Source organism: Drosophila teissieri, chromosome X (assembly GCF_016746235.2).
Source record: "Drosophila teissieri strain GT53w chromosome X, Prin_Dtei_1.1, whole genome shotgun sequence".
Classification (NCBI taxonomy): Eukaryota; Metazoa; Arthropoda; class Insecta; order Diptera; family Drosophilidae; genus Drosophila; species Drosophila teissieri.
This window is the reverse complement of record NC_053034.1, coordinates 13698089-13842267: the sequence shown is the minus strand read 5'-3', so window position 1 is coordinate 13842267 and position 144179 is coordinate 13698089. Positions and strand designations below refer to the sequence as shown.

The following is a 144179-nucleotide window of genomic DNA, read 5'->3' as shown; positions in this document are numbered from 1 at the left end:
TTTGTTTCGACTCATAAACAATAAGAATGACAGGAGACCGTCGCCAAAAGGACACCAGAGGACGACGCGAAAACGAAGGCCGAATCAAAAGTGGACCTAAGCTTCGTCTTGGCTCGCCGTCAACTGTTGTCAAATAGTTCTAGTGGAAGATATCCTGCGGAAATTCTCAAGCAACTGTCAGCCGCTGCATATTTGCATTAAATTCAAAGGCAGAAAGTGCGAGGTACTGCGTACTATGTGGCACCTTTATGCATGCCACAAAATGGCAATTTGAGAATCGAAAAATTGCGCAAAACTGGCGTCACTCGCGGTAATTTGAATTCCTCGATTTTTCGAGTTTTCCACTGCGATCGCTTTCGGATTTATGCCCGAAAAACATCACAGGACTCTCGACTGCAGTCATAGTTTATTAAGCCCACGACCAACTCACGTTCTCCATCCATCCTTCTATCCCTCTCTCTCTCTTTCACCATCTGTCCATCTCTTTCTGCATCCGGTGGACTGATGCATGGCAACATTTTCGCATTTTCGGCTGCCTTCAGCACGCGTTTCGCATCGGCAGTTATGATGCGGTTGCCTTGGCTTCCTTCGCTCTCGCATCATTTGCAACGGCCACCAGATCCTGCCGCGCCCCCTTTTGCCCCTTTTTGCAGCCTTCCGAAAATTGCATTTCCAGCTTCTCTTTAACCCGTTTCTTCAGCTATTTTCCTATCCCTCTCTCTCTCTCTCTCTGTCGCTCTGACTGTTGCTATCTCTATTTTTATTGTCTCTGCCTCGGCCGCCATTTTTGTGGGCAACGGCTGGCAGTTTGTGTTTGCTGGTCACGTTGTTGCACTTAATTGTCGAAAGTTGTCAGCACCGTTTGCCAAAGCACCAAGCCGCCTAGCCACGCCCCTCCGTCCACCGCCCATAGCCCACCGCCCACTGCACCAGATACTTTTGGCCATACCGCGCTAATTGCCCGCAGTGCGTGAATTGCGTGAGTTTCTTCCTTGGTGACTCGCGCCCAAAATCAAGTGGCAAAAATCGTCGACGCCGTGAACAATTTCAGCATTTAAATTGGAAATAGGAAACGCATTTGATTAATGTGGATTTTGGGTAATACTATTGATACTGCTTTATTATGATTACCACATCAGAGAACTGCAAGAGTGATTCCCATATTTAACTTTATAAATGTATAATTTTACTTTTTAAAATGATACAAAAGAAAGTTAAGCGTCCCTCTCCATTTCCCCCCAGGTACTCACCCCTTTCCTCAAGCTTTCCTTTCATTTCCACTTCAGAGCTGACATCTGGTTGTAGCTCCTGGAAAATAGCTAGCTCAGGCACTTCCTCCAGTAGGTTGAAATCACATTATTGATATTCTCCGCTGCCATATATCATATATCACATATCACTGCACCACTCACTCACAATTAGTATTTAAAAAAAAACATCGAAAAAGTGGTTTGCTTACGTAGGACTTTTGAGAAGCGCAGAGAAGGGCACATGTATTTTGGTATTATTTAGTATTAAGTATTTAGTATTATTTAGTATTTAGTACTTACTATTATTTAGTATTTAGTATTTCCTAAATTTATTTCCTTTTAATGTAACGTAATAGTTTCAGCTATCTTACTTATAATTTTATAATTTCACCTTGAATGCCAGCTAGAACAATAGAAATAGAATAGTGTTAATTAAGTATAAATGTTATTTAAATCATTTCGAAATCAATTTCGTTGTTTCAGCTTTACAAACTATGTCAAAATAGTAATACAAGATACAGATATTTGTAAGTTGTTATTATGTTGTCATTAGCACATTATAATTTAATTTAATTATTAAATCAATATTACTGCTTAAATATTCAAATATCATAAGCAAAACTTTGATTTAAATATTGCATTATATACTTGTAACTTGCGATCACATTCGAACATATTTTTTCCTGTGCTTCGGGTGATTGGAATGGGAGTGGCTCAAACTCGGCCATAAATTTCATTGCCTTGGCTCCTCTGTGCGTTTTTATTATTTTTTTATACATTCTCTGCGTTCATGTTATTTTCAAGTTTTGTGGAAATAAATTATGTTCTTGTTGTGTTTTATCAGGCGGAACACGAGACAATTGCCTGCTGCTGCTCCGCCTCCCTCAGGAAAATGACGAAAAAAGTTTCCGCTTCGCATTTTCCTCCCTTTTTCGTTTTCGTTTTATTTTTGGTTTTCGTTTTTGTTTCCTTCGTTTTTCAAATGGAATACAATTTTTTCGCTGCCGCTGCATTCGATGGAAGGCAGCGTCGTCGTTGACGGTTGCTACACATGTCAAACTTTCTTTCATATCATTGAATCAGGCAAAGTTACATAAAACTTTTCCTCGCCTACAAGTATGCAACAACATTCAAAACGGCAAACTTGAGCCCCCTGTGCGTGCGTGTGTGTGCGTTCCGTTCCCTATCAGTGTGAGTGTACACACACACACACTCACATGAGGAGCAGATACAAATCTCAAACATTGGCAACAAATTTGCAAAAAAAAAAGAAATGGAATTGAAGAATTTTCATGGCGAAACAAAAACCTGAAACTGATAAAGGTAATCGTATTGTTTTCATTGCTTTCCAGTAAACTCTTTGGCCAACTTAATTTTGGCCAAGCCAAATAGATATTTAAATTTATCGGTATGAAAAAATAATTTAGCTGTGTGAGGACTCTTAAAGAATATTAAATACACGTTGGAATTCCACATTTATTTGAATTTAATTTGCATTATTTTTTCTGTTTATTGTCATTAGGAATTAGTTTACAAATAACAAATAAAACATTACAAATTACACACTGCAACAAACAACATATTTTATATATTATTTTATTTTTTTTTTTATAATTATGCCCTTTCCTTTAATAATTACCCCATGTAATCTTTGCAAATAACTTAGATATCAAGAAAAATCGTTTTAAGTGATACAGATAAGATTAAGTTGTCCAGTTAAACAATTTCGTTGAATAGAATATAATAAAAAATGTATAAACTCGGCTATGTGCATACTTGCGACTTGATCAGTTGAAAAATCGAGAAAAGCCTGGATTATAGCCAGATAAATATGTGTTTAAGCTATTTTTAAGATTTCATTTATAAAATGTTTAATAAAATATCTGAAATTTTAAATATATAATCTGCATGCCAAGTTTGCGTGGCGCCTAAAAGAGTTGAATGTGTGCAATTGGCGCGTGTATTTCGTCCTTTATCCGAATCCCTGGAGGAGAAGGATGGCGGGGGAAATGGCGAATGGCGAATGGCTGTTAAATTCACATGGCCATGAATCTTCCGGGCGGATTCCTTTGTGCGGCTTGGTCCTTGCAAGGCAATCGGCCGTCGGCAGCCAGGCCACAATAAATCGTTGCATTTTCCTTACCAACTTTTGTGTGCGCCCCGTGGTAAGATGGCTGGCAAAGGCAAAGGCAAAAGGGGTTGGCATTTTGGGCGCTTTTTCGGGGAAACCCGCTCGCTTTGACACTATTGACAGTTTTATTGCAGGCGAACGTCATTGCCCGCTACCTGGCCAAAACATGGGCCAGAGATACACATGCATATACAGCTACAGATACATATACAGCTACAGATACAGATACATATACAGCTACATATACAGCTACAGCTACAGTTACAGATACAGCTAGAGGATTCAGCTGGATTCGGCAGGATTCAGAATTCAGCGGATGAGGGCAGAGCATAAATTGCAATTCCCCACAGCGATCGACATGGAAATATATTCGCTCCATCGTGTGCAGCCATTGCATGCGTTGCACTTTTGTGCGCCGCCGATTAATTGCAGCGCTTCTGGGTTAAGGGATACAGGATAAAGGACACCGACTGGGATTCTCGTCAGGATTAATGCCAAAGGGCTTCACTTGTGTGAAATGGCAAGTTTTGGCACAATTTTATTTATTATTTCTGCACAAACTTACATATATCAATAACGTGTGTTAGTTGTGCCGCTTTAAAGAATTGGGAAACTTGAAAAAAAGGGAAAAGAGTTCCCAAAATTCGATGTCGGATTCGCAGACCTCTGCGTTCATGAATTTTGGACCTTTGGAGCCGGGGTAAGCGGCTTAACAGCGGGGAAGGGGGGGGAGGGTGGAATAACGATACACTCGAGCGCCGACAAGTACAGTGCGCACTTATCATCACGGAAACTCGCCCTCCGCTGACCGTAAAATAGCCGCACACAAGGCATACCAAAGTGCCACCAATCCGGGAATCCGGGAATCCTGGAATCCTGGAGCGGACTACCGAGCTTCCAGCGACGCGAGCGGACGTTAAATGCTACAATTTAAGCGGATTTTACAATGCACAACATACAAAGGCATGTGTCGGGCAGGTGGGAAAATGTGTCGAGAGCTGGGAAATGGCGGGGAGTGGGCGGCAGTGGGAGGGAGTGAGAGTGGAAATGGGGGATTTTCCGGGGGCACAGCAAGTGTCCATTAAGTGCGCCATGCTACAAGATTGCCTGTATGTTGAACGTGTGCCTAAACATTTGGCCACAAGGATGCAAGGATCCCAAGGGTGCTCCCATTTTAAAGCGAATAACTACAAATTAATATTAATACGAGTTGATAAAAATTAGGAATGCTTGGGCTAATGAAATGGTATTATTATGGCAGGTAGTATTAGGCTACACTTTAATTGCGTTCTGACTTCACCTACAGCACTCAGTTCCTCCTCAGTCATTGTCCTCCCAGTGAGATACACCGGAGATTGGTGCATTGCATATGGGTTAGTGTTACTTTTGGGCCACGATAAGCGTTGTACCAGGCTCATTGATGGTTTCTAACCAGCCAGTTGTTTTCTTACCCCGCAAACGTGAAGGCAAAAGCCAATGGCAAAGGCAAAACACAGACGACGAGACCACAGCAGCAGCAACGAGGACATTGCCTGGTAGTTTTCATTTCATTTTGCCTTTTTAGCCTCGTGTATTCTGGCCAAATAAATTTGCCCAGCAGATAAATCACATTTGGCCCACTCCCAGCCAAAGACAGGCAAGGATCCTGGATGTGCAAGGAAAACAATTGGCCGGCGAGGTGAACTTGTGCGAAGTGCAGAGCCCATCTCGCATCGAGGCCTATTGGAGTGGGCATTGCTGTGGCAACCCTCGCATGGAACATGAGCATTGAGTTGCTCGCTTGCACTGACAGAAAATAGTCACAAATTTCTACACTTCAGTAAAAAACGATCAGAAGCACTGCTTAAAATGGTTAAAAAGAAGACACATGCTTAATTTGGATTAATGAAGTCTCATGCTTAATTTGGATTAATGAAGTGCAAGGCTTATATTTATATTCCATGCCAGCAATGTGTCGCCCGTTTCGCGCAGTGTGTTCGCCATGGGATGGTGGCTGGTGGCTGCTGCTCTCCAGTCTCTTGATACACCGAGGAGTTATTAGTTAAGTTTTTGGAGCGGCCATCAAAGCGGATGTACCGCCGCAACCCGCTTATATATTTCGTCGAGCGGCCCTCATCATGCCGAGATTGAAAATTGTGTACAAATTTTGGGTTTTTGTTTGACTGCTGGCTGTTGGCTGTTGGCTGCCTGGGCTTTCGGGGCTTAGACTTGGTTTTCGTTTTGCGTTTTTGGTTATAGGTTCTCGGTTTTCGGTTTTCGGGGCATGGGTTGACTATTTGCACAAAAAATATTGATTGTTGCATGTAAATTGACTTAAATATGGCTTGGGAACCCCATTTTGCCCACTTTGCCCACTTTGCCCACTTTGCCCACAGAAGTACACACGCACGGTCGTTGGGTTGGAAGATTCTATCTGCTGGTAGTTGGCATTGATGATGTTGCCATTTCTGGGGTTGTCTGCTTAAATTGGCCAAAGGGCAGCGGTGGATGGGCAATTTTTGGTTTGGCAGCAGGCAACCTTTTGACTGCTACTTATGCTCCTCCATAAGAATTTGGCCATCGACCCTCGGCAAGTGAAATAAGTTTGCCAGCTTGTTTGGTGTTTTGGAACTATGTACATCGATTCGGGCTTGTGATCGCATTAAAGTGTGCTATGTAAATTACACTGCAAAAACAGCAAACAGAAACGTGGCATTATACCTCTACTTACTGCTTTTATTGCCGCTTAAAAGTACGGCATTAATTGAAAGCCCACAGCCATTTGCTTCAGCCCTTTGAAAACATCAACATTACTGAAAAACACCCAGAGGCATTTGTCACATAAAAATGGTGGCATGAAAACATTTTTTAATTGATTTAAATTAAGTTCTTAACCGATTTACTATTGGCGAAAAGCGGCAATTTATTTTTAATGACCAGCTCATAACCAATCGCTGATTTGGATACTAGCCATTTTAATATTCTGCAATTAATTCATTTAAGCCGTATTAATCCTAATTCCAGTCTGTGCTTAATAGCCAGCACTGATTGAAGCGGGAAAAACACCTAAAAAATAGGTCCGTGGCATACCGAACCTAATAAGCTCGGGATTGGCAGCTCCCCTATGTTCCAACTCCAAGTGTTGCCAATTTATCAAGGGCATCCGTCTGTCGCACATGTACATATGTATATGGATGTACGGGTTTGTTTTTGCCCGGCTCTAGTTGATTGCCATTGCTTTTTGCATTGGTTTTGGTTTAACTTTTGCTGATTTCTGCGTGGCGTTGCTCCCTCGTCGACTGCTCCTCCTTCTTCTTTCCCCATCCAAACCCTGCCCAAAACCCAGCCATCCTGCCATCCACTTGGCATTTAGAAGAGCTCCTCCGGAATCCGAACTCTCGGCCCGGCAGTGGCGTTCTTGTTGCTATAATTCGATTAGATTTTGTTTCAGATTACAGATTCAATTTAAATTTCAATCATGAATTGTAGCATTTTGCAATGGCAAGACCAGAGGGGATTCTGCAGACCCAACGGTATGGGCTGCGTGTTTGCGGTTTGATTTAGATTTCATGCTTGTTAACACATCGTTTGCAAGACCAGAAATAGTTTCTCGTCCCTTCTACGTACCAACGAGCGCTTTAAGTTCTGCACAGATTCGCCCAGAATTCATAAGCAAAATGAAAGGGAAAGGGAAATCGTAGGGGCAGGGAGAATCCAGGGAGAATTCAGGGATTGGGAGACTCAAAGGGAGTCCTGTCTGGCTTCTGGCAAATCCAATCAACCAGCAATTGCAATATAAACGCGTTGACAAGGAATTCGGGGTCTGGGCAATGTCGGCCACCTGACAGCCGCCGCAGAGTCGTCCTTGGCAACAAGCGGCACCGACAATTGGGCGGAAGGGAGAGGGGGGAAAAGGGGGAAAAGGTTGGCAACCAGGATGGCTAGGACTACTGCGACTGCGACTAGGACAAAAGCCCCACTGCATGCACACACAACGAACATCCTGGCTAGTCCCCGCCATAAAAGTTAAATTTTGTGGAAAAACGCATTCATGTGCATCGAGCAGTGAATCCGATGGAGCCTGCAACACTGCAACACACTCGGCACATTGTGTGCTTACATGTGTCGAAGTCGCATCCGGCGAAGCTCATCCACACATCCGTCTCTGGCCAGGCTCGCAGGATCCCAGGATCCCAGTATCCGACGGCCCAGCTACCCAGCTACCGAAGGACGCTAAGGACTCTTTCCTCCTCCCCCCTCCAACTAGCCTTTCATGTCCGCGTCCTGTCTGCCGCGGTCCTCTGTCTTGTTGCCATTGGCAGCATTCCATGAAGGATGCGTTGCAATACGAGGCGCTTAGAAATATATTAGGAAGTCCAAATACACTCCGTCCGCCATGCACGCAGAGAAATCGGGGAATGCTATTCAGAACTACTTAATTAATATTATCAATTTCTTCCATTTACTTTCTTTCAAGTCCGCAGTCTTATATGCGTTGCCTATTTAATTATCATTGAAATAATAGATTTACTTAGAACTTATTGATTTGTCTATAATTGCAAATAAATGAAAGTAACCTGCTAATTTCTTTCAGTGTGCCTTGTCTCTTCCTGCTCTGCGTGTCTCATCTCAAGTGGTTATTTAGCTCTCGCTGCTGCCGTTGACGTTTTCGCGGAAGTATTGAAAACATATTGAACGCTATAAATCTACCTCGACTTCCATTTTGCCATCCACATCCACATCCACATCCACATCCCATCTCTTCCGGACATGGCAACAAATGACCTTCCATATGGCAAAAGTGGTCGAGTATTGGACAGGAGCATATCTCTTCCATCGCCACCGCCTCGTATCCTTCGAGTGATTAGCCTGTACCTATGCGCGAAAGCCTTCACAAATTTATTTGCAATTTAATGCCATAATAACCGAGTAGTTGCATTCCAAGGCATTCGAAACTGGATAGTAGGTAGTGGGTAGTGGTGGCATCCAATCGCCTCGATTCAGTTGCAAGCCATCTGTGTCAATAGAAGTGCCACCCCGTTTCGCACAATCGGGTCGCCAAGGACTCGCTTGTGGGCTGCCAATCAATGAATTAGATAAATATTTTCACAGCAAATGGAACGTAATGAAAAGCATGCTTAAGTTGCTCAAAAGCTAACTCAAACAAGGCGGCTAGCGAATCATCGGAGCAGCCAACTCAAGTGCATGGGCAACAACAGCAGCAGCAACAATGGGAGTCAAGCCAGGACATTCAGGACAACCAAGTGAGAACCAAGACAACGAAGACAACCAGGACAACTTGAGCAACCAGGACCACAACAATGGGCAGCTGGCCAAAGCTGGACTATGGCCGATAAGTTATCGAGCCGAGGTCAGGCCAAAAGCGCCCAATTAATCATCGACAGAACGGCCGAGTGGCCACGGAAAATTCAGCAGGAAAATGTCAAAATGCCAATTAATTAAATGCCGACCGGCCCAAGTAGAGTAGAAGTGCCCAAGTCCTGCCAAGTCCACTTGAGCGAGTGCTCACTGTGGCCAAAAGGATTTCCAAACATGACCCCCACACATTGGATTCAAGGATGGAGCAGGACTCCGGGTGTGGAAATAACGAAGACAAAGGCCGACAACATCGGCGACATACATGACACACACGACATACATGACATATGAGTATTATTCATTTCGCTTGAAATTGACACAAACACTTGGAGCAACAATAACATGCGCCATTTATTCATGCAGCGCAATGACGAAGACAAAGACTGTGGGAGACTGGCAGCTCAGGGGCGTAGTCTAGAAATGGGATCGAAGGCGAAGAAGCATCGCTAGATTCAACAATATTATTACTACATATGTATCTCAGGGATGCTCAGTGTAACAGTATGCATTTAGTCATATTTAGAGCCCCTTTTGGCACGCCTCTGTTTAGAGCAGAGCTGGCACTGAGCTGGACAAGGCGAGCGAGCGTAAGATTGCTGCTCCAGTCTGAAGTTGTTTGCCGCTCGCATTGGAGACAAAGGACGAGAGACATATGTCAAGGAAGAGTCGGGAAAGAAAGGGGATTTCTTTCCGCCTTCGCTATCAACTGCGCTTACCAAAGTGCAGCCATAGACTAGAAAAAAACCCGGAAAAAACAAGCAAAAATGCAATATTTACGATTGTTATTTTCGATTTAACTTACATGAACTACATTTACATCCTCTTAGTTTGGGAATTGGGCAGAAATGTTATAATTGTCACAACTATTACTTTGTAAACCCCTTACTTAATGAGCATGGCACTGGATTAGACTGATAGCCTGTTAAGGCAGTTATCGCACCCTTCCCAAACGACCAAGGCATCCGACTGAAAAATGTCCAAGGAGTGCGGCTTCGTGTGGCTTCCGCATCTCACACGTTTGTCATGCATACTCGGATACGCAGCTGTTGTTGTTCGTGGAGGCGTTGTCTACTTAACTAGCAGGCTCTTCACACACTCAGTTACAAAAGCAGGATCCTTGGCAAGCAGAGCGACTCCTGCGTCTCGTTATCATCAGTGATGGTTGGTCCTGTGCTGCTTGTCAGCTACTTTCCAGGAGGATATAGCTTTTGTTACAATGAATTTATAATAACAAGTAAATTGTATCTTTATTCAATAGGCAGTGAAGGATTGGCTCATATTTGCTACATTATTGCATGTGTATTGGTCGGTATCAATGCGATATACATATCCCTGGTATCCTGCGCATCACTGGCTATCAGCGGGCTGTTTTGAGGCTGTAACAGGGAACTTGGTCTATTGACAAATACGCAATTGACAGTTTGCAGCACGTAGCCGCGTACAATAACATAACAGGCACGAACGGCGGCAACAACAAACAGGACACACAGTCGAAGGAGGCACACACTCACACACTCACATACACTCCCGTGTACACAAACCCACGCAGGCACACGAAGGCACACACATATGTGGCGTATCCTGGTAATAGTTGGCATTACAACGCGTCATGCGGAGGAGGCTGTAAATTGATGGCAGGATGGCAGAATGGCAGTTGCTTTTGCTGTTGCCTTTGCTTTTTATTAACTGCCAGCCGAAACGGAGACAAGTGTAAGCGAGCAATTATCGGGCCTCCTGTCACGGCAGGTGCGATTGGGTTCATGACTCCAGGCATTTATGGAGTCTCTGATCGGGATGTATGCCTGGTTCCTGGCTGCCTTACCTGTTTTTTTTCGCAGAAACATCGGCAAGTCTCCTGCAAATTTATGCTCGCACACACACTAATACACACTAGCAGCACACATTGAAACTCAAACAGAAGCTGAGCGCAAATAAGTGTGCTACATAAATTGCGCTCATTTGTGGGGGCCACGCCGAAGGACGAAGTTTCGGCAATTTGCCTTGGCGTGACCTGACCCAAGCAATTGCAGTCACCCAGAATTCGGAGACGCTAACTGCATGCAATCTCGCCGAAAAAAAACTCGACAAAATCCCAAAGGCACACGGCAAAAAATCAGCATTGACTTCTGGAAAAAAAAACCATGATTGAATTTTTCAAGTATTTTGCTAAGACAATTTTATCTCTATCACTATACCTTAGCTACAGCTTTCTTCATAATTTTCTGCATTATGGATTATTAAAAAGTATACCCATATTTTTTGCTAAGTGCATTTACAAACTCGAAAGAAACCGGCAATAGAGGCATGGCTTAGAGAGCTCAGGTGTCAACTTTGCCCGGCGCCTGGGAAAATCGTTAATAGAGCTAGCTGCGAGCAAGTTTCGCCTCAGTTTTTGGCCGCAGTTGATTCATTCGCGAGTCGAACCTCGTTCCTTACGATCATTTATGATTTGCCACCAGTGCCAGCTGAACCACCACCACCATTGCCACCATTACCACCATTACCATGGACCACGGACCACGTGGAACCGGAGGCGTTGAGGCAAAAATATGATTCATGTCAGAATTGTCGTGCGTATAAATGAATATTTGAATTATTATTGTTGTCGTGCTACGTGTTTCGGTACCTGCGTATCTGTGTGGCTGTATTTCCGTATTCCTGCGTATCTGCGTGTGTGCTTGTGTGTGTGAGTGTGTGTGCTGTGCAAGTTCATAAATTATGCCAACTTCCTGGGACACTGGAAGCCACGGAGCTGGCCGCCCGAAACCAGGAATGCGGGTCCAAGGATCCCAGTCAGGATCCCCAACATACAGAGAGAAAAGGTTTCTAATGCTATATTATTTCCTCTTTTAAACAACTCTTTGGTGCTTATAACCCCTGGATAAATTGGAATATTACAAAATTTCACAATATAAGAGACACTTATGTGGACTGAAAATGGAAACTTTAATTTGCGAGCACTGCTTTTGCTAAATGCCTTGAGGTAGAGACTTAAATGCTGGGCATATGTTGCTGAGTTTTGTCCTTGGGTCACCTGCTTATCCTCAGATTCTTGGGCTTGGGCAGATAAGCATAAGTTTTAATGTCTCAATTGGCTTTATTACTATATCTCCCTGTCTCCCCTGCTCCGTTTTCCATATGTGTGTGTTTGTGTCTGGAATCACTTAAGTTTGGTTTTGTTTTTCAGTTGCCAAAACTCGGCTTGAATGCATAATAAGCGTGTTCTTTATGGCCTAAAGATGCCACGGGGGTGGCCACACATATATATATATGTATATATATATGTATATACTTTGTTATATTATGTTGAGTGCTGGCTATTAACTTACACCGTATGAACGTGCGGCGCACGCGGCGTATGAGTGATAAATAAATGATGCGCCAACAGGCCTAGTCAAGGCATTCGCATCGAATTCGCATCGCATGAGGGCAGAATGTGGATGGGAATGGGGACTGGGTTGGCTGGGCTTGTTGTCTTTCGATATTCGAAATAAATTAAAAACTTTTTCAATTGCATTTCTCCGGCTACGTGCCCCTTGTAAATCGTGTTCAAGGCGTTGCCCTGCGGGCATACACTTCGATATACATTTAATCGAATTGGATTATAACAAAAAAATATATAAGATATATAAGATATATATAATATATAAGATATAATATGTAAGAATGTAAGTTATGTTTAAAAGATAAATTATCTATTCTAGTTTTTATCTATAAATTGCAAGAGGTTACTGGATTACCAAAGGACATATAGACAACTTTCTAGTCTCACATTTAAGTTATATTTTTGATAATTGTATAAATCGCGCCACCTGCCTGGCCTTTGATGATTTTCCCCTGATTTTCTCTTTGTCGTGGATCTCCAGAAATTACCAAGCATTTGCTGTTGTGGTCGGAGGGTTTTTCCAAGTGGCTGCGGCTCGCCGGTGAACTGCCTGTCCCGAAACGCACTGTAGCAGCTTCACACACGCTCATTTTCAATTAATTTCGCCGCAGCCCCTTTCCATCCGGTTTCCTCCGCCTCTTCCTCCTCTACTCAATTCAATTAAGCTTATGAAAACTTGAAGCACCAAATTTAAAGCATCATTAACACTTTCATGTCTGTGTGTATGCGTAACTGTATGTGTGTGTGTGGGAGAGCATGTGCCATGTTCGTGTTGTATAATAAAATTAACAACTTTATTGCATTGTCGCCTTCAGCTGCTGGAGCAAAAACCCCAGGACTCCAAGGACTTAAATGCCCGAGGCAGCATTCCTGTCTAGCCAGTACGAGTATAGTACGAGTATGTGCAAGGTGAAAAGTGTGGAAAATGTGGGAGAAAGTTGATCGAATCGAAAAGTCCTCGATCGCAGGAAGTGCAAATCGGCCAAGTGCCACGCTTCCTCTTTGGGGTGAAAGGGCATCGCTTTGTGGACCTGGCCCATTGTTCAACTTTCGTGTAAATGGCCTTTTTTGCACCCGGGCCAGCTGCTTTTGGCCTTCTCACCGCTCGGTTATTTTTCACTTGACCGCCGACAGAAATTGCTACCAAAATTGTTTTCCCGCAGTAGAGAAGGCAGTTGCAAAAGAGAATATATATAAAATAAGCCAAGAAATTTTTAAAGATATTTATACATATTAAATAAGCAGGCGCATAGTAAACTGGTGTTGATATAAGTATCAGATCATATACCTTTTTATACATTATGCTAACTTATTTGGTAGCTATTCAAGTTCTAATGTTTTTTTCTGAGTGCATGGGCAGTTGCCAATGGGAGTCCTTGGGCCGTGGACACAAGGATCTTTGACACAAGTCTGCTGGCCGGAGCTCGAGCCTCTGCTCAGCCGAAGTGATTTAGTGCCAATCATAAGGGCATGGCTTTCATTGATTTACGCTAATGCATTTTTAAATGCAGACTGCAGGCTTCCACAACAAGGTAAGCACTGAAAGTTATGAGCCCTTCTACACACACACACACAGACTGCAAGATGGCAAGATGGCAAGATGTAGTCCCTAGACAGGATACTTTAAGTCACCTAAGTGCGAATAAATCAGCAAATTGCAGACGAGACGACGATGAGGCGGTGTGGCGGTGTGGCGAGGGGGGGAAAAGCAGCCGGAGCGAAGTGAAGACGTGGAAAAACACATTATAAGCTAAAATTATTATAATCGTTGCATACTTGCAGGCGCGCTCAGTTCATAAATAATGGTTATCCACCGACACGGCCAGAAACGAAGTGGCATAAAAAGCAGCTGCAAAGGGCTGAGAAAAAGCAGAAAGCTGAAAAAAAACAAAGAAGTGTGCATTTGACTACTATACGTATGCTGTATCCAAGATCTATTCACATTCGCTGGGTTTTCTATTTCTAAATGAAGCAACTTACACAAGCTGCATAGGCATACCAAATATTTATTAATACAGAATATAAAGAATTATCCAACTATACAAGTTGATTACCACTGCAATCTTTATTTTTATTGCCCAGTTTACTTGCATTGCAGACAACTCATTTCACATAAAATCAAATCACAGAGAAGCGCTTCTAGAACGGTATTCTCAACTAATTAAAAAGAACTTCGCTCGGGTCGTTTGAAAACTTGAGCATTTATTTATAACTCATGGCTTTTTGCTCGGCAGTTTCGACACCTTATCGAATCCATTTTACAGCAATCTAATTTTGTTGACCGCGGCCAATAAATAATCAAGTTTGGCGAAAGTTGCACTCAGTACTTTATCTCCCCAACCTCTCTGGTTGTCCCCCGGAGGCAAGGATACTCCTTTGGAGCTGAACTCCTTAGGAGCTCCTTAGAAATGTCCTTGCCTCCTCCTGCGAAGGATGCGCTCAAGTCGATGCAGACAGCTAAGCTCAGCCGCACTAGCAGTGCCACATTTTCCACAGATTCAGGAGCAGAGTCGGGCAGCCATAATTCAAAAGCAGCCCCAGGAGCAAGGCGCTTACACCTTCAGTTAATATCTTGTGGGTCAGATCCTTGCTGGACTTCTTATCGGTTTCCCTTCTCTGCAGCTGTCGTTGCTGGGAGAAAAAAATAAAAAAAGGGAAGAAAAATGGGGAATATCTGGGGTAGAAAAATGCTGCCACTTCAGGGGGCAAGCTTAAAATTTATTGGATTCGAAGCGTAGTAATGATAATCACAATAATCATAATGCAAATATTGCATAAAGCAAATTGCCGCAAATATTTCACAAATGCCATGGGGGCCAGGGCCAAAGTGCTGAAACCTTTTTTCATTTTCATTTTTATTTGCATTTTCATTTTATACCCGCCACTCTCCATTGTTATTGTTGAAATTAATGTTGATGTTGTGGCGTGCTCATTGACGCACAGTTCCCACAATGGCCATTAATTTGTTTACAATTACATGGATTTTTGCTTTACGCCCTTTATGTTTACTCATTTATTGTTTTCCTATTTTTTGCATTACGTATTACGTTACGTCCTTTGGCGTTGCGCTGCAGCTCCTGCTCCTGCTCCTGCTCCTGTTTGCCATGCGGTTGTTTGTTATTAGTAAATTGGTTTTGCCCCATTTTTTCGAGGTGTATTTTATGGAGTGCAACCGCCAAGGATTCATCCACGAATTCCAGCATGCGGAGTGAATGAATGATGCGAGTTAATCGGAATGAGTAGCACAAGTGGAAATCGATTGGGAAATGGCATGTGTATGCCACCATGTGTAGCATCGGAATCAGTATGCATGGAAATGGACCAAGCTGGACAAGAAAATGCGAGCAGAAGGATTGGAAGTGGGTGGAAATACAAAAAAGGAATTTCCCGAATGGCGTGGTCGGAATAGAAAAGGATTCGCTTGGTCATGTAAGTCTACGTGGAACTATGAACAAGAAAGAACTGGAATATAGAACTATATTAGCAAGTAAATACTTACAACTGCTTAATTGGTGCATATAAATTGGTACCAAAAAGACTGTTTAAATAATAGTTTGCATAATGGTATTTGCTTTTTACAAGGCAGCTTATTGATTTCATTGATTAACTATTTATTATTTTTGCTTGGCCGCTTTGTGTGCCCCTCAAAATATTATTGCAACTTAACCAATTGCATTATATAAGCCCTTTCTGGCCTTGTTAATTCACATTAAATGCAATTAAATTGTTAATGCTCTTTCAAAAAAGCATTATGCGCTGTTGCTCGACGAGATCACGGAGGTTGTCGCTCTGTAATGAGGCTATTGTCAGATGAGCAGCTGTGGTTGATTTCCAGCTCGGCATTCATTTAGCCTGTGTCATTTTGTAAATATTATTATTATTATTATTATTATTGCTACTCTCGTGCTGTTTTTTTGCACGACTCCATGCCATTTGCGATGTCGTTGTCATTGCTGCTGCTGTTAATAAAGCCATAACAATCGACATCATAATCATAGATGTCATTGTGAGTAAATAATTGTAATTAACCTCGAAATAATTTTTTAATTAATATTTCGACGCTGTGCGGCATCTAATTTAAGACTTGAAAGGAGAAAAAGTGCAGCAGATATAGCAATAATTAAATATATTTTTTCCTTACATCCCAATATAACTCCGAGTAGATAAATCAAAGTGCGAATAAAGAGCTGCAACTGTTCAAGCGATGCCACTTGTGTTTTCATGAGGCTCCATATAATTTCAATTACCACGACAAGTGCACTGCAAACTGTTATGTTTTTTTCAATAGCTCATGATACAGTGATACATTGCGTATACGTAATTTAGGTTTTTGATTTCAGCTCTTTAAAACGCAATTGTTGCATGTCAATCATGTAAATGTAAAGTTGCTCATGTCAATAAATACAAAAGTGAACAGTCTAATGCAATAACTGACAAACTGACAAATGAAAGAGGCGCTTTGTTAGCCAAGTTAGTGCACCGCTGATTTCCGGTGCTGATTCTGCAGCTCTGATATGAGTTATCTCCGCCGACTGCCAAAACCCCGACTTTTGACTCGTTGACCCTTGGCGCCGTCACTTCGCTGCCATTTGCAGGTTGCAAGTTGCAAGTTGCAAGTTTTGTGTGTTGCATTTTCTTTGCGTATTAAATTTGCATTTAATTAAAACGCCACAAACTCTTAATGAGTCCTCCGTCCCGACACTCCGGCAACTTTTTACATTAGTTAACGTTACACGGCAATGCTCAAGGCTTCAGGTTACGCTTACCTACGCCATGCTTTGCTGCTCCTGATTCCCATTGAGCCAAAAGAGCGCGAAATATGCGGGCCAACCACAAAAAAAAATATAGAAAAAAATAGAAAAATTACAAAAAAAAAAAATGGGAAAAGAAAAAAGAAAAAAACGAGAGTTGTGCAAATGACCAAGAGTTCAAATGCGAATGATTTATACGGCAGCAGTGGAAAAAAGGCAGCGAAGTAAAAAAGCATTGCATACTTATGAGGGCAGCCGAGCAGATCCCAGTTCCCACTTCCCAGTTGCCAGTTGCCAGATCCTAGATCCTGGCGATTTGCATGGCGAACACAACTGCGAACAGTAATTGTTGGCTAAGCTGATGCAGCGGCAAAGTTGCATAAATTTAGCAGCGTTTGCCTCACTTCCATTCCCTCCAAGGATAAGTATTTATGCACCGCGCAATCTCCATCTATTAGTTGGTATCAGTCGCCTAATTAAGCTTTTAGTTGTGCCACCTTAAGTATGCTGTTCAATTTAAATCAATTTATGTTTTAAGCTTCTGTAAAAGTGTACAATAGATTGCCTAATTACAGGGCAAACAAACTGAATACAAATATTGACAATTATTTATCAATGGCGAATGTGCCTTTTTTTGTAATTATTGCATAAACATTTGGGGCGGTTAAGCACTCAATTAAAATGTCGCAATAAATTTGGATAAATAAATTTGAAGGAATGAACAAAATAATGGTCTCCTCACATCTTAATCACGTTCTGCACGCTTGTTTTAAACTAATCATAATTTTTCGCAAACAAATGACAAAACTATCAAAATGCTGACAAAAAATACAATTTGCATAGAAAAAATGCGATTAAAGCTTTGGCCATTTCGCTATAATTAGCCTGTTAATTGAACAACAATTTCCTCACAAAGTTAAATCCCCATTATGCGGCTAATGTGGAAATTAAAAATGATTCAATTAAAGTTACCGGCAAATTGCCGATAGTTAAAGACCGAATGGCTGTATGGGTGACTGCGTTTTGGGCACAGACGCACAGCAGTTTGATTTATTTGCTGTGTCAAGTGAATTGCAAATGCGAAACTTTCGAGACACACGAGTGCTGCATGTTAAGTTTCATTTCCCATCCCCCCGCAGAAGTCACTTGCCCAAAAAGAGAAAATGTCAGACAGACAGACATTCAGACAGAAGTACAACAATTTGCGGCTTAAACGAGTCAAAAGCGTAGCGTGAACTTTTCTAATTGTAAAATTGGGCCGAGTACATTTTCCCGGCTACAACTACAGATACAGCTACAGCTACAGCTCCGGATTCACTTCACTTCACTATCTCTGCATTGCCCCCGCTGCTGCATGCCACCTTGTTCGTGTTGCACACCCCTGCACGTGTCAAGTGTGCCATGCAGTGAACTTTTTGTATTAAACTGTCAATGAGCTCTGTCTGTTTGCCCGCAGGCAGCCTTCGCGAAATGGCGCACTCGCGAGGATCCTGAGATCCTGGCACAGTGCACCGTCCGAAAAATGTAAAATCAACATATAAGCAGTATCAATTACAAATATATTATCAAATTAGTTGGAACTAATGCATATTATATTAAAGGGTTTTCATACTTCCATGAAAATATTGAAAAATATAGCATTGCAAGCTCCCATTTCTCCCAGTGCCTGTGGGCAATTGTTGGAAAATGGGCGGGAGCGGGTGGGGGTGTGGCTGGTTGTCCTCGGCAGTCAGCGAGCTAGAAAAATGGCAAAGCGTGCAAAACAAAAACATTGCCAATGGCATCAATTTTCAGCGTCAATTTGCCAGGGCAACAGAAACAACTGAGACACAAGCAGCGCACTTGCCCTTCCTTTATCATTTTTCCCACTTTCCACCCACTTCCCTTTTCCTTTTTCCCATCTCCACTTTATGGGCATGTGTATTTTCCGGCTTTGTTTGCTTTATTTAGGCTGTTGTCTGTCTATTTACTCAAGTTTGCATACAAATGCCAAAGAGGCGAGTGAGTTACTGCAAATTTTACGGGGTTACGGAGTGCTATTTTCTGTAGGTTGAAGTCGGAATACACTTTCACTTTTAATAAAAACATATTGATTAGTAAACTGATCTGATATTATATGCGTATAATAATGGAAAAATAAAATATTGATTTTTAATGCAGCCAAAAGCAGTGAAGGCTTTATTGCCACAGCTAAGACACCCACAGTTTATTTATCTGCGCAAAAGTTGCCAAAAAACCAAAAAAAAAGGCTGTGAGATGGGACGGCGAGTTAAGGACACGCCATTGGAGTGGCTGGGTCTTTAATGTTATTAAATCAAAGCCAGCGCTTGGCAGGCCACAAGTAATTTGGATTTATAGCGGACTTTTCACCAATCCATGGATCCATGGATCCATTGGATCCACTGCGCCACCAATCCACCCTCACTTAACCCACCCTCACTTAACCCACAGTCCACAGTGAAAGCGCAGCGGAACGCTCTTTGCCCGCCTTCCTTTCACTTGGTCAGCTATTTATTGGCAATGCAATGCAAAAGGCGTCCAGGGGCGTCAAAGGGAGGGACGGCTGAAGGGGGGCGTATAAATATTGTGCCTGGAGCGAAAAGCGAAAGGGGGTTGTGGGGCGAGGGGTGAAGGGTCAGCTTTGGCAGCAGTTTGTTTGCTTGGCCTAGCCAAACTGAGAAATGCACCGCGAGAATAAATGTGCTAGAAACTGTCAACTCAAGAATATGCCACTTCAGTTGTTACCTCGTATTTAACTATTATTGGAGTTGATTAAAAATAGAATACAAGTAACTGAGAATAATTAAAAAAGAGCCTTTTACAAGCCCTTCTGCAAGTGGACCAAAATCGTTGGTGTTTCTGTGGAGCTATTGACCTTTGGGTGGCTCACAGCCCGTTTGCCATTGTGTGTGCGAGTGAGTGTGCGAGTGAGTGTGAGTGTGTCGGTGTGTGTCCTTTGTCACCCACGTCTCAAGTCCTTGCAGCCTCAACTTTCCAATGAGGAGCAGCATGCCAAGGGTCATCCGCACACACAAAGACCAGAAAATGAAGAGGGAGCAACCAACACTAGCACCCACACTCACACCCACACCAGCGTAACGACACACACTCACAGATTAACACTTCCGTTTCGCCCGTTTCCGGCTTTTTACTTATTTCATTGTTCGCTTCCCGTTGACTCGCCGTCGTCCTCGGTCCATTGTCTTTACCTTCGTCGCAGCTGAACCGAAGCAAACAGCAGCGAACCGAACTCATCCACTCATCTTCACCCGCCCCGATTCTTTGAGGTAACTCTTAGTCGCCCGGCGTGTCCTGCGAGTCCTGTGGATCCTGTGAGTCCTGCCGCTTGCCCCTTGCTCTTGCCCCATGTCTCGCATTTTTATTTCGAGCAACTGATAAGCTTCGATATAAGAGGATTTCAAAGTGTCTTAAATAACGCTTGAGCGCATTCTGTGTGAGTGAGCCGCTGGGACTGGGGACTGGACGGAGTTAAGTGGGCTGCTCCCTGCCGTACACAGGGACGAAGCACATGTTTCTGTGGCTGCATTTTTAGCTTTGGGCCCCCCGTACAATAAGCCTATCTCTACCATCTGGCGACCGAGCGTGCTAGTTGGAAGTGCGACGGCGAAGGAGGAAGTCGGGACAGCTTTCATTGTGTCATCCTCGCCGGAATCCCTGACCTGCCACGCCACGCCAACCCACCAGCTACCACCCACCACCCACCGCCCACCTACACGGACTTCCTTTATTCATTATGGGTGTGAATAATATGGCCCAATACGCATTGTAGATGCCGGCAGGGCGAACGAGTTGCGAGGAGGCAGCAGCTCCTGTGCCAAATAGTTGCAAATTCTATGCCAGGACTTCTGGGGCCGATCGAGGAGTATGTGTGAATTTCGATTGCGGACTTGCTTTTATCTTTTGCCAGTTTGTTAACGCATAAGCATTTCACTTTGTGTAAAAAACCTCAAACCAAGTTATAGCATAGGAAATTATATTTGAACTAAACTACTAAAGTCAGATGAACGTCTTTAAGAAACTGAACTTCATCCCTCAAGCTCGAGTTTACCTAATAATAAACGATGTGATTCGATCATCTGCAATTGCAACGAACTCCTCAAGCGCACCTCGCAATGACGTTCCGTTTTCCGCATCCCGAACATCCTTTGCTGCTGCCTTGTTTGACGGAGGGAAAAAGGTTTTCACCTTTATTTGCTGCATGCTTCATTGAATATTTCCCTTTCGTTAGTGAGGCAATGAAATGTCTGTTATAAATGCACACACACACGGACACAGACACAGGAGCTGAAAAAGTTTGAGACAGGCTCACACTCACACTCACACCACACACACACTCGCACAGCCATTGAAACACATATACTCGTATAGTTTATAGTCTGGCGCTATCAACACTTTAGGATCTGCTATGTTAAACCGACTTAAACACATAAGATTTATGCCTTTTTCACAAACGTGCGCCTCTTCTCACACACTGACATGAACCCACTCTCACACACACACACACACACCCTTCCACACACATGCACACCTTTGGCGAGGGTCTTCATCATTTCCACTTAAGTGCCATGGAAAATCAGGAGCCAAAGGAGCGAACGGGAATCGAAATGGGAGATGGGAAATGGGAATGCTACTGAAGCGAGGTAGATTGGCCCTTGGCAATAACGATCCTTACACCTTACACATTCTCAGGATTGAACAGTCCGAAAATAAGATTTAAAGCAGAAAGATACAGCTTCTTCCATCTCCCATTTTTACGAGTGAGGAAAACCACTTTTAGACTTAAAATCTGTCTAAGTATATTCGCAAATGCTTATTAGCAGATAGAACAGATGAGTAAGGGAACAATTTGTGTGTCTTGTAAACTCTTTAAATAAAATGTGGATTTTTGCAGCGCTTCGTTGTGAAAACAACTATATTTCCAAACTATCAAAGTGACTTGAAAACAACCATCAAATAAACCGCAAGATTTAAAAGGGAAAAAAGTTGTACGTTGTACTACCAAATAGTTGCACTTTTTTCCGCATGGCCTGTCGATCGTTTGTCAAAGATTTAAGCCAATTTCGCAAACTTCATCGGCGCCAATTGACGGCAATTTAAAAAACATAAAAATTTCAGCAATGCCATAAATAAGTGAGCCACCAGCCAGCAGCCACCAAACTGCAGCTGCAGCCAATCCGCTTCAGTCATTCGCTCAAAAATACCCAAGGCAAACATATCTCGAAAAAAGAAACGAAACACACTAACTGTGAAGGGAAAAGCAGCAGAGTGTGGGAAAATATTTTCAAAAATCTCCACGATGGGCGGTGGCAAGAGGGAGGGGAGGGTAGGGGGGGGACCACAGGATGTAGCGGCAATCCTGGCATTGTTGAACCAGCAATAGTGGCCCTCTCTGCAACAGTCGCCCAACCTTTGTCCCAAAAACAGAGTCAAAATTAGGCTTAGGCACAGATTTGGTCCTCCTTCCAGTCTTATCCTGAATATATATTTTCTGCTTTCGGTCCTTTGGATGCGAAATGCTCTCACCGAAAAAAGGGTCCTCAGAGCACTGCTGCTTATATCAAACGTATTTATGAAACTATTTCTTATTTTGTTTTATCTTTAAATACTTTATAACTTTAAATAATATATATTCTGTTTGATGCATGAACAAAAGCCAAACTAAATAGAAAACCTGCTTCTGAATACGAGTATCCTCTGCTTTGCCAGTAAGGGTATCTCCAGTTCATCCCTTTAAACGCTCTTGCAGACTTTTCATTTTTTTGCCCCGTCGTATGTTTGCTTCTCTACTTCTTTTTGCTTTTTTGCAAACAAGAAGAATCGTAATTTGGCTCGGCTCACTGGCCATGCCTGTGCAAAGGACTCTGGATGCGGAATTCGGGATTTGGGACACAGGATGAGGGGCACAGGACACAGGACGAGGAGCACAGGACATGCATGGATCCGTAACTACGACAACAACATCAAGTGGTCGAAGGAGCAAAGCAACCACCACTAAGCAGAGCATGGCAAAACATTTTTGCGGTCAATGGGACAAAAACCTATTTAGATAGTAATCAAAAATGCTATTAACTTTATGCCAAACAATTTTACAATGTCGTGCGTCCAGCGAACCTCCCCCAAGCCGCCCAAAAAGGGGACCACGGAAAATAGATGCCCACAATCGGACATTGACTGTCATGGTCAAGGTAAGGCGCTTTCCCAAGGTGGAAAGCTGGGAGTTCTGGGAGTCCTGGCTGTGGAGTTGAGGGCGGACAAAGTAAAGTAAATAAACTTTTCAATTCAATAGTCAAGAAAATCCGCACCATAAAAGAAAACAAAGGCATTCGGCCCATTTTATGCTGGAAGGAAGCCGAGGCGGCATTAAAATAAGCAAAACATTTCGGGATTCGGGATAAGAATAGTTTTGGACACGGGTTCTTTGGGTCACAAAGGACACCCTAGGACAGCCTAGGATGAGACTTGTTTAGCAGCTTACGCATTTGAGTGTTTCTCCTTTCTGTTTTTTGAGGGGGCTGCTGTGCGTGTGGTTCTCTGAAATATTAATATGCCTCTGTTAAGTGTCCCCCTTTCAAAAGTGCCGCGTTTAATGCAAAACAATTTAATTAAAAGTGCGAGTTTAGTATTCCTTAGTTCCCCCATCAAACTGGGCGCAGTTTACCCCCTTAGAACGAATAAGTGCGGGTTAAAAGCAAAACACAATAAAAATCGAGCCAAATGTTGTAAATATCGCAGTGCGTACGTGTCGAGAGCAGAGAGCTCCTGGACCACAAGGATGTCGGGATGTATTTGGGGTCAGGATGCTGGCAAAACCGACCGAGGTTGGCTTACTCGGCTAAGCTGCCCAATTTTTGCTTGTGGCCCAGTTAAGCCCGCAATCAAGTTCGAATGTGGTGCATTTGTATCGGGTTTTCTACTCTCTTTGCTGCTGTAAACTGTGCACTTTAGTGCCAGGTGATCAAGTGGGACATGCTAACTAAACTAAACTTAATAATTCTTCAAACCAAACTTAATAATTGGAAATTATTATATATTATTTTTTGGCTTATCAAGTGCGCTGATCTGCGCGCCTTGTATTTTCCACTCATTTCTTCCTTTTTTCTCCCAATTTTCTCCTGCATTTATACCATTTATTCCACTGGACTGGCACTATGTATATAGGGGATTACGAGGGTGCAAACTTTATCTACAAATCGTTTGCATCGCAGATCAGGTTTGTCCACACTTAGCCAAACTTTGGCCGCCCCATCCGGAGTCCTGGCTCCGGCATTATCCTTTTCCGGCACCTTGGTGACTTTTCACATTTGCATCCCTCCTCCTTGTGTCGGCCAAATCCCCTCATTTTGCATTCTTAAATGCTTTGAATTTGATGCCTTAGTTGGTCTCTTTGTTTGGCCCGCTCATCCTGCAATTTTCGTCCTGTCTTCAAACCTGTTTACTTTGCTTTTGGCCCTTTTCTTGTTTTTTTTTCGCTGTTTTTTTTTGTTTTGGCAGCTGCACAACTCACTTAAGCGGCGCTTAATGGCCTGCCACGCCCCCTTTTGGGAGGGGGGGCGTGCCACGTTAAATGCGCAAATAATGAGTAAAATAAATAGTTGCATAAAATATTTGTAAATTGCCTGAAAACTTTTCGCTTCGGCTTCCTCGCTTTCCAAAACGCTCGCGTTTCACTGGCGCAAAACTTTCATAGTTTCATATTCATTGGCCAACATGAAACTATGGGAAGCTAGAGAAAATGTCGGTATTTTCCAGCGGGGCGGGCAGGGTGGTAATGAAAACTGTGGAAACTCGCTGGCATTTTCATCTTCGTGTAAGGCAGTCAACGGCATTACAGCTAATTGCCAGGCAGCAAGGACATCTATTCAGTGAGCTCAGAAAGCGAATCTTTTTCGCATTTTTTTCTTATTCATACTAAGCTCAACTAAGTTTTGTGATTTATACTATACACTCTGTGACTTTAGACTACCATTAGGTGATTCGATTCACAGCTTCTTTCGGTTTCCTTAACTCTAAAAAATATTATTGAATTTTAATACTCAAGCGGCTATAACTTGAACTCAATAAACTTGGTATTACGAATGCATAAATCACATGTTTAGCTGTTTGTTTTTCGTCCATTTGGCGATGTCAATGCCGCCGTTTTCGTCGACGTCTAGACGAGATTTCATTAAAAAGCAAATACACACGCATCCCTCGCCTTGTGTTATTTTTCCAGTGGCCGGAAAAACCACCCACCAAACACCACCCACCAAACAGCACCCTTCGCCTTGATGAGCCATGTTTATGCCGCCAGAGAATTTTTAATTGAAAATAAAGAGTTTAAGCAAACATCAAAAATCACACATACGCCATGTTGGCCGCGAAGGCTCCGGCTTCGTGCTGTTTAATGACTTCATTTGTGTGGCGATGACAGCTGGCTGACAGGCAAACACAACAACAACCGCAGAATGTCATTTTAATAGACTAAACAAAAGGCTCAAATAAAAATTAACAGCATTTGGCTGGCTCGCCGACGAGCGAAGTGTGCGAAAACGAGGCGTTTGTATTTTATGGCAATACTTTCGGGCTCATAACATTTTTACACTTCCCGCTTTTGGCCAGTTGGCGATGAATCATGATGATCATGATCTTGATGGTGGATGATTTTGTATTCGACTGCTCTTCGAATTGTCGCTGTTGCCACGCAACAAGTGGCAATTTCATTAATTAGTTATACGCCACCCACTTTTCGCGCCCCAAACTCAGCGTTGTAATATTGGCCACATCAAAGGACTTGGGAGTGGAGAACATTTTTAAGGGCCAAAATTGAATTAGCAGTTCCATTTGGCTGCCAACGAGGCGCTTAATAAATTATGCTTTAAGAGTAATAACCAATTAGAATGCTGTAAAATATGGTATTATTGCTCAGCGGTATTTAAATCGAAGTCTAATCTAAGTTTTTGCAATGATAGATTTCAGAATCATGAAACGATTTCTGCCATAAATCAGTTTAAGTTTGCAATTTTCACTTTGGCAACGCCATCAAGTGTACAGTGCTGTCCATACGTTTAGGTTGCTTTCCAGCTCCTGTGAGTGAGTGAGATGTAGAAGTCGCAATCGCTTATTATGTGAAATGGACTTGCGAATGATCCTGGGGGCATTTCGTTTTCAAAACCTGACGCCCTGCATCGCAGTAAATTTGAAATTGATTTCCACTCAAGTGCTGTTGCTGTTTGCTGGCCGGCAAGCAAATCGAGTTGTTCATCAAACAATGCCTATTTGCATTCGGGCACATTTATATACGAGTATTACATATCGGTGTGCCCAGGATGCCAGAGTGAACAGAACAGAACAGAAACAACATCAACAATGACCGACGGGGATGGCAACGAAGTCAAAGTAATTTCCCTAAGTAAATTCCGAATAGTTAGATGTGCAAACCCGTCGGCTTTCTCTGCCCCTCGAGCCACAAGATTTTTATAGTGTTGCCTGGAGAAAGTAAATTGTACAGATGGGGCCAAGGAAGTAGAGCCAACTATAAGAACTATAAGAAAATCACGTAGATATTAAAGTTGACCTCATTATTCATATACCACATATGTAGTTACTGCCACTTTTTAATGACAACTTCACTTGCCTAATACAAATCTACGATATATTACCTATTTTTAATAGTTGCATTACCATAAAAGTAAGAAGAAAGTAAAGAGGTTAGCATTTTGCTGTTAAATTGAGTCGTACTGTTCATACTACACGACCACGCCCCCTTTTGGCCCATTTCAATTTGCACGTTTGCCATTCTTATCAATAGTGAAAAGCTTGCCTCGAAGTGCCGAAGAATGAAACTTCAGCTGTTTGTGGACTAACTGACTGACTGATTGACTGACCTCCAGATGGCGAGTGGTGCTCTGTTTTCCTCGGTTTCCCTCGCTTTTCCCAGCAACTCTGCTTGCCAGTAGCTCTTTAGTATGCCAGTCGTGTGTGCGGGCGAGCTGAAATGGTTTCGGCCAGGCTTAGTCCTTGGTCCTTGGTCCCTGGTCCTTGGTCCTTGCAATCCACCAATACTCCTCCATTTATCCCGCCCGGCGAAAAGTTGCCTCGTTTTTCAAATTTGAATTTACTGCCTTCGTCCTCCCGATTTGAGCAGTCAGAGTCAGTGAGCCATTCGGTCAGTCATTCAGTCATTCAGTCATCCAGTCAGTCATTCGGGCAGTTGGATTGCAAATGGTAGGCGAGTATGCGAGTGGTTGGAAAACAGAGAGGTGGCTTTCCCCCAACTTTCCCCCAGCAGTCGTGCTCATTCGCTCATTCATTTAGCCGCTAATCAAACAAAATTGAGGCATGCATTAGTTATCTGCACGCACCACAGACGCTGCAGGCATTTGACTTGTACAGTGGGCTCCGAAAGCAACTTCCACCTACAACTAGCATTCCAAAGGACATCAAAGTGCTACACAAATATATTGAGACCAAGCACTCTGTAGCAAATCAAGCCATCAAACTGGTAAAGCCATTCAAATGAAGTTATTACAACACTTGCCACCTTAATTTGGTGGGTTTAATAATCGAACAAGCTGAAAATGAAACGGTTCAAAGTTAGGCACGAAAATGGCTGTTTCCAAATAAATATAAAAATATTTGTCATAATCAAAATGACCGTTTTTTTTGGGGGGTAGCGACAGCGATAATCCTTCGGCAGCCAGGAAGCGAAATTAATTGAAAAATTGACTTAATATTCCACCAAACAGCGGTTGATTCAGATCGGGTAATTTGCGATGGCTTGTGTACCGACCAATTTCCACAACAACATAATCGTTTTTTATCCCACTGCACAGTGGGGTGACTCCTGGGAATGCCACTTACTAGTCACTTACTAGAAATAATTAATGCTGCGCTGATAAATGACTAAATGAAGTCTAGTGCAGTTTAGGCTGAAGGGAATAAATTGTAGTGCCATTCAGTTAGATTTAGAAATATCAAGAAGTTAAGGAGATTCTGTATACTAACCCCAATAAATGATAGCATTTTTTACATTTTGTTCAAACCTTGTAACCCACTTTTTAACCCACTGTGCGTGGCAGGAAGAAAAATCGCCTGGCTTTATGTATTATGCTATGTATTAATTTTTCGGGATTAGTGAGATTGCCGCCCCGGCAAAAAAGATCAAATTATATGGCCATTCTAAAGTGGGGCGATGCAATTGATTTTTGTCATCAAAACGAGTGGAAGTAATCCACTGTCAGGACGAGGCTAATTCCGTGGCTGCGGATGACGATGGTGATGGTGATGAGGATGAGGATGCTTCTCAGGACTTGGATGCTGATGGGGATTTTTGATGGGAGTGGAAGTGGGAGTGGGAAGTGGGAGCGGCTGTGGTGCTGATGATGACGCTGGTGGAGGAGGACAATGGCGCACGCGCTGCCCGTTAATGGCCGCTGCCACGCCTCCCCCGCCTGCCACGCCTGCCCCGCCTGCCACGCCTACCCCGCCTCCCCTGCCAGCGACCCTCCGAAATTTTTTGGTCCGTTTAAGGGCCGCTCACGTACGCAAATAATGTCGCTTTCAGGCGGATGAGATGAGAGGCGGCTGTTGTCGGTTTGCTAACTTTTAGCCAACTGAAACGTGATTTGCCGCAAACAAATAATTTTCTATAGCCAGCCAGCCATCCAACCAGCCAACCAGCCAGCCAGCCAGCCAGTTTGTTTGGTTTTTCGAGGAGGTCCTGGATGCCAATATATGTGCAGCACACTTTCGGGGCATTTATTTGCAGAGATCGCATTTGCGGCCAAAGCGGCAAAAGCGGCAATTAGCACGGCTCGCTCTTAAAGCCAAGATGAATCGAAAGTGCACAGTGGTGCACAGTGGTGGTTGGTGGTGGCCCTAATTGGTCAAATAATAATTGGCAAGCTTTAATCGCTCACAAGTGCCACAAGAACGGTGATTGCTGTTTAAATTAGAATTTCTCCCATTTTTTTCGGAGGGTGGTGAAAGGTGGCGACAAGCTTACATAATTGGATAAGTTTGCCACACTTTAATTACACACTAATGGCAATCAGGCATAATTGTTGCCTGTTTTGTTGCACTTCTATCAGCAGAACTTATTGATTACTTTATGCATCCAATTAGGGCGGTTGCAATTTGCGAAATCTCCGAGACGCATGACTTAATTTATTGGCCAAGAGGCAGCAGTGGGTAATTATTATGCTTTGAGGGCTGTCAGCACCGAATCTTGCACTCGGAATAAAAGTGAATAGAAATGATTAGAAATTACTATACTGCGCACTTTTTCAGAAGCTCTAAATGCTAAAATAGATAGATTTCTGCTCTACAACGGCTGTTTCAATGCAATTAAAAGCCAAAATCGGCTTTAAAGCTGAAATTCTATAAAGTGATCAGGTTTTTAGAAGTGGATGGGTGACAGGTGGCCAGGTGTCCACAATCGCTCGCCGTATCTATTTCCCTGCCGAGTGCGTTGATAGCAGAGCTTAGCTTCAAGACAGATTACAGCTTAAATGATGCATTAAAGCACACCAACACACACACACACACACACACTCACACACACACACACGCACACACACACGCACACACTCTCAGCAAGTCAGAGTCACACCGGCGTATCCTAGTTTATTATTGACTGCTAAAGAGTCAGGACTAAGCCAGGAGGATTCGACCGAGGGCGGCCAACGGCAAATGCCTTGGCATTTAAGAGGATTTGGGGCAGACGTCGCTCACACACACCCACACACACACACACACACACACAAACACAGCCACACACACTGACACGCAGATATTTGGTGTCAAACTTGGTCAATCAGGGCGTCAGGATGTGGAGCATTCTCCACCTGTTCCACACTCAGCCGAAGGTGAAAATTCCAAAAAAATACTCCGGTAAAAGTGAAAACTGGAGGTACGTTTTTTCACTCGGATAAGCTGCCATTCAAGTCCTTTTGTTTTACTAGGAAGCAGTGTCCTTCCGTCCAGCCTTTAGAACTTGAATAAACTATAAATAAAGTGAACAATATAATGCAACAGCATCTTTGTTGTCTAATAATTTTAAGCGGATTTCACAAGCCATTGGTGTAAACTCTCAGATACAGATACTATGTAATCCCCTGAATGTGCTCTTAATTCAGATAATTTATCCAAATTTTCCAGAGAGTGCCCCCAGAAGTGCGGCTCCTCCGCCATTACACGCATTTAATTACATCAGCAAAATGACCAAAACAGTCTGCCAATCCAGCATGGGATACCATGGGATATGTGGGCCGAGGTGCTAAGTGTTTTGCACAGGGATCAGAGGATTCAGGACTCAGGACTCAGACTCAGGAGATGGGATCCTTTGTGTGTCGTGGTGAATTTTCTAATGCGCACCAATAAATTTCCAGCGTCGAAAAGTGCGTTTTATGCACTCTAATAATTCAAGCCGCTCCAACAAAAACACTTGATGCTGGGAAAAAACATTCGTTATAAAGTGCCAAGAGTTTCAAGGAGCCCCCTCCAGTTCCCAGCACCTTAAGCCAAATGAAAGATGGTAAATGGTGAGTGGAAATTGGGAGTGGGGAATGGGGAGTGGGTCATCCAGCTACAGCTCCAGCAGATCCTCCAGATCCAGCTATCCAGCTCCAGCTTTAGCGGCGGCGATAAAAAGTGCCCCTCTTGGAAAACGACTGTCCACAGTTTGGATGGCAAAAGGAAAATTAATTATAAGCGCGGACTTCTAGTTAAGATTAACAAACTGTGAAAATTGCTCAGCTTTAATTGAAATTAAGCAGCACTTGAGAGCCAGAGCCAGAGATACTTTGTAGTTTTTGTGCGAGCGGATTAATTTAAATTTATTAGAGCCAAGCTCCTCTCAAAGTTGCATTTACATTTTACATTTCTCACTTTTGCATTTCGTGGCGGTAATTTATGCCACGCCCGGCAAATCATTTCAAAATCAGCTTAGCCACCCAGTCAATAACTTCTGACACTGTGCAAAATCAACAAGAAAATATGTAGCCAAAAAAAAAGCAAGTAGAACAAAAAGAAAAATGGGAAAAAAGAAAAGAGGAGGTTAAAATTCCGTAGCTATGGCTGTGGCACACAAAGGGCTGTAATGAGGCGTTGGAAAGTGCGGGAAAATGTGGGGGAAAGTGCGGAAAGCGCGGAAAAGAGGGGGCGATGGGCCAGCTGGCGATAAGCCCCAAGTGTTGACAACTGGCAGATGAAAACTTTGGCCTGAAATGCGCAGGGAAAACAAGCAAGCCTACACCAGCAGCTGGGGAAAACTTTCTAATAAATAACTTATTAAAATATTAAAGTGAGGCAGTCGAGCAGAAGGAGTCGCATCCTTCACATCCTTCGCATCCTTCCTCACACATGGCCCCCTCCCCCACCCCCCCATTTAAGCCGCCCTAAGCCAAAGTAACTTTTTAAGTTCACTTCTCCAGCCAAGTTGTCTGGATGCCGATGGAGCCGATGGATCCGATGGAGCAGGGCTATAGAAAGATATCCGGAATGGCAGTGGAAATCGAAGCAAATCGAAGGGTTTTAGTGCAGAGCAGTAAAAAAAGAGAAAGGATATAAAGTACAGCCAAGATATTTGCGCACTTCGAAGCTAAGAGATTATGCTAAATTACTAAACAAGAACTAACTAAATCGTATTGGTAATAAAAACATTTTATTGGCTTCCCCACAGCTAAATATTAAAAGGTATATATTTTATTGCTCCCCATTAACATTCAACCTTTAAAGCCTACATGGCTATATGGCTTTACTACTTACAATTCACACTCGTGTTTGCATTACGAATAACATGTAAGCGCATTGCAATATCGCACTTTTTCAAATAAATCAGATTAGCCGCCGTAATTAACGCCCATTTCAACTGGGCTAAATTCATTTAAACAGCGAGATTGTGCGAATAGATTTCGCAACACAATGAACTGCACTGCACTTGCATTTGGGCATTTATAATCGAATATATAAATAAAATAATTCAAACTGTTTGAATGCAAATTCAATGAATGTTTGGGAAGCAAATTCAATGAATGTTTGGCAAGCATTAGAGAATTATGTTAATTACCCGCTAATCGAACCAAAGTACGTATCTCTTCAATGTCCCAACTGAAACCCGTTGAATTCGGCGATTTCACAAAATCTAGTTTACGAATTTCATAAACATTTTTCATCGCCTTCGGCGTCGTCTGAGTTTCATCGATTGGCAATCCCAAAACGCCTCAAGTTCACTCGAAAGCTTCACATGCCTTTAACCTCCATATCAATTTTATTTTTCAGCCCATTTTGCATTTCCCATTTACTTGCGGTTTGTGAATAGAAAGACGTTTGGCATTTAATAGAATAAACAACAAATTTCCGTATATGCAACTGACTAATCTTCATAAGCCCAATTTAAGGTTTAGCTTCCAAATTGCATAGTTACTGTTTTAAATAGATAATAAAAAATGGGAAAAAAATTGAAATTCCTAAGGCATAGCTGGATTTGACTTGAGTCAAAATCTGCTCCATGATTTGGCATCTTTTTTAATTTTGAAGGCAACCTGTCAGGTTTGTTGACGTTCAAGTGACATGGCCAAAAAGTGAGCCAGCCCAAAAGAGTGTTTCAGTTTTTTCCTTCTTTAATCTTGCTTTTTTTTCTCTGGCTCAGACTGTGTGGCTTTGTTGGGGATTCATCGTTCACATGTTGCTCTTTTGGCCAGGAATTATGCGAAAAAATTGACTTTGCAACTTTGGATTATGAAGCATGTAAAACGGCGCCATCAACAAAAACAGGAAAGATTTAGGGGCCGCAGACGCAGCGGAGTAAAAAGATACATACTCGCATATGGAATCGCAACCAGACAATTGGGGTTAGGTGGCTGGGGGTTCAAGAGTTCAACAGTTCAGCAGTTCAACATTTGGGGATTTTGGGGGGAGGTTCAATGGCTCAGTCAGACACGTAAAGGTGGCAATAATAAAAACGATAACAATGCAAATACGTGATGGGCCTGAAAAGAGATTCAGGTGCCAGATTTGCGTTGGCGCCCTTCTAATCCATCATTAGGCCAGGTAATTATGACTGAAATTAAGGGAGTGCCATGTGTGCGTCATAAAACAGGCTTAGTCAGAATTTAGCCTCTATTCTCTCCATTCTACATTCTCCATACTCCATTCACCATTCTAGTTCGCCAAACTACTCGTATTTCCGCTCCGTCTAGTGTTATCCATGGACTTCCATGGTTTCCCTAGTTTCCCTGGTTTCCCTGCTTTCCCTGGTTTCCCTGGTTTGGGTAATAAATTGTGCCGTGTGCCAGGACCAAACACAAAATGCCAGCTGCTTTTTGCACTCCCATTTATGCAAATTGAAAACTTAACAGCATTTTTAGTGCGCCCGTATGTGGCGTAGTGTCTGTGGGGCTTTCGGATTTTCGGATTTTTCAAGAGGCATTCCGTCTGCAACATCATGCGCTTAGAGGCCCAACAAACCCCACAAACCCCACAAACCCCCATGAAACCCCACGAACCCCACAAAGCGTACAAAACCCGGCAATTAATCGTCCACTCGACTAACTGACTGTTTCCCTCCCAGTAATTGTAACTGTTTACAGCAGCCGAACATGTCGCATGTTTTATGGCGCCGCCAGGGGTTAAGGATATGGAACACAGGTCATAGGTCACGCAAAATGCGGGGGAAAAGGGGGGTGGTGGGGGTGTGTATCGCTTGTGGCTCGAATTTGATGCGATGCGGTAAAAGTTGTTTATGACACGATGTGATTTAGGCAACTCAACTGCCACAAATAGGCAGCCATAACGAATGGGCTTTTGAAATTACCACGAATATATATCCTGGCAAATCCTGCGAGTGCTCAGCCAAAAAATATACATTTCGACAGCGACCATGACAAATCCCAAAACGCACTCAAAACGCAATCATTTCAATTTCTGGCGAGTGCCCGCGTAAAGCAGCCATAATTGGCCTTTTTTCGCGATTTTAGATTCGATTTATTGCAATGGAGTGGATGGCGTTTTTAAGTAAACTGTATAGGTGAAAAATATATTTTATTTTAACTCATAGTTAAAGAAATATCCAACAATGTTGCATGAAACTCAATGAATGACTATATTTGCAGATTTTTGTATCTTTAAGCTCTCATTACTATCTATACCCGTATATCTATATATTTCTATATTTTCCATCTTCTTTGCATGTAAAACATATCCTTGAATAACATACATTTATGTGTGCACTTTTGAGCCTTCGAAACTCGAATGCGAAGTCATAAAGGCTTTCAAAACGCAAATATTAGAATAATAAGACTCCGAAATCTACGTGCTAAATCGTAGAAAACGGAAATTCAGGTGTCACATAGGCACGGTGGTATGTATGCCAGATATTCAATTCCTTAACCAAATTATTCTTGTTTTATAAACATTTCTTAAACAAATTGAACCAAGGACACCTTAGCTTATATTTTTCTCCGAACTTTTCCTTTGAATAAAATACATTTCTATCTACAAGTTCAGCACAAGACTATGCAGTGTATGTTTGGAAAGAATAATTTAGCACTTTGAAATTTACAGTAGATTTCCAGCTACGTTGCTCCACTGTGCAGCAGATGATTGACAAATGCCACAACGCAATTTCTTTGGAGCCGAGTTAATTTGGCCGTTATGATGTCCAAGCCAAGTACACAGCACTATTAATTACCATTAGCCAAGTCTGGATGTGAATGCAAATGCGAATTCTTTAATTAGGCGGCCGGCCAAGGATTCACTTATTGAAATTGTATTTCCATGTTAGATCGCAATCGGTGGCAAATAAATTTCAAATTATTGCATAAATCAGTTGCATGTGGCCATTCGGTCGGTCGTTTGAAATTAAAGTCGTAATTTGTTTGGCATGGCCAAAATTACAGATTACTGGCACAACATGCTAAATGATATTGCGACAATGTTGTGCAATTCATTTATGAAATGTACGAGTATTTATGCAAATTAATTTCGACTGGGATTGGGGGTGTCCTTGGGGCATCCTTCGAGACCCTTCGAGCGGAATAAATGATTTCATTGTGAGTTTGAAATAGAGACGCCGCCGACCGCATATAGAATGCCAAACGAATGCTGCACATTAACTTGCAATACCAAGGATTCGAGCAGGGAGCACTCCTCCTTCGGACTGAAAACGGACTGACCAACACCACAAATGAACAATTGCCGCAAAGAATACGAAAAATTAATGAAATTCTCGAAATGTGGCAGTGCGGCAATGTGGCAATGAAGACGTTCGCCGCAAGTCCAACTCGAAATGGTCCTTCAACGTGTCCTTGCCACAGCCCCCCGCCCATTGTGGGCCTCTAAATTTGCCAAAAAGTTCATTAGAGTAAGACAAAGATGGTTTCCACTCCTCCACTTCGCTCCTTTTCCCATTTCCCAGTTCGCAGTTCCCATTTCCCATCTCACTGGTACACCCTTCCATCTTGGCCTTCTGCGATGCCAATCCTTTGTACCTCCTCCGTGTTGTGTTGGTTATTTTAATTAAAAGCACATAAACGAGTCGGCCACGGTCCGAACTTAGGGCTCTGCACTGAGAAAAACCCATGAAGCCTTCTTATTCGACTAGAAGTGCTGCTTAAGAAAGAAGCTTCAACGTAGCATTTTCTGCAGTGAAGGCAGTTTGCCGAGGCTTAGAACAATATGGAAAATGCACATTTCTTCTGTTGTTTCCCAGATCCTCGATGGCAGCTTCGAATATTTTTTGCCGTGTCCCAGAACAGACCACAGTCCATTCAGCTTCCCTATGCATGCGCCTGCCAACTTGCGGCCACAAAATAATTATTGCAGGGAAATGTTCTATGAATGGACGCAGAAACTTTCATGGCTGTTCACTTTGTGCTACGCCAAACAATGCAACATGGCAAACTTTTACTCTCCTTGGCTTCGAGTTACTCACTTTCCCCCCTTGCCAAGGTGAAGAAGAGTTGGAATTCTTGGCCACAGTTTATAGCCCACGCTCCAGAGGCCCAAAAACAATGCCATCGAAACTTTGACGGAGCTATGTCAAATGCAATTTCAGCACTCGAAACTCACAACTCACAACTCCCAACTTCCAACTCCCTGCCAACTGGCAGTCGATCGATCACTTCGGAAGTTCCATTGTGTTGAACAACTCGACTGAGATCTGCATTTACATGTTATGTGTTTTCAAAACTTAAAACTCCCCTCGAACTGCAAACATTAGCTTTTGAAAACGATTTGCCTTAAATAATAATATCTCAAAAGTGAAAATACTTGGGCCATTTCATGAATATTTATTCAGAGTTTTCTAATCCCAATGATATATGGGCCATGGCTTTTGGAACTTTCCTTTCTGGCATTAGTAGCCTTTAAAGTTTCTCCCATTTATGTGCTCGCTTTTTGGGCGGCAGTGGCAGCTTCACCTTCAATTAGTTGCTCCAGTGGCAGTGCTTTTAAAGCATTTAAATAAATGTTCACACCGCATTAAGCGTAATCCCCGCCCTGTCAGCCCAGGATTCGGGATACAGCATATGCAGGATACTCGGGATACAGAACTTCGGTCCAGGATACAAACTTGGCTGAGGCTTGAACTGCTCTTTTTTGCCATTTCGGGCAGAGCTCTGTGAATACTCGGGTTTTACGGCATTGCGCACTGTGCGTATGAATTTGCAACTTAATTGAGTAAATGTGGTCATCAGTTGCATTTCGGCGAAGTTGTGTGGTGGATCATGAGGGGGGGCGGTCGAGTGGGGCATGGTGGGGTGGGGTGAAGTAGGGGAAATTTCAGCAATTGCCGAAGGCCATATGCACCACTGTACCGGAAATGACGAGGAGCAGTTGCCGCTAAGCAGCTTAAGCACGCCAACTGAATGCCACACTAGATATGCGGCCAAGTGGGCGGGGGGCAGGAGGGGGCAGGGGGGCAGGGTTGGAAAGTAGTTTTCCAGGGGCGTCGACAAGTGAAGGGTGAAGGGTGAAGGGGCGGCAGCTGCCACTCCGGGCAACTTGGCGTGCAGGAGGCGGAGGGCAGGAAGGCAGCAGGCAGCAGGTTGTGGCCATCGCCATCGCCATCGCCATCGCCGTGGAGCGCTGAACCTTCCTCCGAAGTACGAACTTTGTGGCCTCCGACTACAGTCGCAGAAAAAAGGGTTAAGTATCAAAAACATGAATATACTTTTATATATGTAAGCCAATTATAGTTTAAATAGAAGTTGAAAACGCAGCCTGGCCAACTGTGCGTATGGGTAATATGATTTTTCCACATAAGTTACGCATACGCACCGTTGTTTGCTCACCATTAAGTTAAACAGCGTCCTTATTATTATTTATTATATATTATTATTTATTATATATTATTATTTATTATATATTATATTTTATTATATATTACTATTTATTATATATTACTATTTATTATATATTATTATTTATTATATATTAATATTTATTTAGTTATCAACTTTCTCCCGCAGTGCCCTCCTGAAGCGAAATTTCAAAGCAAATTTGCATGTGTGCGGTGGCCCTGGGCCTTCTGTTGGATAGGTCGTCCTGGTCGTCCTGCCAGTCCTGCCAGTCCTGGCGGTCCTGGCCAGCGGGCATCTCCTCCAGAAAACCCGATGACGACGCAAAGGAAGAGGGCTAACTCAAATTCGGCCATTGCCGTTCTCGTTGCGCCATTTAAATATTAAACGCATTTGAAAGTTGCACTCGGAAAGTGCCATCGAATGAGTTCTGACAACGAGTGCTGGACTTATGGGGCCGGATGGAAATATCTGCTCTGTTCTGTTCTGTTCTGTTCAGTACGGTTCAGTACTGTGCAGTTCCCGTGAGACGGGCAAAGTTTTCGGTCCGAAAAGAGCACTTCCACTTCCAGTGGAGAGGCCATCCGAATCCATTTGCAACGAGACGAGACATTTGCACCGCGTTATGCCTGCTGCCTGCTGCCTGGTGACTGGTGACTGGTGACTGGTACTCCTACACATACAGATGAGACTGCACGGGGGCACGGGGCATCCTGCGAAAGGATTCTGGGTTTTATTTCGTTTCTAATTTGCGCGCTGCGCCAGCAAATTGAAACATTTCGTGCAACGGAAACGAAGTGCAATGACTCCATCGGTCTGTCGGGGATCCCCACACTATCATTCCTACACCACCACCACCATAACCACCACAAAAAAAGGAGAAAAGAGAGAGGAAGGCAGAAAAAAGGACGAAGGAGGGAAGCCTCCCACTCGGCATCTCGACATTGTTGACTTGTCCCCACTTGTCGTCACCCGGAGTGGCTTCCACGCCGCTGTGCATCAGAATTTCGCCGGCTTAAGGGCGTGGATCGGGGAATGGGAAAAGGGAAATGGGGTTTGGGGTTTGGGGGGCGTGGCAGAGGGTCCTTCAATCGGCGGACGATGGGGTGACATTCCTGCAATTGGGCGCATCAAATCCGAGAACTCGATCGCAGTGGCCAAATGATTGCCTCTAAGGACGTCATTGAGTGGAATCTCTCGTGTCTTTTGTTAGGAATGAGGCCAATGTGTACTTTAATATGTTGTATGTTTATTAATTAAACGGACTTTCTAGGAGCACTTCATAATCCTTCATAACCCTTAAATATGGGTATGTATTTCCCATTTTGTGTTAGATTAGCGGCCTTACGCTAGATCTCTCATTTTCTCTGCAGATATATATTATTCGCACAACTCACAAATTAACCCTTTGAAGCATTAACCCTTTGCCATCTTTAGCCACCTCAAACTGTCGGTGTGTGTGTGTGGTGCAAGTTTATTTTATTATGCAAAGGAAATTTCATTTTTAATGGAAATTGTTTGAAGTTTTGCACACGATTGCCGTCAACGTTGGAGCCCCCATTTCCATTCACAACAGCATTCCCATACTCATCCCCATTCCCCTGCTGATCCCCATACTCATTTCCATATCCATGCCACATTGATTTCGCTACATGTGTTTTTTCGCACAGATGGGCTGATGCCAGGATATATAGTATTGCAGCTACATATTTATACATGTCGCTGGCTGCTATGATTTATGCCTGTGGGGCCGTGTGTATCGCTTTGGATTTCTTTCTGCTACTTTTTTCATTATTTCTTTCTTTCGCCACGACTCAAACATATTTATTACCTTTAATTAAAAACGCCATTTGTCAATGGAACCACCCACACACACACCCACACACATACATAAGTATCTGTGTGAGCTTTCTCTTTGCTCCTTTTTGGCTTTGTTTTGTTTGGTTTGGTTTGGTTTTGTAGGTGACTCCGCACTGAGATGTGCAGATGTACGAGTATAGATGTATCCGGCATCGATATTATTAATTGCTTTCAATTAAGGCAACAACACAAAGCACTCGGAATCGAATGACCGCCAACGAATTCAACTTTCCCCGAGATGGAACGGTCCATAAAACCGGATTCCCACTAGCAGCCATCAATCAGGAGATGGAGCAGCCTGAATAGCCCTTGGATATATAATACTAGCAAGGCGAAGTGAGTTTATTACCAACCGAAAGTTTATAATTTGTATACGATTTCACTGCTTAAAGAATCAGGAACTCTGCTCAATTATTACTACAATCTTTGCTGCTTGAATGCTATTCTCCTCGAGGCACATCTTCCTGCAATTGGATGCCATTCAAGGGAGTATCTTACGAAGGTAAGGTCCTGTTCAATTTAAATTTCAATTAATCGTCCTTGGCTGCGGAAGACGAATCGCATGTAATAAGCAGACAGCCGCTCGCCATGTGGCCGGAATTGATGCGAGTCCATTAGAAATGAGCGATTTGTAGTCATTGCTTAGTTGGTGGCAATAAAAATGAGATCAGAACAAATAAATTTGCTCCTTCTGCTGCCAATGTGAGCTGTGCCGGATGCCAGGGGGTCAACAGGGGGTCGAAGGACTTGTATCCTGTACGATGTGTGTCCTTGGGCGAACAACAATTGCTCACCGGGTGAAATAATGATGTGGCAACGACATCGATGCAGGCCAGTACTGCTCGGCTGCACCTTTGGCCACGAAAATAAATTCGCCACAACAGACTCACTGGCTGTGGCCGAGCCAACCAAAACGAAGCCATCTCCCATCTTCCATCTCCACATGCCACATCTCACATATCCTGCTCGCACTCGTCCTTGTTTGTGGCCCATGGCAGCAGACTGGCAGCTAAATGAATTTAGTTAGCTCCGTTTACCGCCCCTCCTCCCTGCTCCCTCCTCTCTCCCCTTGGGCTTCCACTCAACTGTGGCCAAGTTTTTGACTTGGCTTTCCATTCTCGTCCGCATCTGCTCGGCTTGGCCCATAACTTTGTTAGACGCCATATTATCAGCAGCCGCAGCCGAGTGGCAGGATCCGCACTGCGAGAGATGCCCAGTTGCAACTTGCAACACTTGTATGCACGTAAAATACCAGTAAGTTATGAAGGGAATTATTAAGGGACACATTTTTCCACAAGAACAGTGAGGAATGCAACGATTGCAAATGGCTTTTTAAGTACCAATCAAGTTTTACAGCTGAGAATGCACCGATTTCTCCCAGTGCAGCACAAGTGGCAGCTTCTTGGCGAACAGGAAACTTAACTTAACTCAACTGAGCTGCTCTGCTCAGTTCAGTTCAGTTCAGTCATTTTGCTCGAGACTCCGGCAAGTTCAAGTTCAGCGCAAAGCGCGCTAAACAAATTGAAAGTAATTGGAATGCTTAGAGCAGGTCAAAGGGCATTTCCTGTTGGCTTCCAGACACACACACACACACGCACACACATCCGAGGGGTTAAAGCGGGCCAATAAGGTGCCAAATGCCGTTCTCATTGATGGCGGACAATTTAGCAGTGAAAGGCGATGGCGATGGCGATGGCGATGGCGATGGGAAATGGCCAAGTGAATGGGGCAAGTCCAATCAATCAGATTGTGCAACAAGCGGTTGGTTGCAAGTTGGCCACGCCGTGTTAAGTGCTGATCGGAGTCGAATGGCTTGCAAATGGAAGTGAATTCCACAAAGTGACTCATTTCAAAGTAAATGATCAGTTCAACTCATATGATTAATGGTATTTACATATGTCTTTATAGTTTATTTTTGTCCCTAATGTTCTAATGCTCATGTGAATTGAATGGAGTTTCGTTTATGTGTTGCAGTGCGCAACTTGCAACTCGCCTCAGATGCGGCAGTGGATTTTTTAATTAACTTGGCATGCTGGCTGAAGGGATTTCGAAGGCAGCGATTTCGAATGGGGCACCCAATGGTGGAGCGGAATCTTGTAATTATCTCAACAATGTTACCAGAATGCGACCGGAAAACCCCTCTTCAAAATCAAGTTAATGAAAGCGCTCTTTCCCTGTACTTTCCTGTCCTTGGCAGTGTGGCACAAACAATGGCAAACACACACACTCGCACACACGCACACACGCACACACTATCACGTATATCCCTGCATGGGTCCTGTCAAAAGGGGTTTGTGTTTCTGTTGCTGTTGCTGTTTGTGTCTGTGTCTGTGTCTTTGCAACTGTTTGCGAATCGGGCTGCAATTGACGCTGGCCAGGTCCTGAAAAGCTGCAAGTTGAAGTGTCGCAGAGGGGACAGTGGGAGGACTTTAAACATGCCACATGGCACAGCGGGTGCAAGAACGTGCCACACGAGCGTTCAGCTGGCAATGGCGGTGGCAGGGGCAAAACAATTTCCGTGATTCGGCAGCCATTGGGGCGCTTGTCACAACCGCCGCTGCAGTTTGAGTTTGGGCTTCACTTGCAGCTGCGATGCCAACTACACTGTGCGAAACGGGTGCTAACAGTCGGGTATGCTCCATAATAGGGAAGCCTAAGCTAGCAAGGAAGTTGTTAAGACTTAGGCGTTACAAAAGTCTTGTAATTACACAAGTTGCTTACTGACAACTGATTTATGATTTTAGAAGGAATATAACTATGCTTCTCAGATATATCCAAGTATATATATTATATATATTTAAATATATATTTTCGCAGCGCAAGTCCAGCAACATGGCACTTAATTGTAGGCCCGTTGAGTGATGTGGCGCTTTTCCTCAGTTTAGCTATGACCCATCCTGCTGCGGTTGCCTGTGGATTAGTGGACATGGGGTGCTCTCAAAACGGGGAGGAGTGGGTGTGGGTGGGTGGGGGTGTGGGATTGACCCCGCAATCCTTTCGAGCACGTTTGCTTTGCTCGCTCTGGGAAATATTTCACACTTGCGGCGCAGTCAGCAGTCGCTTTCAATGGACGGCCGTCGTTTCTTTTTTGGCGCCTGTCAGCTCACGTCAGTGCGCCCGCTTTGGTGCCACGCCCACTGTTTTGAGAACACTGGGCGCCGTTTCTCGAATGCTGCCACAGCAGCAGTTTGTTGCAGCAACCGTGGCTGCAACTGTAGCCTTGCATAAAATCCTAGATAAAACTGAACACCGCCATGGGAATGGAATAGTGCAGCTAAATCAGATAGAAAAATCAGTGAATTTGAAGACTCGCCAGATCCGCCTGCTGATCGGCAACATTGTGGCTGTCGGCCAAGTTGCCACTGTGTTTGCTTGCCGCGAAAACGGAAGAGCAACTTTGCGGTTAACACTGTTGCAACTTGCAATCAAAATGACTTGCAACACACACACACACAGAACTCCCATGTGGGTCCTGCCAAGTTTGTTGTTTAAACTATTGCAAGTTGCACATTTTTCGCGCGCCAGCGTTGTTGCTGTCGTGTCAGCGGCAGATTTCAGCTTTGAATTATGTGCATGGCACGCACTGTAAGCCGCAGGCACGCACCATTCCCCCCTCCCCCCTTCTGCACACCCCCTTGCCGCTCTCAATTTGGCAAAACTGTTTAAGGACGACGTCCGCTGACAGTTTTTAATGCGAAAACAATATGCCACGCAGACTAATTGAGAGGCTGCCAAGAAAGTGGAATGGATGGCACACAGAGAGAAAATGCTTTGACCAACAGGGCGGATAAGTAATATTTACCCATAATAATATAGTATAACTTAGAGGAAGAAAAGCATCTCAGTTGCTTGATTCCACATCAAATTCAGATACAGCTGAAATAGAAATGAAGTACAGAACTTCTTAGCCTATTTTTGCTGTGCACCTTAAAGTTTTTGCACACACGCACACACATTCTAGTCCTGCGACCATATATATGTACATGTGTGAGTGGGCCTGTATGTGTGAGTGAGTTGGCTCACGTCAGCTAGACATAAACCAAACAATAAACAAAAGTTTATGCATCTAATTTAGTTGTGAATGCTGGCAAGTAAATTCGAGCAGCCATGCTGCCGCTCTTGATGATGCACACTGCCAGAATGAGCAAATTGCGACCACCCTCTCCCCCACTCCGAATTTCCCCGCATTTCCACAGCAATTTTCCCACCCCACCCCCTTCCCTCATCAGCCAACTTCAGTTTCCTTATCCGGTTGATACTACAGCAATGTCTTTGGCTGCTAAACTTAATTAGTTTGCTGGCAGCAACGACGGCGAAGTCGACGCGGGAAGCCAACCGCATGCGGCGCGCCACGCCTACTATACACCTCCCACCACCCACCGCCCTCTTTATAGTGCCACCGAGATACTTGTACACCCCCCTCATCCCCCCCATGGAGTTTGTTTTATTGGCAAAAGCGTTGCATAAGCGGAGGCGCGTCCCAGCTTCCAGTTTACTTGCGGTCCAAAATCGCCAACGCAACTCATCCAAAACGGTACACAAAAAGAAAGTTATTCAAATTAAGCAGCGACTTAGGAAAACACTAAAGAAAAAATAGAATAGAAATACTAGGTGCTCTTTAATCAAACATCAGAGCGAAATAAATTGAATTGTTAGAAAGTATTTCAACTATTACTATTTAATAATAGATAACTTCGGCAAAAGTGCGTCTGCCAAAAGCCGTTTTGTGTTCAGCAAATGCTTGCAACGATGAAAACAAAGTGCGGTTCATGCCACAGGACAAATGCACATTAATTGCCGGCTTAAAGTCGCGACTTTGTCTTAAGACGTTCCTGGCAAAATGAATGAAAGCAATTATGGAAGATATGCTTTTGGCCGGCCATACTTTTGACCGCCTTTCCTGCGAGGGAGCCAGTCGAATTGCAGCCACTCTCCGCCGCGAATTAATAACAATATGATGTGGCAACTGAAGCTGTTAGTGTGTGCGAAGCGCAGCGTGACTGCTTTTCTAATTAGCTGCAAGAACAGCAGCAGCAGCAACGGCGAGTCCTTCGAGGAGCCGGCGAGCTGCTCCAGAGCCACACAATATCCTGCGTGGCAGGCGGGGAATGGAATAGCAGGAGGACTGCCACTTACGGACACCTAACAAGTGGCAAGGGCAAGCCGAACGGAGGCACAGTGAAGCCTCTGAAGGGCTCTCTACTTTTCACTCTGAGACTGGGTCAAACTTAAAGTTGTGCATTGCAACATTTTTCCTAGCTAAGCGCCATTATTTATGGATTTTCTTTGTTTTCGTTCAACCAATAAACAAAAATTGATTTACATTATGCAAATAAAACACAGTATTCTGCCTTATTCTGTCCGTGTTTTGCGGTCAGCTTTCACTGTACCCCGAAAATCGCCTGCCGCCTGCCGCCTGCCACGCCTTATTGTCTGCACCGCCCCCCACCTGGCTTTGTGTGTGCTTGTGTGTGTGTGTGTGTGCATTCGGGTTAATTGCGTGTAGCTCACCTGGCATTAGCAACGCTGATGTGGCTAATAAACTTGCCGCCTCCGCAGTATCCTCCGCGCCAGTATCTGCAAAATCCGGAGAAAGGCGAGGCAGGAAGACCAGGAGATGCGGATGGAAGCTGGCGAAAGTTAGAAAGTTATTTCGCACAGCCCACGAGCAGGAAGAAAGCAGTCTCTCGACAAAGAAATAACAGAGAAGCCCTGCCAGCCAGCTAACATGCAAAACGTTTTCAGCCAAATTTCCGCCGTGAAAAGTTTCCCTTTTCTCCACTTTCTTTCTCTGGAGCGGGAGTGCAAGGTGAGGCATAAGATTTCCAGTGAAGTTTCCACTTCGATGCTGGGAAATCCCAGTGCGCCAGGGAAAGCGATCGATCTGCTCGGCTGATCAGCACACTCCACACACACTTGATTGATTGCCACCACTGCGTGCCACTGGCGACCACGGAAAATCCACATGCAACGGACGTTGGCCAGGTTTTTGTTTACTGGGCCACTTCAGTGGCCTTCGCTGGCCAAGTTAGCCAAGTTGGCCACGCAAATTGAGCGGAATTTGATGGCCCACTAAAGGAGGTTAATTTTATAAATTTTTGTATAATTATAATTATTTATAAAATCATATGAAATATTATTAAGCAATGTGAAGCTTTCCAGCCTAGTCAAAGATATGTATACAATTTGAAACAGTTTGCAGTGTATCCATATCTGTTGGGCACTGAAAGAGCTTTCCAACTTTGGCGATAACTGGGATACAAGTCATCAGCGTTTCCTCAGCGTTTCAGCACTTCAGCGTTTCAGTGCTCCCCACTTTCCCCATTTTCGGCTCAATTTGACTGGCTCTTGTCGGTGGGCACGTGAGCTGAAAGCCGAACAAGAAATTAACATGACGAGGACAACAGCAGCGAGTCCTGGCCAAAAAGGTGGAGGAGGATGGTGGCCGTGATGACCATGATGGCCGCGCTGATGATGGCCACGATGAGTCGTCGCTTTACGTTGACGCAATTGGCAGGTGGGGGCGTGGCAGTGGGCAGTTGGGCGGATGGGCGGAGTGACCACTCGGAAATTGGGAAATTTGTCACACTTCAGGCCGAGTCGATTGTGTCTCAATCTTCATAAAACACACACCGCACCCACACATGTGGGCCTAAATCTGGCTTTGATTGCCCGCCGTTTGTCGCGTTTGCAAAGGACTCTCGCCAGGACGAAGGACACTGGCTAATCCAGGAGCAGAAGCAGAAACAGTTTACCATGGATGATGGATTGAGGCCGAGGAAATCATCATATTACTTGCTTACCAGCATTGCCAGTGATTTTTGCAGCCGAAAAAGTGAATAAGTTGCATGGACTCTTTAAACAAAGTGGCATTCAATCAAATACCCGAGGCTGATCATCGGGATTCGGCAGGATTCGGCAGGATGTCGGTGCGCCGTGGGCCAGGACTAAGTAATTACACATAAATCCACTTGATGGAGCGCAAGGAGCAGCTCCTCAGCCACTTTAGTCGACATTGATGATGCACTTAGATGTCAGCACACTCACGTGCACAAACACTCGCACTTGCAACATGCTACTTGCTACTTGCTACTTGCCACTTGCCACTTTCCACTTTCCACTTGCAACTTGCCACTTGACACTGGAAGCCAAAAGTCTTGCACTCTTTGAAGGCCCAAAAACAGTTTCAAGTCATCAAATTCAAAGTTTGTGTAGCCGCTTGGCTGCCTGACTGGCTGGGTAGTAAGTAGTGCTGTTCATGTGGCAGCCATAGTTTCCATTTCCAGCCATTTGCAACCACTCGCCACCCATTTTCCACCCAAGCGGCTCTGCTTGTGGCTGTGCCGCCCATTTCATGTAACATGAAATGTTAATGAGAAATTTATTATGGCAAATAAGCTCGATTTGAGTTCTGCGTTCTGGGTTCTAAGTTCTCTATTCAGCATCCTGCATCAAGCATCCTGCATCAAGCATCCTGCAGCCCACATTCTCACATTCCCACATCCAACATTCTGCCTCCTGCCTGCTGCATCCTTCATCCTGCATCCTGCATCCTTGGCAGGCTGTGGTTCGCTCCGTTTCGGCCATCTGATGGCAATGGCGAAGGCGTTGTTAAGTGCATGTGGCGCGCAATTAGCGCAAATGGCGTAAATGTGCAAGTTGCAACCACCCACGCACGAGCCAAATAACAGCACCCATCTAGCCACCCAACTGCTGGCAAAGCACCACCCACTCACCACCCACCACCCACCACAAAGCACCAAAGCACCAAAACACCACCCATTCCAACGTTGCCACCAAGGCCCTTATTATTGTTATTGTTATTATTATTATTGCTGCCGTATTGCCATTCCGATTAAGCCAACAGAGGGGCAACCATAAGTATGCCCCATGAAAAAGTGGAAAACGAGCGGGGGATTGAAAAACTAATAGAGACGTAAATATGCATTTTCCGAGCGGCGGGAAAAGCAACAGCTAGCTTTTCAGAGTTTCTGGTTAACTAGAAAGGTAGCCAAAGTAGCAAGTTGTGTATTTGTAACTTCAATTTGTATAATTAAGATCAAAGTAAGTACATGACAAGTAAATATTATTTAATACTATGTTCCGTTTGTTGAGGAGCTTTAACGTTTAATGTCTTTAATTCAATTTTAATTGATGACTTCATTAGCATGAGGCACAAAAATGTTGTAATTAGTATTGAGAGGGAATCACAGACAAAACGACGCGGCAATATTGTTGAAAAATTTATGGCAGCCAAAACAGCAATCAGTTTTGGCCAAAGGAACAGAAAGTGCTGCGAGGAAAATTCGAGGGCGGTGGGGGGGGGGAAAGCATTTTCCAGTGGGGTGAGAGCTGACTTTGAGCAATCAGAAAATGAAAATGAAAATGAAGCGACAAGCTGCCACCCAAAAAAGCGACGCCTTTTGTCCGAAAAAGCAGCCAGCACCCTTCCGCCCACTCAGCCCCTCCCCCCTCTACCGCCCCTTTCCGCACCACCCCCCAACCCCCCTCAGCCACTTCAATCAAATGCCAGGCGCCGCAATATTTGCGTTTAATTTACCAACAATTTGTGTGTTTGGAGCGTTGAAAATTTTAAACATGCGGTGCGCGTCAAGTGGCCATTGAGTCGGCTCGAGGGTTCCGAATTTCCGGGGTCTTGGGGATGTACATACGTTTACATAAGTATATATATATCGCCTATATACATATATATATTTATATATATTTACAACGGACCATGGGCCTCGAGTAAGCGAACAACAGCCGTTGATGGCACAGTTTGTAGTCGTAAACATTAAAATGCCTTGCAAATGAAATCGATAAATGTTTGAAGTCGAGATTTTTTGCCCTGCTTCTTATCCTTCTTTTATTCCGCATGAATTGGGCATTCATAAATCGATAATTGCCGCTTTATTTCGCCAACAATATATTTTCGTTGGGCTCGTGGCAAGAAATAATTTATTGGGCTGCTTAAAATGGTCTTCAATAGGCTCATAAATGCACGCGAATTACGCTGATTACGGAAAATTAATATAAATGACCGGGGGAGAGTTATAGTTAGTAGAAATGAATGTATCAGATCGTGAAAGGGCATTACCTTTTGTTATTAATGGGAAATTAAGTTCTACTACTTATCTTGCGTAGTTTTTATAGGGCTTCTTAAATGTTTAGTTTGCCTAAGAAAGTTTTAAACTGAAAGCAAACTGAACTGAAGCAGAACGGAGGTAGCAAATGAAGCCGGGGAAACACATTCTTGGCAAAACACGGCCACTTGGCCAATGCAATTTCTGCAACTACGAGGGGCAAACACTCGAGGGTGCACATACATGTACATATATACATATATACACACGTGCAGGAACTGCCGCATAGCCGTATAACGATTTAATGATTCTCGATTCTCATTTACATTGCCACTTGATATGGAATTCGCGCCCCGGGCACAACATTCCCTTCTGGCTTGACACCCACAAGTAACAACATCGGGAGCTCGACTGCCGTTCCCGGCGGCTGCTTACGTAACGGTTACGTAATGTGCACACTTCACTTGGTCCAACAGCCACCCACCACCCACCAACCAGCACCCACCACCCAGCACCCAGCACCACCCCAAAATCCAAGCCAGCAGCACCCACCCACAAGCACTGCCTGCAACCAGTGATGGAAATCATGCAGGTGGATTTTTCCACAAACTCCCAGGTACGCTGGGTACATAGACCTAATCGCACAGATTGATAAATGAAAAATCACACACTTATAATTGCAGTGCATTTAGGATTTTGGTAGCGTACTTTTGGACACCTATGTATATAGAATGACTTCTTCAGGGATTATTGCAGGGATTTCTGAAGTGGGTACCCACTGCAACTAGGTACACTGCAACGGTGGGTGGCGCCTCCATTGGAGACCACAAGCACAGTTGGGGAAAAACAAAATGCAAATTTTGCGAGACGGCATCGTGATTGACATTTGAACTGCTAATGAAGCTATCACTCGTCGCAAGGCGAAAGTGGGTGGCGGCAAGTGGGTGGCGGCAAGTGGGTGGCGGCAAGTGGGTGGATGTCGCAGTAGCTGTCATCAAGTGGCAGTCAGAGATGGAGATTCACACACCCAGACACTCAGGAGCTCGTGTGGATTTTTCCAGGAGGTGGGGCAGGTCCTTCCTCTGTTCGTCGGCAGAGTCCTTCTCCTTCTCTTTCTCCTTCTCTTTCTGTGTGTGTGTGTAGAAACGGCAAGTACGTGACTACGTTGCAACAAAAACACACTCGTGGCTTGCCCCATCCTCAGAGAGCAGCAGGGAAATCTGTCTGCACATTGCACTTTAACATTTTGTTTTGACAACTGCGAATTCATCAATGCGCTCTCCCGCCTGATGGCCGTTGCAGATTGGGTTTTTCCGAGCAAGTCCACCCACTTTCGGCACCTCCTGCACTTGCCCCGCTGCCACTGCAACGGCCATCAAACGGAAAGACAATCAAACGAATGCAAATTGAAGTGGAAGCGATTAAGCTGAAAATGGATTTGTGTACTTTATGCCATTGCCAAAAGGTTCTTGAGCTTCTTTGCTGCTTCTGCTGCTTTTGCTTCTTTTGGCTTTTTCCCACCGCCAAGGGAAATCCAAAATCCGGGGTAAAACAGCTTGAATCGGCAAAGTTTTTGTAGGCCGTCGCCACTAAAGTTTGCCACGCCCACTTGGGCTAGAATGGCGGCTGGGCGGCGGTGTTGCAACGGGGGGGGGCGTGGCTGAGAGTTTTGTGCATTATGCAGCCTTATTGTGAATTTCTGCTGATGCGGCAGAAGGCAGCAGCAGCAGCAGCAAAAGATTGCAACTCGGGGCCAAGGAGGATATTGTAGGATACTCGGATGGCTCAGGAGCAGACAAATTGCAAATGCCGCACAAAAATGCAAACGCAAATTCTTTGGAAAATACGTTCGAATGGACGGAAAGCGCTTTGCCACAAAAGCCAAAGATAACGAGACAATTTCATGCGACGATAGTTGAACAGAGTTTGATGGAAATCAACGAGCCAACTCAAATTCACGAGCTGCGCTCCTCGTTCCGAGTTTCACGCTTTCTTTTCTTTTTGCTCGATTATTTAAAAGCGTTTACGAGAGGATTTAGCTGAATTTAAATTGCTAATATGATTTTCTTTTAAATTAAAAATGAAACTATTAACATTATTATCTAACATTTGGGGCAACAGTTGGGAACCTCGAACTTAGAAAATTATCTTTTCATATTTATAATTTTTTGAGAGCCCTAAAAGTGCATCTGTATACTCTTCCACTCCATAGCCAGTGGCACACAATTTATTGCAGCTGGCTGGTGGGCAATTTGTTAGTTCGACGCGTTGCAACAAAGACGTGCAACAAAGACGGGGCAACAACACCCATAATCTGCACAAAGAAGATGAGTTGCGTCGATGGCGAGTATTAAGCATAATTTCGCTTACGTCACTTGACTGATTAACCATCTGGAATACTGGATGATGGGTGGATGAGATGAAAGAGGTGGATGAATGGAAGAAGAGATGGGAAAGGGATAAAATAGGGAAGGAAGCGGACAAACAGCAAATATGACAGGGCATAAATTGAATGGATGAAACATGAAAACGCACTTAAACAGCAATCAATTGCACTTTACACGAGATGCACCTTCAGAGGACACTTGACCCCTCCACATCCCCACCCCCCTCTACGCCCCTGCACTCAATAAACTATGCGGCAGAGGAAGGCGGACAAAAATAGGGAAGTTTTCAGTTCAATAAGGGTGGGGAGGGTGGAAATAGGGGAATGTAAAAAAAAACAATGTGCACATCACATGCAAATATTTATTTTACAACAACGCTAGAGCGCCCCCTTTGTGCCACGCCCCACAGCTCACTGCTCACAGCTCACAGCTCAAAGTTGCCGGCGATATTTTCGTAGGGAGAACGGAAAATGGAAAATGGGAAATGCGAAATGCGAAAAGGAGACGACAGCGGAAAACACAACAAAATACGGCGAAACTTTTCATCCAAAGAAGTTCAACTAGTGAAAAGTTTTCTGCACGAAAAAGGAACTTTTCAGTTTTTTTCCAGTTTTTTTTCTCGTTTTTTGTTTTGCTCCTTCGCAGTATTTTGAAATTTTTGTTCCCTTTTGGCTGCCAGCAAGATGCGAAACCGTCAAATTCTCCATGTTTATTTTGAAATCATGCAAAAACAGCGAAATCAAATTATGCAAAAAATGCGAATGAAAAAATAACGCGACAGAGATGCAAGCACTACAATTGCAATCAAAAGTTTCCTCCATTCCAATAAGCAATAATTTGCGCACAAAGGCCACTCGACCATTGAATGAAATCTTCGACAAGTCGACAACTATCGAATTGAAATAAACACACTGCAGTGTGCCCATGTATTATGCATCGCTAGTATTGGCAGTTAATTAATTAGCCGCGCTTAATTGCCGTAAGTAATGCGTCCTCAAAGCGGCATAAGCAATTAAAGCAGCGCATCAAGTGTCGAGTTTGGCAAGGAAAGAATCCACTTCATTAACTTCCGTGGTGGCAAAATAATAATAAAGTGCCATCAATTAGCTAATGGCTTAAAGGTGAGTTCTATTTCCAGATTTACCAGATTTTTTCACATTCAACAGGGGTTATAGTATCGCCAATCCGATTCAAGGATCTCTTCAAGGATCTCTTTCTGCTAGTATTAACTTGTGTCTTAACCTGTTCAATCTGCAGTCATTCGCAACTCTGACCCGCTTATTCAAGTCTTGGCTGATAGACCCTGGAGGAAAAGGAAAAAAGGGCGGGCAAACTTTGTGCGCTGTGCATCATCAGCAGTTTATGAAATTGTTGCAGCTGCAACACGAAGATGCCCCAAGGAGCCAAGACTGAAGACCCAGTACCCAATACCCAGTAGCCAGTAGCCTGTAGTCAGGATGCAGGATGCAGGACGCAGGAGCAAGGCAGTCATGTTTAAAGTTGCCCACGCAGCTGCTGCCAGGCCTCGTAAAACAATAAAAGCGCACAACTTGGCCAAGGGGAATCGAATGCTACACATAGCTGCGAGTCCTCCAACTTGGAGGTGGACTGAAGTGGCCGGCGGGGACAATCAACAACGGTGGCCACATGGCGGCAAACAGATTTACATGCAGTGCCATTTTCCGCTCGAGATTGTCCGCTTTTTGTATCATCCGACTGCGACAGGGAACTTGTGAACCTGCTAGTTGAATCAACTGGAGATCTTGCCACCTTTTGGCATAAAAACTTCACCTCTCTGCACTTATAAAACACATAACTCTTATGTACAAAAATAATTATGAATAGCAATGAGCTACTGGTTTGCAGCTTCTTGGCTTGGAGTCCTGCGAGTTTGCGCTTCGTCCTGCGACCTCTGACCCCCCTCCCCCCGCTCCTAACCCCCCCTCTTATCCCCCGTTCTTATCCACCTGCGTGCACTCAATCATCCGGCGGACTGAGCTGCTCTTTAAGCCACGTTGGCCTTCGCAGCTGAGCCTGTGCAGCAAATGCCTTACAAATGCTAATTCGCAATCTTAATGACAATGAGCCGAGGCGCCGCAAAATGCGGGGGAGGCACACTAACACACACAGATACACACACTGACAGACGAGACACACAGACAGACAAACAGGTGGCAGTTTGAGGGCGGCACGCCAAACAATTCGAAAATAATTTGCATATTCCGCTGACTGCGCCGCTCGCGAATCGCTGCGCCTTGTGGGCTGGAATCGGGTTTGGGCTTAGCTCTGACTTGTCTCCGGGTTTTAGCTGGCGTTTTTCCCGGGCTTTTGGGTCCGGGCATTGGGGTTGCCTGCCTTTCATAACTCTGGCGACATTTATCTCAATTTCACGCACGCTAAATACTCGCCACACACACATACACTCGGCGAAAAGGAGCTATTTGCACTAAATAATACAACAAAATATATGTATATAAAGAAATTAATTAAGATTGAACTAGTAAAATGCTGCTGAGCCATAGTTTAGACTTTCTAGTTGAAGTTAAATACATTTGCTGTTAGTAAAGAAGAATCTTCGTTTTCCACTTAACTACCAAGTTTAGTTTTAAGTGCATTACCGCCCAATGTGCAGAGAGAGAGAGGCACACACACACATAGAGCGGCAGCTACTAGGCATAATAATAACCGGGACAATATCCTGGCACCCCCCTCCCACTCCGCCTCCCCCTCCGCCGCCGCCCATGCACGCCAATCCTTGCCAGCTCGTCGCGTTGTCGTCATCGCTGTCAGCGTCGCCTGTGCCTGTGCCTGTTTCTGTTTAAATAATAAACTAAGAAAGCTTAGCGCTGAAATGCAAAGTTAAATATGCAAAATACACACACGCACCTCCTCCTCGAAATGAGCGCGGCATTCCGCGAGTGGCGAAGGATGCGAAGGATACGATGGAAGGATCATAAGCCGCTCAGCAGCTCGTTGAATGTATTTAAGCATAAATTTCAATTATGCACAAAATAAAAGAGACGGAGAGCCAAGCCAAGGACTCTAAGCCGCTGCCATTAAAGCCGGCAAGTTACCGACTGCGGCTTAAAAGATATTCCATCTTGTTTCTTTTGCCGCCACCTTCAGCATGTCCTGATTCCGTTTTTAGCACTGGAAGGACACGCTGCAGCATTTAGCAATTTGCGTTGATTTCTTTTTTTTATTTTTTTTGTTTTTTTTTTGGCATGGCGTGGGCGTGGAAAAAGCCATCGCCCAACTCAAACAAGCTACACACACTCACGAGGCACACGCGTCGTATGCGCGATAACGTAAAACGGCTAATGGGTAATGGGAAATGGGAAATGGAAAATGAAGAATGGAAATTTAAGTGAGTGGGAACAAGCGGGCGCAATCAATTAGCATTAGGTGGCTAATAAAGGCTCACAAAGCCAAGAGTCCTGGATTCCTGAATTCCTGAATTCCCGAATTCAAGCACGTGAGTTATGACTGCCATTCAATGGAGCAGATCAAATGCTCGATGCATCTAAACTTAAGTTATAACTCAGTTGGCAGCTATTAATATGTAAAACTACAAGTTATGCACGAACTTTTGACAAAAGTTATATATAAAATTATATAAAATGTAGTATTCTAGTTAGTCTTAGGTATATTAGCTATGCAAATAACCCTGTTGAACTTGGAGCGTTGTGGTCGCAGGAAAGTCGAAGGGAGTCAAGATGATAATGAAATGACATTTGGTAAGTTTGTGTGTGTAATTGCGACCAGCGGTGGCAGCAAGGACCAATATTGGCACAGCCACCTGGGAACTTCGCAGGGAGTCCTTGGCGAGCATTTCCAGCGGCGGCGAGTTCAAAATCAAATTACATGTTTAACAAACAAGCCACTTGCATGCCATTGAGCACACGCACACCACACTCACACTCACACTTGCTCATATGAACAGAGCCACACACACACATGCATGCAGGCACAAGGACATTAATGCACCCCCGCAATCCACGAATTTCAGGTCCTATCGCAATCGCAAATGGCCCCAATGCGTTATGTTGCGACTAATTATTCAACATTAATTCTAATTTGATTTGTTTATTTTGTATAACAAAATGTGTTTGCTCGCCATGTGTGCGAGTGTGCGGGTGTGCGGGTGTGTGTGAGTGGTGTTGAACGTGTTAGTGCATGTTAGTGCTCAGATCCTTCCAATCCAGATCCCCCTTCTACCCCTCCCCCCTTGCACTTGCCACTCCTTCACGCACACAATCAGATGCAGAGGAAATTCAATTGCATTTTGTTTGGGCGTAATTAAATAACACTCGCCAGTTAGCCAGTCAGTCAGTCAGTCAGTCGGTCAGTCAGTTGGTCACTTAGTCATTCCGTCAGTTCGCAGGCTATTGTTTGATGCTCATTCATGCACGCATACATTAACGCACACACACACACACCCACACAGAAAGAGGCTAACACACACACACACGCAGCACCGATCTGACCCGATAATAAATGCTGGAGAGCTGAACGCAATCGTGCCAAGACTACACAATAAGTGCACTGCGAAAAATATATACAAAATAAGGAGAATACGAAATAAATAAAATATATATAAACTAATTACGCATTATAAACACATATTTATAGCTAAAACCCTATCCAAAGGTGACACAATAAAGATGATGATCATTTCAGGGCAACTATTTTTGATTACTCAACAGATTTGCTGATGATTTTATGAAAAATAGTTTGTTTTTAAGTGCTGCCACTTTAGCAGGTCCAATCGTAATTATTGGGCTTTGATTAAATCTTTTCTCTGAGTTTCCAAGTGTGCTCGAGTGTATATTGTGTGTGGCAAATACACACACACACATACAGGGACATACAGGGAGTTGATTGTGCCAAAGAAATTTGATGTTGTCAAACAAAAATATACAACAAAACACAAACAAGGCGTGACCCCATAACCCTTTGCACACAGCCCTCCGGCGATCCAGCAATGCGAGTATATAGATGCGTACGAGTATGTGGCAATAGCCATATAGGAATGGCAATGGGAATGGCAATGGGAATAGCGAAAGGGGCGTTCATCATCGGAGGCGTCGCAGCTGCAAGTGGAGCCGCCAAATGCGAAATGCAAACAGCAAAAAAGAGCAGTCGGCATAGAAAAAACCAAAGTCAACGCAAAATCAAAGCAACGGCCGCAGGACTAAACGGCACAAGTCCTAAAAGTGACTGGGGGAAATCATCCGGCATAAGGATTCACTGCATGTTAGTCCTTCGCTATATTAGTTATTAGAATTCAAGCGATTCACATTTGTCACAATTGACATGTATTTTATTAACGACAAACAAATTAACCTAATTAGCACGCCTAATATATTTTAATATTCATCAAAATGGCAATGTTTTATGCGCATTAATCCAATTGAAGAGAACTGAAAGCCAGCAGACAAACAATTAAAGCATAGAACTTAAATGCAACTTAATTTCCAATCAAATTGGCTCAAATGGTACTTAATTACATTTTTCGTTAAATGGTTGTCAGTCTGTCTAAATTAAGTTTTTGATTATGCCATTTAACAAAGCAGAATTTCAAATGAGCCACACAATAAAATTGGCTAACTCCAATCAAGTTATATCCTTATATGCCGAAGACCATCCGATTTTTCGTTTATTATTATTTTTCAGCTGTTTCATTTGGCACTGCAAGTACTTTGGGCACCGAAACCCACAATCAGGATAATGAGAAATACGCACATGCAACTGCAGCCATTGTTGCACCTTGTGCGAGCGTGTAAACTACATAACTTGACCAGAATCCCAGGCAGCCAGGCCGTTGCCCATATAAATAGGCAATAGTTTTTGCTCGCCTCGCCACAGGAGCCACACCAATGGTGGCAAAAAGCCAAGGGAACCCGGGGAGCCAAGGGGCATGGGGCATGGGTTTCGCTTAGATAGCGGCGGATACACAGTGAACCCCTGGTTGTCATAACCGCATTTCCCAGAATTAAACCAGCAGCAGGCTGGCCAAAAAAAAAAACAGAATGTAACCACGATGGTGGAGTGTTCAGTGTGCAAAATGCCTGTTCGTTGGTGTATTTATGACATTTTGTAATGGAAAACCGCAACCGTACTCTAATTAGCACATACATGCCGCTCACACACATACACACGCACACACACACACACACATAGACGTGCGCAGCATCTCTTTTTGATATTACGCATACGCACCGGTGGCAATGCTCCGTGAGGCTCGGTTACCTTGTCGATGGTTCGCCAGGCAAAAACCAAGACCTGTAATGAGCACATAAAAGCAAGACAAAGACCTGGACATACACAATGAAAAATTCAGCCAAGAACTACTCGTATTTTGTAGGTTTTTGTGGCAATATTATTAAAAGAAACTACTTATTTGCAAGTATGTAACTGACTAATATAATATATAAAATATAAACTAAGAAATGACTGAAAGTCGCCGAGTCTTTTAGCTGTGTGGCAGCTGGCAGGTAATGGGATGCTGGTATTTTTGGTAATTGTGCGATTTGGAGGCTCTGTTTTCAAACTCGCAAAATTCAATGGGATAACGAAACGCGGGGTAATTAGGTGGTGTGTCACATCACATTAAATTGATTAGCTGTGCGTACATGTGCCACGCATTAGAGTCCTTCGCTCGGAGTTTGTGGCGGGGGGGGGCCTGAAAAGTCGAAGGGAATGGCAATTACACAATCATATATAATTAATTTTGAATGCCACTCAACCCGCTCCCATTCGTTATCCCAAACAACAACAAGAACCAAACAAAAAATGGGGGGAATTAAGGCACAACCCCACGGCGGCACTCAACAAATTAACCTTTAATGAGCCGCAGAGGAAACATTTTTGTGGCTTGTGCACTTTTTAGTCGATTTATTCCCAACTCCTTTTCGCCTAAGCTGCCTGCGCCCAGCATCCGGTTGGGGCGGTGGGCGGTGGTCGTGGGCGTGGCAGATTGCAGCCAATTAACGCCACTGCAATTAATTTTAAATGCAACGCATCAAAACTAATTGCTCAAAACTGAATTAATTAAAAAAATACAAACACTGCCAGCACGAGCTAAGCTTTCGGAAACAACAGCTCCGAATGGAAAACTGTCAACGCGGATTAGTCGAATCTAGCATACCCTTTTCGGTTATTATTTTACTTAATTTTCCTTTAATTTTGAAGTGTGCCAAACTTAAAGTCATATATAATACTGCTAAGCTAAAAATGTGACTTGAAAACACCAGGAGTTACTTGCAAGTTAAGAAATTTCTCAGATATAGATTACCAGCTTAAGGTGAAACGTAAATATTCGTTAACGCTTTAAAATCACTTTGGGGTGCTGGAAAAAATGACCAGTTGTTAAAATCCCTCGAAAAGCGGTTAACAAGTGTGTAGTGAACACGTTTTCCCCAGTGTTCAGCTGCAGATCGGTCAAAAGTGAGCCATAAATCCTGGGCGGCCAACGGGAGTGCCAGCCGCAAATACCCCTTGCTCCTGGGCGAAGATCAAGCCAAAGGCGAGTGGAGAAGGCCAAAAGCAAGGATGCAGAAGCAGCAGGAGCAGCAGGAGGAGGAGGAGGAGGAGCAGGAGGAGGAGGAGCTGTGGAAGGACATTCGTTCGACTACAAAGTATGGCAAACGGAGGCGAGGCGCCATATTGTTAACAATTCTGTGTGCATACTAAAATGGCAGCATCCCCTTGGCCCCCTTGGCCCCCTCAAACCACCGCCCAACTCCCTCGACGCCGTTGTGTTTAATTTCTTTTTGCCGCTACCGCTCCCCTCCGCTCCGCTCCGCTCCCCCCTTCTCTTCTTCTACCGCTGCCTTTGCACGCGGCATGCAAATGAAATGTCATAAAAATTGCAACTCGGCAGCGGCAGCGGCAGCGACGTCAATGTTGCAGCTGCCACTGTCGCTGCACTAAGAAAAAAACAAAGCAAAGCAAGAAGGCACAAAAGCAAAACAAAGTCATGCATGTAAGTATTAGCAGAAAGTAATATTTATTATATTCACATCAAAATGACATTTTAAATTGCAATTTAAGAGCTTCAGTGAAGGTAATACTGAGACTGCAGTAACTGGGCTCTTTACCTACTATGCACCTTGAATTGTTTTCAGTGTGCTGCGGCTATTGGTGTTGCGCTGCTGCCGTCAACCGCAGCAATGAAGCAGCGACGGAGCGCGCATATTTTGCAGCGTTTTTTTCCAATTTTTTAATTTTAGAAAAACGCAGAATATTTTTTTTTTTAGCCTTAGCTTCTTTCGCCTTGCCGGCTGTTGCTGCTGCTGCTTCTTTGCTCTGTGGCAATGTTGCACAGATGAAAATGGGAATGGAAGAGTGCACACACACATGTAGACACACATGTCCTGTGAGAGGAGGAGGAGGAGGAGGTGGGCGGATGAAAGGGGGCAAGGGGGAAAGGCCAACGACAGTTTAGAAAATGTGCACAAGTATTAAATTTCAGACGCCAGGCGCCACAACAGCGCCACCAAAGGGGCTGCAATCCGCCGGAGGAGTGGGGTGCACTGCTCACTGGAGACCGCGGAGGTGAAAGGGCTCAAAGTTGCGGTAACATATTCCCAGCAGATTCTGTTCACTCACACAGACACACACACTCTCACACACACTGACAACCCAAAACGTGCAACTGAGCAGTTTGTGCGCGGTTTTGCCGACTCCCGAGGAGGCAGTGCCTCTGGCCAAAAGGGTGACTCACCTGGTGGCCGAATCCGGCAGGCAACAGACGATCACCAGGCTGAGATCTTATTGTAGAGATTTCCTCGAAGTTGGACTGCCTTCTATAACTCTGCCACTAACCTTCTTTTAGCCATCAGTCGGCTAAAAAACAACCAAAATGGGATTCAAGTTTATATAAGGCGGAAATAGAAGTAATACATCTGAATACCAGGAAGTATAATACATCTGAAAACCTGAATAAGAAGTATGAACAATAATTTAAAGCACAGCCGCAGGGAAATACATTCTCGAGTGATCTAATTATTATTCCTGATGAGTTCATATATTTTCCATTTGTGTCTGTCTTCTGCTGTTTCCTTTCATCTCCGAAATCCTCCGTGATTCGTTGCAAACTTTTGCAACTGTTTTCATTTCTTTCATTTAAGCCAAAGCATCGACTACAAAGCTCGTTCGGTTGCTTTGCGAAAGTCGTGTTACATTTGCAATAGTTAGGAGGGGGCATTTTGTTGGCCAGGAAGACGACTTGCTGCCATCTCCTTCTCCAAGTGCCCCAACTTCGCCCTCTTCCACATAACTACATGCACTCAATGCACTTGATGATGATGTTACTCCGCCCTCCGCCATCCCTACGTTCAGTCTTCGGTTTGGACTGCCCGAACTGATGATGACCACAAGCACCGCACACTTGACAGCTGCCCCACTGACCCACCCACTGCTGCACCCACTGAGCCACCCACTGAGCCACCCACTGCTGCACCCACTGCACCACTGGCAGCGAACCTTGCGAACAATGTGCCAAGTGCGTGCAAAGTTTTCCCACATCGGGCAACTTTCACCGGACGACGGCTGCCTCTGCTGCAAATCGCTCTGGTCTCATATGCTGGATGTGCTGTCCGAAGAAAACGCCTCGAGTCGAAATTCAGCTAAACCGCTTTTCACAGAGCAGCCACCAAGGAGGTTTTTCCAGGGGTTTTCCTCTCAGATACGTCATACAACTAATTAGCACCAAAACTATCTCATTCACTGTTACTACCATTTGGATATTAGATATTCTTCGTGTATAATTGGTAATATGATAAACACATTTTCGCCAGCTTTTAGTCCTTTAAAAAAACCCTTGTAGTCCGCCACTGATTGAAAATTCGCACTAAAATGCCGCAGGAGAGAGCTGATCAAAATTATTTGAAGCTTTTGCAATTTTTGTAATTAAGCGAACAAAGCCAAACATTTGCTCAGGCATTTTCCCCATTGTCTAGGCGCTGGGTGGTGGGTGGTGGGTGGCGGGTGGTGGTATCTGGTGGGTCATTGGGATGTGAGGTCACTTTTTGGGGGGGGTGGTGCTGCAGCTTTTTGCCTGGGTTTTCGGGTGGCTTTTCGGGCTGCTTTCGAGTGTGGAATCTGCTGCAAGTGGCAGCTGAAAGTGCCAGTTTTATTGTTGTTACTGTTGCCCTAACTGCAGCATTTGCTCCACTTGCTGTTGCCGTTGTTGTTGTTGTTGTTGTTGGTGCTGCTGGTAGTGCTGTAAAGTTGCTGGACAACTGAAAAACTGCAGCATGCAAATCGAAAAATAATTACAATTGCGCAAAGTTTTAAAACGAACTGACAACTGAGGCTGCAGCAAATGAGGAGCGCAGGGGGAGGGGCGGCGATGAGTGGAAAGTGCCTGATTTCTTTCCGTTTCCTGGGCGAGCTGCTGGTGGGCGTGGCAGATCGGTCAAGGGGGCGTACGATGTCAGTGCGCATTGAAGATAAACCACATGTTGCAAAGGGACAAAAGGGGGGTGGTGATGAAAAGCCTTCGAAACACACTCAAACACACAGAGAGTTCGCAAAACGATCTCGAAAGTAGTGAAGAAATATTCGAAATTCATTACAATAGTTTAATTTAAAAGATAATCCGATTTATTAAAATATTTGCAGAGCAAGAGATGCAACTTTGACTATCTGTGGTATGTGTTATACTCGTATCTTTCAAAAATCAACATTAACCAGCATTTGCATCCGCATTTGCGGAAGAGTATCTCGAGTTGCTAGGACTGCGGCAATTAGGAATGCGTACATGTACTTAGTGTAATTGGTTCGCTTTGAGGCAACTCGAATGTTTTCCATTTGAGGCAAATGTATTTAATTTTATTTTCCCAGTGGAAAAGCGAGGCCAAGGAAGGAAAAGTGGCTGGCAGAAGTGCATGTGTGTTTTGACAGAACATTTGGAGACGACTGCAGCTTCAGCTTTAGCTTCAGCTGCAGAATCGGAGTACGAATGGGCTCCTCAAAATGCATTAGACACACATTTGCCAGGCATGGAGCCATTCCAACCTACTCACACTCTAACATTCTCACATTCTAACACAAACGATAATGCGTTTGTCCCCTGTCCTGTCCTCAAGGATTCATACCCTGCTCTCGCATCCTGGCCGAGAAACTTTGGAAACTCATTCAGTGTCATGTAGATTTTTCGTATTTTTGCGTTTGCCCCGACAAAAAATAATTGTTGGCTAACTTTTTGCCAAGCTCATAAAACTGGGACGGTGTCGGGGAAGGCAGTTATCCTGAGTTGGTGGCATTTTAAAACTATTGTTCATTTCAAGCATCAAGGAACTTGCCAAATTGTTGTTGAAGCGCTGTCGAAACTTTTTAATTTTGACGCCTTGGCAGGTGGTGTTTTGGAGCCCCCCCCTCCTACGCCTCCGTTCTCCGACAGAAGTGGGCGTGGTCAGGGTTTTGTCATACCTACCTTGGCAGTTGGTATTGGGAGTACAAAACTGTAATTCTTTTCACTTTCTGACCATTTTTAGCCAAGTTATACCGAAAATACAAATCGTAAGTATTGAAAATTTGCCAAAAATCGTTTTTCTGTTTTTTTGCGATTATAATATCAGTATTTTGATCAGAACATTAGAAATATTGGTCCAAATGTGAAGTGTCATATCTCGTTGAATTCGTAATTAAATTTCCAATCGAACTGTGTTTACCAAAAAAAATTAATTTTTTTTTCAAATTTTTTCCAATTTTTGGTGATAGTTTGTGGATTTTGGCCGAAAATTGATTTTCAGTTTTTTTGCGATTTAAATATCATTATTTTGATCAGAACATTCGAAATATTCGTCCAAATATGGAATGTCATATCTCGTTGAATTCGTAATTAAATTTCCAATAAAACTGTGTTTACCAAAAAAAATTATTTTTTTTTTTAAATTTTTGCAAATATTGATGATGGTACCCCTTACAAAATATGCGAAAATTTGGCCAAAAATTATTTTGACAAAGGCGGTCCAAAAGTTAAATGTTTGGTTAGTATTGGTAATTAGGAGTACAAAACTGTAATTATTTTAGCTCTCTGATCATTTTTGGCCAAGTTATACCGAAAATAGCAATCATAATATTGAATTTTTGCCGAAAATGGTTTTTCTGTTTTTTTGCGAACTTTATTTTCACTATTTTTATCACAGCAATCGAAATAGTGGTCCAAATATGGAATGTTATACCTCGTTGAGCTCGTAATTAAATTTCCAATAAAACTGTGTTCACAGAAAAAATTAAATTTTTTTTTCAAATTTTTTCCAATTTTTGATGATAATTTTTGGATTTGGCCGAAAATTGATTTTCTGTTTTTTTGCGATTTAAATACCAGTATTTTGATCAGAACATTCGAAATATTGGTCCAAATATGGAATGTCATATCCCGTTGCGTTCGTAATTAAATTTCCAATCAAACTGTGTTTTCAAAAAAAAAATTTAATTTTTTCACATTTTTTGCAATTTTTGATGATGGTACCCCTTACAAAAAATGCGAAAATTGGGCAAAAACTTATTTTTACAAAGTCGGTCCAAAAGTGATTTGGTTGGTTAGTATTGGTAATTAGGAGTAAAAAAAATGTAATTCTTTTCACTTTCGGACCATTTTTAGCCAAGTTATACAGAAAATGGCAACCCCTTATGAAGAAAGCTAAAATTTGTCAAATTATATCAAATTAAATTAGAAATCAGCTGGAAAGTAATAGGGATCGTAAGTCTCGACAAGAAGCAGTCAATAGCAGTCATTCTTATTGCTGTGTGACCATTTTAAGCCCGTTTCAACGGACATTGCTCATACGCACCGTTAACGGAGGAAGAGGAGGGGGTGGTGTTTGTGGGTTGGGGGCCTTTGATTCAATTAACTTTGTTTATCGCGCATAATGCATGGATTATCAATATCAATTGACATCAATTTCGGTCACTGTGGAAACCAATAGCATTAACAACGGCCCGAGAATGAGAAGGACGAGCAAATTGTTTGTCCAAACAGCATTTTGTGCCGAGCCATTGGCAAGTTTTTCCTTTTTGCTGGCGGCCTCGGCGGCATTTCAATTAAATCCCCCCGCCCCCCCCGCGCGCGTCTAATTGAATTGAACGAAAATTGAATTGAGTGTGGGGCATTTGTTCGTGCGTCACTTAAAGTTGACCCTGTGACCCATTAAATTCCACCCAGCACTTGGCTCTGCGAGCAGCGGAAACACAAACCAAAGTAATTTCAATTTTAGCTTGAGATGGGAATGGGGATGCGGATGAAGTTGATTGGGGATGACAGAGCAGCACGTTGGGGTTTTTATACGGCTTTAATTGCCAACAAGCAAACACTCACACCCACACTCACACATATGGAGCACACCACCACACACACACACAGATAATTAAAAAGTTTTCTGCCGCTGTAAAATGGGAAAAATCTTTGCATATTCCCATCTTCAATATCCCGCGTTCCACTCCTGCCGCATCTTCAGGATAATCCGGGGCGCACCACGGAGCTACAACATGCCACAATTTACGAATTATTATATGGCTGCTGCTCCTCATTGTTGTTCATCACAATCCTTGCACTTTCGGTTTACAATCCTCACAATCCTTTTTTCGCGGGTATTTCGAATCAAAAAATATCTTATATCTACCTTGACTTGAATCAATTAATGTAAATTAGAATTTAACTTATTTCACATATAAATATTTTAACTAAATGCGGACTATTTCAATCAGTTTAAAATCACATAATTCGATTTAATTTTTGTATTGTGCCCAGAACTAATCTCGCAGCTAAATGAAATGGGTATCTTCACGTCGATCAGAGCAGCCGCAGTAGGGGCTCTTACATTTATGTTGTGCTTTTATTGCCGCCCCAAGAGCCGGAGACGACAACGTCAAAGAAATGCGATATGGAGATGAGCGAGCAGGAGTCATTTCGCCAAGGTTCACATAATCAAAGTCTCTCCCCTCTCTTTCACACCCCGTCAGTCCGACTCTTTCGCACTGCCTCAGTCTGTCTCGCTCGCACCCAGCGTCGGCAGAATGCAATTTGTTATATGGTTTTGTAGCTGTTAGTTTCCATGTATGTGGAGGGGGGTGGGATATGTTCCTTATCCCTTATCCTTGCTCCCACATACACAGATACAGATACAGATACAGATGCACTCACACAGACGCACACACACTCACTCACTCACGGAAAACAATGAGTGCATTATGCAGAGGATAAATTTATGCAACACTCGTCATGCCTTATTATTGTTAAAGATTCCTATTGCATTTGCTGCTGGCATTCCTCGAATAAGTTTTAATTAAAATCAAAATCTGTCGGCATCTCTGCTTAACTAATTTGCATGACAACCCAAGACAGTTGACACCTTGGCATTCTCCTCTCTTCTCTTCTCTTTGGCATTGTAACACCTATCCTGCATCCTGGATACTGCATCCTGCATCCTGATATCCTGGCGCCAAGGAGCCGCTCCCCCACTCCCTTCGATTCATTGTCCTTGTGCAGCCCGACATTCAATTAGACTAATAATTTTCTAATTACATTGCTGTTATGGCAAAGTTTATATTTTGAAGCCAATAACTTGAAGTGCTAGTTGATTAAGTATATCAAAAGCGTTAGCCATATATAAAACCATAATTAAAACGGTTAAATAACTGAAAGTTCAATGCCGAATAGCTATATTTTCTTTAAAAATCAACTGTTTATTGAAACAGTATAACTACTACAAATAAATTCAAATCCAGGAGCAGCTTTTATAAGAAATATCAACAATTTTCGTAAATAATAGCTTGTAAATATTATTAAACTAAATTTCTGTTTTGCCATGAAATTCCCCAAATTCAAATAAAAATATGAGAACGTGCCTGCAATTTTCGTTGCTCGTTTCGGCCTTCAATTGTTGTTAACTAATTTGCATGGCATTCTCGATGGACATTGCAACACGTTATCCTTTAGGTCCGTTGCAAACGGCAAACGGCAAACTGCAAACGGCAAACTGCTCCTGTCTTTCATTTCATTCACGTTCCAGAGTTTTTGGCTGAGGCATTTTATTGCCTTCATATTTCCATGTCCTGATCCCAGACGCTGTCATAAATTGCACTAGCCTGGCACAAATGAACCGTGCACAGGACGAAGGATGAAGGACGACGGATGAAGGACGAAGGACGAGGGACGCAGCAGAACGGCAGGGAGCAGGCCAAGATAGAAGCTCACCGATGCGCTTACATAATTTGAATAACTCACAAAAATGCACATTTATCGCATAATGCTCTCGTACATCAGCCTGGTCAGGACACAGGACACAGGACACACGCAGGACTCTCTGCATGAACCGGGGCACCCTGCCATGTTCCATCTCCTTTTCATAGGAGCAACCCACTATTTTCAGGCCACTCTACACGACGTTTCAGTCCTGGCAAATGCCTTAAAATTAATAAATTATGTGCTTATTCCTTGGGATATTACGCAGCTCGAGTGGCATTTTTGCCAGATGAGAGGGGATTATAAAATATACGAACTTGATTCGTGCTTAAAGTTGCTCTTCAACAATTAACATTTCAATGGCTGCCATTAAAAAGTAGTTTGTTATTAACACCAATTCGTAAACATTTATTATTAGTTTAGACCTCAGCTTACTAGCCATACTTTAGCTTGTAAACTTTAAGAATTCTTAACCTCATAATCAAAATGGTATGCTTATGCAACCTTCTTAGAAATCGTCCTTTGGCCTCCTGCTGAAGTACATTTTCTAGCCTAGTTTATATGTCACGGAATACAGAATACAGGACACAGAACACAGAAGCCATGACAAAATCATTACAACCATTTCGTGTAGTTATCGTTCCACATATGTATGTACAAAACACATACACTGGCCCCGCCCACTCGCCCCCTTTCATCGTGATGTTGCTCTAGGAAATGGCAAAAGCTGTAAAAAATTTGCATTTTTATAACAACTTAAGTCACCAGACGACTTTACTTTTCCAAGCACTTGAACTGGTTTGCTTCCTATACAAAGTTTTGCATGCGTGTCACCCCCACTCAACTCCCCCCCGGCCACGCCCCCTCCGCCGCCGCCCTCGCCATATCTTGGCATATCTAAACTATAAGCACGGCTAGAAATCGTCATAAGCACCGTATTAGTTTGGGTTTATAAATATACAGTTTAATTACAAATTTTATATTAACTTTTTAGACTATTAAATATATACCTAAAATTTCACATATGTACTAATAAACTCCTATAATAATTTAATAATTTTGTTTGCAGTGTAGTCTTGTGCGAGTATGAGTGCATTTATAAAAGCAGTTATATTTATGAACTAGAAAGAGAAAACGATGTTCCAAAAAAGAGAGCAGATCCAACAAAAAATAGTGTCCATTTTGCAATTTGCCGCCGGCGCGGTGAACGCCAGGCAAAATGGTTAAAAGGCCAAAAGGGGGGAGGGGTGATGGTGCAGGGGGAAGTGGCTTGAAAGTGGGCGGGCAGGGGCTTTAAATGGGCAGGGCGTGGCAGTGGATAAGTGGGGACATATGCATGGCATAGCACCGAAAACTAAATAAAACAGCACAAGTCTGTCCTCGGCGGAAATTCATTTCGTTGAGCATTTTCCTGCTAGGAAATTATGATGTCCATAATTGGAAGCACTAGCTTTTCCCCCATTCCCCCAGAAAAACTGATACAAATTCTAAAAGAAATAAAATAGTACAAAGCAGAGTGATAGATCTTGGATCAACTAATTCCAGCGAATAAACTTTCAAATAACTATTTTATCTTGACAACTTGTAGTATTCCGTACTAGTTGATACTCTTCAACTGCATTTATATTTTTTTTTCGCTGTTGATACAATCAGAGACTTAAAGCTGCAGCTGCTCGGTGGTCATTTGTATGACCTGCACCCACTAAATTGGCATTTTGGCGCCATCAAGTGATTTGCTGGCGACATTACGTATGCAGAAAATGACCAACATGTTGCTCCCAGGGCGCTGGCATAAAAAAATTGGCATAAGAATAGGGCAGAAGTGGGGGCAAGTCATATAGAAATGGCAGCATGCATACTAAAATGCACTTCTAAAATGTATTTCTAAGATGCACCAAAAGAAGACAGCCATCCGACTATCTGTGGCCCTAAGCAACTATACACCATGTATTGCAAGTCTCAAATAATTGAAAAGGAAACTACAAATTTAAAGAGATTATGTATGAATTCAAACCAGAAGGAATTAAGACTGCCACATTTTTTCGCAGTGTCCTGCAGTGACCTCTTGTCAGCGGGAACTCCTTACATATGTATGTATGCATGCGAGTGCGTCCTGGCTGGACAAACTCGATATGCATCGTGGAGCCCGGCGTCTCGGTGAATTATTTAAATAAATGGCGGGTGCTGGGACAGAGATCAAGCGCCAGCTTTTTTATCATCGCCCTCTAACTCATGTGCACTGTGCAGGTCTCCTTCTGCAGGACCTTTTTCGCTTGCTACTGGTGCTTTGGCTCAACGATGGCAATTTGTAAGGGCAGGAATGCAGAGAGCATGTGGGACACACGAAAATAAGTGTACATATACATACGGAATACCTCAACTTTGGAAGCACAACTGCAAATTAAATGAGGGAGTTTTTAATGTGCTTTGAAAAAGCAGAGTTTCACATAATAGTGGTTAACCACAAATTTTACAAGCAATTATTGTATGCATTAAAATAAACCATTTAAAACTGTTATTTAAATACAAACTAAATATATAATATATAATAATATAGCAGAAAATAAACAATTTATACAACTTGAGTTGCATTTTTTCCCTATGCCATATAGAGTCTAAATTTCTACTTGACTCGTAGCCAACTTACCATAAAAATAGCTTGCATTTCTGCACTCACATCCAGTGCAGTGTCCAGAAATGAAGATGTCGGAAGTTGTCCTCCAAAGGGGGTGGCTAAAAAGTCCTGGCCAAGAGGAGCTGGCCCGGGACTTATCGCATACAATACGCATTAGCAGTGTCTACATGAGTCCCCATCAAGTTATCCCCATCCTGTCTCCAGAACTGCTGTTGCATATTTCAAAGGTCCGCTGTTTGTCATCTCGTTTGGGAGCGCTTGAATCCGTTTAGCCTTTTTCTGGACTGCAGAGTGCGGGCAGCTTTACAAACTGGATGTCGCCTGAGGAGACCGAAGTGGCTGAGTTAGTCTAAGTTTATTGCCTTTACAGGATAAACTTTACTTATTTATATTTTTATTGATGATTTCCAAACGTGAACTTCAGTTATTGAACTTTAGATAACTAAAAGGCAGCCTACTATATTTTAAAAAGAACTAAATTCATATCTCTTTTACAAATGATTGGTAGACATGTTTTTTCTGTATTTCTTTATTTTAAAAATCTAAATAGTTGCACGCATTTCGATTAGATTACTTGCGTTACAATTACATTTTGAATTGCAACTCACCTCACTGGGTTTTGTTGTGGTGAATAGCTGCACTCCTAGCTATCGATATGAGGCAGTTAACTTACCGATATGCATTGATGTTATTCCGCGTTTTGCCCATCCCTAAGCCCAGTAGACTGCACAGTTTTTCGTTTATTTTGGCACACAAAATGGCTAGCACTGTCCGTAAATCCGTGTAGAACCGCACTCCAGTCGCATTTCAGTGTCCAAAATGTCCTTGCAGGCCGGATCGAGTGGCTCGGGAGGCGCTGGCGGTGCCGGTGCCGGTGCCAGTGGTGGTGGTGGTGGCGGCAGCGGCGCTGGAAACTCCGAGGAGGCGCGTCGCATTTGGGTTGGGAATCTGGATTCGCGCATCACCGAGTAAGTTGTGGCTGTCACCAAGCAGCGCAATTCCATGGTGCTAATAGTTCCCTTTGCATTGCCCCCTATCGGTTCCAACTCCTCAAACTGATGCAAAAATGCGGCGCCATCGAGAAGTTCGACATGCTGTTCCACAAGGGCGGTCCCATGGTGGGACAATCCAGGGGCTACGCCTTCGTCACCTTCGCGCAGGTGGGTTCATTGCACTATTCGCTCTGTATCTATACGCGCAGTTACACTCGCCTAAAAACCCACCAGGTTATTTCTATACCTGTCACACGTACTTAAAAGGATACTCTTGTAGCAAAGTATGTAAAAGTAGAAGATATCCTATCCGGACTCCACTAACAATGTAGATTCAATGGATTCAATTCTAGCTAGGGTACACAATATGTGGCTGCTATGTACCGTCTTCAATGATAATTATTGCTTAGCTATTACCACTCACCGATCCCCAAATTCGTTTCAGAACGAGGGAGCCACCAATGCGCTGCTGAAACTGGACGGAACCAGCGTGGGCAACCGCTCCATAGCCGTGCGCTTGGCCAAGAACATTAAATATGTAAGCTAAACCAAGGCGAGGCCTACAAGTCGCTTAGTTAGCCTCACTAACTTATAACCAATTCTGACAGGACGACCTGCAGAAGCCCAAGCCGCGCCTGGAGATACCAGCCTTGGGAACAGGCAAACGCGAGGAGAAGATCAGCAAAACGGAGGCCATTCGCGCCATTGAGGCCAAGCTGAAAGTGCTGGAGCGGCAGACTGACGACAATCTCGAGCTGAACACAGCGGGCAGGGGCGAGGCCAACGTGCCCTTCATTCAGCGCTACCAGTTCAACAAGGACCGGGACGGATCGCAGCGCTACGGCAAGTCCTCGGCTCCATATCATCGGCAGCAGCGTCCCAAGCGGCGCTAGGCGCTACCGACACTCGACTTTGCCACCGTCTCACCCAGTAGTCTGTAAAAATCATTAGTACTTAGGGCGCTACCTCAGCAGACGAGCCTTGCAGGTGTAATTTACAATTAATTTATTAAAAAAAAGGAACAATCAGAACGGACGTCTATTTGGGTGCGAACTTGACCTTGCCGCGCATGTGATCGGGCAGCGGCACGGTTCCGGGACAGGGCACCTGGCCGGGGATCTCGCAGATGCAGTGCCTGCCGCATCCATAGCCAAAGTTGGCCGGATTGTCCTTACTCTCCTTCAAGCGCTCCTCCGCGTCGAGTTGCTCCCTGAAAATAAGAATTAGAATATGCATTAAGTGAAAGTGTATGCTTCGCAGCTAATAGAATAAATGACGTTTTCTATACTGAGCTAGCTTCTTTCCAACTCACAATTCATTCTTGAGAGGAAGGGTTCTATAAATTGAAGTTCCTCCACTAAGAATGAGTTCCTTAAGACTATCTACCGATTCTACGGCAAAACCTAAGTTTACAAGGGAAGAAATGGGTTCTCACCGGGTCTTGCCCACCACCTTGACCAGGTGCGCGATGATGTCGTCCCGATTCCGGCTGTCCACATCTATAAGCATATCGCGTCCATCGTCGAAATAGCAACGCACAAACGGCGAGGGCGTCATGTTCTTCAGGGTGAGCACCTGCACCTCGGGATTCTTGAACTGGATCTGCGGTATGTTCCAGAACACAAAGTCCCTGTGCGTTTGGCATTTATTAGCATATAGTTATTAGTCAAATGTATGCCATAACTTACCGAGCTCCCGCGTGATGATCTCCATATGTGTTGTAGTTCACGCTGAAGATGCGCACCTTGTCCTTGAGCACCAGCTTGCCGGCATTCAGATACTTCAGAGTGCGGCGGATGGGCTCACGCCCCTTCATGAACGGCATTTTGCACTTTTAATTCAAATTCGGCTGGGTAAAACAAAAGAAATCCAATAAAAAGCGGCTGCTTGTGTAATGCGAACAGCTGATCGGTTGGCTGGTGACGGCACCCCACGGCGATAGTTCCCATCGATAGAAATGTGGTGTCGATGAAGATTATAAAAATGGTTTCCACTCTTTCAACTTTTAATAACTAAAAATTCGTGATGCCTTTCAATACTATTTTTTGTAATTAATATTATCTTCGTTGAGTGTGGTTTATTTGTACTGCCAATGGTGAGATATCAAATTCAATTTAAATGCTACTATTTTGTTTCAGTGGAGTGCGCCTATCAAATGCAACCGCACATTCGATTATATTATATCGATAGACCTATTAAGACAAACCGGCTGGCTAATTTGTTTACCTATTAAATTTAAACCTTGATGTTAGTTTCCCGTAACCAATAGGATATGGAAATAACACTCGCTCTGATAAAGCCGCACGTGCTGCGGAATACCTACGCGATGCAGCAGATCCGAGCCCTGATCTCCCAGAACTTTACTGTACTCGACCAGAAGGAGGTTTGCATTACGAAAGAACTATCGGAGCGATTCTACGCGGAACACCAAGGAAAATTCTTCTATCACCGGCTAACTAGTTTTATGAACAGGTCTGTATAGCCCCAAGGCACATCCTTAAATCCGGAGGCATTTAGGTTGTATAACCAGTTGGTATATATATTTCAGCGGACCCTGCTATGCCCTGATTCTCCAGTCGGAAGCCTGCATCCAAAAGTGGCGCAGTCTCCTGGGTCCCACCAAGGTGTTCCGTGCCGTGTATAGTGATCCCAACTGCATCCGAGCACTGTACGGGCTATCCGACACCCGTAACGCCTGCCATGGATCCGACAGCGAGGCATCCGCCCTTCGCGAGATCAGCATCCTGTTTCCGGAGTTCGACGCGGCTGTCGGGAGCCGCCAGGCGAAAAGGGAGACGTAGTCGGGGATTACTTGAACCTTAGATTAGTTAAAATGTCCACTGCCGAGGCGGTTGATGAAAAATCTTTATATACTGTTTAAATAGCTATTGGAATTGTCGTTATTTATGTTTCTTATTTTTATTGCTTGCATTTTTAGATTAGTATTAAAACCAGGCCAAAGATAGCCAAACATCATACGAAAATGTTGATATGCACTGCTTTTGAAGTACTTTTATAATAGTTTTTATGACTTGCGTACTTGTTTATTTATATATTTGCTTGTAGCAGCAGGGAAACAAATAAAAAACATCTTAAAACAATAATTTCTTGTTGAATAGTAAAAAAGAACTACATAGATGCCAAAGCCAGCGAAATACAGATTAGCATAAAAGTATAGAAACTAACATTTCCAAATCGGAAGCGCAAACTCAAGAGGCATGTGTTTCAAAAACTTTATTTCGTCAATTTCCGGTTTACATAATACAATTCTTTTGTTATTAGGTGGTAGGTACATGTATAGATAGAGATTTTCGATTTGCTCTGGTTTCCGTTTAGCTCATTGTAAATAGTTGGTAATAAAATTATAAAATTTATAAACTTAACAAATTATATAAATATATATTTATGTGTGGGTAAGTTCTGTAGTATGCCTATAAATAGGTAAAGATATAAATGTTTTGTATATCGGTTCAGACAATTGAGAAGTATAGTAAGAAATTGAAAAGCGGGATATATATCATTAAAAAAGATCTAAATTCTTGTCTGTATTTTCTTGTATTTCCGAGCGAGACGGCACCTGCATCTGCATCTGCTGTCTTTTTCTAACTCGTGTGCGACGAGTCCTTCACGAATAACAGAAAACTAGTTTGAACAAAAAAACAAAAAAAATGGCATAATAATAATAATAGTTAAAGTATAACCGTCTCTCTAAATCTAGATCTAGTTTTGGTTGCAACGATTTGTCAAAGCAGACACAAGTCGCAAAAAAATGTATTTAACAAGTATCCATAGTAGTATTTACGTTTGCTTTTCTTTCATACATTTTTAAATGGCTTTTTCTATTTTTTTGTTTGAATTTTCTCAGTGTTTGTTTTCTTTACCTTACTTTGGTATCAATTACAAATCTTTAATGCCTATTTGCAGTCCTACGAATTTCACACGCGATCCCCGACCGCCAGGTGGCGCTCTAGTCGCACAAAGTTAGAAACATTCAGTTGGGATGTTTGTATTTATTACAATTTAGCATTTGTCCTCTGTTTTGTGTTACCATGCGGTTTTTGCCTTATTATCATAACTATGATCTTCGTCCATTACACACATATATATAAATATTGCTATTCCAGCCGATCTCTAGATCGGCCAACTCGTATATAATGTGGGTAAATAGCGCCAGCGGAAAATCCAAATGAGAACAAACAAGGATAACCCGAAGCTCTGCGGCGAGTGTTGACTTTGGTGGGCACTGTACGGATTGGTGGTGTCATCGATTCCTGGCGGCACTGTACTCAAACCTCAAGATCCCAAGATCCCATCATTCCCAGATACTATGTAGGTATTATTTATGGGGCCTGCACTTCGAGCCGCTTAGCAATGATATCTTCGACTATTTAGGTGTGTGTATTTGTGTGTGTGTGTGTTGTTTTTTGTTTTCTTTTTAGTTGTTTCTGTCATTTGTCTTGATCTTTAATTAATAGAACACAAAAATATATGTATATATAGATTTGCTTTGTTTGTATAAACGTACGTACGTATCAACTATGCAACTTGGCCTATGCGCGCTACATAAAGATACAAATCTATGTATCCACACTAAATATCTGTATATTCACATATAATCTCTGAATATAACCAGCTCATAGCATAAAAAGACTATTTCAAATAGTTTTTTGTTTCTCTAGCACTACTTTGTCAACGACAACGTCAGTATATCAATATAGGGCTGCTCCTAACACACTCTCAACCCCTTTTGCATCCTGTCTATGCTGCACTCCTAATATATCCTCGTTTGTATAGTAATTAAGTGAATGTATTTGCTTCTCGCTTTCCGAGCTTGTTGGCCTCCCTTTGAAATCTTGAGCACTTTCCGGGGATCCTCTTCACTCGAACATGGCCATCGACGAGGTGGGCACCACCTCCAACAGCAGCTGGAAGAATAGCGTCACCTTGTCTGCAGGGAGAGGAATTCAACGTTAAGAATTGTTTGCTGTTAGTTATGGGAACTTTCGGTTACTTACTCATAAACCTCGGCGTCATCCCGAGCTTGACGAATGGCACATAGAAGATGAGGCCCGCGAATATGAAGAGCAGGGCATAGAGATACTCAACGCGCGGAGTCTCGAAAATTGGTGCCGCCACGAGATACACGGAGATGACCAAGACCACAACGGGAATGATGATCGGCACCTTGTAGGGCCGAGGATAGTTGGGTTTGGTGTAGCGCATCACGATCAGGGCCAGCATCGCTCCGCCGTAGAATATCCAGGCGGTGAAGCTGAAGAAATCAATCAGCGAATCAATTGTGCCGTGGAGCACCATTGCCGAAGCAATCAGCGACTGGAGACGGGGATAAGTACGCACAGAGAAAGATACAGAGAAAGATGGGAGTTTAGAACGAGGATCGGATCGATACACGGGCATTCACAGGCGTTGTCAAATAATAATGAGCGGGTACTATAAGATTTCAAAATGATTTAGAGGTATAACTAACATAAACGGGAATACAACAAGAACTGTAGTAAAGTTGGATCTACAAATTCATTTGGGATCTGCTAATATGGTGGTTTATGAAGCAGTCTAGGGTATGTTTAGTAAATGAAGAGGGCAGTTTTAGATACTTACGTGGAATATCAGCCCCGGAGCAGGTGTAAGACGACGCACATGGACATAAGAGAGGATATCCAACAGGTGACCCTCTCGACTAGCCGCGAAACACAGACTGTAAGGGGAGCAGAACAAATCATAGATTACAAAGGTGTTCCCAACATATATTATTAATGATGTTAGAGGTCTAAGTAATAGTACATACCGCCCAGCTGCAAAGAGCGTTCCATTGGCGCTGCCAAACGTGCTGATGGTGACGCTAAGTGGCATCAGCCAGGCGAGGGCGCCCAGGATGCGGTTGCCAAAGGTGACGGCCACCGCCTCCGACTCGATCATCTCCTGCGGCGACATGGCCGCCAGGTAGGAGATGTTGATCAGCGCATAGCAGAGCGTGACCAGCGGTATGCCGATGATGATCGAGCGCGGCAGATTCTTGCTGGGATTCTTGATCTCCTCGGTTACGTAGTTCAGGTTGTTCCAGCCATCGTAGGCCCACAGGCCCGTGTAGAAGGCCGTGGCGATGGCGCCCACATTGGGCATCGGGCCATTAAATGCATTCGACAGGTGCTGCGTGTTGCCCTGCATCAGTTTCCAGGCTCCGCCGCAGATCACAACCACCACAGCCACCAGTTTGGCGGCGGTGAACACGTTCTGCACGGCCATTCCCAGGTTGACGCTGTAGCAGTTCACGAACAGGATCATCACTGTACAGAAAAGGGGAAACTCATTAGTAGAATTCATTGGTATATTAAGAGATATATTGGTAATAGGGATCAATACCAGAGTGAATGCGAGGCAATCTATCAAAATACTAATCCCCTTACAATTTAAGGTTATTCTTACCAATTGCCACCAGGGCGACCATCTTGACCACGCCCCTGGGCGGATCGCATTCCGTCACAAAGGCCTCAACGGCGTACTGTGCAAATGATAAGCATATTATAGCCATTTGAGATGGCTTCAACACCAAAGTCGATACCCATGAGAACAGAAACGCCGGCGCCGGTCCATAGGCATCCATAAAGTAAGCCCATTCCGCCCCCGACGACGTGTTCATCGTGCCAAGTTCAGCGTATGCCAGAGCGCCTGCAAGTGGGCAATACAATTCATTAGATAGGTATAAAGGATGAACATCTTTGAATAATATAAATATACAACTAAAAACTGAGGCTGCAAGAGGACTAAGCATTTACATTCCTTGGATAGATAGCTACTTTATATTCCGAGCAAATACAATTTATTTGATGATTTTAAAACTAGAATGCAGTTGGCCAAGCACAATTTCGCCGAGTGTATGGTGCACAAGATTGGAAGGTGTGACATTCCGCGAAAGTTTGGCTCCTCGCCAGCCGTGCAACAAGTTGTGACGAGAGTGCAGGGTCGAGTCTCGGGACTTGGCCACTTGGCGGCGTTAAGTGGGTCAGCTGCACGTGGTGCACATTTCGGGGGGTGGAATGGATTGGCCAGGGGATGGTGGTTCTAGTGACTTACCCAGCAGAGAGAGCACACCACATGCAAGCCAGATTATAAAGCTAACTCCAACGGAACCAGTGCGAACCAGTAAACCGGAGGGTGACACAAAAATTCCAGACCCTGTGGGTTGACAAAAGAGAAAGAGCAGATATAGATATAAATATAGATATATGTAGCTAGGAATATAGATATATAGGAGTTAATCGTTTACACAGCTGTGGTTGGGAAAAACAGCTGATTAAGGGCCCACATTGTTTTCCCTACTTTCCCCATCGATTCGATTTCCCGTATGCTAATGAGCGGCTGGCGCGGTGCTACTACATAGTATATATGTACCAGTTGAGTGGGTGTTGCGGACGTCATCAGTGGGCGGACACAAGTTCGGCGAAAGCTCCGACCACGCGGCGAATGAGCAATACCGGCAAATAGTGGTTTTTCCTGCAGAGAATCTCAGACAACTCTGCCCGGAGCGGAAGGGAAAAGTATGAAGTTGGCTGGATATCCGAGCCCTAAGGCGTGCAACAATTTGGGTAACATGCCACAAGCTGGCGCCATTGCCTAAGGTCAAAGTGCAGCAGCGACAATAGACGCCGTTCGTGTCATAAATATGTATTTCAATACACCCCAGTTTTAGAGCCACATACAGCAGCGTCCAAATTGGTAGTAAAATCTGCCCAGAAAGGATAACTACGTTTTTATTTAAACTGTTGAATTTAACATTTGAATATGTATGGTTTGCTTTAACAAGGGACAACTTTCAGATGTTCTCAGTGTTATTATATCAAACACTATAAAACATGTAGTGTGATTACTTTGATTTACCACCGCTAAACGAGCTCCACTTTTATAGGGCTGCCCTTTTCGCTCCCTAAAAATATGCCTGGAAATTGGCCTTAATCCACGCCATCCCCCGCACTCCCCCCTCCATCCGTCTGATGGCACTTTCATTCTCACGCCGATTGCGTACCTACATATATACATCTAAACATCTATACATCTATACAGACAGACAGACAGACAATATATATGGGTGGGCCTAAAGCTGTGTATATGTATGTACTATGTGCCGTGCATATAGCTAAATTCGTGCGTACGTATTTTTGGCCATGCGCGCCTCCAATCTGAAGAAAAGCAGCAAGGAAAATAAACCGAATGACAAACTGTGCCTCAATATTTTTCACCGACTCCCAGAGCAAAAGCTGTATTCAAAAAACAAAAAAAAAACAGGAACGAACGGGACAGCAAATTTGACACAATCCGTGGAAAACTGCGTGTTCGTGTGTTTTTGGGGGACACTTTGGACACTTTTGCTCTTTTCCTGTCACTCCGACATTCCGGCCCCATGTTTTATGCATTTGTTTTGACAATTGCGCTGGGGAGAAGCAGCTCCGAATGGATGGTACACTCACCTATCATAGTTCCAACAATTAAAGCCACCCCACTGAAGAGGCCCAGCCTGAAATGACAAAAAGAAAGGGTAAATAAATTCAATTAAATTCAAATCAAATAAAATTAGAGAACAAGTACAATCATGAGGCAAGATTTCATCATTCAAAACAGCATGTTCAAGTCAAAAGTCCATAGATATTGACAGATAGATGTTAAAAATATAGCCATGTACTTGTTAATTTTGTGTACGTTAAGTAAATCACTTAATTGGCAGCAAGGTGTTAGAAACAAATCAAGTGAATAGCGCGTTTTTGGCCAAGTAAATAGAAACTGTTTACGTCTACACTGAAAACATTTGCTTTTTGCCACAAGGCTGCAAATGGCTCTTTGCCTTGTTCTCTTTCCATTGAGAAGTTTGATATTATCTCTAAAACTCATAGCTATACACTAAGATTGTATAAAAAAGTTGAGAAAATAAATAAATAATAATTATTTATAAATCTTGATTGTTAAAGTAGTTCTAGTGTTATCTGCCAACTATTTATAATTTGACAAGCTATAAAACAAATTAATAGATATATTTGACCGTATCGACTTGAAAATGCAGTTGCTGAGTCTCAATGAAAACGATGGACATTAATGCACTATCATTTCGAGTACGTAAATAACGATTCCGTTCAGTGATCTAACTAACGATCTTTACCTTCTCTCGAGGTGAACAACGTGGTTCTGCGTTGAGCCATTCCTCTCCAGCGGCTTCCGCATCCGCCCGGTCCCTGATGAGTCGGTCTCTGGCGCCTCGGGCCCTTCTGTCCCAAGAGTCCCATTGGCGCACATGGTCCCGTTGCTCGTTGCTTTTGTTGGCACATTATGTCCTGCAGGATCACCATCATCATCATCATCATCATCATCACCATCACCGCAAAGGATCGCAAATAAAAAAAAGAGAGAGCAGAACACATGGATTAGCATAAGTCGTGAGCAGGAGCACCAGAAAAAAAAGAAAAAGAATCACATATATACACAGCAAGTATAGGGATATTTCGGTGCCAAGAAAACGGCACGTTTTTCTTCTCCGTGTAGACAGAGTTTATGAATGGACTTGTGACACACATACACACACACATACAGATACACCCGCACACACACACACACCGGCACACACCTCTGTTATTATCTGTTGAATTATTTTTGCATGCGTTCTTTTGCAAGCAAAATAGTTGTGATATTTTATCGCGCATGGCATGGACGGATAACAAGTTGCTAAAATTATTTCGCCGCGAATTTCAGCACTCGGCGAATACAAATATATGAAAAGTATATATATATATATATAGTTATGTATATATATATAAATGTTTTGAAAGAAGTGCGGACCAAAAGAAGTGTAGCGCAGTGGGCGGCGAATCGCAGGCAACTGTTCGCATCCCAAATGGCGGCGGCGTCAAATAGTCCGCCCGGTGAAAGCTTTCCGCCGAGCGGTACGCGAGCGGTACTCGGCCGTCACTCGGGCGCCACACGAGCGGCTGACGAGCGGCAGACGAACAGCAGCCGAGCGCCGGAAAAGCGGCGGGCGATGAAAAACGAGAAAAGCGACCGGCGTTGGGAGAATAACCACTTTCTCCAAACGAGATTGGGCTCGAGATGAGTTCGACTGGCTTGGGCTGGCCGCCTCCACTTATATCACACTCATCGAGGATAACAACAGTGTTCGACATGCAGGAATAATGCTATTGATAATAGGATAAAGTATCACATTAAGGGATAATACTCGTGGTTGGAGTTTTTGGCAATCATAAATTGGGATAACAAGAACAGAGATGGCAGGCAAACCTTATCACATACATGGACAACAGAACAGCAGTATCATCACTTCAATATAGTTATAAATATTACAAAATATACTAAAATACTATTTTAGAAGAGCTCTCAAATCTTCATAATTCCGAATGGAAGTGTTTAAACTAAGTCCTGTTCCATTGATAAGAAAGCATTATAAGATGTATTATTTATTGTAGTGAATACCAGCATTAATGGTTACTTTCCATCAATGAAAGTTAAGTCCACCCCTCAGATAAGAGTAAAATTCCAAAGAAACGGAATTTTATAAAGAGGTATTAACATTTCTGTGGCGTTGTTTGGGACAGCGTTTCAGCATTTTTGCTTCTGTTTTTTTGCTGTTCCCCGCTGACTACGTGACACACTGCGTATGTACATATGTAGAAGAGTCCACCTCCTTCCGACTGATTTATGCAATTCGCCTCGTCCGTCGGTTGTATGGTTCTATATTTTGATTATAGAATTGTCAAGGTGAAGGCATCTTCTCTCCTCAGATACTATCGCTCGGTCCGCCACGCTATTTATAGCTTTGCATAAAAATTTCAAATTGAATTAGTCGGCTAATGCCGCGGCGACGTCAGAAGGTTCTCGCCGCCGATCAGAATCTGCAGTTTAGTGGCATCATCTCTCTATGGTCGCCTCCATTCATCGGCTACTCTCAATTAATTGTTGGTTGCGCATTTCATTTGCCTCAATTGGCCGCTTATTAATGGTCATGTGCTGTGACTCCGTTCGCCACACTTTCATATGTATATACTCGTATAAATATATATATCTATATATATATTGCATATATATCACTCCCGTTAGAAGTCGGGCTACAACGTCACTGGTTCCTTAACTCTCGCCCACGAGGCGTCGAAATTTCATCAGCCCAACGACCGCGTGTACATAACACTCTATGTGTGTATGTACATTCATAATTTCAAAGTTCTCCCACTATTTGTTTCGGCTTGATTCTGCCACTGGATGCCACTGCCACTGGATGTGCCCCCAAAAATCGTATATGTACCAAGATAGTGGGCTGAACAAATAGATATCTATCTGCACGAGCATAAATATAATACGTATCCAAAGACTTGGATACACACGCCATAGCGCCTACGTATGCACTGCTCGCACAACGGGGCCACGATATTAGCATCGATTTAATTTCAATTATAAGTTCGTTTTCATACAGATCGAATTTCCAGCTGGAATCGCTCTAGAAACTCCAGAGAAATAAACAATTATTGTGGCGCAACAGTGCGTATACGTAATGTACATCAAGTATACGTAACGTTGCCACTATAAAATCTGATTAAGTAATCAGTTAATCAGCTGATGATCATTAACTTCCCACCATTTACCAATATCCATTTTAAAGTATGAAAAGGTGAGATTGGTAAGGATTTGAAATCAGCGCTATTCAATCGACTTCAAGTGTGGGTATAAAAATAAATAATACACGTCTATACACAGAGTCTTTGTATATGTAGGCACATAAACATAAATAAACGATTCCTACGTTAAGCTCTGTGTCGTTTTTCAGCTTCTGCAGCTTCTTCTTGCTCCGCATTTTTTTCTCAATGTATTTTCTGTCATAAAAGTCACGCGGCTTGTGGCCATTTTCGGTTTTTTTTTTTCTGTTTTCTGTGTTTGTTCATCGCCCGGCAAAGGGGGCGTGGCAGGCAGAGAAGGGGTTAATCGTCTACATTACTTGAAGATCTGTGCAAGTCAGAAAGTGAATATTGCACATTTGCCAAGGGAGGGAAAAGTAAACACATAACCCAATCGCCCAGTAAACCGATCACTTAAGTTTATTCATGCATTTGAACACGTCGCCCTGCCAGTTATTCTGTGAAATAAATATTCAAATAATGGGGAATAATCGTGATCGTGTCCCTTTCCATTTATTAATTATTCGCCTTTAAAGAAATCATACTACAAACGATATTATAATAAGCTTTCCTTTGTATATCTTTCTTTTTGACTCAAGTGTAATGAAAAAACCTACAGACAGCCAAATGTAATTTAATTTAGATAATGATGTTCTCGTTGAGTTTTCATCAAGATGCGAACACAGCCACTTGGCAACCAGTCGGCGATAATAGAATCTAATGGTCAATTAAAACGAAACACGAGCCAGACTCAAAATACCCCTTTCACTTAAGTGAGCTCCTTGCGCCGTTTTATTGAATATGATTCCGATTTCGATTTCGATTCCGATTCAGAAACTCGAGGCACCACCAGACATGAAGCGCCACATCGATTTACTGTCTGCAATTGGATTCCTACGGTTATCACTCCGAATGTGAAAATAACTTAAACTCTACAGCATCGTTTGAATGCATTACTAAAGTTGTGAGGAAACCAACAGTAATAAGTTTGCCCTACACTCAATACAGCATTCAAGTGCGCCTATGGAGTGACCACTGTACTTCGATTAGGGCGAACAGAACCTACGACCAGCGATGCACGTAGACTGCGGATATTTGCGATATTCCTTGGTATTTTTAGGGGCCGTGCAGGTCGAACATTGTTTGGGTTTGTCGGCTGACTTTCGCTCGCTAATTATTTAGGCACTCTAACGCAAAAAACAAACTGCAAAGATATTAGTGTAGATAAAACCAGCGGCTGACGTGCTAGGGAAATGTCTAGCTCATAAGCAACTATATAGTATTATTATCGCCCAGCAATTATACCCAACTGATTACTAATAAATCAATTTAATTTTCGTAACGTCAGTGCGAATAATAAATCAATTCTTGTCACAGAATGAAATTGGTTTATGCAGCTCATGACTGACTTTCAATTCACCCATTTAAATGAACAATAAAGGAAAGGGTTTCTAAACAAGAAACAAGAACTTGCTATCCCAAAGATACTGCTAGAAATTATGACAAGCTCATAATGATATACGAATTCTCGCTGAAAATTCTTTCAAATAAAAAATGCGATCAACGACAATGCGAATTCTTCTAGCTTTGGAATGTATGCTATCTATAGACTAGGTAATGTAAATATTTTGATATATTCTCTGACTGTTGTTTAGGAAATGAGGTGTTTACCTTAAACAATAACGTAATGATTAGGTGTCATGGCTAGAGGATATTTTCGCAGTGTATTTTTGTGAATCCAACTCCAGGGGAAAGGAAGCCGCTGTGCCAACGTCAGCGGCACCAAAATGAGTAATAATCACGCGCTGGTCAGCCAAATTTCTGGGTCGAAGAAAAGCTGCTCTACGTGCAAATGAATATTTGAAATATGCAAAGCTCGGCGGGGGAAGTTCATGCATCTAAATTGGCCGGCGGCCAAATAAAAACGATTTTCCTCTGCCGCCGACGTCGTTGGTAAATATTTTCAGTTAATTTTGTTGCGGGTGTCGCGTTCGAGATTCTTGAAATCTCAATGATCGGGCACGGGAGCAAGGACATCTTTCCTTTTGCTGATCCTGAACCAAAGATTAACACAAACTATCATAGCGACTTTAGCCAGCAGGCTAATAAGAAAATCTAAGCAAAATTCGCTTTAAAAATTATACTTTGTTAAAAGTTTAATAGCACCCAAGTTATTTGGCCAACTCATTTACGATCTTTTCATTGGCGACATTGTCTTTTGCGAGCTGACATCTCAATGAAGATGAAATTCATTCGAATGCCGCACTTGTGGAAATTCAATTTAAATTATTTGTTTACTTATTTGCGTTAGCGCTGTTAATTAAACGAGGAATGAAAAGTGCCATCTGCTTGTGTCGCAAATTCGTTTGTGCTAATTAGAGCACAATACATGTATAGGGATTGATTGATCGAATGTCCGCGTCTCACCTTTGACACTAGTTATTGACCAAGCAGCTCCCCGTTTCCATTCCCATCCCCTCCATACTCAGCGAATCAATCAAAGAACTTGGCTACAAGTGTTTGCTTAACCCTCGACTGACACGCGAGCCGCAAATGCTCCCGAAATAAACCACTCTCCATTCGCTTAATTGATTTATTCTGTATCGTTAGACGTGTCCCGTGTTCCGAGTCCCGAGTTCCAAGTCCCGACCAAAGTGTCAATGGCCCTCTCCCAGTCCCAGTCCCAAGTCCATGTCCACGTCCATGTCCGAAATTCACAATTCTCTTGGCCACTTCGCATAAGCAGCGCATCGGGTTACACGTCGCCACAATACGCGAACTTCACCAGTGGTAATGGGAGATTATTACGTTATCATTTCACTTTCGCTTTGTGCACTTTTTCATTCAATCCCAACACCTTTGGTGGTTTTTTATCGCAGGCCATGAAAGTGTTGCTGATAAATCAGGTGCGAACCAGTTGAAATCTAATTGAAACTTAATCTGCGACTAATTTGTATTGCCGCTGAAACCACTTGCAAACCGGTTACAAGCCGATTTCGAGTGGTTAGTGTGGTTAATTTATAACACCTAATAATTCGCTATAGATTTGATACTTATATATGTAGGTTTAATTGTTTATTTAATACCTTTAAAATCTAGTTTTTAAGTTCATCATACTTTCCCTTGTTCGTGATATCCGCCCGCGCATGAACATACGAATCCACTTGTGAAATGCTATTATTTCAATATGTGCTGCGCTCCATTTGCGTCAGCCATGCCCACCTCTGCCATCTCCTGTGCGGCACCCATACTCCCCTGCTCCATATTGTTTCATTGGATGCTGTCGAAATGCTGTTTGCCCTGGTCTTAATTGAAATGTATCGTTTGTCATTTAACGTTGGTCACCCCGTTTCCCGTTCCCCGTTCACCGTCCCCCTTTCCACCGTCGCCCTCTTTAGATTTTTGTTAATTGAGCTTCTAAAAGGCAGGAGGCGGTGCAAGGGGTGTGGCGGTGGGGTTGACCGGGCGGAAGAACGACAAAGTCAATGTCAAGGCGAGCCGTGCACTTAGAGGCAAGTGGGTGGCAGGAGGGCGTGTCGCCAATTCGCAATACCCACAAAGTGTTGCACCGTAAAAAACCAAGAGGAAAATTCTTTTAACAACCCGACATCCGTTTCTCCTTTTTGAATCAGAAAATGGATAGATGCAAGTGTTGCATACTTTCTGGCGTCTTGTTAAGAAGTAAAATATATCCTATTGGTATACAATTTGGCATGTAGCTGGGTATTAGAAAAAAAGATCTTTAATCTTTAGGATCAGATACGTTATGCTTTGGCACTATAGCAGCGCTGTACATTTTCTCTTAGTACACGCCTGTTTTAAAGCCAACTCGTCACTTTTATTACTGTTGGCTCTCTCTGCCATTATTAGCCACAATAATTGCGACACACACATATAGAAAAATCATTGACGTGTTAATTTGTGACGCCAACAACACCTTGACATTGTCACCAGCCAAGGTCAGCGAAAAATGCCAAACTATGGGAAGCCCTGTTATATAAAGTACGAAAACAGGATGTCAGCTGGGTTAAGTGGCAAGTATTGGAAAACCTCGTGAAGAAATAAAGATTTTAGAGTTCACACAGAAGCTTTTGGCCTTCATAGTATGGACACGAACCCAAAAAGTCTTTTGCTGAATACGATCTCAAAGTGCAGGAGTCTGGCTGTGATCTTCCTCAACTTGAGATACATTTTCTAATCCATTGTATCGAAACCCCTATTGAATACCCCTTTTCAGCTGTATATTTGCATTCCCTCAGTTCGACAGATGATCTTTGGCAAATCGGCTTATTTGACTTTGCCCATTTTGCATCTATTTGGTGCGGACATCCAGTTTGTACTGCTGTCGTCGCCTCTTCTGTTGGCATATCAATTTAACCCAATTGATTTTCAATTGACTCGTGACGCGCCGAGCGTTATGGTGACTGCTCTGCCAACGACGACGTTGATGACGCTAATGATCGCTCGTAATAATCAGAAAGCTATAAATTCATTTGGACGACACGAGAGGCGGCGAAAAGGGCGACTCGATTCTATTTGCTTTGCTTCGTGGCAGCTGAGAATGTAAGACCAAATTGTTGGTTCCGAATGCGATTGCAAAATAGCAATACACATATAAACGACAAGATTTCCTAACCCTTGAAGTACAAATTCTCTAGTCACATCTACATCCGTGTAGAACAGTAGATAAAGCCTGTGGGAAAATCGTTGCGAAACCCCAAGGGGAAATGTGGCCAAAAGTCTAGAGGTGAGCGATATAAGTATGAAAATTGATTGGGAAACGCTTCTAAAAATACCACCAAACAGGTGCAATAGAAAACACGGTCCTGCTTCCGTTTCTTTTGATTTTCGTACCGGTTATCTCTTATGCATGGTGGAAACATCGGTGGAAACATCGGCACATGTCCATGAGAATTGAAAATCAGAAATAGCTGCGGCAGCTGAGCAAAAGCCGAATACATTTCCCCCCTCCTCCCTTCTCATGCAAGCTTAATGCTTCTGGTGAAATACAGAAATTGGCTTCTCAAGCTGTTGCCAGGGGCGTTGGGTTAAAAAAGGGGGGCAGCAGCGAAACACAGCACCAGACAGATGGCAGAAGAAAGGGGGCAGAGAAAGTTGGAGCACATTGAGGCATTGAACTCATTTTTTCCCAACTCGGGGCGCCATTCAATTATTTGTAAGCTTAGGCGGCAAGGACACGCACACAGTTGTAAGTACGAGGACCAAACACCACACCAACACAAGTGTGTGTAAACACACACATACACATCACGAAACCTTTTTGTTTGTGAGCGGGCTATGAATTTTAGAGGCTCGTCCTTTTTCTCCGCCCTTTGTACTCGTCCCCGCCTCCTCCATGGCATTCCCTTGAAGCGAGCGGGTCCTTTAGCTACTGTCTCTCTTTTGCGTTCTATATGTGAAAAATATAAATAAATTGGTAGGATATAAACCTGTACAATATCGAAAAATGTGCTATATCCGATTCCACTTTCATGTTACAAGATAATCTTGTTGCTAACTAATTTGTTTACTAACTGATAGAAGTATTATTCGATTTAGACTTTTAGTAGGGATCTAAAGCAGTTTTGCCTACAAAAGAATAGTAGTTTAGACAGTAGTTGATAGGATACAATATTAATTCAAAGTGCCTATCCTTGAAATAGCAGGGAGCTTAATGATTCAAACCTCTGTGCTAACTTCTGCCGGGTTTCTCATCAAGTATATGAAATTTTTATAGGCACCCGTTGTCGTCGGCTGCCGCTGCCATCGAAAGCGGTCCACGTGTCGCTTCTGCGTGGGTGTGCGTGTGTGTATCCCCATCTATATGTTGGTGTTGGTATTTGTATTTGTATCTGTATCAGTGGGGCACGCCCCTCGCCGTTGGCAGGGCGGTAGGCCACCTGTTTTTATGGGAGCCCCCGCACTTACGCAATGGAAGCCGGCTCGCAGTGACGTTGCCAGCTGCTCATGTACACATATGTATGTACCACCATGGATATAGATATATACATTTACATATATATATATATGTATATATAAGTGTGTATGTAAGGACCACTTTTATGTGTATTTGCGTGGGTCGAGGAAAATGGGAAACCAGTATTCTGCGGGAAAGCTCGGCTCTCCCGGCGCCGGCGCTCTGGATGATGTCCTTGCCAGGACATCTCGCTGTCGCTGCTGATAACAATTCGCAGGCTGCGTTATCGCCGCAAAAACTTTCACTGCCACACCAACGCGTTCTGCGATTCCTGAGCGCCGCTTCAGCGACGTAAAAGTTTCTCGGCAGCTGGGGAATTCCGCCCCGAAAACACGTAGCGCACTTTCCGGGGGCCGTTTAAGGGTCTGGCCCAAAGGACCTGCCAACTGCCAACTGCCAACTGCCATCCAGTAACCGCCAGCACCACCCACTCGAATGACAAAGCCAAGGACAATGCGTGAACACAATGGCGGAATGCTTAACCCTGGCCCCCAAAAATCTGTAATGGCCATGGGCGGTGATGCCCCCCTCTCCTGTCCCTCTTCCTGCTCATCTGCAAATGAAATCAGCCAACTGCGACGTTGCTTAAATGCGAACTACATTGTATGACATTGGGTCAGTGGGGAAAAGAAGTTGCCAATTCGATTTGGTCAAAAGGAGAGCAAAGGGTAATGAAACTAGTTAAAATACTTGCTTGAAAATACATTTAAACAAACGTAGTTGTGTGAAATGCAACTACTTGCACGCCTAGCTATCAGATACTACATAATAATACTACTCAATATCAGAGATGGAATTTCATTGCAATTGGACATTTTAAACGTAATGGCGTTATAAGTTTTCTTTCTAGCAATAATTGCTCTTGTCACCGCCATGACACGTACTTCTACATTTACGTCGTACAAAATCATTCATTAGATAGTTTCCTATTAATGGCTATCAAGGGGGCTGCATTTCCCCGCTTCGTTGGAGAGGCTGGGCAGAGTGGGCGGGGCCGAGGAGGTGGGGTCGGAACTGCCCCCACACTCAGCAGATTGCACAAGCAAAGCGGAAAGCGGAAAGCGAAAAGTGAACTTAAGCTGCCGCACCGCCGAGCAAACGGAGGGGAAACCACCACTGGGAGGAGGCACTTCACCCACTCTCCAAGTGTGATTAATGGACCACGGTTCTAAATTATTAGCTAAATGCATCCGATCATCAGGCGCAAACTATTTTCTCGCTGGCGGACAATAAGCGAGCGAGTGCCGCAACTGCTGAGCAGGCGGAATAATAGATGCGAATTTAAATGTGCTCTCAAGATACTATATCTGCGGCATTCTTTACGAACGATTGCACATGCAAGTAATTTTGAGCTTCTTTAGGGAAATTAAAATGTATTTTAGGGCTAGATGTGTGAAAACAAATCTTGATTATGGTATGGCATGGTAACTGAGAAGGTTATATTCATTATAAAGACATACAAATCCTTAGCTCGCCCCAAAGGGTCTATGAATTTATGCTTACACTCGTATACACTTTCCACACACTCTTTTTTTCAGTGCACAACACAGCACAGCATTGCGTGGCCAAATTATGTCAAGTGCAAAATGCAGTCACGCCAACCAGCAAACAGCCCACATGCCACCACAAGCCGCCACCCATCCAGTAAAGACCACCCACGCACTGAGGAATGCCACCCTTTTATGGCGTTGCCTTGACTTTGTCCTTGACTCGCTTGGCTGGAACTTTTGGGTCTTGTGGGCTTCCGGCTGCCAAAGAATCTCGGTTGAGCCGAGCTCTCTTTGCATTGGAAAAGCCGGCTTAAGAGCTATAATTAGAACGCTTGCAGTAATACGAAAGCCATGGCAGCGCCTAAAAGCAGGCAACACCTGGCTCTTTGCAAGGCCATCAAGTGCCAATTGGGAATCTATCTGTGTATCTGTAGCTGGAAACATGAATGTGCCTACCATTGCCAAGGGGTTGGGGTACAGTCGACACCCACTGATAAGCAACCCTCGGCAGCTTTTAACGATTGCGTAACTGACAATGGAAAGCGAGTGGGAATGGTGGCCACGTTAAGCCATCGTAAAAATTGCTTATAGGGACAAAATAACGTAAACAACCTCAAATGAAAGTGAAATGGGACGCAGGTCGTATAGACAGTAATTGCCAATATCTATCTAGGTTCCCTTACCCCTAAAGATACATTTGCCTAAGTTATTTCCTTCAATATATATAGAATTCAACTAAACAAATACCTTTAAATTAGATTACTCTTGCATCTGGATTTTTTATCCCAACAGAACCATTTTTATCCCAAAAAATAAAAAGTATCTATGTATTTGATGTCTGCAGGAGCAATCTTTATATATTTACAATTTGACTATCTTATCGATTACTGTTAAATTTCAGCCAAAAAATCAATGAATATACTCCCAATCGTATGTTAAGTTCCCACATAAATCATTTAGCAAGTTTCGGTTTGTTTTAAGTGCACGAATCTTTAATTTGTTGGGAATTTTGGCGAATGTTCCTCTGAAGCCTGAAGCAAATTTCACTATATCTACATACAAAACGATATAAGTAATAACCAAATGCCAATCAATAAAGTCGCATTTTTAAGTTTTCTTTCATTTTATCAAAACAACTGTCCGTCTTGGGGATAAAAGTCTTAATGGAGTGTCCACTGGTGTTTGATAAGTTCTTCAAAGGGGAATTATTGGGACTTTCTGTGATTTTCACAAGGGAAATGGAGGCCTGGCGGATGTTCTACAATTTCGATGTTTATGCTGCAACTTTTTTGAACTTGGCTTTTGGTTTGGGCTGATTAGAACAGCTGTTCTGCTGCAATCGTGCACGAACAAGCAGATTCACGCCCTCACACACATACCTACACACACACACACAGATGAGGATAACCGTTAGCCGGTCAGTAATTTACCGTTCTTCTTTTATTTTTGCACATGCGCATGCGCGTCACACAAAAATTCACACGAAAAAAAAGTGGGTAGAAAAGCGGAGCAGAAACGCGAAAAAGGCACGCACACCTGCCATCACATGCTGCAACTCGAGCAATTGTTTGCCCGCTCACTTAGCACCGCAGAAAGGCACGAGATGGATTGGAAGTGGACATAATGCGAGTAATCACCACTAATTTGCAAAAAAAAATAATTAAACAAAAAATGAAAAAAAAAACCTAACGGAACTAGCGAACGATAACGATAACTCACCATTGGCGTGAATATGATTTGTGTTGTTTGGTTGGACATGCTGATACATGACTTGCTACAGTGCGCCAATGTCGTCACTTTCATGTCACTTTAAACACTGCGAGAGAATGAAAGCGTCGCCCTGCGGCTCTGCGTATTTATAAGGCGCCGGGCAGAATCGTCATCGCCATCGGACTGGCCATCGCTATCGGTATCGGAATCTCTGAGTTTCGCGCTTTGCGCCTCTCTCCACCACTCTTCTCTCACCACTCTCTCTCGTGCTCCTGCTGTGCCGGCATTTTCCCAGTATTTCCCTCCGCTCACACACGCTGCTCCTTTTTGGAGCAGAGAGCTGAGCTTTTGCCCACATTGCCGACTACACTGAAAAAACATAGTTGATTCACTTTAGAAAATACTTAAGCTTACAGTAAATCAAACCCATGGTACTGGGTTATTGCTTATTAAATTAATTAAAAACATATAATCGTCAAATGAAATATTCATAATTCTAATGGTTTCATCAATTTTATTGTATTTGGTTTCAGTGTAGAGAGAGAGAGCTTGCGTAGGCGTGCGGCTTGCAGGAGCCGAGAGCTGGACAGAGAGCGTCGAGAGGGGGAGGAAATGGGGCGGCTTGATGACGTAAAATGGGCGGCGGGCGGTCGTTGGGCGTAACTGAATTAGGACGACGCCACAAACAGCACATGCAATGCGTGTATAACTGGCCGCCCATCGAATGCAGTACTCTGAACGATTCGGTGGGGAATCACCTGTTCGTATTGGGAGGGCCAACAGCAATTGACACGATAATAGCACCTATGACTGACCAACTGTTAGCATACACAATCTATATTATACATTTTTTAATGCCTATAAAGTTACTATAACTGCTTGCAAACTAATGTAGAGTAATGCTAGTACGTCACTTTTTTGTCAACTATACAAATGATTATTAACAATTATTCTAATAGCCCGAGAGACCACACAAAAACTGCGCGTGGAATAATTTGCTATGACTTGCAACGTTTTTTTAGCCATAAATGTTCATAGAGATTGGGTTGTTTATAGAACGTGATTTTGTATTATATTTATACTTAACAACAAGGTGTGCATATCTAGCAAATATCTCAGGCTAAAATGTGTCAAATAGTTAGGTTGCTTTTTCAAAGGAGTTTTAAAGGTGATTAGTATATAACATAAAATATTTAACAAATTGGTGTGTACACTGCTTGCTGTAGAATTTATATTTTATGAGAACGCCATGGTGTAACTATAAATATTTATTGCAGTATATAAATGTAAGCTGCTTTGAAACAATTTTCACCTGTTTAATGAACCAAAATATTGCTACTAGTAAAAATAACAGTAAACAGTATAATAACAGTCATCAAAAAACCAGCAGTCTGTTTTTTAGGAGCTTGTTGTATTAGCCCTAATAATAAATATAAAATATAAACAAAACCAAGGCTCCATTTAACGTTCCATTAAGATATTTTATTATAAGTTTATAAAATTTGTTGTTATCCTTTGCTAATTGCACACGAACATACAAAACCATTTAAGTGTTAGCTCCTCAGATTTGAATATATATCTTTTAGCTCTTTGAAACGCTTACCTTATTCGGGTCCATTAAATCCAGTAAATCTTTTAATTTTCTTTAAATACTTAGATATAAAATCACTTTGAAAATCCAAACAAATCCAAAAGGCAACCAAAACAAAAAACATATGTTTGGAAATCGATAGCCACAATTATCGGTTAAGAGGGTGGCAACGATACAAACTCCGATAAATAGAGATGCCACTTGCACTGCAGCCCGCCAAGCACCTAAGATTCAAAATTAGGTTTGAAATATATTCCTCTATGACTGTTAAGCATACAGTTTATAACCCAACACAGAAGAAATTATGTATGGAATACAATTTAAAGAAAGTAATTTTATTTTGTTAGCGCGGAGAGCCCCTGCTTTGTTATGCAAAAGTATTCTCTACAAGTGGCATCCCTTGCAACAAATGGCAGCGCCAACAATGACCCAGTGTGGCAGCCCTCCGAATGAACCGCCAAATATTTGAAATTCAAAATTCAACAGTTGTGCTCTGCTCTGTACAATATTTATTAATTACTACTAATTTATTAATGTTTGCGAGTCATGCATGCATCAAAGTGCTTCTTACACATAAATTATTGCTTACTGGCGCTCTTTCTGATTGCGAGACTGCCCTAGTACGTAAATTGTTCACAAATGCTTAAACTGGGCTGACAGGAATCTTAATTAGGCGAATAATACAAGTCGTATATATAGTTTACGTAGATTACATGTATAGATACTTTCGTGCGTTTGATTTCAAGTTATCAATTACCGATTGCTTTGTAACGATTGAAGTTAATTAAATAAATTAAATACAGCTAGTTTGATTTTAACTGCTACAAAATCGGTTAAGTTGACATTAAAAAAAAAAACAAAAAAAAAGGTGTTTAAGAGACAATGACACGATTTGATTGTTTTCTGCTGTTAATAAGTTTCTTATCTCTAGAATCTTGAGACTACACGCAGGATGTGGGATTATAATTGGCTGCAGGATTACGCGCAAGTACGCGCTCTCCGTTGGAAGCGCTTCATGCGGCGATACCAGTCCTCCTTCCATTCGATAACGATCGAGTGCGGTCCGATGCCCAGGTATCCGGGTGGCGCCTCCGAGTCCCGACCCAAGATCAAATAGGATCTGTAACACAAGAGGTTTGTGATGAGGAAACTGAAAGGGGATTATTCGAATGGGTGTTCGCACCTGTTTACTCTGATCTTGGGGCAGCGGCACTCCAGGTCCTTAGTCGGTATGATCCAGGTCATAGGACCGCGTTTTAGGGTTGTACTCGGCATTCCGTACACGTTCCCCGCGCCGCTGCTTTCGCCTGGCCTGCTGCGCTTGAAGACGGCCTGGATCTGCAGATCGAAGCGCTCCACTTCGCTGCCTCTGCGACTGGGATTGGGATTGGGATTTGGATAGTCCGCCGCCTGGAACTCGTACTCCCCCGTGATCGGTGAGCGGGCCGATCCCGGCTGAACCTGGTCCATTTCGTAGTCCGCCACGTCGGGATCCATGGCGCGTCGTTGCGACTCCCTGCTTGCTGACTCGCTGCTCGTATCGCGACCAATTACTTTGGCCATTATTGCTGCGGGCAAACGGATTCATTTTATTCAATTATTATTCAACTTTCAGTTGGCTTCAAACTTACCGTAGTCTCTTTTGCAGAACTTGTTTAGGTTTAGCCTTTTGGTGCTGACTCTGCATTTGCCGCATTCTGAAAAAGGCGAAGAAATGGGGAATTCTGCAATTAGCCAGTGGGCAATTGAAGTGCTGCTCACACTGTGAGGTCCTTGGGCACTCGCAACTTGCCACACAGAGCGACAGAACAAATGACATGAGGCTGAGCGAATGGGGCAAGTGGAAGTGGATCGAAGTGATATTGTGTTAGAGGTTAATTGGGGGTGGGATTTGAGTTGGGGTTCCTTCCCTATCCCTATCCCTATCGCTATCCCTAAGATGCCAAGTGGCCCGCCTCCTTGCCATTTGTCCTTCGGATGGGGCATTCCACTCGGGTGTTTACAATTTAATTGCGAAATTTATGTCTTTATGGCCAATGCCAATTAGCAGAAACAGAAACAGAAACAGAAACAGTGGCAGCAGCCACAGCAGCAGCGTTGCTCGATCAATTTTACATTAAGACCGCCTATTTTGAATGCAGAGAGAGAAAATCTGCATTTTCATTAATCATATTTTTGGTATCTTTTACATGCCAATTTATGGCACTGCTAAAATCAATCTTGTAGCAATTCTAACAAAAGCTGGGTCACAGCCAAAATGAGCCCCTTTCTCTCTGTGTATTTCGACTTCGTGCCTTGGGCCGCCTTTTGTGGCGACTAAAATTAGCCAAGAAGTTTGTATTTGTTTTTGTTTTGCTTTTGCTCTGGCTGGGAATCGCAGTTTGCATTGCTGCTCGTTCAGACGCCGATCGCAATGTCAAAGTAAACGTGACACAATTGCGTTGCGACTCTCGATTCGTTTGTGGCATAACCATTTGTATGAAATGAATCGGACGACTTATAAATCGATCTAAAGTCGAAAGCTTAAATGGCACTTTTCCCCATTTTCCTTGGCTATTTGTGGAGAGCTGCCGCTCCGCAGCGTGAAGTGCACTTTCCCGATGCACTTAGCCAGCAAACGATATTTATCGCCGTCATTTAAAGATCATTAGCCACGCCCCGAAAACGAACGAAAATTTACGAAAATAACCGAAAATATCTAAAAATATCTGAAAATATCCGAAAATATCTGAAATATCTGAAATATCCGAAAATAAAGCTGGGAGATTCGAACTTTCTGACTCACTATTCGGGAATCCCTCGTTTGCCAATTGTTGCTACGTTGCAAGTACATACATACATATGTATGTGGTTTCTCAAGAATTATTAGAAATATAAACAAAAATCTGGGAAAATGGCGAAGAAATATCTTAAAGTTCGCATCAACTGCAATAGCAGTTACTATAAATTATCTTTAAATAAAATAAGCATAAATCGGAAAACGCCAACCTGCTGCCTGACTATGAAAGCCATTCATGTAAATTGCGAGCAAACATAAATCTTTCGAAATTTGCAAGTCATCAAATTAACATAACATTAAAATTGACCCACGACCCCTTGGTAAACACACACACACACACACAGAAACACACACACACAGTGGGCTGCTTTTCGCTGCGGGTGCAACTAAGTTTAAATTAACTCAAACTTGGACAGAATTTTAAATTAATTTAATAAGATTATCAAATTATGAATTCATAATTAACATTCATGCTCGTGCTGAGTGTGGGCGGCGGTGGGCGTGGCAGGCCGCCTCCATTTCGCTGTGCCAATGAATAGCAAAGGACGAACTTTTTGCGTAGATCCTGTGTCTGTGTGTGTGTCCATTTGCCTAACTCAGTTCTCGGTTGGTTACAGGGAATGAAAAACTTTCCACCGACAACTTTTCCAACTTGCGCTTTTCTTTGCCGTTGACAAATACATTTAGGAGGGGCAGCCTCTTTAAACGCAGCCCTCATCTCGCAACTCGCATCTCCATGTTCCGTCTGCAGCTCGATTTGCATTTTTGGCAAGATGGATGGATGGTGATGGAGTGGAGTTGGTCCTTCGAGCCGGAGGCAACTTGATATGCAACAATTGCAGCCAGAAATTGATCCTAGTCGTCTGGCAGCTATTCATATCTGCTTGCAATTTTAATGGGTCTCAAAGATTTTCCCAACTTACTGGGGGATGCTTGGAAAAAGGTTTCCGAACTATCCAACTAAATTTATTTATAAGTTTACGATTTTTCCATTCCCCATTAAATAATATTTTACCAGCATTTTATTTAGTAAAATTTTATATAAAAATGCTTATTTTGCTCTAACATAAGCGGGAAGAAAATGCAATAGTAAATGTGAAAAACTAGCATCCCAAGTCGCTGTCCCTTTTCGTCCTTTTCATTTGGTCACTGGGCAGTGACAATGTGACTCTATTACGATTAACTCGCCGCTTATACTTCCTGTGGCTGCTTAAGTTGCTCAGTCAATTTGTCATTGTTTCCACTTGCAGCTGCATAAACGGCTCATCTTTAGCTGAATCCTGTCGTCCTGCGGATCCCCCCGCACCCCCCAACCCCCCTTAACTGCGACTTTGCCCAGCGCCTTGAGCAAATAGTTGGCAGCAATTAGCGGCGCAGGCAGAAGCACTAGACTCCAAACTTGCCACTCGCCACAAGGTACTGGATACTGCGTACTGGATACTGGATAATGGATACTGAGTACTGGGTACTGGGTACTCGGTAGTGGGTAGAGGGTAGTGGGTAGAGGGTAGTGGGTAGAGGGTAGTGGGTACTAGGTAGTGGGTAGTGGGTACTGTGTGCACTGGACAACGACTGCTCTTCTTGAGGCTGTTGCTGCAGCTTATTCATGGGAAATTAAATAAAAAACTTTTTTAATACATTTGCTTTGCCAAGTTTCGCCTGCTCTCTGTCATTCTACACTTTCTGCCCCTCTTCTCTCTTCTCCTCCCTTTACTCTCCTCTCTCCCCTCTATTTTCTTGTTGTTTTGTATCTTTCTGTGACGTTTCTTTGGGGTGATCTTTGTTGTTGTTGTTGCCACTGTTGCTGCTGTTTGAATACCCTGCACTCCCAAGTATCGAGGGTACACACTGTTCGGTCTGTAAACACTTTTGCAATTTTTAAAATAAATTGTAGCTGGTAAACTAAATGCAGTTAAGTTAATAAAACATCTCGGAATGACACCTTTTTTTTTTTAGAATATATTTATACTGGATATCTAATAGTCTTTACCCTGCACTGAGATTTGTCCTTTTTGCTTTTTTCTCCAAGTTTTATTGCAAAGTTTGTTTTGCCGCGAGAGAGAGTGAAAGAGAGAGTGAGAGGACCTGCGTGTGCGAGCGAGAGGGCGCCTAGAACTGGGCTTAGTATGATTTATGCTGCGTGGCGCATTTTGTCTGCTTGTTGCACTTCACCAGTTCCCCTCCCCCTCCCGCTCCCCCTTCCGCTGCACTCCCTTTCCGACTCTCCGGGGGCCCACTGTACTTTCTTCGCCACTGTAACTAAAAGTTGCGTGCAAACATTTGCGTTGTCTGTTAAGTGCCGCTGTCCCGTCCCCACCCCCCTCTTGCTCCTCTTGCCCCTGGAGCCGCTCCTTGTTTTTCCGCTTCCACTTCCCCTTTCCCTTCCCCTTCCACTTCCACTTTTCCTGACCGACAACCGACTGCACTTTAGCGGATTTGTGTTTTCTCACCCATTTTAAAGGATTACAAAGGCGAGCCAAACGCCACGGCAAACTATGCGCCGTCTTCGTCGCGTTCCTGCGACAGTGAGCCCTCGCTTTGTGGAAATCCTAAACACTTGGGTTTTGCCAAAAAATACATTGCAATATCTATATTCAAACAATTATGTCAGAGCCCACAGAGCAAATTGTGCTAAGAGAGCCAGCTGCTCTATAAACATTTAACTATTTCTTATACCTATGTTGCATATAGCATTTAGAATATAAGTTACTGTGCACTTTAGCAAGAGCCCACTGTATAAGCCCGCTGCTGATAAACAATACTACCAGTTAGCATAAGCACTCGCAACCGAATGCGAAGGGGGGAGAGGGGGAAAGTAAGAGGGGGGGATAGTCGGTTAGCACACAAAACACAACAGAACACAACAGATAGAGATATGGATATGAGAGGTGGCACTTACTTACCCCTGCCGCCCTCGGTGCGATAGTACTGCGACTGGGCGGCCATTCCGGAGGCGCCGCTGTGGTGATCGCCACCAGATCCTGGCGAGGACTCGGGCTCATCCGGCTCGGGCGCGGTGTTCTGGGTGTCCAGCATGTTGATCATGCGCGGTGGTTGCTCTGCGGGAATGGTAAATGGAAATTGGGAAATGGTAAATGGGTTGTTATTATTCGAATGTATGAATACTCTTGGTTTGTGGCAACACACTCACTTATGCAGGGGGCGATGTGGGAGCGACTTTGCTGGTAACCACGGGCGCAGCGGTTGCAGGTCAGTCCGGTGACCCCGTCCTTGCAGGGACATTGACCGCTGGTGCTGTTGCAGATCTTGCCAGATGACCCGATCGGATGGCACTCGCAGGCTGCAAATGAAAGTAAAGAAATGAAATCATTACAGCTGGGATGTCTGAAAACACATAGTGCAGATGTGGCTGAACTTTGTTTTTTTGATTTTTGCAGAGCGTGCTGAGAGCTTAATGGACATGGTGCGGCACTTCAAAGACAAAACGGCAATCGCCAATGGCCAATCGCCACCGGACTCGCAATCGAAATCGAATCGGAATCGGGAATCGCCAATCTGGTCCACTTGAGTTTTACTTAAAGTCTTTCAAGTTCTGATTTCTGCATCATCACGTTGCCGCTGCATTCACCATCCACCATTCACCACAGATTCTACCCGGGATTTTGGCCCCCATTCCGACGGCAGCAGATTCGTTTATGAGCCGTGGAAATGTGCATTAATACAGATACGATTACTGCCGAGTATTCCGTTCAATTTGTATGTACATATGTATGTATGTCTGTGGACTCCGGCAAATTGAGTGCACGCCACCAGTTAACGGCTGTCCGCCGGATTCGCTCTTTGTCCGTTTCTTGTCCGTCCGCACACGGTTAATTGCAAATGAGAGTGCAAATGGGACCGCCCACCATTATGTGCCGCCCACTTTTCCCTTTTTTTCGCTTTTGAATGCAGTACGCACTCGAACAATGCCAGTGGTTTGGTAAAATTAAATGTATGCCAGATATGGGACCCTTTAAGCACTATCTTCGAATACTTTAAATACTTTCGATGTCTCTAAAGCTGTTATTTTAATAAATATGCCCAGCCGAACTTAATCCTGTTTATTTCCGTGAAATTGTTTCGCTTTCCTCTCCATTTTTCTAGTGTCATATGGGTCGGTTTTGAGACTATTATGAAGGACTTTGCAGTTGTTTCTTCAGCTGAGCCTGCTCCCTGTGGGTTGTTTAGTTAATAAGCCGCTTTCGGCCACATCTAATGGGTCTTTGCGCAGGCTCTTGGCCAAAAGCTGTTGCATATTTAAAGATTTAACTTGTGCACGGCATTGGGAGTGGCCTGAGTGGCATGGACAGCAGGCAGAGTGGTAAAGGTGGGTGTCAACTGCGGAATACACACACTTGTGGCATTTAACCCATTAGGGTTTGTCACAAAGAAATATTTCTCGAATTTAAATGTCTTTGGAATGTTTTACATGAGATATTAGTTGTGTTTTCAACACCGTTAGTTGTTGCATGGCTACTTGGAGGTTAGCACTCGAAACCAATGGGTTAACTAGGCGTACTCTGTCCTGCTCTCTCAATCCCAGCCTCTCGCTTCCACTTTCATAGCCCATATACAGACATACAGATATACGAGTATATGAGTATATGCCGTGTTCGTTGCGTGCGCTCGTGCAACATTTGGTAATTTAATCCGATTTACAATAAATTAAATGCGATTTATATGCACACAGTGACACATCCGGATGATAACAACAACAGCGGCAGCAACGGACAATAATAACTTGCAACAACAGCAACAAGAGCAACAATTCCGTGTGTCCATTGTTGCTGCCTGCAGGGCGCTTCATAGTCGCCGAACGGGCACAGTGGGGCAAAACGGCACAAGACAGACAAGAAAATATTACATTTCTATTCCCAAATGAGAACGTAGCTGTATCTTTTTAAATATTGTTTGAATATTATGAATCTTTTAGGATATTTTTGTAGTAGCTTCCTAGAAATAGGTGTTGAAATTTGCTGGCTGTGACAATAAACTCGGCACCACTGTGCCGCTTACGGTGGCTTTTGGGGCAACAATATGCGCGTTGTGTGCGCCGCGCTATCTGCGAGGAGCAGAGTGTGGGCCAGTTGGCTATGAATGCGAATGGGAATGGGCATGCGAGTGGGATTGGTGCTGGGATATGGTCCATGGACCTGGGGCATATGGGACATCATGGCATATGGAGTATGGAATATGGGATGTGGGGCTGTGGGACTTGGGACCTTCAGCTTTTTGGATATTGTTAAAATAAGCAAGCCAGAGAAAATCGCGGCACTGCAAGCCAGCGAGTTCATTACACACATGCCATATCAGTGCACGGCATTGGCATTGGCATTGGCTTGGGCATACATATACATTACACCATATATCCCCGTATCCGGATCCCATCTGCTCCGGATTCCCGGTGCCATCCATATGCTCCTCCCCTGTCCGGATTTACTTGTCATTTTCCATTTGCGCGTAGGTTTTCCTCGCTTTTTATGCCCTTTTTTCCCCTTTTTGGTCGTGATAAAGATTATGAATTTTCATTATGCCCTCTGTTCGAGTGGCTTCATTTTCGAATAGTCGGCGGGTATGGACTTTCCCAGCGAGAGCCATTTGCATTTCTATTTAATTATTGAGTCCACAGTGGCAGCGGTGATTCAGGGAAGCCCTTTCACCAGAGATCTCCTTTTAATTTGGCCCGAAGTGCGACCCAAATTTTTTGGGACAAAGAGCCCAGGCAAAAACGAGTCATTCCCTGCGGCTTATCCACAGATCGATTCGGGTCAGGGACTCCCGAAATAAATGAGCTCCTAATGAGCGGAGTCCACCAATGAATCACTTGAACCACTGACTGACTGGCCAGGGATTCCAGCGAAAGTGAATCAAGTCTAAAGTTTAATTTTGCTTTTGGGCATCTAATAAATTCTATGAAATACTCTATCCTTCTTCCATATTGGTTTGTTTTATGATTTGTCTGTTCTTTATCGCCTGCTGTGCATCATTAACATCGTGCATATCATGCATATATATATGTTAATCGAGTAATCTAGTGAAGCAGATGATTTAAGGCCATTATGCACTCATTAGATCATTTGTTTAACACGAATTTCTCGTTGCGCACCGATTCAAAGTTACCTCATTGAACGACCTATTAAACAGTTGAGTACACAGAAATAAATGTGCGTATATACTCGTATATATATCCCATGTTTATTCACATTTTCAGGTATGTTTTATGGCATCTGCCAGGCAGGGATATTTTTAAATCAATCATTCGCAGTATGGCTGGCATTCATTTGTGCGAGTACTAGTACATATATGAAATGTACGGATTGTGTTTTTGCACTCCAATCCCCTTGACCTCCGACCCTTTTTTTCTGCATTCATGTTCGACAATTTTCTGGCTTTGAATATGGAATATTTCGCATTTTTCATTGCCAAAAATAGTTAAAATGTTGATGGATTAAAAGATGGCAAATACATGAGAGAATCCTGAATCCATCCTGTTTTCTACTTTTGCTACCACGAATTCGTTATTACAAGTTATTTGAGTGCGATTCCAGGTAGCCTGGTGTTTTTCTTTCTTTGCCAGGGCAACGGAAAATTAATTAAGCAAACCACCCACTCGCGTTCACTCAAACAAAAGTACCAACACTGGGCCTAGTGTAAACACCATAAAGCAAATCAAGCGCAATTTGTTATTGTTTATTTCAACTTTGCGCAAGCAAACCTCCCAATTTGCCCCCTACCAAAAAACAAAAAACAAAAACCAAAAAAGAAATCAACAAAAAAATGAGCAGAAAACCCCACTGACCACTGGAAGAAAGTGCGTTACATAAATTTAGGGCAAAACTCTCTTCCTCGGCCATCAATTGCCCTAAAATATTACCCGAAATTTTCTAGTCCAACAGCGACGACGAAACAAGAAGGAAAAACATACAAAAAATCAGGGAAAACGAAAACGAAAACGAAAATTGTTAGCCATAAAGAGCACAGCTGCCAGAAGTCAGTAGTCGGTAGTCGGTAGTCAGGGGGCTATTGTTGATGCTGCTATTTGTTATTATTAGCAGAAAACAAAAGCCCACAGAATCGTGCAATTTTCCAAAGAAAAGAAAACCAAGCAAACAGACTCCTCTGCGGCCATAGAAGAATTATGAAGAAGATTGCGCATGATTTGCAGTGAGAGATTACACCTGACCAAGTGGGCGATGTGGGCGATGTGCAGATCCAGCCTATATAACACTAACCAGACCAGATCGAGTGCACATATATACTACATACATATATAAGAGTATATATACTGTATATATAGGTATATGGGCAATGCCATTACTTGCGCATTCGAGGAAAAGCCAATTGCACTAGTACTTATTAGCTGGCAAAATAAGCCTTTTGATTTGGTCTTGCTGCTGGAAAAAGCAAACACTTCAAATTCTAGAATATACGAATATTTCGAAAATTCTTCAATTGCATTTGTTTTGGCTTACAAGCATGCGATCATCGTTCAAATTTTAAATCTACTATTTATTTGCACAATTTTATTGTTTGCCAGAAATAAACGCTTTCGTCGATTGTTTAATAGTTTCAATTGCTAGTTTTCCTCAAGAGCAATTGAAAGAAATAGGATTTCAGTTGTATTTTGCATTCTTAAAGAGCCATTCAAATGCATAACTTTCCCAAGGAACCCAGTGATTATGAAATAAACCAAAGCTCAATGCGATTAGCCTTGGAGGGCAGGATTACATTACACATTCAATTAAATGCACACATATCGCACTTCGCACATCGCACGTCAATGATTCACTCGAATGATCATCTACCAATTGCTCATGAATTCAAATGAGCCATTTGATTTAGCCCGAATGTCTGAATGTTTGAATGCCTGAATGGCAAAAACCGGTCCAAAAAGGCGATTCACCTTTGCCATCGCCATCGCACTTCACACTTGAGTTTAAGCCGGCGGGCGGAACTTTTCTTGGGTCTTATTAATAAATCAAAGGCTTCGCGCGACACTCCACGAAAAGTTGCTTTTCCTCGCCTCTTCTTTTTCCCCATTTTCCTCCATTTTCCCCCCATTTTCCTCGCCCATTTTCCCGGGCGGCGGAGTAAGAAAAAAGTTTATCGCGGTTGCAACTGGCGCAAAGTTCGCTCAACTTTCGTTCGCCGTTCAAATGAGCAAAAAGCCTCTTCTCGTCTTGCTACAATTTTCTGTTGCATGTACAAAGTTTTCCATTTCCAGGTGGGGAAAAGCTGGTAAAAGGCTGGGAAAATCGACTCGGGCCGACAGGCGGACGGACGGACGGGGGGAAAAAAAAACTTTCCGCGCATTTCAAATTGTGCGTTAAAGATTGAGGCGCCTTGGGAAAATCGAGAAAATCGTACATGGAGTATGGAGTATGGAGTATGGAGGGGGCGGGGTAAACAGATCTGAATGGGCCTATTGAAAATCAAACGACGCGCAGTAAAGTAGGCAATGTGGAGCCGAATTGTTGCCAAACTCTGGCTTGCTACTTCCGACGACGACTGAAAGTGCACCGTTTCGGAAAATGATTTTCCAACTGGAAAAGTGGCTTGGTGTGAGTCGAGTGTGGGTTGATGTGGGTGGCTGGTGAAATGGCAGCGCCAATTTGACGCTCGAACAATTTGCACAGCTTTAAATGTCGGCTCGCATGCAAAATGTCATAATTCAAATTGGGCGGCTTTGCCCATCGCCCATCGGCGAACCGCTGTCCTTCCCCAAAATGTCCGTGGATTTGGGGACACTTCGGTGCTTGCGGGTTAAACGCTGCCATAAGCTCATGGGTACACCGAGAAAAAAGAATACAGCCCAAGCAAACAAGGGCTTTGAAAACAGCGTACTTAAGCAGTACGTTCCAATTCGAAATTAAGTAATTATTATACAATGTTTCTAAAGCCTTTTTGTGGTAGAAAAGCTACTCCATTCTCTGTTATTTGACTTCAGCTCATCAATCAAATCAATCGCCTCAAATGAACTACACTTCTTGAAATTCCAAGAGCATAACCGATTCGTTGTGCTGTTTCAATGCCACCCCTTTGAAACTGAAATGTTTCTAGAAATTTTTTTTTTACTCTTCTGTCTGTTGTTTAGCTATGTCAAAATTGTTCAAAAATTGCTTGTGTTCGGGGCATGAACTTTTATAGCTTTGCCAGCAGAAAATTTGTCACGGGGCTTAGTTTTTGGTTGGAACCACCCACTGGCTTTGAAATAGATTTAGCCGGCTTAGTTTTTCAAAGCCACCTTGGCATGCTGTATGATAAATGCATTTCGCGCTGGCATTCCGAAATTTCAATTAAGTTGCCGAGCGACCCTCGCGGCGATAACCTTTAACCTTTAAGCGATTCGGCACAGTTGCAGCGACGCGTTTTATGAAATTCTAATGATGTTTGACTGATTCCTGACTCCTTGTTTCCTTGTTTCCTCCCCCACGAAAGTAATAATGTCCTTGGCCAGCCTCCCCCATTTGCCACCGCATTTGAATGAACTTTGGGCAATAAAGAAACTTTTCCCCTCTACGTGTGTGTGTGTGTGTGTGTGTGTGTGTGTGTGGCATTATTTTAATTGCCGCTCCTGCTGTTTTCCATCCATGTTATATTGCTGTAACATTTCGCACGTGACTTTCCGATTTTATGGCTTTTAATTTCACGTATTTAGTTACGGATAATGTTAATTGTATTCCAGGGCACGCCCAACGCCCTACGCCCCCAAAATGCCAGTCGAGTTTCCTCCCCCGCCCATTGACACATGCGAATCCAGAGAGTAGAGTCTTTTGTCATCGTGGATATGGCCTATGAGTTCCGGGCAGTGGAAAACAATTGGCAGGCATTCAATTGTATACCCTAATTACTGGGCGATGATAAACGATTGTCGCAGATACGACGGCATAATGTATATTAATGCATATTAAAAGGATGGCCCTGTCAGCACACAAGGCATCGTTGTATTCAGTTGGAATTTAGAAAGAAATACATTGGAAATATCTAATTGATAATCACTACAAGCGAAAGTATCATTTGAATGGAAAAGCAACAAAAGTAGCGAACATTCCCTCAGTTGTGCTCATTATTAGCAGAGCACACAATCTGCGATTTGCACTTCTTGTTTTTATTGCCCTTGTGTGTATGTGGCATGCAGATTTAATGATGTCAACGATGGCAATAAGGCAAAAAGTAGAGTATACTTTTTTGGGGGCCTGGCAGGAGGAGGGTTCAGATTTTAATTATCAAAAGAGCAGTCGTTTGGGGCACAGGCAACACATGCAGACAAGTGTATGAATAACGATTCGTTTACGGCCAGGATGTCGGAAAGTTCGGATGTCGGGAGGTTCGGATGTCGGGAAGTTGAAATGTCGGGATGTTGGATCCTGCCGTTGGACAAATAATAATATGTAATTTTCCGGTCATTGAAACATTTGCACAAATAAGGAAATTGACTGAAATGACTTTGACAACACGTGTCCGTATCTATGAGTTTGCATCTGAATCCAAGTCTGTAACTGTAGCTGTATCTGTGCCCGTATCTGTAGCTGTATCTGTAACTGTGCCCGTATCTGTATCTGCATCTGCATCTGTATCTGTGTCCGTATCTGTATCTGCCTGCATCTACGGCTGTGTGTAATTTCAAATTTCAAATACCAATTCCACAGCCAACTACTCATTTCCCACATTTCCAACCCAACCCAACCCAAGCCAACCAAACTCTCTGTCTAGGCGATGAATTATGGCTTTGGCTGGCATTTGCTCCATTAGACTCGACTTTGCCTTCCTCGAGTAAATCATTTGAATATTTAAATTAAATCAACTTCAAATTCAAATTCAACTGATGCACACACACACACTCTCTCACATGCTGGAATAAATGTAGTTTTACGGAAGCCAAGTTGCTGCTAATCTTTTTCATTTTAACTGGCAATCGAAATGAATTTAAGGCGTTAATTATAAAGGATGTTAATGGCATGGCTGAAATCTAATGGCTTTCAGTCAGATGCGGAATGCAGATTGCGGCGGAAAGATTTTGAGGATTGGGGAATGGAATTGCAAGCGTTTGCAAACCGAAACTCACAACCGAAAACAACTAACTGATTTATTGACAACTCAATATTAACAACAAGCTCAATACTAAATCGCCACATTTAAATGTGTACTTGTGGCTTTTGAAGCTAGAGGTAATTTAAAACAGCCTAGCACGACTTACGGTTCAGTTAAGTAATTATTATGGAATTCTAATTGTTGATTACACACTGATTGTAATTATCTCAAAATCAATTTGCTAATTGCTTAAGATAATTTAAGCGCTCGTTTGGTAATATTTCCATTACAAATGAAGTCTACGTACTTCACTTTATGCATGTAAGTTCTTTGTTGCGTTGGCTTAAAGTGTTTCATATTTTGAAGTCAACGCCTTGAGGGTCTCTAGATTTGCAGCTTGTGAATAATAAAATTCAAATATGTACCTTTGCATGGCAGACAACCCACAAGCACATGAGGACACCCCTTTTTGTGGCAGCTCTTGCAGTGGCACCAAATGCCATTAGTAATGTGAAATTATTTTAAATTTATTTCGAACGTTATGGGGAATATGTGTGTATGAAAAACGAGCCAGCTCGAGATGAAACGAATAAATCACTGAGTGTCCTCCTGCGACTCTTCCGTCGGGGGCATCAGCTGGCGAGGATTCTTTCTCCTGTGGCTCCTGTGCCACAAAGACTTGCCCCAACAATTTCGGGCTGACTAATTGAAAGTGGCAGTGGGAGGTGGCAAGGGGTATGGGGTAAGGGGTATATGGCAGCCGCAACATTTGGCAAATGACAAACATGACGTAAAACATTTTGCCAACAAGCCAGAAACAAGTCGCAGAAACACAAAAAAAACGAAATGAAACGAAATGAAATGAAAGAAATGAAACAATGGCAGCCACTGTAAGTCCGGGGAATGTGCAAATCTTTCTTAACAAATTGCACGCGTGTCAAAATTAAAACGAATACATTTTTTATGGCCGCCGAACGAAGAGGCAAATACTCGTAATTTCCAAAAATTGTCGCAGCGGCGCCTTTTTTGTGCCGAAATCGCAAGTGGTTGGGTGGCTTGCGGTGGGTGGGTGGTTTGCTCGCCGATATTTACGATGTGGCTGGTGGCTGGTGGCTCCGTTGCGACTTGGCGGCGGATAATTAATTAAAAATCGATAAGAATTTGATTTGGATTTAACGGCTCTGGCTGAGCGGGCACGAGAATTATGATGCTTAGTCAGCTGAAATCCGCAATACGAAAGCCAAAACGCTGAACATACAGCTGAATGTTGAAAGCCAAATGCCGAGAGCCAAAAGCGGTTTGCGACCAAAAATTTCTGACACCGCAATGACAAACGACAGGCGGCACCCCCTATAACACCTACCGAAATCCCCACGAAAATCACTCCCACTGGGCTCTCTTGTTTTTGTTGTTGTTTACGATACTCGATTCGCAATTAGGTATAAATTTGTTGAATGCGAATTCCCAGCGGGATGCTGCCTACCATACATGTTATACTATATCCGTTTATATATGTATATATATATAAGTTGTATGTTTGCATATAGATGCGCCACGCAACTATAAATAGTTGTAGTTGTAGTAGAGCGCTTCAGATTTTGGCCATGTGTTCCACCTGATTTGATTGTTTGCCAATGAAAATGATTGCAGGCAATAAATTTCGGCTGCTTCCTCCGCTACCTCTTCCACTTCCCCTTCCCCTTCCTCTCCCTCGGCCATATAAAGCACATCCGCAATCTCACTTTTCTACATTAAATAATCCACTTTGGATTTGGGCTAATGAACAGCTCAACAAGCAGGTTTTGTTCCAACTAAGCTTCATTTAATCGTGGCAATTTAATAATATTCTGCAACCAGCATGCTAAGTATTTGTATTTTTTATACTATTGCTTAATACATTTGTCGAACTTTTTTTAAAGCATTTCCCTTTGGCTGCTGGCGTCTTTTCCGTATCCGCTGGCTTCGCTTTATTTTTATTGTTTCGATTGGAGCGCGTGAATTTATGGCGGCCATAAATTACATTACAAACAACACACTCGAAGGTCGCCTGGGGATGGGCTGGGCTGGCCCAGGGGTGGCCACAGGGGGCTAAGGGGGTGCCAAAAAGGGGGCCTAAAGGGGGAGCCAAGGGGGTTCAAAGGGGATCCAAAGGGGTATCTAGGGGGAGTCACAAGGGGCGGCTGTGGCCCAGTTGGATGTCGCTGTGAGCTAATTATTGTAAATTAGGCATTAATCTCGGACACAGGAATGTCTGCTGATTGCACAACACGTTTTTTATAGCTAGTTCTTTTTCTAATTTATAATTTCTAATTTAATTTAAATATGTTTCAGCTTACCTTTGCACACCTTGCGGTGGCTGAGCGGCTTGGTGGCGTCGCGGTAGAATCCCTCCTTGCACTGGTGGCAATTGCGGCCGGTGGTCGAGTGGCGGCAGTTCTGGCAGACTCCGCCGGAGACGCCCTGCGACAGCCGGAAGATCTCCATGTTGAAGCGGCACTGACGCGCGTGCTTGTTGCAGTTGCACTCTGCAATGGAAAATGGCAAAATGGAAACAAGTTAGTGAAGTTCGCATGTGAAAAGATACATTTGCCATGATTTTAATGTTCGCCTTCAACGACTCTATTGCCGCCTTCGATTTGGCGACATCGCACATCCCAGATGCGATAAATGCGATAAATGCTGAAAAAATGGCACGCAAAATGGTTTGTCCAGGCAAATGTGCCAAGATTGGATGGGGAGTGGTGCAAGTTGGTGGGGCAATGTAGCACAGATTGGCAGTGGATCTGTTGGAGATGAGAGTGCTATTTGTCTAGCGGGACATTGGCTTAGTTGGATAATTTATGCGGCGATTTGTCTTGAATTACTTAAGACTTAAGAAGATGAGAATATACTGGGGTGCTGAGACTTGCCCAACGAAAACGGGGCGTATGAACAATATAGTAAGGTAGGTAAAGTTATTTAACAGCATTCGAATTATATGGAAACATTGGCAGACATTTTGCCCCTTTAAATACTGTATTTACTGAGATTAGATGGGGTTTTTATGTTTTGAATTATAAACCCACTTAATGCAGTTGAAGAAAAGCTAACTGGCACTAACTATTCGATCAATGAAGAGCGGAGGTTTTTTGCCGTCGCCTGCTGCTTGTTATGCTTTTGGCAAACAGTTTTGCTATTGACAGTCGAAGGCGAGTGCTGCGGTTTCTGCTGCCTGCCATTGCCACACTCAGCGAAATAGGTGTGACTTTTAATTCAGCTTTATGCCACTCAAATTCCCATCGATTTTGTAGTGATTTTCTGCTGCAGTTAGTTGAAAGTATGCCCCGCTTTTGTCTGTGTACAAGCTCTGTGCTGAGTTGACATCTTTCAGCTGAGGTTTGGTGGCCAAGGAAAGGAGCGACATGGACAGCTGACCTGTCAATGGCATCGACCACGAAACTGGAATCTTTCTGCTGCTGCAGCTTGCAGACAAAAACTTGAAGCGCCCCCCCATTGTCCACTGGTCGAGGGCCCACTGTCTGTCCAGGATTCCGTGCAATCGACAGTTGTGGCGCCCCGGACTTCATTTCGCCGTTTGCAGTTTGCAGTTTGCAGTTTGAAGTTCTGGCCACATATGTGTGTTATAATTATCTTGCACAGTGAGACAGGCAGTCTTGTCTGACTCTCGCCTCCACTTTCACTCCACTTTCCACTCTCACTGGTTCTATGCGATCAGCGACTGTTCCATGGTTAATGCCGCATGCCACATGCCACATGCCGCATGCCTATTCCTCATTTCTCATGCCTCTAATCCCGTCCTCCTGCCAGCCACAGAGCAACTTATGTCAGCGCAAATATTTGAGCGCAGTCAGGGACTTTCGCATTCATGCACTGCCAAAAAAAACCTTTATATATGAATATATGAATGAATTGAGTACGTAGCCTTACATTTGATGATTTTATGCATATTTCTTTCCGACTAGCTATAGCATTTCGCGCAGTGCAGTCTCTCTAGCAGTGGGAGACCGTTGTAGAATCGTCAACAAAAGCTAAGCAAATATTTGAAAAACGCTGAGAGCTCAAAGCACGGCGTGTGGCTAATTGACAAGCTGCCAGGCACCAGGCTACCAGATATACCTACTAGACCACGTATAGCCCCCAAAACATCCCCACTTCCGCCCCGAAAAAGGGTTCGGTTCGGTTTTGGTTTGGTTCGGTGTTAAAAATGCTAGATAATTAATTTTAATGACACACTTACGACCTGCGACTCGCGGCTCGCGACTCGCGACTCCCGGCGAATGCCACTTGATTTATGGGCCGGACAGAGATATTTTCGTTTTTACTTTTTTTTTTTGGACTGGGGGGATTTCTTTTCTTTTGGGGGCCATGTAAATCTCAGTGGGACGATTACAAAATGCCCATCCAGCTCAATCAAATGCGACTTAAAGCGATGCATAAAACCGCTCATTAGCCGGACCCCAAGCTGCTGTGTTATCCGAGAAAGGTGAGTCCAGTAATTAAGTTCAAATTTGATAAGTGGCCCTCAAACACTCATACACTCATACACTCCCCGGAATCGCCGATGCATTTCGTTGCACTGGGGGAAAACAATGAAATCGTCAGTATCGGTATCTTTGTATCTGTATCTGTATCTGTATCCGTATCTTTGTCGCAGTCGCAGTTGCAGGCCCAGAAATTAACTGCCTGGGAGAGTTTCCAATAAAACGACATTTTTAGGCCGCTTAACTTTCGACACGAATTAGTCACTGGGTGACGAGAAAAAACGAACGTTAATTTTCAAGGGAAAGCTAGTGGATCGGCAAAAGGATAAGAGTTTGAAAGTAGTCAAGTAAATCTAAGCCAAATGATGTGATAAGCTGGCCATGATTTTAAAGAAGCGGAATAAGCTGGCTTCTTTTGCAACTGGGTTTCTAAAAATCGCCATTTAAATGGCAAATTTTGCGATCTATAAATGAAAGCCCTTTGCAATCTACCAAAACCCACAACCAGTTGGCTGCCTCTGTTGGCCATCTCTAATTAACTGCAGAGGGGCGCTTTTATTTTCTTTCTTTATGCTCCTTAGGGATATTTTTTGGACATGGATTTCTGGCCAAGCTTAGCAGCTCCGAATTGGCCAGAGCTGCGCCATGGCTGCTCCGTTGATAGATTGTAGGAAAACGTTCGCTTTTGGCCACTGCCAGTGGCCCATTGGCCGAAAACAAACCAAAACATTCCGTATCCAAGCAGACCAAAGCCAAAGCCAAAGCCAAAGCAAACGCAAACCAACCAAAAGCCAATTCAACGTTACGCTTTTGACTTGATCCAGAGTATATAGTTCATGCCGGAAGAATTGTGGCATCCAAAATGGAAAGTTCCTCAAAAAGGATATTATACTGTAGCACAACTATATTTCATTATAAATAAGTTTTGATTTTTATTTAAATTTCATGCCTATTGTGAGATCACAGTAGCACTTCGTTTAGTTAAATTGCATTTAAAATTAGTTTTGGTTTTTATTTAAATTTCATGCCTATTGTGGTCAGCTTGCTTTGAAAAAAAGTAAATTAATCAATTCATTTTATTAAATTGTAATTGTAATTTAATGGTAAGCCGCAATAAGTGTGGTCAACTTTTCCTAATTGAACTCATCGTAGATGTTCAATCACGAAATGGTTTTGCAGAATCGACGTCGCATAAACCGACTGGCTGTTGATGGGTTTTTATCCCCCGTTTTTGGGGCTTTCTGGTGTTTGGGGCTTGGGGTTTTGTTGGCCGGGGCTTTTCCTTGTCCATGTCCTGGCTGAGAGTTTTCAATTTTCCTCACTCGATCCCCTTCCCCCCGATACCCCCATTCCCCGCGTCTGCTGGTCGTTGTCGACGTTTCATCGTTTTATGATTGATTGCGTTCGCCTCGCAGTGATTTTCGGTTACCGAAAATTGTGAATTGAATTCGTGGCGTGGCGTGGCATGGCGTGGAGGGGATGGGAAGGGAAGGGGGGTGGGAATGGATACCCCCCCCCTTGAAAAAGGGGGGCTTTTCAACGGAAGCGGGGACTTTCAATGGCTGCTGGTTGTTGGTGCGATTGCGGTTGCGGTTGCTGCTCTTGCGTTTTTGCACTGCAATTTGACAATTTCATCGCAAAATTGTTTTGGTGTTTGTGGCCGTGTTCTCTGCTCCTCTGTGTCTCTCTGTGATTTATCAAAAGTGGTCGTTTTACACACACACACACACTCACAGAGAAAATGACGAAAAACAAAAACATTCCTGCTGGGTAATTAATAATTTCAGTTTCTGCACACCGAACAAGGCGAAATCATTGTTCATCGACAAACAAAAAATGTGATGTGAGTGATTCACAAGAAGCCGAGCCATTATGTCATCTCATCGCGTCTTTAGCTGTCTGTCCAAAGTGTTCTGGTTAACCCAATTTCGCCACTCTTTGAACTACAACTATACTTGCACTTATCTATGGTACAGGGCGAGTATTTATAAACATTTCCATCGTAAACGCCCCAAAACAGTCGTAAACAGCCAGAGCCACTTTCATAAATTGTTCGCACTGACTTCCCTGGAAGCGGCCGTAGAAAATACCAAGAAAATCGACCATCCCCATCCCCATCCACATGGCCCCAAAAAAGCATCCAAACAATTGGGGACCACTGGCCCAAACCCCGCCCACTTTGCGCCCAACTGCATTGTAATCAGCTTTATTGGCCAATGTAATTAACTTGCAGGCTTTTCAGCAGCAAATTTATTTTGTCTGTCACCTAGTGGATGGCAAATCTTCACTTTGCTGCCGATCAAAAAGTGCACAAAGTCACTTTCTTTAGAATTGTGCATACCCTAGCTTAGGAATTAATCTTAATTAGCTTGGCTACTAGCTTTTGTATAAGGAAGTTGTATAGACTCGCACTTTTTATACAAATGGCTGAGAATGCATACAATTTGCTATAAGTAAACCATTATTTTTCGAACAAAGTAAATTAGTTTAAACTTAAAAATATAAAATCCAATTTTATGCAACAACAGTTTAGGCATTGAAGTTCAGACAATAGAACAAGAGTAATGAATTAAAGTTGCCCCTGTTTCCATCTAATCCACTCCATGCTGCAGCATTTTCCGCGCCCTCGGCGCTTTTTCGGAAAACTTGAAACATTTTTCTTTTGGCGCTTCCTTGCAAAGGAAAAAAAAGAGAAAAAAGAGTGCAATTAAGGCGACTGCAGCAGCTTTTGTTTTCGGTGTCGTTTCGCGTGCCGCAGCTGCAACATTTTCCTTGTCAACGGCGGCGGCAGAAACAGCGATTACAAATTGTTTGCTGCTTGTGGCCAAATAAATAAATACAATAAAAAAATACAAAAACCCGAGAGAGTATGTATGTATGCTTATAAATACATTTTTAGTTCAGGCAGCGAGTAAAAGCAGCGGCGGAATCTCCAACTTCCAACTTCCACTTGTTTTCATCTGCATTCGGAGTTTTGTTCTCTAATTAACGCCGGGCGAATTAACATATAAATATATACACATCTGGGCAGAGGGGGCGCGGGATGGAGAGGGGAAAATCAGGGTGCATCGCCGATATCCTGCCGCTAATAAAAAACAATGTTCATGGCTTCACTGTGGCCCACACAGGCGGCGGAGGAGGGGTCGATTGGAATTTATGTTTGGTTTTTCGTCGAACTGCTCGGAGCATTCGGAGGAAAATGTTCTTTCTGTTTGTTATTTCTATGTTTTTTTCCTTTTTTTTTGTCTGTTGTTTTTTATTTAAATCAAGACCCCGAATTATTTCAATTCTCTGTGTTGTCTTCCTTTTAAATATTTGAATTCCAAACTCCAATTCCTATTCCAATACCAATACCAATTCCAATTCCGATTTGGGTTTTCAATTTTCGTGGTGCATTTTCTACCATTTCCCAAATTAGTGCGGAGGACGCCGAGGAAAAACAATAAACAAATTTCCAAAATGTTTGTGTGCTCAGCTTCATTGCGAGCGCGACAAGGATAGATATACATATGTATATATATATATATATACGTATATAGATATATAGGGTGGGTTAAATAAACGACTCGTTAAGACACATAAATAAAAGCAGCACCAGTTTCCTAATTAAGTCGCTGGAAAAGTGGGCCCGAAATAAAATCATTTAACAAAATAAGTTAAGTGAACAGCGATTATAAATGGCAGGCACTATTCACTAAAGATTGTGATGCATTGTATGGCCAAAGCTCTATTTAGTTTTCACTTTCTATATTTTATGTTTAAAACATGTGTCTGCATTTTCCATTAACATTGTAACATTAAGCCTGAAATAATACTATTTTTAATGTGGGAATATTTCCCAGTAAATCAATTGATTTGTTATTCCGGAAATAGTTCATATAATAGCCCTTTTTCACCAGTAGGGCTATTTACCCCCCAAATAGCAAATAAATATTATGCAGCGCATTTGAAATTACCAAAAAGGTAAATAAATCCTTGTGAATTATTCTCAACACGATTTTCCCCGCTTCTCAGGCCTCATTAATTAGTTTGGACAACTTGAGATCGCAGACAAAGCAAACTCAATTGAGTGTGCTGCTGCTGGAGTTTCTGGTGTTGAAATAAGCATATGTATCTGTATCTGTAGCTGTATCTGTAGCTGGTGGGTGTGTGTGTGTGTATCTGGCAGATAAACAAAACAGCAGCTAGATCAACAACACTTGCAGGTGAGGTGAAAGGTCTCCGCTGCCGCCGCCCGCCCGCTGATCGCCCGTACCGCTCATCCTCATCCTCATCATCATCTTCAACTTCAACTTCATACCGCTCGTACCGCTCAAGTGGCGCATTGTTGTTGCTGCTGGGTTTTGATCTTTGTTTTGATTGGGATTCGCTTTTCGAATTCAGAGTTGTGTGCACAGGGAGAAACAAGTGCCCCTTACCTATCTACATTACCTAGATCAATCTAAATACTAAACATCATTTCTCTTATGAGACGTTTTTGACTTGAAGCAACTAAGTATGTGGCTGGTGCCTTGTGTAAAGTTTGGTTAGCCCTATTTTCTCGCAGTGCACTGCCCGTTCTGTGGATCAAAGTGCTGCTGGTTGGGCTCTGAGTTTGGAAGTGGTGCTGCTGGCTGGATTCGTGGTGTTGAAATGTCAGCCAGCAGCACTTGCCGCACCGCACATGGCCTCCAATTGCGGCAATATGTTTTGTTTAACATTTTTCTCGCCTTTTTCGGGGGCCTTGCAGTTGCATTTGTTGCATTTGCTGCATTTGTTGCATTTGCATTTTGTTTGTTTATCTTTTGGAGCTCTGCACGTGTGCGCTTATTGTGCGGTGTGTGTGTGTTATGTGTGTGTGTGGGAAATCGTGGACTCTGTGCCCATGGGCCACGCCTTAATTACCATTTGCCAGGGGCTAATTCGTATAAATGATTTTTAAATGCGCGAAAATGGCCCGGCTACTGATTCCCAATAGAGTTGTAGATTGCATTTAATTAAGCAGAAAACTCCGTCACTCCATCACACCATCACAGCAGATCGCCCATTCATTCCTTCAACCCTTTTGTGTTGTCGTGTGAATGTCAATTAAAAATCGTATCTGCCGCCTGACATTGTGCATAGTATCTCGTAGATAGTCTATCTGCGATGTCCGAACAAATTCCGCAGAAAGCCTCCATGAAATGCGATGCCTCCGAAAGGTCAAAGATGCCCCAATGCAGCCGCCAACGAAACATAAATCAGCTCCTTCATTCCAGCAGTGGGATGGGTTTGGAGTTGGGATGGGGGACACGAGAGTTCGGGTCGCGTTCTGGTGGAGTTTTCAATGTCACAGTTGCAGTTACTTGCAGATTTCTCAGTTATTTTATATTCGCCCGATTGTCGACACTTGTTGCCCTTTTTTTGTTGTTTTTTTTGGGGGGGCACTTAAGGGGAACATGGGTTTCCATCTAGTTGGAGTGCAGCCGACTTATAAATATAAATTGAATTTCATTTTATATATAGGTATATACCTAGGATATAAACGACTGTTGTTATGCTCTTTGGATCTTTGCAAGCTGCACACCCAAACTGTCAAGTAAAAACAACTAATGCATAAAAGACAATCGCATAAATTTATGACTTGGCACTTTTTTAACCTTTAGGCCATGCAGGTGGAAAGGTCAGCTATAATTTCCTGGATTGCATATTATTGTGCAATTTCATGTGTAAGAGCATTCGAGCATTCGGGCATTCCCCAGAATCCAGCAATTCACTTCACTTTTTAAGTAGTTTCTCCCTCCTTTTTTTATTGTAGTTTTTGGCAATTCGTCATGGTCAGGACCTGAGATCGGAGTACGTGTAAAATCTCCAGCTGGGCGGCCTGGGCTCAGAAACTTGAATCCTTTTGTGTGCCCGGCCTGGGAAGCCGCTTCCTTCGGTTGCCCTGCACTGTTTGCCATTTATGGCACTTAAGCAAATTAATAATAAGATGCCACCAGAGGCCCAAAGTCGCACAATGCCACTGGATTTCGGATTTCGTATTTCGTATGCCGTATTTCGTATTTTGGATATGACAATGAGCCAGAAATGGATGTACATGCGTGTATGTCTGCCCGGTCATCATGAGATAAACTAGCAACCGAAAAAATTGAGAATGAGAAAAGGGGGCGTGTCGGCCGACTCAGTTTCGTTTTCATGGATTTTAATCTTGTACCCCTCTGGTTTTTGCCACATTTTCGTACTCTTCGGTAGACATCAGTGCATTTATGGGTCCGGGGTGAGTGAGAGCGGTGCATTGTGCATTTATTGTCTGTGCCGAGTTTGAGGCTTCGATTTGGTCAATTGTTCAATGAGTTTTCCCAACAGCAGCTGCTGCTCTGTGCCGCTCTGTGCTGCTCTGCTCTTGCCATGTTGCACATTTTGGCCCTTCTTCTGCACTCAAAAAAATAAAATGGGAAAAGACTATTTACAAGGAAATTACAGTCTCTGTTTATGGCAAGTGTTGCAGTTATGTCGCTTGTAATGAAATCAACGTTCTTTTTTGCACATTAGTTACTAAATAATATTAATTCAATTATTCATATTTAATATACATTTTCTTATATAAAACTTAGCATTTTTTTTCGAGTGTCCTTGAAGGAAAATGCATGCAAAACTATGTATGTACGAAGGCCCAGCAGAGCAGCCACGTCCCTCGTGCAGCCTTTGCATTTATTTACATTTGTCCGTGAACACGGACACACGGACAAACGGACACACGGACAGTTGGACGGACAGACAGCGAGGCAGACGGTTGCGATGCATTCAAATTCGCATTCACATTCACATTCGAATTGACATTCATTCATTCACTCGCCGACGAGGGAAGGGAAGGGGGCTTGTCGACTGGCAAGCCTTTTCTTCTGGGTTTTCGGAAATCGCCGCCCAAAAGGGACCTTCCTAACAGGTGTGCAAACGGTGGTCGAAATGGAAATGGTTATGTTTTATTATGAGCCCGGTGTGCAGAGAGAGAAATACATACATACATACACATACATATGTATGTACATATAAGGCTATAAGGATATGCCGACTGGACGGGGATAAAGCTGCTGCTAATCAATTAGTGACAACATAAATCGATTTCCATTGAGAGCTATTAAGCCATAAAAGTGGAAAGCGTTGGACGATGAACCTGAAAACCGGATGCCGAAGAGAATCAGGAATTTAACAACTTATAGGGATGCTAAATGAAATGCTTAAGCTGAGCATCAGAAAGATTAATAATAATAGTTATATATTTCTTTAATATTTCTTCTATTTAGAATTTCGCATTTTCATCTTTATTCCATCTTCAAAGAGTTCTATACATTTCTTTACATCTTTCACATTCACTTCGCCTGGCTGTCTCATCAGCATCACATTTCTTTTAACCAACATATCCCAATTCTAATGAACTTGTTCGCCTTGGGAAGGGATATCTGTAGTCCCATCTCTAGTTTATCCCATCATAAACATGCTGTTGTCAGGCAGGCGGGATCAGAGACACATATATAGGCCATTAAACTGAGGCAGTGATTGGGAATTATTTGTGTTTAAAAGGCCGTGATAAAGCGAACTCCTTGGCAAATGCAGTTGAGCACATTCTGGCCAAGTCTGAATGCGATGAGATATGCAAAGTATTCTTATGGCTTATTAGTTTCTCACACGATAGTTGATCACAGTTCCTGGGTCCTTTGCCGCTTTCCCATTGAAATCGGCACAGATGACTATCTAGATGCCCCTAAATCCTTTAGGCCAAGTCAAGTTAAGTCAAGTCGAGGTATGTAGTCGTAGTCGTAGTCGTTGACAAAACGGTTACCCGATAGCTACTATTATTTGGCAGTGCCATTCACCTGAATGCCTGAATAAAGTATATTGTCAATGCTCATGGACAGAGATATAGGGACAAAGATACAGATGCAGATGCTGATGCTGATGCAGATGCAGATACAGTTGCAGACTCAGATTCAGATGCAGAGAGGACAAGTCGTGAAAGTAACATGAACGGGGCCAGAGCCACAAGCAAATCACAATGGGCCAAAACAATGATAATAAGTAAAATGTGCAAGACTTTTCCCGCGATCTGCACTGCAAATACTGCCCATCTATTTATGAAATCGATTATTTAAAGACATTTTATTTCGGTTATTTGTACGTTTCTGTTATATTGATCGCATTTCAGTGAGTAAACCATGTATTTTTTTCTGTGTGGTCATGATTCCAACTAGGCAGCTAGTCCAGCCGAATCTTTATTAATATTTGTACATATATTTATCTGGTCTGGGTCTGCTGTTTTCCAGAAACGCTCGAGGTCAAAGAGATAAACGGAAGCCGATCTGCGCTCCAATTGAACCTTAGGACAACGACTGCCGTCGCGAGACAATGCAATTTGCATATTAAGACAATGCTATCTATACATCTCCCAAGCACCGAAAGTATCTTCTGCCTTTTCTGGCTATCAATGCTCCTCTTCACCATTTTATTTCCGATGGGGTTCGTTTTCTTTTCAAAGACCGAGAGATAGAGAAAGAGAGAGAGATGGGCAAAAGTTAATTGCAGGGGAAGAAATTAACACTTGACTGGGGCGACGAAAAACAACTTTTGCCACAACTTTAGTCCTCGTAGTCGTTAAAAAAAAATAAGAAAAAAAATAATACCCCAGAGAAGAAGAACCAACGAAACAGAAGCCAGTGCAAAGTTATAGGCCAACAAGTGCAGATAATATTTATGGGCAAGACAAAGCCGCAACACAAGATGGCCATGTACGAGTATCTGGCTCCCTTTACAGCCAGTTTTGTGGTCAGTATTTCTGGCCCAAACGTCGCCTACTATCTTATGCCATTTTACTTTATGGGACATTTTGCCATTTCATAAAGCCAGCCTAGGGGATTGCATGCCAAGGAGTGGGAATGGGTTGCGGTGCTAGAATGGCATAGGATAGCATAGGGATAGTCCTTGTTCTTCCAACATCCTGGGTGTCCTGGTGTTTATTAAATGCTATGCACAAAGGCAGCAGCCAGCAGGCGGGCCTAAAAAACCCTAAAAAACAAACAAACAGATCTCGCAATGCCGCTTAACGACTTTCGATTGCCGTTCTTTTGTTGCACACTATCCTGCAGTTTTTTAAATGAATTTATTAGGAATTTCAGAATATTACTCAGTCTGCACATTTCTATTCATCTATACAAACACAAGGTGCTTAAAAATCTAAAATTCTAATTTAAAGCAGTACTAGCATTTGCTGAGCTCTAGGATTATTATTATTTAAGTGATCTTTTCATTGCAACTTTAGAGTATCTGGCATTTCGACTTCAAGCTACGTCTCTCAACTTTTTTTACAGTCCCCTGGTATTTTTGTTGTACCTCACTATCTTTCGCAACTTTTTGTGTCACATTTATCGCACTTTATAATTAAAAGATGAACAAAGAAATGGTCGCCTTTCTGCTCAGCGCAGAGATATATGAAAAACGAGCTGTTTTTTATATTGTCAGGGAGCAGGGAGCACCCCGTTCTGTGGCTACTTCTTTTTGGTTTTTGTTTTGGTGTTTGTGTCAAGTCCCTGGACGCCGTCTTATCAGTTGGCTAAATAATGATAACAATAAACAAAAGTCAAGCCATTGTTGTAAACGGTTTTGCTCAGCTGCCGCCTGCTTCTTCTACTTCTACTTTGACTTCGGCTGGCTGTTCTTTTAATAAATTACATATTTATGTATCTTCAGCTGACTTTTGCCGCGGAGTCCACGAGTCCCCCGCTAGTTGGCATAATTGTTGGACCCACGCGATGCGATGCTATGCGATGCGACGCGGCGGAAGATTAACAACTTCCGAAATGGCTTTTTTAATGACACCAATTATGAGTTTCTTATCGGGACGGCAGCTGGACACCTCAGCTCCCACTGTCCCGCAGTCTTTGCATTCGACAACCTTTTTTATTTTTTTGTTTCGGACACTTCTTCTTCATTTCGAACTTTTAATGAAGTAATTTTTCCTCCGGTTCCCCAGCGCGTTTCCACCAAAAGTTAACTTACCGGGGGAGGTGTACAAATATTATTATAGGGCGACTTTCGCTGCATTGTTTGTCATTTTTAATCTCGGCTTCCCCAGTTTTTTTAAGGGGTATTCAAAATATTATGGGTATAATGTTTGCGGTTTGGCTTCTCAACTTTTAAGCTGTTTTTGTTTATATTTATGCATTTTCCATATTCATTTTAATGGAAATCTGAGCGTTGTTCAGTAAAGAAATGGGTATAAAAAAGTCGATTCTAACTTTTTCGTTTGCCTCTTGAATTGTTTCTCTTTCTGTAGTTTCGGGTTGTATTTATTTTTTGGGCGCGCTTTGTTTGCGCAGCTTCTTAAATAGTTGAGTGTGATAAGAAAACTTGGAAATGGGCCAAAGTTCCCGTGAGGAAATAAAAGTGGGTAATTGCCAGCATTTAGTAGCTGAGCTTAAACTCGCAGCTGGGGGCAATGCGCTTTCAATAAACGAGTTTTAGAATACTAAGTTTCAAACTAAGTGAATACAATTCGAATATCATGTGGCTTGCTCTATTTAAAAGCTTATAAAGGCACAATTTTATACTCTTCTGTCACCTAGCCAACCTTCACCCCTTGATGGACTTGGAAGTAAAGAAATCAAGGCACTGCACTACTCACTTCAGTTCCTTGAATGACCACCGATATCCATTCACATCCATCCATTCATTGAGGCCTTGACCATTCATCAGTTGGTTTGGCGCAGTTGACTCATCGTTTTCCCATCGTCATCCTCACATCGTTTCCATATTTCCATCTTTCGATCTTTCCATCTTTCCATCTCTCGATCTTGCCACCTTTCACTTGCCCCATGGACTGACCACGGACCGGAATCGGTTTCGAAATATTTGTCGCCTCCAATCAGGCAACTTGACCGATTTGTTTGCGCATGCAGATGAGCAACTTCAATTTGTTTGAGCCGATAATTTGGTGTTTGTTTCATCGCTAATGAAGCCAATGCCAATGCCGATTTGCCAGTTCTTCAGATGGAGACCGAGATTGAGATGGAGATGGAGATTGGAGTTTCCCCCGGGTTTTTCATTCCCAGCGATTGTGCAACGTCATTGCGACGAGGTGTCGGAGCAGCTAAACTTCGTCTGGTTGATTAATTAAATGTAATTGAGTTTTAATAAGCCGGCAAAAAGGCAAAAAGGCCAAGCCCTGAAAAAGCAACTGCCACACTGGGAAAAAATGTGGCAAAGTTGCAGCAAATACTTATTTAAACAGTGCAAGAAACCCATACTATTTCCGTAGCTCATTTGCAAAATGTATTGGCTAGGATTCACTTGGATTTTCTTTGTGTTGATAGAATTTCCTTAGTGAATGGGAATTTAGAAATCCCAATTAATTTCCCAGTGGAAGATGCGGGTGTCACCGAAGGTCGCAGTTGTCGAACCAACAGACTCATTAACGACTCCACTCTGACTTTGGAATCCGTGAGCTGAGAGCTGTGAGCTGTGGGATTGGGAAAGCCATCGAGTTGGGCTCTCCATCTCCAACTCCATCTCCACCAGCGCTTAACAATCACTTAGCGCATTATTAAAAACGCTTTTTGATTGCGCTTTGGCGTGTTGGCCCATTGAAATCGATAGGCGTAGCCCAGTGGATCTTGGCCAGCGGCTTAGCGCGAGATACCCTAGCTCCACACAGCTTGACAGGGTATCATAATATTATATGTTAAGTTTTACAATACAAATACAAATATATTGTATTTCAACGAAATTAAAATATACATCTAATTGCATCGTAATTCTAAATAAATATGTAATGTTAAATACTATTATTGGAAATGGAATAGAAATCATATCCTCAAAACTCTATTCCTCACTTTCCCACTCTTCTTAGTAGAGTATTACCCATCTCGACCAGCATCTTCCGCTGAGATCTCTCCTTCTCTAGTTTCAGCCTCCGCTACATTTTAATTGACCATGGCCAAGAAGTCGCACTTGGAAATGTCTCAATCAAAAACAAAAAAAAAACAAAAAACCAAAATAAAAGGCAGAAAAACCGAAAATCGAACCCAGACACAACTGCCCACAGTAAATCTACATAAATTTTGTGGTCAAGAAGGAGAAACACACACAAAATTCGGGAGGAAAAATGAAATGAAATAAAATAAAAAGCCGAATTGAAACTTTTTCTTTTTGTAGACACGCCTTTACTCGTCAGTGTGTGTTGATAATTTGCATTTGATTACGGCTGTTGGCCGCTGGGCTGCGAAAATTGTTGTTCCGGCAAAAGGCTTTGATTTCTAATCAATGTGGTTGGATCTTGTAGAACGAAGATTAGTAGGAGTTTCTTTTGACACGGGTCTTACGATACTTGATCCGATGCGATACTTCTCCAGACCCTCCTCCCAAAAAGTTGTCTTGTTTTTCGGTGGACATTCCCATTCCCATTCCCCACTCCGCTGATGAAGTTGTCAATGTTCTTTGGGGACGACTGCCTAATAGGATCGTTTGCAGACCTCAAAAATTAATAATATGGCATTAACAATGGGAATATCTACGGCTTGTCAGTGTATATGTGTGTGTGTGTGTGTGCGGGGGACAAAAGGCCAAAACTCAATAACAATAAAAATAACAAGATGTCATAAAATGGGAATGGACTGGAGTGGCCCAGCCAGCCATCCAGTCAGCAGAAGGAAAGCCGAAAATAAATAAATAAACAAGTTACCGGAATGCAAAAGGCCAGAAAAAGATGCTCGGAGTTGAGGGAGTAAGCGTTCAAAAAAGGATAATTACGTGCTTGAGCAGCAAGCAAATAAAAAGTACAAAAAAAAAGAAACCAAATTAAAGTGAGCCCGTTTTGCCTACGGCAAGTAAATGCCACTCCAGCCCCAGTCAAAAAAAAAAAAATCCAAAGAGACAAGACCAACCACCGAAAGCGAGAAATGAAAAGGAAATCTAAAATTTGTCAAATGAAAATATTTTTCAAAAAGGGAAAACGATGAGTGCCGCCCAAAACATCCAGAACACCCAACCACCACCCTCAAGACAATGAAAGCTAGATTATTGTTTGTTGGCTTTCGTTTTCCCTTTTTCCGAGTTGCCGCTTCGATGACTTAATCTCGTCGTCTTTTGGCGCCTGTCGGGCTGCGAAAAGAGTCGGGAAATCTCGACAAGATAGTCCCAACCCTTTTCGGGGTCTTACCTTTCGAACAGGTGACCATTTGTCAGGATCCAGAAATCTCCCCCAACCCAAAAGCTGAATCCCATCCCCATTCCCATTCCCATAGAAAACCCCTTGCTCGTTCGCGATGAACATCCCCATTTGGCTAAAAACGGGGTGGCATAGAGCGTCGGCATAGAACTTCAATTTGGGAAATACTTTCGCATCGCACAAAATATTTGTGTAAAATTTAATTAAAGCAAAAATACCCCATACACCCGACATAACATCGATGGATGCCCGGCTGAGCAAAGCAATAACACAACGCAAACTAAATGCAAACAACGTTCGCAGGGCCAAAAGTGCGATGGGATGAATGAGGTTTACTTGCTAGTTGGTAGAGCATTTTGCATTTTGCTCACTTTTTGGACACTTCTCCAGAACCCACAAGGTAATAAAAGAAAATTGATTTAATTGTTGCACAAATTGGCAGAGAAAGTCAGGGCGAATTTGGCTGCATTATGGTTATTAGTCAGAGGAATGACAGCATTTTGTTTATGTTTTTGCATGTCAGCAGTTTATAGAAGACCAAGTCAGAATTTAAAAGAAAGAAAGATTGCTATTAAATTGTAGTAGGTTTAAGCTAACACATTTTTATTTTCTCTGAAAGCTTCCAATGATCAACGGATTACTGAAGTTTTCTTCTTTACTTCGGTAAACTATAACAAAAGTCCACTTGGAGCAACACCCTCCAGGTATTTTCCTCTAGATAATCAAGTGCTCATCTCTACTCCGATCTGGAGGTTTGTAATTAAGTTACCTCTCCCGAAATTTCCCCCAGTGTGTGAGAAAATTAATTTCCAGCCCAGAAAAAAAAAATAAAACTGATGCCTGTGAGTGATAGGCCGTTGGAACTTTCGCAGCCCAAAATCGGCTCAGAGTTAATTATTTGCCTGACCCTGGGCGAGTTGTACACACCTGTTCGAATGAACCCCCCCTTCCTGGCCACGCCCCCGCCCATACTCCCCGCCCCTTTGCCCGGCAGCATCATCATTCGACAGTTTCAATTTTAATGACTTTTAACGTCTCCCGCTTGATTTTGAAGCTTTGCTTTTCCAACTTGAATTTGCTTTTCATTTATTTTATCTCATTTTATTTTTCTCGTTGCTTGTTTGTTTATCTCTTGTTTGCCAAGGGGTGTGGAGGCGGGGGGCAGCTGGAGGGTTAATATTTGAATTGGCTTTTTTCCACAGGCGTGGCCGCCGCCCTTCCAAAAATGTATAAAAAAAACAAAAAAACAAGAGAAATAACGACGAAAAACAACAACGAAATTAAGAAACATGTTGCAATTTGGTCAACTCGCCTAATGAGCTTTTTATTTGACTAAAAAACTCTGGCGGAGTATATGTGAAGTGCCTTGGGTTGTTGTGCAGTGGGAACGGGGTATAACTGCAGAGTTGGTAAAGGTACAACTTTTTGTACCATAAAAAGCATTAAATACGTACGTTTTGGTGCAACAAAAAAGTTATTTTCCAAAATTAGCCAAAGCCATAAACTATTACTGATGTAAATGACAGATTTGAAAAGTACTATGCAATACCAAAAAAATATATAAAAATAAGATAGTCATTTGCTGAATTTATATATATTATTATATATATATATATATATTTGCTCTACTTGAAGTTAAAGAGATGGTTTAAAGTGATCTCAATTGGCTCGCCTCCGTGTTATTTTAAATATAACTTGCAGGGGAAGTTCGAGTTTTCCGAGTGCAGGTTTTGTTGGCACTTCACACCTATGATGCACCTGCCGCCGACTGAGAGGCGTCATTCACGTCGTTTTCCTTTTTGGCCACTTTGCGCAACTTCTTCGCCCCGTTTTCGAGATTTCAGCAGTTTTTCCTTCTTTTTGGGATAAATTTTCCCGCTGACAGGCTGAAAAGGCTGAGAAGACTGTGAAGGGGCGAGTGTTCTGTACTTTACTCGATAATTAGCTGTATTTGGAGCAGATTTTATGGCATGTTCGCATGAGGTGAGAGCTAATTTCCACCAAAAAAAAAAATATATTTTTCTCGAGGCGTATAAAAAGTGAGAAACTGAAATGTTTGTTTATCTATAAAACAAATCCAAGAACATATCAATCAAATTGGCCGACTAAATGCTGCATCAAAATGGGTTAGTCAGGGGCATAAAACACACACATAACGCAAATGTGAATAAATTTTCATGGGAAACTTAAAATACATTTTCTCTGCTCAACCTGATTTATGGCCGAAGTGTACAAGATTTATAAGAAACTAAATAAATCAATTTAAAGATGGAAAATCCAATTAGTCAACGTGTAAATGGTATAGGAAGATTTTTATAATTATGCTGGTCTGTTAGCCAAATTGTAACCCTTATAGTTTTGATACGCTGCTTTTTATTTCGATTTTAGCTTTCTCCCAATTTTATATTAATCGTGTGAAAAAAATGTTTCTGTTAGATGCTATGTATTCCTTCAATGAAAATATATGCAGTTGGCTATCCGTAAATCTTCCCATAACCAACATGTTTCACTTGTGGTCATTTTATGGCGCCCACCACACAAACTTCTGGTCTTTTGTTATTATTTCCCTTTTTTTTTCCCCGTTTTCTGATTTCAGGTGGCCATGGGAAGCAGGCAAGGTGCTGGCGGCAACAATAAAAAGGCGAGTTGCAGCGGCCGTTGCAAGTTGCTTGTGTACTGCTGTTGCTCAAATCTCGAATCGCATGTCCAAGTGTTTTGAAGCGTGCAACATTTCGGCGGCCGAGGGGATGCAGCTAAAGATGGAGATGGAGCTAAAGATGCAGTTGCAGTTGCAGTTGCCGATGAGGAACTGAGAAGTTGTGGCGAGTGTGGCAGTGTGTTGCTGCGGCATAAGTCAACATGTCGGCGGCAACACCATGTGCCATGTGCCATGTGCAATGGGAGATGTGCAAGATGCAAGATGCAATGTTGCTGCTGCTGCTGCTGCCTGCATAATTCTCGCTGTGTGTTGCATGTTGTAAATGTTAAGCGCGGCAGCAACTTTGGCGGCGTCCAAGTTTTTCATCTGAGCATTTGCGCTTCACTGCGATTTATTTGCCCGTTGTTTGTAATGCCATTTATTGCTGCGATGTTGCTTGTTCGCTGCCTGGATGTTGTTGCTATTGCTGTTAAATGCTTATTTACATTACGTTTAGTGGCACTTGGCAGCGGCGTTTCCACCGAAAAAAAAGCTGAAAACCATGTTGAAACTGAAAACTGAATCCTCAAGACCCAAAACCAAAACCAAAGCCAAACGAACGCCCCTCATTTCCCGTCGAAGGTGAGAAGAAGTCGTTGTTGCCACTGCACACATTTTGATTTATGGGCTGCCTTCGGCTGCTGGCTTTTTATGTCCGATATGCCATACATATCATTATGCTGGACACAGTGGGTTGATCAAACGGATTCGAAACTAATATACATACATATATGCTAGTTCAGTTTTATGGCGGAATTAGTTTTATTGGGCGACTACTTTAATGCTTTTGTTTATCACAAAGATTTGCTTGCCAATAGCATTTGATTCTGACTATAGGTAAAAAAAAACAGTATTTTGTTCAAAAACATAGAAATAATGATCGAAATATAGAAAGTAATATCTTGTTAAGCTCATAATTTCATCCCCAATCAAGTGGCATTTAAAACAAAAAATGATATCTTGGTAATTAGGAGTAAAAAATTTAATTCTTTTAACTTTCTAACCATTTTTAGCCAAGTTATGAAGAAAAAACCAAGCTAGAACTCCAAGAAACATTATCTTCGATATTTTCCCTAATTTGAAAGCCTGTTTTTTAAACCTACATAACTGATGATATTTTCACTAACAAAACTTTAGCTTCTTCCGAACTTTTTAAGCCACCCATGTGCAGCTATCTTTTTCCATGCCTTCCGTGTCTATTGTTGCAGACAGCTGATATTGATGTTGTTGTTGCGCATGGGCAGCTGCCCCAAGTTGCAAGTTCGCCGCCTCTCGAAGGGAATTCTCGCAATTCAAATTCAAATTCAAAGGAATTCCCAAGAGCAACACCCAACAGCAACAGCAACAACAAAATGGAAGTGGCAAGTGCACATATGCTTGTTGCTGCTGTATTTATGTACAAATGTATTAGCAACAAAAATGATTTAATAGATTCCACGAACAGACACGACTCCTCCAAAACCCCCCCCTCCTCTCTGTATCTCTCTCACTCTGTGAAAAACCCAACCCGCTGGCATTCCTCGAGTTTGTGTGTTGACATTTGCCAACTGGCTCGGCATTCAAAGCCTATTAAAAATGTATCCGACAGCTCCATGAAGTATGCAACAATCTCTTATGCCGTTTTCTTTGCCACATGGACTGGAATCCCGATCCTGGGGGGGGATGGGATGGCATGGGATGGCATGGGATGGCATGGGATGGGCCAAGATATGAAGGCAACCAGCCCCTGATCCAATTAACTGCTTACACAAAACTCAAATGGCCAGACAAATAGAGACGACGTCGACGGGGTCGAGTTCCGTGCTCAGAGATGTGTGTATATAAATGCATATATGTATATATCCCCATCCCCCTTCCCATTCCCCTTCCCGTTTCACCTGATCCACATGCTCGACCAGCAAGTAATAACAGTTAAAATCAACGCACGGCATTCGTCCTCACATCCCAGCTGGCCTTTGGCCATTTTCTAGCAGCCTGAATGGACGGGGAAGGACTCAGATCCTTTTTCTACCTTTTGAAGCTGTGGCATAGAAATGGCCAGGCGCTGTCCTTGCACTTTGATGAGCAGTTGGAATCATAAATCCATGGCTCACAGCAAAGAATATAAAAATGGGAGTTTGAACATTCAAACCATAATATGAAGATGTTTTAAAATAGTCAAGTCTAGTAGTTGCTGAGACACCTCTTAATTTATGATCCTAACATTTGTAGGGCATCCATAGATCGTTGTAGCCACACTCAGCGATCCGCCCAAAGCTGCTGACTTAACTCTTCGTTTCGTTTTGTTTTGGTTTGTTTGGCTTTTGAGCTCCCTGTGTCCTGGCTGCCTTTGCCCTTTGCTTTTGACATTCGTTGGCTGATGAGCCTGCGAAGGATTTTGGCTGCTGGGGTTGCATGTTGTGCTTTGTGTGGCGTTATGTGCATAAAAAATAATCATAATCACTTGAAAGCCAAGCCCAAACCGAACCGAAACAAATGCCAACTGCTAAGTCCAAAGGGGCAAATATGCAGAATAGCAAATATGAGGGCATTTTTTAAGCTGCCAGCATTTTGCCAAACATTTCGAGGGGCGATAACTAACAACATAAATGCAGCAAGTGCGAAAGTGTGTTGTAAAAAGTTGCTAATTATTGCTAAATACATTTCGCTAAGCACCACTGATGAAAGTGAATTCGCCAATAGTGATGTGCAAAAATTAAAGCCACTGGCCAGGATATACATATGTATGCCCAAAGGATGGGCAGAATATATGGGCGAGGATGCAAGGATACGAGGACGAGTATGTGCTGGCCAGTAAATCAGAGCGTATGGCGATGACAGCCTCGTCATAGACAGCCGGCCATCATAACGAATGGTCTAGGTGTCCCCGGTTCTATTCAGGCTCCCAAAATGACAGACCCACCGGCTGAAAGGGCGCCACCTGGGGTCTTCATCATTTAGCAATGCTGAAGGACTACTGCCTCCTGTTCATACCTGGTAGATTGCATTTTAGGTTTAATAACTATTAAGTGCATATGGAATGAACTAGGTATAGTATATATCATTATATATCTGCAGTTATAAGCTCGGCCATCTTTACATCAACGTTTTTACCTCACCAATTCAGTGAGTGCAGGGCATCAGCAAGTCGGGAGTGCAGATGCTCTAGTTATTTTCTTGTATTTTTGCTGTATTTTTTCTGTACTTTTTCTGTATTTTTTGCACACTGAAGTGCGCATTTGACAAGCCCGGTAAACAACAATTAAAATGACAACGGAGTAGATGGCGAGGCGAAAGGATTTTTGCACGTTTCGCTTTCTACTCATTGGGACCCCGCATGTCCCCCCCTCCCCTCCTCCGCACAAACCATTCATCCTTATCCCAGTGGAAGGAAAAGTCCACGAGTGCGCAAAAATGGGGAAAAAAAATGTGAAAAAATTCATGAAATGTTACTGATGAAAACTGACATAAGGCGACTGGCAGGGAATGCTGTGCGAAATTATAGCCACAGGACATTCACACACAAAGCAGCGGAATCACAGCCAAACAAAGCCCAAACCCCGCCCAAAAAGGATGGGCAAATAACTTGAGGACATGCCAATGCAATTTCGAATCAATGTCCAGGGGAGCCAGCCAAAAAAAACCAAAAAAAATGAAAATGCAAAAGAAAACAGGAAAAACGGAGACAAAATCGGAAAATGTCAAGGGAAAAAATGTGGTGGTAGCAGCAAAAAACTGGCAGATGGGAAAATGCATTTACAAGGCAAAGGTGATGGCAGCAAATAATGAAATAACCTTTAACTTGGTCAACAAAAAAGTATAAAAGATTATATATTACTGCTCATTTATTTCCTTTAAGCAGTTTTATTGCAATTGCATTCAAAAGACACTGAAGTGACTAAATTAATTGACTAAATGACTAATTGATTTCTGTCAAGCCAAATATGGCAAAAGTGTATGTACTCAGTTTGAACGGATTAGTTTATAACTAACTGAAATTTATAGGTTTTATGAATACGCATGCATCATTAATAAACCCGCCTTATTAGTGGCTAGTGGTGATGCCCTTGTTTTCCTCCGATGATATATAGACATCATTCGGCGGCGGCCACGAAATCATTCCATTCGATTTTAGTTGGACAAATTGTTTGGCTAATTTGCGCGGCATTTTCGTAAGCCCCCGGCACATTTATCACCACCACTCGCACTCGCAGCGAAGCATTTTCGACCCGTCCATCAGAGGAACTATTTCTGGCAACAACACGGCGTATGAGTAATGTCTTGATTCGCCAAACGTTTTAACGGATTTAAATTTATTTATTGTGCGCCATCTCAGCAGCGCCGACGTTAATTTTAGCCACATCTCACGAATTTCTGTTGGTTTTTGTTCAAATTTAAATTCAAATTGAAAATCATCACATCGCGCTCTCCTCTATTTTCAGCTGCTCTTCAGCTTTATGACTCCCATGACTCGCAAACATACATTATATACATATATGTACAACTCTTCCGATTTCTGTATCCTAGGCCCGATTTGGGAGGTGTGTGATAAACTGCATTCGCCATATGATTGAGGGGTTAAGTGCGGGTCAAAGTTGGCTGCCGTCTTAACTCATTAAAAATATATGCATTATGTATGTACGAGTGTGTGCTGGAGAGCTCTTTAGCCTCCTTTGTTCTCGACACCTATAAATCTGAGGCGAATTTATGCTGCGAGTTGGGAGTTTGGCAATTTATGGTAAAAGAATGTTGAGAATGAATGGTTTCCGGCGCACAGCGAAATAATGGGACTGCATCTGTGCATTAATCACGATTTCCCCGGGACTCTTGCGTAATTCGCTCTCCAAGATATTAGCCCTTTTTTGGGGGCATATTTTGTAACCCCAAAGATTGCTTTATTATTTGTTGATCCATTTAATGAACCATAATTTTGGCCATCGAAAAACCCTTGGGGTGTTAAGAGATATTTCCATGGAATACGCCATAAAGTATAGCAACTTCCGCCTTAAAGTTTTTTACTTTATTATGCGTGGCTAGCAACATATGCATTAGAAATTGTTTATTGACTTTTGCGCATTATTATGAAATGATATATTGCGGAAACAGCGAATCGTTTATGCATAATATCTCCTCGCATCTCGGAGTGCTTTATTTCCCTAAATATTCCAATTTGTACTACTTCCTTCGCCTGTTTTACATGAAATCCTTCCATATGTGTGGCATATATTTGGGAAACTCCTAATTTAGTGAGTCCTTGCGCCTGCAAATTGCCTGCTGTTATCGCCTGCTCATTAAAAGCCGAGCTAAATCGTTTTGCAGTTAGTTGAAAGATAGCATCACGTGCCCTTCAATTCGATTCCATTCCATTCGCTTCGATTCGATTTCCATAACCATTTTCGTTGAGTTTCGTTTCGTTTCGATTCGATTCGAGTGCAATCTGCTCGCATATGTTCGCTTTTTCCGAATTTTCTGTGGTTTTTTCTTTTCACACCGCTCATCGGAAATATTTTCCGGCCTGGACATTTTTCGTTTCCCTTTTCATTGTTGTTGTTTCTGTTTCGGCCTGTAATTGCTGCCTGTTGGTTGTTGTCTGTGTTGTTGTTCGTCGTTATTGTTGTTGTTGTTCGTGTTGTTTTTGTAGCCGTTGTTTGAGGTCACATTGAACGTCAAAAGCGGCGATGGCAACGTTAATTTCGTTTGTCCATAAACATGCTACATATGCTGCGCGGGTCCTTTGAGTTCAAGTCCGAGGGGGTGAGACGCAGGGAGGCAGGAACGCAGAGGTCGGTTGCATTTTGCAACCCTAATAAACCGAGGGGCGGCGTGGCCAGGGGGCGTGGCCGGGAGTAGGAGAAGGAGAGTCTGGCACACGTGCCGGCCTCTGATAAGACCGTCTGCCTTCCATTTCCATTTTCATCTTCCATCGCCCATTTTCCATTTTCCCGCCCCGTATGGTGTGACTGTGATTTATGCACTAAACAATACTAAAGGTCCCCCGGCTGCATGTCCTTTCCCCCTGCCCCTCCCCCTTCCCCTGCCCCTAGCACCGCCATCCAACTGGAGGAGGAAAAAACTGCAATGTTATGGCACGTGATGACCACGAAGGACACTTTCATCAAGTGCCTGCAATGAATGATGCCAGTGCTTTTCAGGGGGCATTTCCATTCACATGGAGCCATCTAATATGAAGTGCAAGTGTAAGTGTAAGCCAATGAAAAATAGGTTACATACATATATAGTTTGATTTTACAAATATTGTAGCTCATCAATTTATATGCAAATGCTGAATATTCTGCTTGTAAATATATATAAGTATATATAACATTTTTTGCTAATAAAACAATAGAGCAAGTCTCCCACTCTTTATATATGCCACACATATATGTGAACCCTTAGAATTTTGTCAGTTCTAATGCACGAAATCAAATTCCAACATCAAAATCAGAAGAAATCGAAAACCCAAAACCTTCCCTGCTCTCGTTTTCATGTTCAATTGTCGGGAATTATGTGTTCGCTCTTGTTGAAAATGCTTATCAAATTAATTTCGCTTAAATTCGCGCTTATTGTTCGAGCTCAGCCAGTTTTTAGAGGGTTAATTGCGAGGGTTTATCCCGGGGTCTCTCGATTCTGGCTTCAGAATTCAGGACTCAGGATTCAGGATTCAGGATTGAGGATTTCGAATTCGGCAATCCCCGGACATTGGAAGTCTCGGCATTGTGTCCTGATTGAATGTTATTGCTGTTGTTTGTTTGTTTGCTTGTTTAGCCCGGCCAAAGGTAACGTCTCGATTTCGCCTCGCTGGCGAGGGTTGGCCCAAGAGTTGCTACTTGATTGGGTCTCACTTACCTACGGATATTATTGCATGCCACATACCTCCCCCATAACACTCTACACACGTGTCCATCGAGTTGTTCAATTATGGCTAAGCCAAATCCGCAGCACAAACATGCATGCCTCTGGGTTTTCCAGATTCCTGTTCCTCCTCCGCACAGCATTCTTCTTATCCTTGGCGTGGAAAAGAGCAACCCCGTGCCGAGTTAAACTAAGATGAAGACCAAACACACGCGACTGCCTCGAAAAATTGAAATCGAAAATTCTAATGGAGTTGTCGCCAGTCGCCAGCTCCAGATTACCATTTCAACCCTGCACTCCATCGATATGCTTACTTTTTGTATTTTAACTTTGTGTCCCGATATGTTTGCCCAACAGATTGAGCTGGCTGACTGGCTGGCTGGCCAGGAGCAGAGTGTCCTTGGGGGAAATACTCGCCCCGAAGGTAGCATAATTTCGCATCGATATTTCCCCTTTTGCGGCGAATGTTTTCCCATTTTCCACGGGGGAGTTGGTTGACTTCCCTGGCCTAGGTAGGATGTGTGGCGGGAAAATCTCTTGGCCGGGATATTCCACACCACAGAAGTTTAGGTAAAAGAGCCTCCGTGGCGCAGGTAAGATCCCTCGAGTGTGTTCATAAGCCCTCTCAATAATATTGGCCAATAAAACCGAGCCTAATCCTATATTTTTCCCCAGAGGTGTGTTCCATATGTAAATACGCCACCTAAACACTTTGGATGTATTTCAACTTGATTGTGATAGGAAATACAATCTAATTAAATTGTGACTCTCAAAATCAAACGTACGATTTCATAATATTGAATTATTTTGTATATATACTGTATTTGTGTAAGTTAAGGTGGGAATGTACCAAAGTTGTTTATATAGTGATTCTCCTTCCATTACCAATAAATAAACAAAAATGTTGAACTGAAATCGGTGCGTTGTTTATAGAATATTCCCAGAGCTGAATTATTTATTTCAAACTACTAACATGCCCTTGCTGTTGGATCTTAAACCCTGTTTATATAAATATTTTCAAGAATGTTATTTTTTAAATGTAATAAACTGCTTAAATATATATGTAATTTCCATTTATGCCCAGTTACTCCCAGCCAGATTTGTAGATCCCCGTATCCCGATTAAAATATTAACTAGAATATGGTTTGCTGACTCACCTTTGCACTCGTTGGCCTCCTTGGCGGTGGCCCGGGCCCATGGGCGATCGAAGTGGAATGGCTTGCAGCGTTCGCAGTCCCTGCCAGCGGTGTTGTGGCTGCACTCGCAGTTCAGCTGCCCACTGCCGTCCGTGGAGCACTTGGAGGCGTGGCCATTGCACTTGCAGCGTCCGCCCACCGAGAAGTCCGAGATGGCGTAGTGCAGACCACCGCCGGATGTGGTCACGTCCGCGCCGATATTCGACTCGATATTATTGCCCGCGGGTCCATTGGCCAGGGGCACACTGTACTTGCCGCTGGCCAAGTCCGCTGCTCCGCCGGCCTCCAGCGAGAGCAGGGCCTGCGGATCGGGGCGTTGAAGGCGGTGGAACACCACCCGTATATCGGTGGCCGTCACCCAGTCCTGCAGCACCGGCGACGAGTCCAGATCCCGCGCCGATGGCCGTCCCTCCAGTGTGCTGAAGGCAATCCTGGAGACCAGTGGCCTGGTGACATCGCTGCAGCGGGCCTCGTGCTCGTTGTGGCGCCCAGTGGACTGGCGGGCGGGTCGTCCGAAGAGCCGGCGGCACTGGGAGCTAAAGAACTGGAATGGCTGCCAGCTGAGGCCGTGATCGGTGCTCTTGTAGATCACCATCGAGTCGGGACGCGGTGCATGCGGGCACAGCTGCAGGATCACATAGGTCAGCTCGAACTTCTTGCCCAGCGAGAGGGTCAGGGTGACGTTGTCGCCACTTCCGGTCACCGGCTCACTGCGCCAGCAGGTCACATTATTCGAGTTATTCAAGTCGGTGAGCGCGCGGGCTGGAAAGCTGCGCAACGGATCCGCCATGTCGCAGGTGTGGCAGGAGCGGTCGTGATCCTGGTACTCGCAGTACCGCTGCGCTGCGCCCGACGATCCGCACGTGGAACTGGCCACCACTGGTGCGTCGTAGGCGGCGTTCACAAAGTCCGGAATGCAGGTGCGTGGCTCGTGCGCTTTACTGTAGCACGGATCATCCGGCGGCGCCTGTTGCGGAAACATCTTGAAGAGCACGTCGTTGGAGATGCACTGGATGGGCGTGAACCTGGTGGTGCCCAGCAGCAGGAGCAGGAACAGTCCACCGATCAGTGGCGGCATGTTTGGCGTTTCAGTGACTTGTGTAGGTGCTTTAAATCACTCAATTTCACTCAAAACAAATCGAAATCAGAAGTTTTAAAAATCAATAATTTTTAGTTAATTGTTTCGGCGCAGCACAATCATAAAAATATTTCAAATTTTCAAAACCGTTTACGAGTTGTAGATTTTGAACAAGAACTCCAAATTCTGTGATTTTTAATAGTTTCAAAAGTCACTAGAGCCGCACCAAACAAAAAATGAGCAAATCTCCAATAGTTTTGAAGTTAACACACTTGAGCACTCAAAAAAATTCGAAATCGAAATCGCCGCTTTGGCAGCCGTTTGCGCAGGCGTTTTTGAAGCGCGCGTCGCGTCTCAAATCTCCAGCCACTCGAATCGAATCGCAAATCGCAAGTCTCCAATCGCAAATCTCCAATACCAAATCTCAAATCGCGTCGTTCAAATCGCCGTTCGTTGTTCGGCGGCGTTCGGTGTTCGTAACGTCAAGTCGGGCTGCTTGTCCACAGGCGACTGTGTGTTCGTTTTCGTTCGTCGCTCGTTTTTTCGATTTTTCGGTTTTCCACCTCTGCACGTGCGTGTGTGCGTCTCGGTGTGTGTGTGTGTCTGTTTGTTGGTGACCGCGCGCGCTTAAGATCGCCGCCCGCAACATGTTGCTTCAGTATGTTGCTGATGCTGCGCTGCCAGAACAACGCAACCGCTGCTCTCCTCTCTCTTCAGATACATCTCTCAGTCACATTTGAGAGTTGCGCAGTTCGGGCGCAACATTTGTTGCTTTGCTGGCGCTGCAATTATTTTGTTTTTGTTTTTTTTGTTTTTTACTTTTATTGCCACTCGGCGACACATTTTGTTGCCGGTTTGTCGGCAAATAGCCACTGTTTTGTTTGCCGTCGATTGTTTTTGTTGACTTGGCCGCACAAACGGGGCCACACAGCAAATCCAAACATTTTGTCCACTGTATCGACAGATAACTGTTTTCTTAAACGGCATTCATACGCTTTTAGCTTGATAAATTATGTACATATACGTATCATCAATTAATCGTTTTTAAATTAAATAAAGCATATATTTGGATTTTTATTTTATAAGCTTTGTTTTCTTAAAAAAAACGTTTGGATACTATTGTTTTTTTTTTTTAAATATAAAAAAATAATAATTCGAATTTTCTAATAATAATTCGAATATATCACAAGAACTATCTGCATAAAAGTTGCATAAGAAGTCTAGCACCAGAAAACAATCCAATTTAGAATCATGATAACTTATCGTTCATTCTTCAATTAAATCGATAAAAAGAAGTTTGATAAATCTTTAAAAAATCTAGACCTAATGCCCAGTTTTGAAAATACTTACACCGAAAATCCAATAAAACGAATCGATGTTTTTCAGTTTAATCAAAGGCCACAAATCAGCCAAATATTGAAAGTTCCGAGATGAAGGCAAAAGCAGCAGCAGAAGCGAAGACATCAACATCATTTCGTTCTTCTGGCTCTCATGCTCCGCCCTGTGTTTACCTTTGGATACCTTTGGCTATCGATAATAAAGACGCCTCGAATCTCCAATCTCGAATCTTCAATGCCCAATCCCCAATCCCCACTCCCCTATCCCCAACTCTCGTTCTCGCGCTGGCTAAGTTATTAACTAGTCGTTAATGAAAATCATCAATTTTCGAAGGGGGCGCGTAATTACGCCGAGCGGACGATGGCTTCATTATAGCTTTCCCCCCTCCTTGCTTCTTATATATGTACATACATACATACATCGATATTCCCCACCGCCTACTCCAATATTTTCTGCATTTTGCCTGCACCTTTGTGATAAGCGTTTCACTTTCGGCTCCCTTCGGCTTTTGCCTTCATAAACGGCGGCCACGCGCTTTTGTTTGTTTTTGTTTGTTTTCATTTGGAGGCGCGTATAATTAGCTTGGATGGGGCATGTGTGGTCGGGCAGTCGGGTGGGCGTAAGAGCGTAGGGGCGTGGCAGCGGTCGAAACCGTATCGGAATATATACCTTAATTATTCGACTGCTCACAAGGGGCCTGGAATATGGGCTTAAACACAATGCTCACACCTAATCGTTGGAAAGGTTTATTGTAAATACTGGCTGAAATCGCCTTTCAATCGAATGCATAAATCATATTAGCCTGTTTCCCCAATTAAATATTTTGTAAAGAATAAAAAGAAGATATTTTATTTTATCTAACAAAATGCGTCGTGTTTGCGTAATTATGATAACCCAGTGATTAGAAGTACTTACGTTTGAACCTCTGGCTCAGTTGCTAAACCGCAACACCTACGACCTTAAGCAGGCCATGAAAGACAGCTGGCCGGCTCATTTCCGCTTCCTTTGTTGATGCGGATCCACTTCCACATCCGCAGCCACATCCGCATCCAGCCAAAACTACTTCTGGTCGGAGGCTTATAGGCGCCTTGGTTTGGAGCCATGAGATTGGGAGATTGGGAGAGGAGGATGGAAAATGGGACATCCAAGCTGGATGAGAACTTTTGCTTTATTACCTTGGCAGTGGGCGTGGCTGCAGCAACCACAAAGCCCACGACCACGACATGACGAGGCTGTGTATGTGGGTACACTGAGAGAAGTAAGGTAAGCTAACTTAAGTCAGTTGTAAATAATATTTAACCATGCATTCCGATGCAATGTAAGTACATTGGAACATTAACTTTAATTCAGCTGGGCAGTTATGTTGCTGACTGATCAGATCAAAATACTAGCAATTTTTCTCAGTGCACCTCTGCGTTTTTGTCCCGCTCTGTTTGTTTGTATGGGTGGGCGGCCAGACAGCAGACAGTGCTAAACTTTGGCTTAATATTGGCAAGTGCGTAATGAAAATTGCATTGTCGTTTTCGCAGAGTTTTCAGAGAGTGGGCGTTTAGGGGGGGTGGTTGGGGCTTTTCGGTTTGATAGATGGGAAGTGGGTGTTGTGGGGGGGTTGAGGGGCGGTGGGATGAAGCTGTAGTTCAGGACCGTCCGGCCTTTTGTCAATTGTGCTTTCGAATGGGGCGCAAAGTCCAAACGGCTTTTCGTTGGTCCGTCCGTTCGTTCGTTTGTTTGTTTGTTTGTTTGTTTGCCAGGCCGACCGACCGACCGACCGGCCGGCGGCAAGATTTTTAGATTATGACGGCTCTACAATCCTCACCAGCTGGACAATATCCAGATCCGCTCGTCCCCAGGTCGTGCACCGCGCGAAAAACCCAGAGAACCTAGTTTAAAGTATATAAAAAAGGCAGGGCATTATTTATTATGTTGGGATAAATCAAAATGATTATAAATATTGATGGTATAATTAAATAAAAGGGGCTTTCGAGTACAATACAATTTTTGCATACTTTTGGACACCTGTAGAGTTGTATTAGTAGCCCTACGGACTTCAGCTTCCTTTTACTTTTACCTCTTACTTTCCTCTTCAGCTCTTGTTCGATAAAATCACCCCACTTTTTCTGCCAGTGTCCATTTGCTTGCTGTAGTCCTATTTATTTGTGTTAGGACACTCTTGCGCTTTATTGGTGACATCGATGAATGTGAACTCCTTTGCCGATTCCACTCACTCATCGAGAATGCTGTAGCTTCACACGCCTGCAACCCATTCACCCCCGCCATTCCCCCGCCACTCCCCCGCCACAGGATGCCCAATTTTTGGGGCTTTGTGGTCACTTTTTGTGCCCAGTGTTTATCTTTGGCGTTTTTGTTTGTCTTTTACAAAGTGTTTGGCTCTGTAGTTGGTCTTTGATTTTATTGCTCGACCTGCAAACATGCAAAAAATACGACACACAATGCAATACAACAGAAAAAGATAAGTACATACAAATTTAGAATCAGGTATAAGGCCTGCCCCCATTTTGGGGAAGGGGAGGGGGCGTGGCCATGGGAGGCAGGGAGCAGGGGGTGCAACTAAAACGCACAGATAGCTGACTAGATTCCTATCAGCGTCAATAAATAAAGTTTTTAAATGGGACAAGAAAATAAATATGTGTCTCCTTGTTGTCACAGACAACGCAGGGGCCAGAACAGTGGGGCTCAGGATGCAGGACGGCATGACAGTGGGCTCAAAACAGTTGATTTATAGCAAAAAAAAAGGAGTTTATATTTAACTTAAAATCATTAATAACAATGAATATATGCATGCACAGCTTTCCATATTTTTGCTCACTTTACTGTTGCATTTTTAAATCCATATTTTTGCTCACTTTACTGTTGCATTTTTAAATCCCACATTGATTCGTTCTTCTTGCAATATGATATAATTAAATGGCGAACTTGCTTATAAAGTGCCCAACTTCATTATTGATCTTTGATCACTCTGGGGGCCATCCCACTGTTGTTCGCTTCGAAAAGTAGCGTTTACACAGCCCCCCAGCCCCGCATCCCCCGTCTCCATTAGCTGATGTCTTTCCGTTTGGCTCATATTGAAAAAGTTTTTTTCGAGTATCCATGGCTGTGTCTCTTCGGCTCCCCGGCCTTTCGGGAAAATCTCCCCCCTCTTTGCCCTCCCTCTTGGTCTGGCGCTTTTTTCTTGCCTTTCGCAGTGTGTCTGGGTTGTCTGTTGGCTGTCTGCTTGTTTGCCCGCTTTGTCTTTTGTCTAGTGCAATATGCGTCGTGTCTTGGCACCGCCCCCAATTTCCACCCCCCACTTTTCCGGCGAACCGCCACCCCCCCCCCCCAGCCCCGAAAAATATGCGGTTGGAAAACGCAGTCCAGCAATAAGTGTGCCTAATTTAACCTAAATAGGAGTGCACAGTTACCTGCAATCATTACTCAGTGAGTGCAATGATAGATAGAACACTGGCCAAAATATTAAATTCAAACACCATTTAAATAGATATGAAACATTGATTTATAATTTCTATTATTTACATTCTAGAAAGTAAAGGCTTTTAAAAATATTTCATTGAATTTCGCAACCAAACTAGATAACTAGATCAAAGTTTAATTTTTATGGTAATAGCATTTGGAAGTGGAAGCCTACATAAAAGGGCCCTTTGCCTCCATTACCAATTTGCCATCTGTAGTTGCCTATTTTCGATCTCTAAGTGCCACCTCCACCTACATGCACCTACTTACATTGATTTTATAATTAGCTTTGGCCACAGTGGGTGGCAGGAAGTGGGAGGAGGAAGTGGTGGTGGTGGTGGTGGTGGTGCAGGAAGGAAGCATCGGAAGCTGGCAAAGAATTGAATGTCGAAGTCAACTCGTGGCCATTAAAACCAGCCAATTACCTTCAAGACTCATTAAGTGCTACAAGCGATGGGTGGATGGTTGGCTGGTTTGGATGGCTTGGATGGCATGGATGGCTTGGATGGCATGGATGGCTTGGGCTTGGGGATGGCTTGGGAGACGTGGATGGTTGGAACTGCCAAAAGGGCTAAAACCGGGGCGTCCCGGGCTGTTAGCTGACCGTTACAATCGAATTAGGCGCCGCTCGCAACGCTAAATGCAATTAAAACTACAAGATGTTGATTACATTAGAAGTGCAGGACAAACAGGAGCAGGAACAGGAGCAGCAGGAGCTGCAGGAGCACGGAGCGTGGAGCAGAGGAGCAGAGGAGCGTGCTCTGGCCAGGACATTTCAAGCGTTTCACCACGACATTGCAGCCATGTCTGCTGTTGCTGCCATGCCTGGGAAAGTGGCGAGTGCACTGAACATAATAAGGTACATTATCAATTTGGCAAAATTACTGCTTAAATGATATTTAAAATTGATATTATTGAGTAGATTGAATTCGATATTTATGTTTTAATAAATAACTATACCAAAGTTACCAAAGTTCATATCTCCGCTGCCTAGTGAGATTTTACAACTTTTTCTCTGAGTGCAGAGGTATTGAGCCAAGTCGTGTTCGGACTCCTCCGAGTCTCCGGCCACCGGTTCATAATTTATCCCTTTTTGCTGTCGTTGCTCCTGGCCGTCGTGGTCCTTTTTTGCTGTCACGTTCCTGCCGAAAAATTGTTGCGGTTGACCAAAATTATTTTCTTTTTTTCTCTCGCTCGCTCGCCAGAAAAGAAAAAACAAAAACGGTAACAAAAGTAAACAGAAAACTTTGTCAACGTCGTGGGGCCAAAACAGGGGGGCGGCGGCGGCGGCGGAGGTGGGCGTGGTAGGTCCAAACTAATGTGTCGGGCATCACTCATCACTCAAACACACACACAGCTCCACAAGCACACATGTGGGGACGAGAGAGAGAGTGTGTGTGTGTGAGTGTGGGTTTGTGGCAGGGACATAAAGCTGAAATCCTCAACGCTAATTTGTGCATGATAAATTATTTATGTTAAGGCGAGAAGCGGCAGAAACAAGCGCCAACCGCACGCGGACCACAAAATCCGACTAAGCGCAAATTAAAATCTAAACTTTGCCTTCACGAGAGCGGAAAGGCTAACAAAAAATGGAAAAAGAAAAATATTCCTTCGTTAAAGCCAGCTCGAAATAAGTTGTCAACAGGCTAATCCCCTGAACTGCTCAGCCAACACGAATCATTCATTCACAAATCATTTCGCTCCCATTCAATATGAGTTCTTGATTTCAAAGTTTTTCCCACCGCTTTTCCGGCTTTGCTATTCGATTTTTTTTCTTCATCTTCATTTTGTTTTTTTTTTTGCTCTTTGCGTTTTGTAAACCCACAGGAATGCAGCTGGGGGAACAAACTTCAGCTGGGTAATAGAATCAAAGGGAATCAATGGGGAATCACAGTAAATTCGAGTCGTTGCTTGGATAAACAGATTATACAAGCTAAACCGGTGGAGAGTATCTGAAGGATAGGATAGGAGGTGGCATCGAATGAGAATGGAAATCGGAAAGGTAAATTGAACCGAGCGACAATCGATTCTCGAACCTAGCAATTAACTGGGGGCTCCAATAAAGAAATAAAGAGAAAGGGAAATTTAAATGGCTCTTTGTTTAAGTTTTTACTGCACTAAAGTGTACATATTGTTAGTAATTATTGAAAATAACTTTTATTTCATTGTGTTTCACCCATTTTTTTAAGTTTTTAAGTTAGATAAGTAATTAGGTTAGGCTGTTATTGGCCGATTTAAACTTCGAACGTATTTCTTACCAGAGAACTGCAAGAGTGGAAAAACAAAATAGATTATGCCCAAAATCTGTAGATAGCCTCATTTATTGCCTTAATTTTACAAAAATGTAAACAAAACGAAATAGACTTTTCTCTTTTATATATTATATTATTAGCTTTGTTACAATTTTTACTATTTGCTCCCCATATTTACTTTATAAATTTATAATTTTTCTTTTTAAAATGATAAAAAAAAAGCAGCACTCACCCCTTTCCTCAAGCTCTTTCCACGTCAGAGCTGACAGCTGGTTGTAGCTCCTGGAAAATAGCCAGCTCATGCACTTCCTCCAGTAGGTCAAAATCACATTATTGATATCCTTAGTTGTCATACATATATCACTTATCACTGCACCACTGACTCACAATTAGTATTTCAAAAAAAACATCGAAAAAGTGGTTTGCTTACGTAGGACTTTTGAGAATCGCAGAGGAGGGCACCTATATTTTGGTATTATTTAGTATTAAGTATTTAGTATTATTTAGTATTATTTAGTATTATTTAGTATTTAATACTATTTTAGTATTTTTTATTTTATTTTTTAGTATTTAGTATTATTTAGTATTTTGTATTTAGTATTATTCATTATTTCCTTTTAATGTAACGTAATACTTTCAGCTATCTTACTTATAATTTTATAATTTCACTTTGTATGCCAGCTGGAACAATAGAAATAGAATAATAACAGAATAATTAATTAAGTATAAATATTATTTAATAATACGTCGGCTGTTTGTTATTTCCGCAAATACATATAGTGTCAACAATCACCCGGGTGCTGAGACACCCGGTGTTTAGCGGGTGCACTTAGAGTGCCGGTGGCTTGCTGCAGTTCTCTGTTTCTTACCAAATTCCAGCTCTCCGCAAATTCAAAGCGCGAACATCCGCTTTCATTGCATTAACGGGAAATGCAACTCCTTAGCAAAATATGGCTCCATCTGAAGGGCAAGCTGTCAGCTAATTGATTTAAGATTACCTCTTCGCTCAGCCGCACCTGTTATTCGGCATCCTTCGTCGCTCGTCCTTTGGCAGCTCCCCATCTCTAATTGCATGTCCATTTACCACCGGAGACATAATCCTTGAGCTTAATCAGCTGCTCCTTCTGCTGATGCACTTAAAGTCATTTGCCTTGCCCTGCAAAAGCACTGAGAAAAATTGAACTGAACGATTTTCGGCTAAAAAATCAAAAATCATCATCAAAAATTGCAAAAAATGAGAAAAAAATAGAATTATTTTTTTGAAAACACAGTTCAATTGGAAATTTAATTACGAATTCAACGAGATATTACATTCCATATTTGGACCAATATTTCGAATGTTCTGATCAAAATACTGATATTTAAATCGCAAAAAAACAGAAAATCAATTTTCGGCCAATCTGCAATAATCATCATCAAAAAATGGAAAAAAATTGAAAAAAAAGTTAATTTTTTTTGGTAAACACAGTTCGATTGGAAATTTAATTACGAATTCAACGAGATATGACTTTCCATATTCGGACCAATATTTCGAATGTTCTGATCAAAATACTGATATTTAAATCGGAAAAACACAGAAGATCAATTTTCGGCCAAAATCCAAAAATCATCATCAAAAAATGGAAAAAATTTGAAAAAAAAATTAATTTTTTTTGGTAAACACAGTTCGATTGGAAATTTAATTACGAATTCAACGAGATATGACTTTCCATATTCGGACCAATATTTCGAATGTTCTGATCAAAATACTGATATTTAAATCGGAAAAACACAGAAGATCAATTTTCGGCCAAAATCCAAAAATCATCATCAAAAAATGGAAAAAATTTGAAAAAAAAATTAATTTTTTTTGGTAAACACAGTTCGATTGGAAATTTAATTACGAATTCAACGAGATATGACTTTCCATATTCGGACCAATATTTCGAATGTTCTGATCAAAATACTGATATTTAAATCGGAAAAACACAGAAAATCAATTTTCGGCCAAAATCCAAAAATCATCATCAAAAAATGGAAAAAATTTGAAAAAAAAATTAATTTTTTTTGGTAAACACAGTTCGATTGGAAATTTAA

General features: G+C 43.0%; 5 protein-coding genes across 10 annotated transcripts; 2 read left to right on the top strand and 3 right to left on the bottom strand.

Moving 5' to 3' along the window:
* The first annotated feature begins 69042 nt into the window (after positions 1-69042).
* Positions 69043-70356, top strand: LOC122623847 (probable RNA-binding protein 18). Of its 2 annotated transcripts, XM_043803205.1 has the most exons (5): positions 69043-69102; positions 69165-69301; positions 69373-69493; positions 69771-69863; positions 69934-70356. In XM_043803205.1, exons 1-5 carry the CDS (start codon positions 69091-69093, stop codon positions 70216-70218), a joined length of 648 nt encoding a protein of 215 aa, XP_043659140.1. In that variant the 5' UTR covers positions 69043-69090; the 3' UTR covers positions 70219-70356. The 2 variants fall into 2 exon arrangements, with proteins under 2 accessions (XP_043659140.1, XP_043659141.1); XM_043803206.1 differs by lacking the exon at positions 69043-69102 and having other exon boundaries at positions 69167-69301; positions 69419-69493.
* Positions 70314-71257, bottom strand: LOC122623848 (probable 28S ribosomal protein S25, mitochondrial). Its single transcript, XM_043803207.1, has 3 exons — positions 71014-71257; positions 70761-70955; positions 70314-70535 (listed from the first exon to the last, which is right to left on the bottom strand). The coding sequence occupies exons 1-3, from the start codon at positions 71148-71150 to the stop codon at positions 70364-70366; spliced, it is 504 nt and encodes a 167-aa protein (XP_043659142.1). The 5' UTR covers positions 71151-71257; the 3' UTR covers positions 70314-70363.
* Positions 71258-71518: 261 nt separating this feature from the next.
* LOC122624220 (nucleoside diphosphate kinase 6) lies at positions 71519-72396 on the top strand. The gene is made up of 2 exons (XM_043803697.1): positions 71519-71797; positions 71874-72396. The coding sequence occupies exons 1-2, from the start codon at positions 71598-71600 to the stop codon at positions 72124-72126; spliced, it is 453 nt and encodes a 150-aa protein (XP_043659632.1). The 5' UTR covers positions 71519-71597; the 3' UTR covers positions 72127-72396.
* A 148-nt stretch (positions 72397-72544) lies between these two features.
* Positions 72545-90294, bottom strand: LOC122624219 (b(0,+)-type amino acid transporter 1). 4 transcript variants are annotated; one of them, XM_043803695.1, is made up of 10 exons: positions 78954-79211; positions 78492-78663; positions 77809-77855; positions 76418-76519; positions 75906-76012; positions 75770-75845; positions 75132-75630; positions 74945-75041; positions 74341-74659; positions 72545-74273 (listed from the first exon to the last, which is right to left on the bottom strand). In XM_043803695.1, the coding sequence occupies exons 1-10, from the start codon at positions 79027-79029 to the stop codon at positions 74203-74205; spliced, it is 1566 nt and encodes a 521-aa protein (XP_043659630.1). In that variant the 5' UTR covers positions 79030-79211; the 3' UTR covers positions 72545-74202. The 4 variants fall into 4 exon arrangements, with proteins under 4 accessions (XP_043659630.1, XP_043659629.1, XP_043659628.1 ...); XM_043803694.1 differs by lacking the exon at positions 78954-79211 and adding an exon at positions 90193-90294 and having other exon boundaries at positions 75770-76012; XM_043803693.1 differs by having other exon boundaries at positions 75770-76012.
* Positions 90295-92271: 1977 nt separating this feature from the next.
* On the bottom strand, positions 92272-135538 carry LOC122623646 (netrin-A). 2 transcript variants are annotated; one of them, XM_043802921.1, is made up of 7 exons: positions 133929-135538; positions 107921-108109; positions 97705-97854; positions 97457-97612; positions 93406-93471; positions 92958-93342; positions 92272-92894 (listed from the first exon to the last, which is right to left on the bottom strand). In XM_043802921.1, the coding sequence occupies exons 1-7, from the start codon at positions 135043-135045 to the stop codon at positions 92753-92755; spliced, it is 2205 nt and encodes a 734-aa protein (XP_043658856.1). In that variant the 5' UTR covers positions 135046-135538; the 3' UTR covers positions 92272-92752. The 2 variants fall into 2 exon arrangements, with proteins under 2 accessions (XP_043658856.1, XP_043658857.1); XM_043802922.1 differs by having other exon boundaries at positions 92763-92894; positions 97453-97612.
* Positions 135539-144179: the final 8641 nt, after the last annotated feature.

Bases quoted from the DNA above. Each gene is read 5' to 3' on its own strand.
- LOC122623847 (XM_043803205.1), top strand. The intron at 69,302-69,372 runs GTAAGTTGTGGC...TGCCCCCTATCG, and splicing joins CTGGATTCGCGCATCACCGA to GTTCCAACTCCTCAAACTGA. The intron at 69,494-69,770 runs GTGGGTTCATTG...AATTCGTTTCAG, and splicing joins CCTTCGTCACCTTCGCGCAG to AACGAGGGAGCCACCAATGC.
- LOC122623848 (XM_043803207.1), bottom strand. From the start codon at position 71,150: ATGCCGTTCATGAAGGGGCGTGAGCCCATCCGCCGCACTCTGAAGTAT. The intron at 70,956-71,013 runs GTAAGTTATGGC...CCAAACGCACAG, and splicing joins GATCATCACGCGGGAGCTCG to GGACTTTGTGTTCTGGAACA. The intron at 70,536-70,760 runs GTGAGAACCCAT...TCTTATTTTCAG, and splicing joins AAGGTGGTGGGCAAGACCCG to GGAGCAACTCGACGCGGAGG.
- LOC122624220 (XM_043803697.1), top strand. From the start codon at position 71,598: ATGGAAATAACACTCGCTCTGATAAAGCCGCACGTGCTGCGGAATACC. The intron at 71,798-71,873 runs GTCTGTATAGCC...TATATATTTCAG, and splicing joins CTAACTAGTTTTATGAACAG to CGGACCCTGCTATGCCCTGA.
- LOC122624219 (XM_043803693.1), bottom strand. From the start codon at position 79,029: ATGCGCGATAAAATATCACAACTATTTTGCTTGCAAAAGAACGCATGC. The intron at 77,856-78,491 runs GTAAAGATCGTT...TTGTCATTTCAG, and splicing joins GTTGTTCACCTCGAGAGAAG to GCTGGGCCTCTTCAGTGGGG. The intron at 75,042-75,131 runs GTATGTACTATT...CTCCCCTTACAG, and splicing joins ACGCTCTTTGCAGCTGGGCG to TCTGTGTTTCGCGGCTAGTC.
- LOC122623646 (XM_043802921.1), bottom strand. From the start codon at position 135,045: ATGCCGCCACTGATCGGTGGACTGTTCCTGCTCCTGCTGCTGGGCACC. The intron at 97,855-107,920 runs GTAAGCTGAAAC...TTTCATTTGCAG, and splicing joins CCACCGCAAGGTGTGCAAAG to CCTGCGAGTGCCATCCGATC. The intron at 92,895-92,957 runs GTGCGAACACCC...CTTGTGTTACAG, and splicing joins CCCAAGATCAGAGTAAACAG to ATCCTATTTGATCTTGGGTC.